This window comes from Leptidea sinapis, chromosome 34 (genome assembly GCF_905404315.1).
Source record: "Leptidea sinapis chromosome 34, ilLepSina1.1, whole genome shotgun sequence".
In the NCBI taxonomy this organism is placed as follows: domain Eukaryota; kingdom Metazoa; phylum Arthropoda; class Insecta; order Lepidoptera; family Pieridae; genus Leptidea; species Leptidea sinapis.
In genome coordinates this window covers 4,688,033-4,809,928 of record NC_066298.1, presented here as the reverse complement: position 1 = coordinate 4,809,928, position 121,896 = coordinate 4,688,033, and the positions used below count along the sequence as shown (strand labels likewise).

The following is a 121,896-nucleotide window of genomic DNA, read 5'->3' as shown; positions in this document are numbered from 1 at the left end:
TAGGCTCGTCTTAAATTTATTAAATTACATATTGTTGTTGGATTTATTATTTATGTAATTTATAATTCGGTCCTATAATTCTTCTCGAATCTTCTTACCACCTAACGCCATCTAGTGTAAAATACTAATAATATTATTATTGATATACATTTTTAAATTACTTGAGATTATGTCAAGAAGTACTTAAACTTAGATTAAGTATTGGTCTCCGCTGCGCTCCGACTAGATACCTCACTACCTAATAACAATAGCTTTTTTATTAAGGCAACTATTAGATGCTTGTGTGCGTGTCATCGTGATATACCTACGCTTCGTATTATTTTACATTGAAATTAGTAAAATACAAAATACTTACTGATGATATGTGATCCCACTGTCTTTCTTATTTCTAGTAGGTAGTATTATTTTTACAAAGTTTAACTACGCAACACGGCATTTTAGTTTCAATTATTAGCAAAGTTTGACAGAACATGACGTGGCACGTCAACGTCACACATTGTTCGAGACTGGCTCGAGTACGCCCACTTGGGCGAAGTATTAGTTGCCGCACTTTGCGACTACGCCTGCGGTAGGTATCTAGTTGGAGCGCAGCGGAGGCCAATCCTTTATCTAAGTACTTTAAGAATTAAATCATAAAAAGTCTAAATATTTTCTGTCACAGAAAATATCTGACCCGCAGCTACAGACAGCAATAGTATAGTCTATTACCTATCTGCTCTATTAGGTAACTACATATATGGCATTTCATATTTTTATTAAGATTCAAAATAATTAAGAAAACATTTTAGGGCAAACAAAATTATTTGTAACGTAACAACTGTGGTTTTTTTTGTAACACAAAAACAGTCAAACAATGTCAATTTAAAAAGATTTAATAAAAACAATTTTGAATCGTCAAGTTACTTTTTATTTTATACCTAACGCTGAGAATTATTAACAAAAACAATAAAATGTACGCTAATTACCCTTTTAAAAACTATTTACAAGTATATTATTATTAAACAAAAAAATGCATAAAAGACACACATCGTAAATTACTGTTTTTGTTTTTAATAGGTCTTAGGTTAACAAAAATTGTATGTTCATAATAGTTGTCTTTTGAACAGTACCGTAACAACCTTCACAATTGTTTGTATTGTTGAAATAAATGCAAATTTACGAAAGTAGGTATTTGTATCCTGTATTTTACTCCGGAATCCGGATCCGTACCATCCGTACCTAGTCCACAGTCCGGACTGGCAGCCGGCGTGCTCTGCTCTTGGATACGCGGTCAGCTTATGTTTTTATTTATCATGTTTAATTAAGCGAATCGTGGCCCGATATCCATTGTCCAACTTACCTCTCCAACGATTTAAATCTCTTCACAACCGGTTACTCCGGCTAACCACCACCTTTTATTTTTTATTAAATTACTTCAATATACCACAAGCCACACAGATCAAGAAGAAATTCTAGAAAACCAATATAATTGTTTATTATTCAGGTCTATATTATAGGTATATGATAAACGTTTCTTTTATATAATTATTTGTTTTCATTCTATTAAATTTAATAAGCATTTCGTGCAGCACACCACAATCGTACCACTTTTCTAAAAAGTTTAAAAGTCATTCCGCTATCGAATCGTGGAACGTGGGAAAATTGAAATTCGCGCCACGCGTTCACCATGCGACGCGTTTCGCGCGTTTGCTGTCGAGAGTCGCCAATTCGCCATGTCAGCTGAATCCGTCACCGAAGTCGGGAGACTACCGCAAACCGGTCGGTAAACATCGGCCATTTCCGCCATTTTCTTTGCGTCTGTATCTGTAAAGTGAGCTGAGTCATAGCGTCGGTGTAGCAATAATTTGGGCCTTCTAAATTAAAGGATATATATCTGGTGAGTAGTCATAATTATTATTAATTAAGCATTAGTCTTATTTATTTACATACTTTATTAACATATTTTTAACTATTAATAACGATATAACCATACTTACCTACTGGAACAGCTGTGTTTTCGACTTTAGTTCAAGATATTTATGGAAATTATAAATATATTAATGGAAATTATGTAACTAACCCCTGACTTTATAATTAAGACTATTTTAACTCTTTGAATTTAACATCAGTAAATATTGTTTAATTTTGTAGTTATTATAACCTTCAAATATCTTAATATGCCATTGTGGACGCGGAGCAGCTGCACAACGTCAACTGTTTTAATATGTCGGCTAGAGATGGCGCTTATTGACAAAGAATAAATGTGCATTTGAAGCAAGTTTATGTATTTTGTTAATTATTGGAAGTACTTGATTACCATTATTATAACGTTGTAATTATATAGTCTTTGCTTGATTAATTTTAAGTTTTAAACTAGATGTTACATCGAATATTACATTATCAAACATAGTTTTGTCACACATTATTAATAATCATTTATGACTGACAACCAGATCATTGACAGTTACTGTTGCTCTTACATCTATCCTATGACAAGAAAAAAAGGTCTGTGGCATAGAAACCTCTTTTATTTACTCATGTGGTTTATGCACGTTTCCACCTAACGTTCGGGTAACAGACATCGGTCCATCCTCTAATTATTATGGTGCAAGGGAATAATTTCTCAAAACGTTTGCTCGGCTTCCTCTTCACAACGAGCATAGTTATCACTAGGGGGGGAATGTAGGGGGCACAATATATCTACAGATTTAAGTGCTGCTTTCCCCAATAATTATAATAATCTTCAAATTATCATGGAAAGAACTCATCGTCTACGAATAATCATAAGAACATCTTGGAGGTAGGGCGCTTGATTATATTTCGTCAGCTTTCATCGAGATCTACCGATTGCGTATAAAGGAATAAATCTTATCTTTCCGATCGACAGAAAGTAAAAAGGTAAATAATTATATCCGTAAAGTGTAAGTTCTTTGTTCGTCACGTTCGCTAAAATATAATTGTTTGTGGCGTCGTGGCTCGTGTCGTTCCCTTCGGTAAAATATAATCAAGGGAGGCGATGGCTGGTCCATGCGTCATGGTTGTGAACGGGACTGGATACGAATGATTAGAGCACAGAATTGTTTACGGGCGAGTGCAAAGCTAAATTTTTTTAGTGATGACCGTCCCATTAGGGTCTGGAGGCGTGAAGGTGAGCGATTTTCGGATGCTTGTATACATGAAAGTGACAGTTTTGGGGGCCCAATGTTATGGTATGGGGAGGAATCTCTATGTCAGGCAGAACCGAGCTGGTAATTCTAAACGAGGGTAAAATAACAGCTGAACATTACATCAAGGAGTTCATAAGACCCAATCTGGTCTCATGTGCACAGAGAATCAGCACAAAATTCCATCTGATGCACGATAATGCTCGCGCTCATACATCTAGGGCCACCAGAGAAGCCCCAGAGGAGGCTGGTATACAGGTGTTGCCCTGGCCTGCAAACAGTCCGGATCTCAATCCCATGGAACACATGTAGGATTTACTGAAACGCAGTGTTCGAAGCACAAACCAAGCCGTGCACAATGAAAGACAGCTAATAAACATTCTGAAATCAACCTAGGAAGAAATTCCTTAAGAAACACTGGTACACCTGGTAGAGAGTGTACCTTCCAGGCTTCAAGAGTGCATTAGAAAACGAGAAGGGAATTCTAGGACTGAGGGCAGTCACAAATCAACCAACATTTAATGTTTTTTGTCCCCACTGATTATTTTTGCAAAAATGATAATTTTTAGAAAAAGTGGAGAAATTTTTTCTTTTTTTCATTATTTCCGTCATTATTTTATGCTGTCTACAATAAAAATATATTAATTTATTCAATCGAATCTTTAATCAACTCCTAAACCTCAAGAATTCATGATAATACTATAAAAACGTGATGGCCCTTATTTTGTTTTGACTACTATATAAGCTGTAGGTATTCTTATACCAACTCTTCCATTTACGTTATATAATAATTATTCTTAGGGCTGGCTTTTACAGCCTTCAATAATGATTGTATGACGCGGTACTCGTAAATTGTAATATTATCTTCTTAAATGCTTTCTTAACATTGAATAGAAATTAGCAAAAACCGTTGAGAGATTTAGTTCTCCGTAACGTGCGTCCGCCACTGTTGTTTTTGTGTGCGCACCGCATTATGCAAGCGACTCATAAATCTGTCAAAATGACGTTCCTAATCTGTGCTCTATGACGAGTGATACATTACTGCCATTGTCTATGTCGCCATAAATTAAGGCCTTTTTCTTTTCTCGAACGTTACTGTTAGAAATATTATAATCACAATGGGCGATAGATTGTTGACTTGGAATTCTCATGTCAAGTTAAAATTTATTGTATTGTGATCGAATCTTTGGAATAGACTTATTGATGTATAGCAGCTTATTAGTTTATATAAAAAACATCTCAGGGAATTAAAATTGTGTGTTCTACCGCATCTATCACGAGGAGTGTTCCGAAGGTGTTTACCCCTTATTCCTGCCGCCGAAATCCTCCTTCGCACGACACGCCACAAGTTCGGATATCATCCCCACCATCTGGATGTGTGGCGGTGCTCCACAGTGCGGTTTTCAAGGATCTTTCTTCCACATACTACAAAGCTGTGGAATGAGCTTCTTTGTGCGGTGTTTCCGGGACGATACGACATCGGTACCTTCAAAAAAAGCGCGTACACCTTCCTTAAAGTCTGTTAGCGCTGCTGTGAGGAATCACAGTTTGCGCCATGCTGCATGCATGCGCTAGTTTCTCCTCCTTTTCCATAAAAAAAAAACGTGGAAAAAATGCTGTTACGTTCTTACTAATCGCCTAAAGTTATCAGCGGCGTGATAGAAAGAAAATAAAAATGATAAAGAATTAGGTGAAATTAAATTAAAACATAATATTGTGTCCCTTTATGGCGGCCCATTAGAATCACTCGTAATTCATTTCAGTTTTCAGTATGTGGCACACTCGCCGAATCACCCGTAAGGCGGTCCCCGAAGCCATAAATTACCATTTTTTTTTTATAAATAATAACGTAAATAAAAGCAACGGAAGCATTTGTACAGTCCGAGTCTCGCCTAATCCGGGTCGTTGATTTATTATTAATTAGCTCGCATTACGATGATACGTCGCTTAAATATTATTTAAGGATAATTTATTATGAGGGTGCTAAGTATAGGTAAATATGACCATGACTTAGAGTCCTTAGATCGGACATTAGGCTGATAAATCAGTTAAATCATATGTATTATGCAAACATAATTGACGCGTTGAAACGGATTGGTCCCCGCTGCACTGCCAACTAGATACCGCACTACTGAAGACAATTTAGGTTTTTTTTTACGGCAACTATTTGATGCTTGTGTGCGTGGCATGTTGACACTCAATGGCATCTTTCAAATTTTGTAACATACGCTTCGTGTTATTTTACATTGAAATTAATAAAATGTAAAATACTTGTTGTTGATATGTGATCCCAGTGTCTTTCTTATTTCTTGTAGTATCATTTTTACAAAGTTTTATTACGCGACCCGGCGATTTTAGTTTCAATTATTAGCAAAGTTTAATGTGGCACGTCAACGTCACACATTGTTCGAGTCTGGCTCGAATACACCCGTTTGAGCGTAGTTAATACTACGCAAAAGTAGTATTAACTACGCTCTTTATTTGAAAAGTGAGGCACCTAATGGTGCCTCACTTTGTGTTATTTGGAATTTGCGTCCGTAAAGGAAAGCAGTCCAATCGCTCAGAGTTAGTAGAATTAGTCTGGTCAATAGTCATAAATCATCATCTTATTTTTTTTAACTTAAAACGCATTTATTATGTTAGAAACTTTAATGTCGTATCGTACTAGAAACACCGCACAAGGAAGCTCATTTCATAGCTTTGGAGTACGTGGAAGAAAACCGCCACACATCTAGATAGTGGGGGTGATATTCTAATAATTTGTGGCGTGTCGTGCGAATGTGGAATTCGGCAGCAGGAATCAGGTAAAACAGCTCTTCGGAACAATTCCCGTGATAAATGCGGTAGATAACACACAATGAATTGACGTCTCTGCGCAACGCCAAGTGATCCAGCCGTTCACAGAGCACTGGGTCCTCGACAAATCGTGCTGCTTTGCGTTGCACGGGGTTAAATGGATCGAGCTGATGCTGGGGTGCCCCAAACCAGAGTTGTTTTACAGGTCGACCCGCCGATTCCAAAAGGTATGCCTGAGACCTGAAAAGAACGGGCACAACAAATTCAGGGGGCATCTTTTTTTTTATAAAAATATGTTTACAATGTAGAATCGTACAATAAAATTTATTATTTAACTAGTGGGCCCGACAGACGTTGTCCTATACACACGTCTTAAATTTGAAAAATCGGTCCAGCCGTTAGGAGGAGTTCACTAACATACACATGAGCAGGAGAATTATATTATATGGACGGAATTAAGAATCTAAACCAATTTCAAATTCACTGGAACACACAAAAAAATCATCCAAAAATCGGTCCAGCCGTTTAGGAGGTAGTTCAATTGTGAATCTAAACCATTCTCGAATCCACTTACTAACTCGACTTAGCTAAGTAGTATAAATTATAAGGTTATGTTTGTTCCTGGAGTTAACATTATGATTATGTTTTATAAAATACTAGCTGACCCGACAGACGTTGTTCTGTATATAATAAATAAAATAATGTTTTTTTATGAATTAACTTATCAACCTACATAAAAATAATCTGATGGATAGTTAACAACTGTCTACCAAATATAGTTACCTAAAATTAAGTTTATTTTTTACCTCCTGAGAAAGTTAGAAAGGTTTAAAAATTCTTATTAGTTATTCATTTTAAACTATTTTAATTTGATTTCTGAACGACAGGGAACACATCAAAGAAAAATCAAAATCGTTGTTTTTATTTAATTCCTAGTGTTTTCATATTTATTCACATTTTAAACCTTCTCTGGACTTCCACAAATAATTCAAGACCAAAATGAGCCAAATCGGTCCAGCCGTTCTCGAGTTTTAGCGAGACTAACGAACAGCAATTCATTTTTAAATATATAGATAGATAGATAATGAGCTACATGTTGCCTACTTACACGTGTCTGCACGCAACACCTACATATGTTATTACATAGACATTTGGAATAATAATATGGCGAAACGGCTTTGGTCCTCCTCAAACATTGCTCTTTAAGTCATAATCAGTTAATTGTCTTACCTTTTCAACCGCGTTTTTTTTATGGATTAGGAGGACAAACGAGCGTACGGGTCACCTGTTGTTAAGTGATCACCGCCGCCCACAATATCTTGCAACACCAGACGAATCACAGGAGCGTTGCCGGCCTTTAAGGAAGGTGTACGCGCTTTTTGTGAAGGTACCCATGTCGTATCGAGCCGGAAACACCGCACAAGGAAGTTCATTCCACAGCTTGTAGTACGTGGAAGAAAGCTCCTTGGAAACCGCACTGTGGAGGACCGCCACACATCCATATGTTAGGGATGATATCCTAACTTGTGGCGTGTCGTGCGAAGGTGGAATATGCTGCAGCACTGGGTCTTTTAGTACATCCTTCAATTCCACAGGTCAAACCCCTTCTTCGTGTAACAATACACTCACAACGACACTGCATAGAGCCGAACAAACGAAATCAGATTGAATGTTCATTTTACAACAAATGGGAAATATATCACTTGAGGCGGATGTGACTGTTGCAATTACTGTATTTTAAGAGGGTGTGTGAGGGATGTGGTCCGTACCACATCTCGCCAACAACGGATATCTGGTTCTATTTTACTTCTTAGATACTTGGTACTTCCAATGTTTGAATTTGTGCCATTTGGTGTCGACTGTCGAGACACTTGGCCCGTGGGGCCCAGAGGCGCGGAGAATGTACAAAGTACTATCTTCTCGCCTCAATAGGGCTACTGGCAACCAAAGCACTGTCAGCTTGTTTGAAGCCTCGCCTGTATCCCACAAAACTTTATGAATACTGTCAAGTTCTGAGTCAAGTCAGGCAACTCTTCATATTGGCGATTGTTATGAAACAGCACCCTTTAACTGAGTTGAGGCCAGAGTCTGCTCGCCGCAATCATCTTGTGGCAGTATCTACGAAGGTAAGGACATCATTTAGCCGCAGATTCTTTCTGTTTCTGGGACCGTACCTTAATAATAAGCTACACAAGGTATTATGTTTGTATGGTCTAAACATGTACAAATGTCGGTCAACTGCACACGAATGGCTCCTTTTGCAAGACTACTGTCACACAGAGAGACTTCTGGAGGTCTTGGATAGTTAGCACACCTATAAACCGAGAACACCCTATCGTACGCATGTTTTCACATACACCCTCTCTCTCTTACACACACACACTCACATTTACCTCTATCCTTTCGAATTTCAAGCTTTTTAGTCACTGTGTAAGTGGAATCCTGGTGACCATTAATACAGGTATTTTATTACCAACCACAGGCACCAGCGATCCACGACCAAAACTTATGTATCCCCTGTATTTTTAAGTTTTTTCGATATATTGTAATTTTGGTTGTTGGTGGGAAATAAAAGTTATTATTATTATAGCTATTATAGCTATTTCGGTCAACGGATCAGCCTACCTATCCAACGTGGAAATGCTGCCAGTATTCTTGGTACGATTCCCCGTAATAATAGTTTCAATTAATGTTATCATAGTATTGTAAATTATTGTCTGTAGAAGGATCATATTATATTGAAAATTATGTTAGTTTCCCCTTTCATCTAATGTTTGGTAAGCTCGTAAAAGGTGCCTCTTCATCCTATTAATAAATACTACGAGCTAAGACTAGAACAGCTGTAGGTCCTGGGACAATTCCCCTCAGTTCCAGGACACACACAATGATTATGTTGCACACACACACACACACACACACACACAGACAAGGTCGATCACAAATCCACAACCGCCCACTCAATTCCTTTTTACATTTTATTTCCAATCCAACATAAATAAGATATGTTATTTAAAGCCAATATATCACTAGACAGGTGGTAGGCAGGTACAATATAATTACTGCGACTCTATATAATAAAGTATAAGGGTCATAATTGTGTGTCAGGTTTGATATGAAGCTTGAGAGATTTATACATATATCAAAGTTCTTTGTAGTGAGAGATTTTAATCAACGTCCGAATGGTACGGGTTCGATGCCAGCTTGTTTACAGGGTGCTCCGTTTAGATATGATTGCTTCATTATTGTCATTTTACAGAATGTTTAGGTACTATATTATATACACAAAAAAATAAAATTTTACACATTAAAAAAACAAGGATGGTTGGACACCAATGGCTCTGTCGTAAATCCTACTACTCCACAGCTTCATATCTAGGTGATCGGATAGCCTGGGACTAGATAATTATTATTTTATATAAATAACAATGACAGTACAATACCTATTGTATATTTTATTAAAAAGAGAGCAAAAAGAATGCTGGAAGAGTTTCTTGTGCCCCTTCTTCTCTCACAGAGCGCAATTTGTTTCCGAAGCGGTGGTGGTGTTAGAAATGACATCAAACATAATTGTAACGGAATCAATTATGAGAAAATAAATGGCTTTTTATGCCTTTTATCATTAATTAAATGTATGAAGGATTGTCATCGAATATATTAAACATCTAAATTAGGTCCCACTTGTATCTTATATAAAATGAAATTCTTTTACTCTTGCTGTGATATTCCAAATATTTTATAGTGAACTTAATATGCATCTATGTATATTGTTCTTACACTAAGATGATTTAAGCGTTTAGATTCTATTCTATTCTTCCTACAATGGCTCCTGTGGAAGGTATACCACAAGTTTGACAATGTCACGTTAAGGTAGACCACCAAGCTTAGAGTATTTGTTTACCAATTTTAATGGTAGTGATCGGTCGTCCAAAAAATTGACAGGTTGACAGTTAACGCCAATTTTGAACAATGCACGCACACTAACACAAAGTGTCATACAAATCGCAAGTGTAAGACGTAGTTAGTCAAGCACACTAAACTAATACTACTGGCCTGTTTTTATTGGTTGTGTAACAGCAAAATACTCTAAAAATTTACACTTGGTTGCATCTGCATAGTTATCTTCACACATTTCGAACGTGGACACAAAATGAAAACATTAGTAGAGAGCATACTGGTATACCCAAAATGGCAGTATAATCTAAATAATTTTTAAAAATGTTGGATAGGACGTTTAAATTCTACCAAAAATAGACAGAGCGTGTAAAACACTTACCTTACCAGACATTTATACAACACCCTGTGTTTGTGACGGCTGTTGATCAGCTTAGCGCGGCATTGTATATACACGTCATCTTGTATGATTTAAGTTTCACATAATAGTTACAAATGCGCACCTCCACATGACGTCACATGACTTTCAGTCAGTTTTTGTTCAGCTGCTGACTGTCTCAATCATGATTCAAGTCGATAGAACCTTGTCGCTATAATTAAACTATACTTTCAATTTCATTAATTTCTAATGACCGCGTATGGGTTGATATACTAGGTACATGGTAAACAATTACAAAATTGAACCTTACACGAAAATGTTTCATTAAACTATAACATGATTTTGTTTCAGTTTTGCAATGAAAACCAGTGGGAGGCTTTGCAAAGGATGCCGGCTAGATTATGGGTAACACAACGGTGCCTATTTCTGCATCCGTGAAGCATTAATGTGTTTCGGTCTGAAGGGCTCCGAAGCTAGTGCAATTACTGGGCAAATGAGACAACATCTCATGTCTCAAGGTGACGAGCACAATTGTGCACAGCTCAGATTTTTTGGGTTTTATTCAAGAATCCTGAGCGGCACTGCATTCTAATAAAGTCCTGCACGTCTCGTTCCTTATTACCATTAAAAAAAATACTTTTTGACACAACTACTAGGTAGTACTGCTGAGCGGGTCAATAACATTCCGTGCTGGTAATTGGATAAATTTTGTTTTCGGTTTGATTGTTATCATAATCCAGAGTTTTAAAGAATATCTTATTCTCATAACATTGACACAGTTGTCATTCTATTCAAATGACTTTGCACGCATCTATTCTTAATTAATAAATTATAATAGTACTTATTGAAAGTTGCATGATAATGGTTAAGTGCGACATGCTACGACATCTAGTGGCGAGGGGCGGTAATTCGATTTTAAAAGGGAAAGTCGTTATGATAATATTTTGTTATACTACCTACAATCACCGTAGTATTGTAGTCAACTATGACTGTGTGGTTAAGCTGAAAAAATTTCTGAACTACTAATCAATTTCAAAGAAATTCTTAGATCAGTAAACTCGGGCTGAACCTGTCATAAGTAAGTTCATATTAATTTACTGGCATCGTTGTCTTAGGTGCCTCGTGAGCCCTCGTCTTCTTTGTCTCCTCTAAAAAAGACAAATCATACTTGATAACGTATTGAGACGCCTTCTGGAATACAAGTCTCAGATCAGAAGAGATGATGTCGCGAATCACGGCTCGACGTGAGGCTCGGGCCGCGGGTAAGTTTGTTGGTCGGTAACGAGTTGCGTCGGCGTCTGACGTAGCAGCGAACGCTAATCGATGCGCGCCACTGCGCTGTCTTCCTTCGGCGGCCATTACGCACCTTTATGACCGGCCGAGCTCCCCCCGCGCGCGTCGCTCCCCCGCTATCGCCCTCGCTCCAAGGCGGCACATGACGAATCAATATGCCGCCAACCGACTCAACACTTATTTATTTGACACGATTTATTAGCCGAATGCCTGTAAACTTTTATGCGCCCCTACCGACGTAGAGGGATGCTTTATGATGAACACGGCCGTGATAAAATTCTATGTTTCTGCTGCCGTCTACTTTTATTGCGAGTCGGAACTCGGAACAGATGTCTGTCGTTCGTTGGCCCTCTGCGCGGTATTGTTCGTAAATTTTAACTGGTCTACGTGTCTATGGTCTGCATAGACTATCGTTTATGGTTTCTCGTTTCAGATTTTGGTGCGGCCATTTTGATAACGGAGATTGTATCTGCCAGTACTATTTGTAAGTTTGATCAGGAAACTTTGATTAATTGTCTGGCATAAACATGGAAAGATTACAAGCTGCTCAGATATTATTTAAAATACTACGACTTGCGCTAATTGAAGTTAGTTGTAGGCGTATTTCTTCACATGTTTTTTTTACTTTGAAAGAGGAGGAAAAACGAGCGTATGGGTCACCTGATGTTACGTGATCACTTTCTCTTGCAACACCAGAGGGAAAACAGGAGCGTTGCCGGTCTTTAAGGAAGGTGTACTTTGAAGGCGCTTTTTTAAGGTACCTACCCATGTCTTATAGTTCCGGAAACACCGCAATAGGAGGCTTATTCCACAGCTTGGTTGAACCTAGAAGAAAGTTCTTTGAAAACCACACTGGAAGATCGCCACATCCAGATGGATCCAGGAGCTTTGCTGGCCTTTTGTGTACGCGTTTTTTATTCTATTAATAACAGTGATCAGAGCCGTTACATAGGACAAAACGATCTACATCGTATGGCACGCAAACCGCGATACTTTCCCGATAAATATCCTGAGAGGCTAAGAACCTTAAATATGGAATGTCTGTTATGCCTATTATTACACTTTTGCGTCAGGAGTAGATTTTGTCGTAATACTATTCGGAACAAAGTTTGAACATACAGTTGTGCTTATATATATCCTCCTTAGATTAATTTATACGTCTAGATAGAATCTCTTGCTGTTAGACAACCGATAAAAACAGGCCAGGAATATTAGTTTGTGTTAGTGTGCGTGAATTGTCAAAATATAGGTAAGTTCTTAAGTCTATTTTTTTCGGCGTTATATCCTCATAGATTACGGAAAATTATGGTATTTTAGTTTCAATTATTAGCAAAGTTTGCCAGAACGTAAGGCACGTCAACGTCACACACTGTTCGAGATTGGTTCGAATACGGCCACTTTGCGACTACTCCTGCGGTATCTAATTGGAGCGCAGCGGAGACCAATCCTTAATTCAAGTTTATTATTATAATATGGGCACCCATTTATCAATATTGATCATTCATATTAATTGATTATATTCCTATAATATAATTGTTCGTGACTTGATCCTGCCAACAAACTGTTCAAACAGTTTTGCGGGGCTATATTAGCTTACGATTCCTTCTGAAAGTGATTAAAAATATAAATAAATAATAAAATCTGTAGAATATAACATAACGTGAGCATAAATAGTGAATTGAGTTGACGCTGGAGCGACCTGCCTGGGCCCTGTATGAAATAATAATGCAATTAATAAACTCTCAAGAAAAAAAAACAAAACTTATAATATTTTTTTTATGAAAATAAGGGACGAGCAGGACGTTCAGCTGATGGTAATTGATACGCACTGCCCATAACAATGCAGTGCCACTCAGGGTTCTTGAAAAACCCCAAAAATTCTGAGCGGCACAACTGCGCTCGTCACCTTGAGACATAAGATGTTAAGTCTCATTTGCCCAGTAATTTCTGCGGCGCCGTAGCTAGCCCTTCAGACCGTATTAGGAATCGATTTAATAACACAGTAATGCTTACACATTACTATTTCACGGCAGAAATAAGCGCTGTTGTGGTGTAGTCTCATAATCTAGCCGGCATCCTGTGCAAAGGAGCCTCCCACTTGTAAAATAAGGCTTAAAGTTGTCAAAAAATTACCGATAACAGAAAGGAAGGAGTAAGTTTTAGATTAGTTTATCTAGGTTTGTATTATTTGACCAATATGATAGCATTTCTATCCGTTGGAAACAGCAGACTCTTAACACAGGTTTTGCGAACTTAAAAGGGAAGTCGTATACTTAACACGTAACTTTCACTGACTAAAATACTTAATAAACTTTGATTTGGATGCGATGCTTTGATGGACAAGGAGACATGAAGGAAGTATATATTGTATATACGTATAGCTATACCAGAAATTAAATACAACTGTAGGTAAGTTAATGAATCGATTGCGATATCATTCTTAATTATGTTATTATACGAAACCTATTATTATCAAACCTATTAATCAGCTTGATCCATTTGACCGCGTGCAACACAGAGCAGCTCGAATTGTCGGGGACACAGTGCTCTGTGAACCGCTGGATCACTTGGCGTTGCGTAGAGACGTCGCTTCATTGTGTGTCTTCTATTTATCTGGGGAGTGTTCCGAAGAGCTGCTTAAACTGATTACTGCCGCCGAATTCCACCTTCGCACGATACGCCACAAGTTAGGATATCATCCCCACCATCTGGATGTGTAGCGGGCCTCCGCAGTGCGGTTTTCAAGGAGCTTTCCACGTACTTACAAAGCTGTGGAATGAGCTTTCTTGTGCGGTGTTTCCGGGACAATACGACATGGGTACTTTCAAAAAAAGCGCGTACACCTTCCTTAAAGGCCGGCAACGCTCTTGTGATTCATCTGGTGTTGCACTAGAATGTGGACGACGGCGGACTCGTTTGTCCTCCTATTCCATAAAAAAAAATCTAATACAATGAAAACGGAATATTACAATAATCTAATATTTATTGAATTGAGTTTTCTTTAGTGTTAATTCCGCCAATATTTGTCTTTAATCAATTCGACACGTGTTTCGCCTCTACACGAGGCATCCTCAGGACGTGTTGTCTCGCCAAAATCTGGCACGACACTCGTGCCACATTTTGTCGTTTCGAATTGCTTAAAGATAAATATTGGCGGAATTAACACTAAAGAAAACTCAAATCATGTATATAATCTAATATAGTTATAATTACTATGCGATATAGATACTGGAAGGAACAATATTTCTTAAATAGTTATTTAAATCGTACAATCTAGTTGTTGTGTCGACTCCGCCGTAGCACAGAACAAAGCCAATGTTAATTTTAAATCGAAACGAATTCTCCGTCGAAATGCACAACAGACAGCAGGCTAATCCCGACGTTATCGTAAATTGTCAGTTTATGACGTGCGGAACGGCCGGGGGGAGACGCGGCCCTGCAGGGGGGGAGCGGGGAGAAGAGTTTTCTAATTTCGCCCCTTCTCCCGTTTGATGCGCTAATTCGTGTAAGCAGTTTCTGAACGCGTTTGTTTCGAGTTTCACCCGCCAACTTATCACAACACACGCGTGACCTGTATCACCGAGTCGTAGGGTCGATTTTGTTGCATTTCGATGGTTTAATATTTGGCAAGATTATCGCCAGCCTCTACATAGAGTTGCGCAATTTACATACATTTGTTTGCACGGTTTTTAAATTGCATATTAAACGTGTTGATTGCTCGGTACGGCACGCTTTAAAACAATTCTTGGTGTTATTGCCTTTTCATGTATTCTTATTATTTTATATTAAATTTGAGAATTAAAATGTCGTTTGTACACGTGTATGTATACCTATAAGTATGTGTGGTTTCTTTTTTCAAATGTTTTATCTTAAAAAGTTAAATCTTAATTGATGATAATTATCTATGCCCCTAAATACAATACGGTGCAACAAAGGCAGATACTAATTATAGGTATAATTAGTCTGGCCATAAATACTGTTACATTTAAAAATAAACAAAATATTACATTTGAATTTAGAATCTGTCATTTTTATGTGATTGTTCATTGAGATTTCTCATTTTGGCGCCAATACATTGTACAACATTTTGCGATATTAAAATGGAGTAGGGTGATAAAGAGAACCGAATCGCTGTGATTGCATTACTCAAAGTAGGTATGGAGCCAAATGCAATTTTTAAAACTCTCCATACGCTTGGTATTAGTAAAATGTACCAGGCTATTAATAGGTACAATGAGACCTCCTCTATTTGTGATAGAAAAAGATCTGGCCGTGCACGTAGTGTTCGTATGATTAAGGTGGTCAAAGCAGTAAGGGTAAGAATTCAAATAAATGCTGTCCGACAGCAAAAGATTTTATCTCGGGAGATGAAGATAGCGCCTAGAACCATGTCGCGTATTTTAAAAGATGACTTAGGACTTGCAGACTATGAGAGGCGTACAGGTCATTTCGTAACTGATAATTTAAAAAAGAATAGGGTGCTAAAATCGAAACTACTACTGCAACTGCAACGTGGGCACTATCCACTATCATCAGTGATGGTTTGGTGGGGTATTAGCTATGAAGGAGTAACTGAGCCATACTTTTGTGAAAACGGTATCAAAACATCGGCACAAGTGTATCATTCTTCAATAATTCAACACCATGTTCAATAACCAAGAATGATCCTTCCAGCAAGACTCGGCGCCGGGTCATAAAGCTCTGTCTACGCAGTCTTGATTGGAAACGAACGTTTGGGTCTTTATCAGAGCTGAAGAGTGGCCGTCGTCTCATCCCGATCTTAATATTCGGTTCAAACCACATTCGGCCCATCACTAATATACACTGATCCTCTCCAACAAAGTAGTTTGTAGACTCTAAAAGCTCATAAATTATAATAAAATTTAAAGTTTAATTAAATAATATTTAAAAAAATTGTTGATTCAAGGAAATTTTTATTTTACAAGATGTCGCCCTGTCTCATTCATGATCACCCCTTAATCACGACGCTTGCAACTGTGTCGTAATATCAGGTAATTCATAAATCCTCGGAAGTCACTATAAGCTCTATACCTGCCTTTGAATTTCCGATTTAATTTTATTAGGAGCAACAAATAATTGTAATTGGCAACAGATTGAAAATATGAGATAGGATTGCGTCAGAGGTCGCGGGCGCACAATTAATACTCTTCATTAAATCGATTCCTTCAATTATTCGTCGGGCGTCCCTCCCGGCTGGCCGCCATATTGTTGTTCATAATTACATGGGAGGCTCTATTGACAAGTATTGATGTCTGTAATCTGATGTTAGGCTACGGCATTAGTATGCGCGCGAGTTGATTTGTGGCGGGCCGCTCATTGCCTGGTCATTATAGGATTCGTGATATTTATCGGGCTCACATCTCTTGATTTATGTTCACCTTCTTCGTTGATTGCGCGGGGGTCCCTCAGGTGCGTGATACGTCATACTAGACGCGTCACGCGTGTGAGTGTCGACTGTCGACTCCCGGCGGATTAGCAGCCGCCGTCTCCGAGTAATGAGATAGCGGGAAAATATTGGAAATAATAAAGGTGTAATGAGGCTCAGCTGCGAGCCGCAGCCGCCAGGGGCGCTCCTGTCGCGCTTCATAAACCTCCTCGTATTCCTGCGTTACCAATCAATTGGCATGTGACAGAGTAATCATTGTCACCTCGCGTTGAGTCCTTCATTGTGATATTTTTCGTTTATGTTGCTTTTATGTTTATTCACCGTCGTACCTACTTCTAATAATAAACACTCTCGATAATTTTTTACTGATAATGAGTTCGTTAAGTCTTAATTCTTAACTTTAATGAAATACACCTTAGAAATCAATAATAATTTTAATCAAGAAAGCCTAAGAATATATGCTGCAAAAGACGATATATGGGATACTGTATTAATGGAGGATAAAATTGTCAGAGTTTCTTGACGGTTCTTCTTAAGAAAGGCCTCTTGGTAGTCTCTTGAACAGAGGGCAAAATAACTAACTTCCACAACTACAGGTTTAAATTGTAACTTAAAATTAGATTTTATTTCACTGTTAAATATGAATTTAAAAATATAGTTTTGGATTCACTATAATACTTACAGAGCCATCTAGTTTTGTTGCTTGGAATTAAGAAAATTATTTGATGTTTTCCGTGCTGTTCATTTCATGGTACTCTTATAGTAATAATTTCGTTAGCTAAATAAAATCGCTACAAAAAATTGAATTCAATACTAAGAACTTAATAAAAAAGTTTCCGTAAGGAAGCATAATTAAAATAGGTACTGTAACACACATCTTAAACTTCACTAAGTTAAGCTTAAAAGTAGTTTTCAGGACGATATGTCATTCCCCTAGAGTTCCGGGGGGGGGGGTTTGGGCGGCGGTGGTCATTACCATTAGGTGATCTTCAGGTCAAACTAAAACTAAACTCTTGAATAAAACAAATGTAAGTGAAGATGACCGATAAAGTCTTGCATAATTATTAATTTTTAAACACAATTGTGATTGTGACGGTAGGAAATAGTGGGAGGCTCCTTTGCATAGGATGCTGGCTAGATTATGGGTACCACAACGGCGCCTACTTCTGCAGTAATGTGTAAGCATAATTGTGCTTCGGTCTGAAGGGCGCCGTAGCTAGTGAAATTACTGGGAAAATGGGACCTAACATATTATGTCTCAAGGTGATGAGCGCAGTTGTACTGCCGCTCAGAGTTTTTGGGTTTTTCCAGAATCTTGAGCGGCACTACAATGTAATGAACGTATCAATTACCATCAGCTGAACGTCCTGGTCTTCTCGTCCCTTATTGTCATAAAAAAAAATTACTTATACAAAATATTTTTATACACGTCGAATGATGGATTAACGTCATACGAGAATTTCCCTTTAAAAAAGCAAACAATGAACGCGGTGAAATTGCATCGCGTTAACATTTCCTCGCGCGACAACCCGCCGCACCCGCGACTAAATTTTCAATTTCCCTCTTAATAAGGACGTCAGCCACGTGACTCGCTCGTAGGTACTTGTCAGTGTACCAATTCCCACTTCCCACAGACAATTAACCCTATAATCTAACAGACATTTTCATTTTTCACTAAAAATTCTTTTCAAATTTTCACTTGTTGTAAGATCTAATAGGTACTTCACTTGTTTTATTTGAAAGGAAAATACCAAACTCCTCCGAAATGGCTGAAACAATTTGTTTGAAAATTTGTGTGTATATCTGGTAGGTCTGAGAATCGACCAACATCTATTTTTATACCCCTAACGGCCGTTCCCAATATTCAGTCTATCTCTTACTTGGGATAAAAATCGTAACTATCGTTGACTTTCCTGTCCCCAATAAACTTATCGACGGTAACTCACCTTGTCCGTACACACTATCTGTCAATGGGACGACGTATAGCTTACCAGCGATAGAAGTTTGTACGGAAATTACAATTCACGCGTCCCAATATGAGGCGATAAGAATGACTTATCGGGTATATTGGGACAACTTCCGATTATTGACAGTAGAAGGTAGTAATTTATCTCTATCTGTAGATAGTATATTGGGAACGGCCGTAAGTGAAAAGTGTCACCCACCCCTAAATATTTTTTTTTTATTTTTTTTTTGTCATTTTTTATTTTAATTTTATTATGATTCAGCATTAAAAAATACAAACAACTTTAAATTTTCACCCGTCTACGATCAACACTTATTTTTGTATCGCGATTTTAATATTATTCTATTCCATCCACAGATACGCAATCGAGTTGCAAGATGGCAATCGAATAAAATGATTATTGTAGTACGATAAATTTTCATGTATAGTTTATAATTACAATTTAATTTATATGTATTTTAATATGCATTCATTTATATGGCAATGCAACGTTTGCTGGGTCAGCTAGTAATCTATATAAATAAGTAACTAATAATCGATTTGGTTGTAAATATGAATATGAAAGTGAAAAATGAAAAATATTTATTTCAGTAACAAAAATTGTACAAACATAATAGTGGATGTGACCTTCTATTAAGGCGACACTAAATGCCAGCGACCTTGAGCGATATGAGTTCACGGCTGCCGGCCCGCCATCTATGTAACAAAGCCAATATTTTCAAAATTCTTGGGTGGAAAACAGTTGATATGCTTACATTCCTCGTTATTCACTACTAATCTGAATAAATGAACCTACACAAAAAAGTACAAGCTATAAGAATAACTTTTCTGAGAGAAGTACCAAAAAAATGCGTCACGCCATGCCAAAAAACTTGTATAACTTGTATAAAAGTGGTAGTTCAAAAAGGCTCGGCAGTGTTAACTATAACCAACAGCAAGCATTAGCAACCTACAAATAAGACTTAAGGATATGTGTAACAGGATTAAGTAGTGTTCATAGCTCCAAATGCTATACTTTCATCACAAAACTTGTCTAAAAACACCATGTTTGCGTGTTTTCTTCTTACTCTTCGTCTTAAGTGAGAAACACCTGTGCCAGAAGGCCACGCTCTTCCATAACAATTAAAATTAACAGTACCAAAAACTGGGGATCACAAATCCCTAAATTTAGAATTTTATAATACCTCATGAGGCTTAAACGTAATTTTCAAAAATAGAAGATTATTTCGTACAACAAGATTGGCTTTCAGTTTTTTGATGCGAAAACAAAAAAGTATTTTTACGTTTACTAATATTTTGTTTGAACTAGCCGACCACAGAGGTCCCAATCTAGTTTATCATGTATCTATGTACTAACTATAGCCTTTATTTTGTAAAAATATTATCAATGCATTTCGCTTTTTAGGAGGTTAAAAATTAGTAGGATTTTGACAGATTTAATAATGTTTTAGTATTTCTTAGTATAAACAACTACATATTATATTTAAGCTACGTTTAAAAAACGGACTTCAAAAACTGAAAAGTATCAAATAACTAAAAATTTAATTTAATACACCTCTTACGCAAACCTTTACCTTTAATATTAATAAAATACTATTATTTAAGTATATTATGTGCTAACTATTGATAGGTTTTAAGTAGTTTTTTTTTTACTTTTAAGTGTCAGCAGTTAATAATAATAATAAAAATATATAATCTACTGGAATGAAAACTCCTAAAAAATGCCGTACACAAAAAACAATTATATCATCCACGTAAACAAAAACTAATAATAAAATGAAAACTATTGGACCAAACTATGTAAATGTAAATTTGTAATTTTTATTTTATTTATAAAAATGTAATTTTTATGGGACCAGGTGGCATCTATTCCGCGTAGAACTAAAGAAGAATTACGTAAATCGGATCTTAAATCTCAGTGTACATACATAAAAATAATACCGATCGACTCGAGAACCTCCTCCTTTTTGAAGTCGGTTAAAAACAATCGTTTCTAGTTCGTCTTTAACTTAGTCACACCTAATATAAGTAGTTTTACTAAGAATATCGGTTTTTACTTTTACTTAGTGTTTCTTGTTAAGGCTATGAATGAAATAGGCCAGTTTATTACAGTACCTACCATTGAACTTCCTTTTTATTTTACAAATGCATTCTTTTAAATAAATTTGTGTGGAAGAATAAAGATTCTAAAAGCATATCCATACGTTTTCTTAATTGGGTCTACTATAGCTTTATTGATGTTTTATCGAATATTCATTTAAAAATGGTATGTTTTTTAAAGAGATTATTTATTCTTAAAATCTTAGTTGTGCTAAGAGACTTATAAAATACCTAAGCTAAGAGCTTCTCTAAGCATAATTTTCTCAACAAATTGATTTTTATTGATGAACTAGTGGATGCCCACGACTTTGGCCACATGTATTTCTATAGTATAATATTGTTTGTAAAATAGTTGAATTAAAAACTCTTTAAGGTACGGCAAACAGTAAGAAATTCTAAAAGCTATTTTTTGGTCTCCGTTCTCAGTAACTCCTTAAAATGTGTATAATTTTTTTTTTTTTAATAATATATTTCTACAAACATGACACACATACGGTAATAAAATATAACAAATCAAACTACTATTTCAACACTTCGCATAAGAGCAGAGTGGCGCAGTGGAAGCGTGCTGGGCCCATAACCCAGAGGTCCGTGGATCGAAACCACGCTCTGCTAGAAACTTTTTTTTCATTAATTATATTTTTTATAGTAAATTGACAAACAATAAATGATTCATTTCGAGTGTTGCTTATTTTTTAAATAAGTTAATAATATTTTATCATAGTTATTCCGCTAGCGGAATAATTAGTTAACGTAATGTCATGTTTCATAACTCTTATATATATATCATACAAGTAGTGTAGAAAAACACCGACTCAACATCTTTTTGAAGTTGGTGCCAATTTAAACAAAATATTTATTCAAATCAAAACATTTCTTATTACTTTATTTACAATATTAACTATCATTACGAGGAAGTGTACCAAGAATACTGGCTCGTCCGTTGACTGAAATAGCTGCCAACCCTTGGGTTTACATTTTTAATTATACTATATCTAATATAATATATAAGATTAAACGGTAGTTAAGGAAGTAATTATCATCAAATCTTAAAATTTAAAATGTTAAATGTTAAGAACATAACACACAAGTTGCATTCTCAGATTCCAAAAATATTTTTATGATAAAATTATTTATTGTGTATTAAACTATTAAATTATAAATGAATAATTAATTTAATAATTTTCTATTTATAATATCCTCCTAGAAGTCGTTTCATGTAGTCGTAGACTTTTAAACTTTGGATGTTACAAAAACAGAGTAATGGCGTAAGTTGGTGAGTAGCAGCGCCACCTTGTAGCGAGTTAAAGCAAAATTATACACGCGACCGGTTTAACGGTGTCGAGGTCAATGTGCTGTAACACCATCTTGTGGTGAGTTACAACAAGGTTTATAGCATAGGAATAGAAATATAACTTAGGCAGTTTGTAATATATTATAGAATTATTCGATTAGTAATTAAGAATACAAAAAACGCTGTAGGTATATTAATTGCTCGTCAGAAATGAATATTTCTGTTAGTATCCTTTAAAGTGTAAAAAATCCAATTTGGTTCATAATCAACCGATTTCTTCCTTTTAAGTGTTTTTAAAAATACAGATAATTATTATTAATTATCACGGACGAGTAAAAAAAGAAAGACTCCGCGCCGTGATATTAGCAAGTGAAGCACCTTTATTCTAGTGTGTGTGCGGCTACGGGGGATACCAGTTACACATTTTTTTCTCCCTTAAATAATCATATATGGCCACAAATACTTTTATAGTATTGTTTTTATACTTTTTCACAATGCACGACGGCATTTATAAAAAATTTTATTGCGACGCAAACTGATCTGTCACAGACGATGGCAAATCTCATAATGGTGGCCGATCGGCTTGTATTAGTGTAAGTGTGTGCGTGGGGCTATGTATTTACACGTTTACCGGCTTGTTTTAGTGCTTCACTGTTATGTACGGTGACACGGAGTCCTTCTTTTTTTACTCGTCCGTGTAAATTATTGGTCATTTATATTTTCTTGTGGTAGACAATATAAGTCGCCAAACATAACATTTGGTAAGTACCCTAATATTTCAACATGCAGTTATGTCTTATATATATTAATTATTCAGCTTAGATTGCCATAGCCTTTGATAAAATATGATTTTCGGTCATTATCTTTATTCCATCCTAATCCTTAACTGTCGAGCTTCGTATATAAATTTATTTTAATTTTTTGGAATTTCAATAGCCGATCTACGGAGAGTTTTTATGAACTCGCCTCGTAATAAAAAAAAAGATAAGTGTTATCTGTACTACTTATATGGATTTTAAAATGAAGATTGACAGATTGCAATTAAGGTTCAAGGTTGAGTGAATGATGACTTTAACTCTGGACTCTTTATAAACTTAAACTAGATTCGCATATAGAGAGTAGATACTACTCTAAGTTGGTCCAGTTTGAAGGGTCTTCATGTTAATCTCAATTTAATTCTTCTACGCCACAGTAGACATATTATGTACCAACATGGAAACTAAGCCTTGTTGGTAAAATTCTTATCTACACGTGCCTACACTCCATTGAAGCAATAGGGTTGTCATGTTATTTTTCTAACCGACTTTTTAAAAGGAGGAGGTTCTCAAGTCGACTGTATTTTTGAAACGAAGTTGCGGGGCGTTGCGTAAAATGTAAAAAGCGTAAGATTTTTATGTATAGTGTATGTATGAAGGCCATACAGTATCTAATGTAATAATATAGTCTACATGATGACTGTTATGTAATATTTTTAATAATAATAGTTTAAAAAATGAAAATCGGAGTTTTGATGGAGCCGAGTTCAAACAGCCGTATACCACGCAATACGCTGGAATATTAAAAAAGATCACAAAAACAAATAACAACGTGACACTCGTCTTCACGCGGCATTCGCTATTGCAAGACCGCGAAAACCGCTTAGAGGCCTTGTCAATTCGTATGTTTGTGTGAGTGTGTCATTTCGAACGTTTGTAGGTACTTTCCGTACTGGTACATTTGTCCACTGTGTCTGCCCTTCCTGAGATAAAGGATATTTCCGACGGACTGGTGGACATCAAATCTATCCTTGAATGATTTGATTTGATTTTGATTTTAGGTATGAAGTAGAAAATAGGGCACCCTATTTTCATCATCATCATAATGAGTGTCACAGATATATAGACGGGTGACGACATCGTGTAGAGAGCGCGGGTGATACTAACTCCATTAGCGAGCCGCCAGCCGCTGGCCGCCACACTAGATTTATGTTTAATTGAAATCTTCCAGCCATTGTGCCATTCTCTTGATTTATATATTTATCGCTATAAATACCATTATTCCGTTGATATTTTACAATCATATAGATGCAGACTAGACAGGATTATGATTCTATTCAACTACAACTGTTTTTTTTTAATTTGTCAATAATATTTCGTAACATCAAGAATTATTTATGCTTCCTGTTGTTATAATGAACTTGTTTCACAGCACAACTGTCAGACCGTGCGTCAATAAATTATCTAATAGAAAATATGACCATACAAAACAAATATTGCAAATAAAAATAACTATGGGTCCAAAATCGAAATAAAAACTATCCTTTGAACATATCTTTCATTATTCAAACAAAACAAATCTTATAACTATATTTACAATACTATGACTACATAAAATTAAAACTATCATTACGTGGAAGCGTACCAAGAATACTGGCAGCATTATCGCGTTGGATAGCAAGGCTGATCCGTTGACCGAAATTTTATGCCTGGGACAAGATTATGTTTATTTTATAGCAATAACAGTGACAGTACAAAATTGTATCTGTAATTTAAAATAACGCAAAAAACAAATGCTGGGAGAGTTTCTTGCACAGCGCCCCTTCTCTCAGAGCGCCATTTGTTTCCGAAGCGGTGGTAGTGTTAGAAATGACATCTAAAACATAATTCCAAAGGTATCAATTTTGAACTTTCAATTACATCTCGTCTGATCTGCTTGACTTAAGAATTACATTTTCAAACTTAAAATAATGTAATTACCAAGAATTTAATATGTTACATTATCCTATGGGTTCATTGAATACGTATAAATTTGTAGCAAGTCGTACAAAGATTTGATAAATATAGTAGTAGTTAAAGAAAACTAAAAAACACGCTTTAGAAAACCGAACTAAAAAATAGAAATTTAAAATTAACATCAATTCCTGCCTTATAAAAAAATTGTTTTTAAAATTTAAAAATGGTATAATTTGATCAAATTAATGTATTGTCATCGGACCTCGATAAATCTACGAAGTTTGAACGGATCACTTAGATATTCAGGTGTGGAGTAGTGGATTTACGACAAAGCTATTTTTTAATAAAAAATTTTAACTTATTTAAAGATAATGCCTGAACAGTGGCTGGGACTTTATTATAAAAGTTACACAACCCTTACCTTATTCATTTACCCTTAAAGCTATTATGTATCTTATGAAGCCTACTAGAATTAGTTACAAGCAATCTCTTATTTCTAGTGTTATAGTAACGAAAATCACTATTAAGAGCAAAAAGGTGAAAGTTTTTGTGAATGTATATTAAATTTTCATAAATGTACTGACAATGAACTGTCATATTACATTTATTTCTTTAATTGATAAAAAATTATGATGGTTAAAAGATTGTGTCTTGCGCGGTTTCTTCTCGCCAAAAGCGCTGTTAGTTTCCGAATGTGTTGTTTTGGATACATTTGAAGAAGTAACTGTTTTACTTTAAAGATAATTGCAATTAAAAGCACTTTACCGCGTATGGGTGCTATTAGATTTTGTATTCAGCTTTCTAATTCTAGTTCCAGAGCAAAATTACAGACAGACAGATAGTCAAAGCAAAACTATCAGGAGAACCCCTCGATTTTTCCTAATTCTAAAAAGCAGTCGGAAATTATAGAAAACAATAGCATGAGGAGCTGGAACGACTGGTTTTCACAACTTTTTGAGTACCCATAGTTTAAGCACAATTTCCGAAAAAACTAATAAATATACCAATCAGCAAGTATCTTATTAGAAAATCCTTTTAAAACGTGTCCCTTTGAAAAGCTTTTATGTATGTTTTAAAAGCATATATTTTCAAACCGGATTATTCCAGTAAATATTAAAATGAAGTGATTAATTAAGCAATCTGTGCTAGCAGAAAGGTGTCGGTCAAGATGGTAACGTATGAGTCCCGCGGGACGACCGGGATTCATTACGCTGCTAACTAGGAGATAGCATTCTTAATGCTCCGGACGCCCGCCTGGCTTACGGTTACACGTGTACACTGCTATCAATATTTAACTAATGCATACAATATTGTGTCGTGTGATAAAATTAAATTTAGTCTTAGTATTATTATGTAAAAAGCATTTTTTTATTCAATAGTTGGTCTAATGGTATGCGGTAACCAGTTTTCGGGCGCGTTTTGTCTTTTTTTTATTAAAATAAGGGACGAGACTAGCAGGAGGTTCAGCTGATTGTAATAGAAACACCCTACCCGTTACAATGCAGTGCCGCTCAGGATTTTTGAAAAACCCCAAAAATTCTGAGCGGCACTACAGTCTATTTTTTCCAGTAATTTCTCTAGCTACCCTTCAGACCTAAACAAGCTTTATAAGCTTTTGGGCAGAAATAGACGCCGTTGTGGTACCCATAATCAAGCCGGCATCCTCTGCAAAGAAGCCTCCCACTCGGAGCCTCGGAGGGTTTGAAAAAGAGTTTAAGTAAAGGTAGACATAAATATCTATATTTACTAAAATAAATAAAAGAATCAAGACATTAAAGACTGATACCTGACATTAAAGAATGAGTGAATAGTTAGCGAGTCAAAACAATCCCACCAGTTGTGAGTCAATTCCGTTCTATAGTTTACTGAGATACCGACGCATTCCAATCGAGACGAGAAGCAATAACACAGAACCGATAATCAATAACACAAATAACGTCATAATTCAATGAGATCCTGAAATTTATGTCTCAGATGCAATTATTTATCTCACCTCGAAAATATCGAATAAATTAGAAATGTAAAATATACGCGTTCAGTTTTGCGCGTTTCCGTTACCAATCACCTCGGTGCCTCGGCCGCGGAGATCTGTATCGGCTCCGGGCTCGGGTACATTACACACAAAGCCTCCACGACTCCGTCCATCAGTCATTGGTTTACGTGCGCAGACGTCGTTAGTTCCCGTCAGGACGCAGGCTTCGTTGCGAACGCAATCATTACCTCGACCAATCAGCGGCCTGCGTACGCGCACCCCGCCGCGTGCTTTATAACGCACATACCCTCGAATATATCACGCGTCAGCATTGAAAGGGCTCTACAGAAACGTATCTCGTATTCGTCATCGTTAGCTGGTGCCCGCGTCGGCTGCAGGGGGCGCGGGGAGATGGCGCAGAGCCTTCAATAAGCAATAGCATGTGGAAACGAGTTATAAATACATCGGAGCCTATGTCTGTTTCACTCACGATGATGTATTGAGCGACCTATGTGCACAGATTTCTAATAGTTATTATCATAATGCTAAAAATTATGTTGTTTCTTACTAAACAGTGGTAAGATAGTTACGTACGTAAGGGAGAGCGCGCGTATGGTGATATTCCCAGTATATTACAGGAAACACAATATTCTGGAATTATTAGTTCTTAGAGCATTTTCTTACCTTACTTCGGACCTTACTTTACGAACGAAATATAGCAAAAAAAAGACGAGAATTCACATTTCAACAAACATGTTTAGAAGTAAACAAAATGCCAAATTTCTAAAGTAGCAATAAAGCCAGATATATTTAAGTAACAGGTAGGTACTAAAATTGCAGTAGTGACAGCACGTATATTATATTCACATTTTTTTTAACTATTAGGGCTATTTATATTTTAGACAAAAATCATTTTACTCAAAGTTAAAAGTGGTATTTTTTTTGTTATAGTTACCGAAAGATGCATAAAAGATATGACTAAAAGTTTAAATAAATTAATACTCATTTATAATAATATCCTCATATCATAAAAACGAATTACGATAAATAATGTGTAAGAATAACATTTGACAATCGCATGAGTTACTCTTTATTGTGATGGCCACCCGCTGTTTTATGAATTAAGTCTTAATTCTGGATATCAATACTGATGCAATACACATTTTAGAATTAAACTTATATTTATATACTTCTATTCATCACAATATATATTATAAGCTTACAGGACTCTTTCGAAAACGACTGCAAATTAAAATAAGTTTTAATAAGGTATGAGAAAAAGCAAGAGATCAAATCAAATCAAATCAAAATCACTTTATTCATGTAGGTTAAGGTATGAATGTCAAAAAAAATTCTTATTGAATCTACCGGTATTTTGTTAAGGGTTGAGCTAATGAGAAGATGGAAGAAGTAGCAAGAAACTCATTGCCACTCTTTTATATCAAGATTTACATTTTCATCGTTTTACAAATCATTTCAGTTACAATATAATATTATGTAAAGTGATGCAACAAAAATACTCAAACGTCAAATAGTCAATGCCTTACACGAGTAAGTCAAAAAAGTTAATACAAAAGTTTTTGACTACAGTAGCTGCATCATCCACACACACCGTAAATAAATAAAGGGATTGAGCATCTTATAAGGGACTAGCTGATACCCCGCGACGTCGTTCGCGTACATATTTTTACATCTTGGGTTACATTTTTTGATTTTTAGTAGGTATCCCTAATTTTTTGAAAATGTAATGTACCCTATATCAACCGGGGATAATGTAGCTTCCCAACAGTGAAAGAATTATTCAAATCGGTTCAGTAGTTGCGGAGCCTATTCAATACAAACAATCAAATCTTTCCTCTTTATAATATTAGTATAGATTATATAAAATATATATTTATGTACTTACATTTGATTGAAATGAAATTTAAGGAAATAGAAGGTATCAGTATAATAACTTATCGTAACGTTTCCACCTGTAGTTCCTGTTAACCTGAATATTTAACGGTTACTCAATTTCAAGTGGTCGTTCATACTGAGTTCTGTCTGCCACGGTAGTAATAAATGAAGACGTAGTGACGTCACAAACAAGAACTACGTATTTTTTTTTTAAACTAATACAATGTCCATTAATTTGACTTCATTGTCTGATTAAAACGGTTATAATTAACAGTTTACTAAGTTTACTTTGTTTGTTTTGGTTACTTCATGGTAGATTTCTTTTTATGAAAATAAAGGACGAGACCAGCAGGACATTCAGCTGATGGTAATGGATACACCCTTCCCATTACAATGCAGTGCCGCTTACGATTTTTTAAATCCCAAAAATTCTAAGTGGCACTTCAATTGCGCTCCTCACCTTGAGACATAAGATGTTAAGTCTCATTTGCCCAGTAATTTCACTAGCTACGGCACCCTTCACACCGAAACACAGTAATGTTTACACATTACTGTTTCACGGCAGAAATAGGCGCCGTTGTGGTACCCATAAAGGAGCCATTCAATGGTCTTTATCTGCATTTAAGTTGTGTCGAAAGACCAAGTGTTTCGTGTACGACTAACGCCGATTTTTCTACAAGGGTGTGCCCTAATTGGTTAAGTTATATATTGAATCTTTGGCATTACGGTTTGTATCGATTTCAATAAATTTATGTGAATTGTTCAACGAGTCACGCGGCTTGGTCTTCGGTCGTCGGTCGGCAGGTAACACGCAATATAGCTATCAGTTATTATAAATTCAATTAGTCCTTCGATGTTGTTTCGTATTATGAACGGATAAACCTTTTTATCTAGGTATCAATTAAATATTTAATTGATTAGAACAATACCTGCATAGATATGTATAACATTTGCGTGACTATACAAACTCTTTTTATACACTTTATTAGCTTCACCTGTATGTATGTTTGTTTGTAACTGACTCATTTGGGCGCGATTTCGATTTGAAAAATAGAATGCTGGGAGAGTTTCTTGGGCCAATTCTTCTCTCTCAGAGCGCCATTTTGTTTCCGAAGCGGTTGTAGTGTTAGAAATGACACCAAAAAGAATTCTAACGGAAACAATTTTGGGACAATAAATGCCTTTTATGCCTTTAGCATTGTGTACGACTTTATAGTGTCCATGTACTAGTGAATGGTGAATGTATACAATCCTATTCATATCTCTGTCGGAACTGCATCTTGGATGCACCTCAAATTACCTCGGCTTCAATTAATTGAGCTGCATCGATTGCAATACTCGGCTACATAGAACTGGTAGAATATAAATATGTGGGGGGAGGAGGAATCAATTATAATTCCCATTAGATGCGGGCGTGTCTCGTGGAGCTACGTGAAATGTGGCTGGCGGTCTGTACGACGCGGTGCACCTTGCGGCGGATGATGGTGGGGCGAGGACCCCGCTGCCATTGTTTATATTAATTGCGGCTTCAATGCAATTATAAAGTGCTCATGATCTTGTTCAACTTGTGCACTCTTATCTCCGTTTATTTATTGCTGTATTTATGACTTACTGCTGCACGTAACTATGTGCGCATAAATCGAGAATTGACTGTGTGGGTATTGCTAAAAAAATATTGAGATATGAGAACAGAATGTCATCTACATAGCTACATCTTATTTTTAAATAGGTAGGTAGTAAATAAGTACATATAAATAATGATATTATGTTAATTAATCACAAGCTCTGTGCTAGGTTCACTGCTAGAAAAGCTACGCAACAGAAGAACCAACATAATTGAGACATCTTTTTTTGTTGCATATTTTATATCATAAAGGTTTTTGTCAGCTTATTATGGTACCTTATTGTAACTTTTCTCTACTCCTCCTTGTGTGTATTCTACTGCCTTAGTCCCGAGGATTGGGCCGTTGAGCAATTCAAACTTCACACATGTTAAAAATTTAATTATCATTCCCACCATCTGGATGTATAGTCTTCCTCCACTGTGCGGAATTTATGGTACCACGTACTACCAAAACTTTGGAATAAGCTTCGTTGCGCGGTGGTTCCAGGATGATATGGCATAGGCTCCTTCCAAAAAGCGCTAACACCTTCATCTTGTATCGGTCGTGAACTAATTAAATAGTTCTTATCATCAGATATAAATTAACCTTGATATAACTTAAAGTGCCGCGTACACTACAAACGTTAAAATAAAAAAAATCTTAATAAACAGGTGTATTTGCCTATAGATCTATTGGATCAAGAATTTGAACCGTCAATAGAACTATTAAAAATTGTAAATCTGACTTTTTATTTGTGACTTTGATGTTATCTAGACTTCTCAAACAATAAACGAACGTTGTGTATACGGCATTAAGTTTGACGATAAAACTTGGGCATTGAGTATAAGTTATGTAGGCGAGTCGTGGGTGCAATGTGTCCGTTTGTTGAGCGACGTGAATGGCAGACGAAGGTGACAGGGCGGGGTGAGGCGCGGGGGTGGGGGGAGAGGGCCCGATCGATGCCGGAGTCGTTATCAGGACGATAGCCCGCGATCACGACGTCCGACACCTTAGCTGTGAGCCAGCGATCAGCGTCACCAGCCACGTGGTACAATGACGACCTGGCGAGCATACGACACTCGAGAAAACGACACAAATACAGACATGTTGGCTTGTATGTAATCAAACAACAAGCTCGACAAGTATCGCTGCATTGCTATGAGATACTACAATACTTAGTCTGGCCATAACCTCTGTTACAATTAAAAATAAACTAAATATTACATTTGAATTCGGAACCTGTCATTTTTATATGATTGTTCATTGAGTTTTCTCATTTTGGCGCCAATACATTGTTGCATTTAATATCGCAAGATTATTTTTGCGATATTAAATTGGAGTAACGGATAAAGAGAACCGAATCGCTGTGATTGCATTACACAAAGTAGGTATGGAGCCAAATCCAATTTTAAAACTCTCCATACGCTTGGTATTAGAAAAATGTTTTTGTACCGGGCTATTAAAAGGAACAATGAGATCTCCTCTCTTTGTGACAGAAAAAGACCTGGCCGTCCACGTGGTGGAGGTCAAAGCAGTAAGGGAAAGAATTCGAAGAAATCCTGCACGTAAGCAAACGATTTTATCTGGGGAGATGAAGATGGCACCTAGAACCTGTCGCGTATTTTAAAAGATGACTAAGGACTTGCAGCATATAAGAGACGTACTGGTCATTTCTTAACTGATAATTTAAAAAAGAGTATGGTCTATAATCGAAACAACTACTGTAGCGGTACGCAAAGGGAGGTCACTGAAAAATTTTGTTTCTGGTGAAAAGAGATTTTTACAATTGAGCAACATTTAACAAACAAAATGACCGTATTTATGCTCAAAGCTCTAAGGAAGAACTTCCAAATCAAAATATAACAGGCAACTTAGGCAGGCTATCAGTTATGTCACCACAATGAATCGTTCACTTTGTCAGACAATGTGTTCCAAAGAACAGGTCGATCTGAGGAGGAGTTCAGGAGCCATAAATCAAGGTAAGTGTAAAGTACTGTTATAGCATTCGTATATGTTATTATAGGCTTTGTGAATAAATATTATCGATTTGAACTTGGTATTATACTATTAAATTATTATAACTTTAAAAGATTTTTAGATGCTGTAAGAAATTTAACTTCCTCGCACAAACAAATAAGTAAATAACTAATATATATAAGTTCATAAATGGAAGATCATAATATGGAATCTAAACACCAAAATATTGCAACTATGGACAGTATTTTAAGACAACATCCTTATTATACCTGTTTATGCTTACCCTCTTATTCATAATAGTCTGCTAACTTAAAGCATTGCTAATTCTCACTCTGTCTTCTTCTATTGTTCTAAGTCAGAATGAGTAAAACACTCCTAAGCGGCTGTTTAAAGTTAGCGGACCCTTATGAATAAGGGGGTTAATGTATACCTGCATAGTTTTTTTTTTAACCTATCTCTTGTCAACGAATTTAACCCAGCAACTTCAGCAGTGCTTAACAACTTGTTTATGTCTTATGCAAACTTTATTTATTACAATCTAGACAGATTTGCTAGTTCAACTTTAACGTTGGTGAAAAAGTGCCGTAAAATAAATTAAAAGAAATATCATTGGATGGAAATAAACCATTGAATTCGGGACACAGTGACTGTTACAACCTCTGTAAATATGTATGTACATATATTATGCATGTACATATTATAATGTGATTGTACGTTCGCAGATACACGTGCACGTATAGATTTTTAGAGATGAAAATGAAAACAAGAGAGAAATGGATCAACTTTAGCAGCTGATAAAAATTTATCATTAAGTAATTGGAATCTTTAAATAAAGAACATAAAAAGAACGACAAAATGATTTATACTTAGATTATATTATGATCGCCTGTTTGCCATGTGTCACTGGTCGCGTGTAATTTGTCATCAGTGTGTCAAAGTGTCAGACCACAGTGATGTCAGCCGCGGTGGCAGATGTCAGGGAGTGATGCGTGATGCTCAGCGTGTCATTAGATATAGATATAACTACGAGTCTCTAATAAATACTTTGATCCTTAGGCCTAGGCCGCACTACGGTTAAACCGCAGCGGTTTTTAACCGTGTGAGTTAATGAAACAAGAAAACTATCCAAGCGGCCACACTTGCGGTTTTTTCCCACGACTGATTTTAAAACCGTGAAATGTACAAAATTGTCGCGAAAATAAACTGTCGCAAAATTTGTAATTCATAGAATTTAGTGGCTAGACACGCACTATACGTTTACAGCGGGCGGTTTATTGCGTAGAATATTAGGCCGACCGTCGCAAAGATGTGTCGTGTTGTCGCGCCAATGAAATTATGTGGTCAACGAGTCGGAGTCTGTTTCAAACGCAGATTACGAAAGCTTATCCCAGAATCCCAATTCTGTATCCATGAAGATGATGTATGGTCGCACATTGTGCAAAATTTTAGCGAAGCTGGCTACTCACATCCGACAGTAATTGAAAAAGTTATCTGGGTGTTCTCTATGTATTTCATATGAAAGAAACCTCCAATTTACAACTGCATAAGACCCAATATTTGCAAAATTTTGACGTTGACGTCTTTTTTTCTGATACTTAGTATCAAAGCAAAAATACATTGCTCTTTTGAAATCCATCTGAACTGAAACTGTGAAAATCGTGGATGGTTTCGCGGTTAATGCGCGGTTAACCGCTCTCGGGAAAAAGCCGTAGTGCGGCCTAAGCCTAATTCGATGTAAATCGAACTTGAGTTTGACTTAACTCACTGTAATATATAACGTAGGTACTTTAGTAAAACAACAGAGTCGGAATATATACTTAAGGGAATGTGTAAATGATCTGTCTGTCACACTTTATAAAATCAATATCAGTACCTGGACGACCGAGCCTAGCTCGGATTTTTAAGAAGGTGCAAAACTTGAACAAAAAAAAAACTAATAGGAAATATGGATTCGAACTGGGGGTCTTCTGCTTTCCGGATCACCCAATGTCCCATCTGAGCTATTATAGTCTTGTATATAGTGTCGAAATTTACCTTTGTATTCTAGTATTGTAGCTGTTTCTGATTAAAACACGGATAAAACTACATTTTTTTTAAATTGAAACCTCGCTAGATCGATTTCTCGCCCCCGAAACTACCTGTATACTAAATTTCATTTAAATCGTTGGAGCTGTTTCCGATATTCAGAATATATATATATAAGAATTGCTCGTTTAAAGATATAAGATTCGTGTACATTCTGGAGTGAAAGGTTTATCCGCCATTCGACTTATTTAGTTCACGGAAACGACTTCATTGTAATAACTGTTCGTGATTTATGGTCGCAGCTACTGCAGTACCGAGTACGACAGTCGAGCCACCCTGTCGACGTACCCTGCCGAGTTGTCAACGTAAACAATAATCAAATTCTTTCATAACTCACTCTGTCTGAAGTTAATAGAGTGATAGATAGCGCTATGGAAATACTGGAACGAAACAAAGTTGTGCAGTAATGAGGAACTTGCATATATTTTCTGAACTCACGGCATGCTATGACGGTTGATTTAGATCCAAGCCATTTTTCAACTTCTTCGCTCATTATTATTTGATTTAAACAGCAGAAAGAGACTTCGTTGGAAACTATTTAAATTACTACATTTGAAATAAAGTGCATTTATTAAACGACTTTAGACAATTAGTTATTAAGTTATATTTGACCTCACTTTCAGTGAGTTTTTTAGTTCTAATATATTTTGTTTAGTGATTCCCCCGTGGGAAGCTTCTTTGCACAGGATAATGGTTAACTGGGTATTAAAGCCGCGCTATTTTCTTTCGCAAAGTGATATTACTGGGCTAATAAGTCATAGAACTTAATTATACACGAGTCATAGAACTTAAATATAGACGAGCGCCATTGCGATGCTGTTCAGATTTTTGGGTTCAATCGCGAATCCTGATCCAATCAATTCAGTTGCCGTCAGGTGAACACACAGACAAACCAGGTCTCTTTTTTTCTGATAAAATAATGTTCAAAACACCAAACACGGAACTCATCAATATTTATCGTTCTAAAGATGTGCCGATTATAACTTTAGCCGACTAGCCGATTAGAGATTAAAGATGCCGACTAGTCGGCATTTATTGATACTTATTTTTATTAAAAAAATTATAGAAATGTTTTTTTTTAATTAGTTGAAGTATAATTTAAATTAGGAAACTAATTACAATAGAAAAGTTGCATTTCGAAATGTATAGACTGATTATAAAATAAAAATATCAACAAACAAGGTTTTTATTCATTGTGCTTCCCAACATTAAATTTTATTGACAAATACATACAAAGTAAGAACCCGGATAGTCGGCGTTTTTTGCCGAATAATCGCCGAATAGTGGCCGACTATGATAGTTGTACTAGTCGGTAAAGGCGACTATCCGGCACATTATTTACAATTCTTACCATATGTACCACTTCTTACCACATGAAGCTCAAAGGAATGTGCAATAAAATTAAAACATTGAAATAATTTAATTTATCTATACATCTAAATGATGTTATTAAAGCTTAACCATACAGCGAAATAGACATTTCCCTAAAGATTCTTCAACTCCATATTTTGTTGTCAGATGCTGTCTCCACACGAAGATGACGACGACACCCATCTCTGCATCAAGTGCAATGCGACTGTCATCGGAATTGACAACTACGTAAAACACAGGAAAGAGCGCTGCGGGAAGCTGAAGAATGATAAGTCCCTGGCTTCTATCGACCCACTGGAACCGACATACAGCCTCGGGGCAGATGTGTTTTTCCAATCATTGGAACTCCAGAGCAGTGTCAAGAAATCATCCTCCCTCTCCAGGTTGACTCCTCCTAATCCCATATACAAAACGACGGTAGACACTAAAACAACTCCAGCTATTGCTTCAACTTCACGAGATATACCAAGAATGAGTCCACTAGAAAATAACCTCAGGGGAGAAGATTGGATCGGGGGTCACAGCTTAAAAATAGAAACAAGTGAGGACAATCAAATGAAATTGATAAAAGCTGTAGCCAGCATTAGTGGTGCTGCGAAAAAAGATCCACCATCATCATCTTATATATCTTATACTGATTACAAAGGAGACGATGATTTAGAAGAATCAGATGATACTGAAGACGAGGAGGAAGAGGAACCGTCGCAAAGTGTTAAATGGAAACCACCACCAAACTATACAGGTGGAAAGTGGCGCCCTGATTCGCCAGACCATGATGATTGGGAGCCAGATCCAGATACACACGATCGAGATGATGACTATGACGCACCTCCTCCTAGTCACACAAAAGGGAAATGGGTCCCTGGTGCCCCTGAGAAGACACAGATAATGCAAACTACTATACAATCCAAGGGCTCTGTTCAATATTGGTGTGGACCTTGTAATCGAAGATTAGGCTCCAGAGCTATTTATGATAAACATCTTATGTCTAATTTACACATGCGAAAAGTACTTCCCGAAAATGAATTAGAATTTTCCGGACACTTAGAGCCTATACGAAATGTTACTGAAAAATCACCAGACAAACGAATTAATCGTCCTTCGTTGTTTGTTAATGATAGTATGTACTCACAGACACAGAGAAAACGGCAAAAATCCACTAAACCAAAATGTAATCCCAAGGTTATTAAGCCAAAGAGAAAGAGGAAACACATTTTCGTAAGTTGTTCTGGTTGCAAATCAAGAGTTAGAAGTCATCTAATGGGAAAGCATCTCATATCACATTATCATTTTAGAAAAGCAATTGATATGAAGAGTTTGACGTACAGACAACTTATCTTAGATAACATGGACGCAATAGTTCACCAGTCTCCCTTTCAATGCAGTCCATGCAAATTCTATACTAATTGGCATTCAAATTTTATGCATCATTGGTCCTCTGAAAATCATGAACGTGTTACATCAGCAATGGATGGTCTATACTGGTGCTCCTTCTGTAAATTTGAATGTTCTGCATCGCAGGAAATGCTCGAACACTTGTCAAGTTTGGATCACAGTGAAGTGGTCGCCGTTATAAATAGATCTATGCCTATACTAATCAGAAAGAAGACAATTATACGTTGCGAAACTTGTCATATTTCGTTTCGGTATAATTTTGAGGCGAAACAGCATTGGAAAAAGACTTCCCATGAGTTAGCGTATACTGCTACCGACACTTATCAGGAACTGCACAAATGTCAACACTGTCATCATAAATTTAAATCATCGGTAACGCTTTGCGCTCATTTGAAATCAGAGCACAAAGAGAAAGCATTTCTGTGTCTAGTCTGTTCCAAGGTGTTCAACTCATCAGCCGACGCAAAGCAACATCGGCAGACATCAGAACATCGAATCAGGACGAAGGAAAAGTTGATAGCCCGTGGTCTATGTTCAAAAGATTTACGCAAACGTTGCCCATACTGTCCCCGACAAACCATGCTCAAAAATGTGATTGAACTCCGAGACCATATAAGAAGATTACATCCTAACATACGAAAAAAGTACGTATGCTATAGTAATATTTTTTCTCCACTTCGATGAAAAGCTCGCTTTTAGTCCCTGGTACGAGGAAGCAAAATGCCCGATTCTCTCCCGGCAAGACGACTTATGTCCCTCGTACCAGGGACTAAAAGCGAGCTTTTTCATCCAGGTAGGAAAAAAAATCGTATCGCACCACGAGAGATATGTTCCTCGCATTCGGCTCGGGTGTCAATTTACGCGGGTGAGAATGACCTACTTTTCTCCCTTGTTGCGTAATATACTATTCTGATTTATGATCACATGATACTAATTATGTATGAAATAGTAAAAAAAACTACTTGAAGAAATCAATGTGCATTGAGTACATTTCATAATAATCAAACTTCACATTTATAACGCGAATAACGTGGACATTATTCTACAATTACAATTTCAGGTGCTACAAATGCGGAAAGGCGTTCATTCTATCACAAGAAGTGACTCGGCATATAAGAAGCAATGCTTGTCAATTTGCAGATCCCAATACTGTCAGCACTTCAGCTCTCTGGAGCTGCAGCCAATGTCTGTTCACAACAGATTCCCAAGCAGAATGTTTTTTCCATGAAATCCTTCATAGCGAGCCAATAACACAAATCATTGGCGAAAATAAAGTTCTGAAGTATGCATGTCCTCTCTGTGATAAGGCGTTCAAGAAGAAGTCATTACGGGATCATTTAAAGCAGCACACGTTTGAGAGGCCTTTCGCTTGTTCCCTCTGCGGGGCCAACTTCACGAGACAGAGCAGTTTAAATAATCACCACAAGAGCAAACACGAAATGCCTGCACGTCCGACGGAGACCGAGGTCGCTGCAAAAGAATTTAGATGTCATCAATGTAGGAAGAAGTTTACTGACCGGTAAGTATTAAGGTGCTTTGTAGTATTAGATTAGAGGAGTGTTTATTGAAGTTATACTTCATTAGGCGCGTTATGAAAAAGTGATGAGAGTTAAATTTTAAGATGCGCGCGCATAACAGGGTGAAGTTGGTTCTTAAAATTATTTTGCGATAGGCAAAGGGTTCAAGCCCGTACAGCCGTATTCGTTATTTAATAATTAACTGTCAAAACCGTCGTTGCAAGAATTTTACAATATTGTTCTTTCTACAAACGTAGAATAGCGCGAGGAATAAATAATTTAAAGGATCTTTGCTTAGTTAGGCCAAAGAAGCAGAACTTCTTGCGCGCATACATAAGTACACACACTTTTTTAATACTTGTCCGATTGTTTGTTGACGATAGCTCTGGAGGATTTCATGTTAGTTATGAGCAGCATTAGCTATAAATTGTTAATGATTAACGGAGCAATGCTATATAGATTTATAATAAACTTCTTGAGAGATGTGTCATGTCATAATATTATGAAGTGCCGACATAAGACATCAATGATGTGCACGACACGTGCAGCGGCCGGATACGGCGGCCAAAGTGTCAGCAGTCGGCAATCACACTGCTCACAACTCGTCTACAAAACATCGGGAAACATTCATAATTTGACACGAGCGCTTTGATAGCTGCGCCGGCGCACTGCGACGCCGCTAACGATGACGTTTTTATCCGCAATCCAATAAACATGTCCCCGGGCGGCTTGTATTCCGGGCAGCGTGCGATACAAACAGCGTGCTAGAAGGTATTTTATTGGGTGCACGTGTGTTTTATTCGTGAATCCGCAGGTTTGATTGAGGATGCCAAATTGTTGGCATGTTTTCTAAGACGCCAGAGATGATTTGTCTTGAAATATGGCCGGCCTAGATTTTCTGCATTATTTAACTATAGATAGTAGTTAAATCTTTGGACGACGTGATTATCCTTTTTTACATCTACTAAGGTATACACCATACATCTTAAAGTACGTAATTTATTTTATTTATTTATTTAAGTAAAGGAAATAAACAATATAATATGAACAATCTAAGCAGAGTAAGTACAATCTGCTATAACACCTTCATCAGTAAAGTTTCCAAATTGAAAAGTAACATTTACAAATGTCGGAAGAAAAATAAAATGAAAGAAAACAAAATTACATATTAAAGAAGTGTGTGTGTACTTATGTATGCACGCAAGAAGTTATACTTCTTTGGCCTAACGAAGCAAAAATCATTAAAATGATTTATTCTTCGTGCAATTCTGCGTTTTTAGAAAGAATAATTTTGTAAAAATCTTGCAAAGATGGCTTTGACAGTTAATTAATAAATAATGAATACGGCTGTATGGGCTTGAACCCTTTGCCTGTCCTCATAATGGACGAAGAAACGAAAAAGAATAACGAATGACGCAAACGTCAGAAAATGTAAGGATTCAACTTCAACCTGCTTCTTTGTGTTACAGTGATGCGCGCGCATTTTTTCTCTCATAATTTTTTCATAAGGCGCCTAAAGAACTATAACTTCAAAAATACGTATTTAAAATTTATGTAGATAGTAACTTCACTTATTTATACTAAATTGTAATATAATGTTATTACAATAATATTACTATGCAAAATTCTATTTAATCAAATTTTTTAAATGTTAATTATCATTGAATATTTTTAGAATTATCAAAATCTTCATTTAAACTAATTAAATTTATATTTTCGATAACCAAGTAAAGAATATCGCTTACAATTTTGCTATTCTTCTCCTTATATTTTTTAAAAAATAAGGGACGAGACGAGCAGGACGTTCAGTTCATGGTAATTGATACGCGGTACGCCCCGCCCATTACAATGCACTGCCGCTCAGAATTCTTGAAAAACCCAAAAATTCTGAGCGGCACTACAATTGCGCTCGTCATTAGATGTTAAGTCTCATTTGCCCAGTAATTCCACAAGCTACGGCGCCCTTCAGACCGAAACACATTACTGCTTCACGGCAGAAATAGGCGCTGTTGTGGATTGTGTACCCATAATCTAGCCGGTATCCTGTGCAAAGGAGCCTCCCACTGGTTGAACACCGTCATCGTGCACCAAGTAAAAAGAATATAATAAAATAATAGTATAACCAAGAGCTTAAACAATACATTTAAACGTGCACGACTGTAACTCAATGTAATTATGTTCTATCAAATTTATACTCCTATAACACATGCCAACTTATTAAAATTACTACTGACCTATATATTCCAGAAATTATTAGAATATTATGACATGTTGGAGCATCGAGGACGCGCGGTCTCGTATTTTAGGATTGTGATGAGGTTTTGATATTTGCAATAGATACATGAACACTGGCATAGGGAAAGGTTACACACGGATGCGGGATTCGAACCCGCGACCTTTCTTGTTCCGTGCGAGCGTTCTTTTCACTAACCTGGTCAACCCCAACATTTGCACATTAGGAAATAGACTTGAGATGTCGCCCTTTCAAATCTAAACAATTTGTTATTTTTTTTTAAAGTGATAACCCTCACTTCTGGGATTAATTACACAAATAAATTTTTGTTTTAAAATTTTCTGGTTTTCCGCCTTTGTAATTTTTATTTTCAAATTTAATTTTGTGTAATTAGTCTCAGAAGTGAGGGTTATCACTTTAAAAAATATAACAAATGGTTTCTCTCTTTTGCATATCAATATGCTGCAAATCAGTGACATTAATTGCTATATAGATACAGATATACAGGATGTCCCAAAGTTATGGGACATGAAGGGAAAGTACCTTAAATATCGGAGATTATTTTACTGAAAGAAGACTTTATGTTATTTTTAAAAGTTAGTACTTCTGCATTCAAAGATTTTCTAAAAAATACTTGCCTCGTTTGGGTATTGAACCGACTGAAATGTAAAAAAAAACACCCCTACTTTCATGATGCCAATCGAAATAATGGCCAAAAACTAATAACTCTTCTTAAGTAACATATTATTTTAAAAGAAAGGAACAACGTAAAATGAATGTTTTCCTACTTGGATTTGTACGAATGGACCGATTAGATGGCCGGCCAGATCCCCGGACCTTACACCATTAGATTTCTTCATTTGGGGATACGTGAAAGATATGCTATACAAAAAGCGATACGAGAACGTGGGGAGTTACAAACAGAATTGTGCCATATCATATCAAGTATTCACCATATAATGATAAGAAAATCAACAGCGGACTCATTAAAAGATTGGCGATTTTACGTAAGACAAGAGATTCCCAAACGAGGCAAGTAATTTTTTGAAAATCTTTGAATGCAGAATTACTAACTTTTAAAAATAACATAAAGTCTTCTTTCAGTAAAATAGACTATCTTCGATATTTAATGTACTTTCCCTTCATGTCCCATAACTTTGGGACACCTGTATATGCGCAGACCGGCTGTGATAACATTACACTGACGAAATTCAGAACAAAGTTATATCAGAAATCGTCCAATCCAGCCCCGAGAAGACTCAGGTTCATGGAAGAAAGTCTTCGTTAACACGCCCCTAACTTACCACAGCATGTATAGCCATACTTGGCGTCGATATCTCGAGCGTGTAGTGTTCGCAGTTCCGTTGAACAAGAAGAATGACCTGCCAACCATGTCGTGAAGTGCCCATCCATGGATACGGGTAAAAGTAGTATGGGAAGATCTCTCATAACGTGGCTGATGACAATTCTGAAAGATTTAAATACATTAGGAACTATGGAAATTAACGCCCGTGATCGGGTAGCTTGGCGCCTCATGATGGGTTAAAGGTGGCCTGGCATTACGGGAGCGAAGAACAAGATGAAGATCAGCTCAGTGAACACCTGTCATATATACGACGTAGTACTTTTCTTTAGGCCACCGCCTGAAACTCTTACCAGCACAATTTCAGTCTATTATTAGCTTCATCCATTTTTGGACCTAGAATCGACGATACGATGTTCTTGCCTGATCGGCTAGACCTTTTGATATTGAGTGAGGACTTGGCGTCTATCTTTATCTTTTACCACCATAATATCACATCTAGTGATTGTGAGGTGTGTTCGGAGAAGGAGATGTGGTTTCTGGTAGCAGACTATTACTACCAATTATCACGTAAGAAAGGGAAATATTGTTTATTTTATTAAAAGATTAAATAAATATAACCGTTGTGCACGCAGGAGCGTGCTACTAATGATCAGAGGACTGACAAGTGCCATTGATACAACGACGGACTGTCGTTTTATAAAGAAACACTCCGGGAGTGAATGCAAAAATGAAAACTTAAACATTAACGTTGTGCATTTTTGAATATTTTGGAATGGTTAGGGAATAATTTCGCACGAATTGATTTATTTATCAGTATAAATTTACTAGCATTTATTTGGTTAAACACAATATTCATTTATCATACACAAAAAAATTATAATTTATATTACATAAAAAAAATTAACAATTATTTTACATTTTAAAGTTAATCTCTCAGAAAAATCAACAATTTTCATCCATAATTTCAGCGACTGTCTTACGAATTTTCGATCAGTCCACGTGTCCTGACGCTAGTTTAACATTTTATACCGATCCCAAGAGAAATGCTCAACGCCGCTAAAGAAGTTTTCAAAAATAGTAATCACTACCAATATACAGTCAGTCCTGTATTTCGAAAGTTGGGTCGTAAGCATTGCGACGTGGTAGAGTCATCTGCATCTGGGGTTAGTAGCGCCGCTGACGATCTAAGTTTAGCCATATCTAACGCGATATTGCGATTGTCTTGCATTTAATGCGCTCGGATGCGTTCTCCGGAGCGCGACTTCACCGCCGACAACCGCCGACCTAATGGAGAGCCTGGGGTTCTCTAATCACTTCAACTTGTGCTAACGGCCCCTCGCTAACGGGAAACTAAAGCTGTTATAACACTTACTATGTATAATATTAGGGGTTAAAATATCGAATTACCGTATTGAACTGAAAAACTCAAAAACTGTATCTTCTCTAAACATAGCTATATGAGTGAGACCTGAGAGTTGTACAAAGCATACAAGATTTTATGACGATACGTCACTCGAACAGTTAGCTCAGTTGGGAGAGCACTCGCACGGAACGCGAGAGGTCGTGGGTTCGAGTCCCGCAACATTCATAAAATTCCAAATTTAATTTGTGTCATATTGAGAGCTTGTGTCTAATCAAATCAAATCAAAATCAATTACTCTATTTTCAATGTGTTTAAAGATGGTTTTGTTGACCTTAGATCATTTTATACGCCTATACAGACTATGACAACTGTGAAATCGTCGAAAAAAATTGAGTTTGACTGTTTTTTCTCTCATGTATAGCAATGCACGCACACTAATACAAAGTGACAAATCGCGAGTGTAAAACGTAGCTGGTTACGCACACTAAAGTAATAAACCTAGCCTGTCTTCGTCGGTTGTCTAGCAGCAAGAGGGCTCAATCTAGACGTAAAAATTATCTAAGATATTAAAATACATTAAAAGACGAAAAATCAATAGAAAAGCAATGAATTCATGTTGTACTTTTTAAATCTAGAATGTTCTAGCTGCCATGTCAAAAAAGTTTTACTCTGAAATCTCGCACCAAATAGTTTTTATTTTATTCGAAAGTAGCCAGTAGGTACGCCAAAAAGGCAATTCCTAAACTAAACCGCTATTATGAACTAGTATATATCTTTTTGCATATAATAAAGTACGTGCAAGTAGCACTTTAGACTCAATATGCCTAGAATATCATTCTTTCAGGAGATACTTTCGATCGACCATAGTTTGACTCCTCAACCACCATACCATAGTTTTTCCTTTGGATAAACTGCGAAAAGTACTGAACCGATCGGAATAATACTTATTCTATGATTTGCAGCGTGTTTCGGAGAAGGTTTAAGTAAAGCTATGAGATTGAGTGAGACCTGAGAGTTGAACAAACTATAAAAGATTTTATCAGCGATACGTCACTCGAACGGTTGGCTCAGTTGGAAAGAGCGCTCGCACGGAACGCAAGAGGTCGCGGTTCGAGTCCCGCATCGTTCATAAAATTTTATTTTCAGTTATATTTGTCCAATCTAAGTGTTGTACCTATATTGTTATTTCAGAAAAGAACTGGAGAGCCACGGCCCGTCGTGTCAGATATTAGAACGGGAATGTCCATTTGAGGATTGCACGTTCAAAGGTTCCTCATTGTCGCAACTAATCCGGTGAGTACCTGCTTCGACACTCACCCCCTTATTCATAATAGTCTGCTAACTTAAAGCATTGCTAATTCTCACTCTGTCTTCTTCTATTGACCTAAGTCAGAATAAGAAAAAACACTCCTTAGCGGCTGTTTAAAGATAGCGGACCATTATGAATAAGGGGGTCAGCCAGTCAGTTGTTTTGCCATATAAAGTATGATTCACGCCATAGTTTTATAAGTAATAAAATATTGCCTATATTATAGCCTGTACATCATTTTGTTCTATTGTCAATAGTTTTTGCAGCGCACGCAAAAATAGGTTTTCGATTTTACACCTTGTGTTACAAAATAGCAATTTTATTACGGATCCCTAATTTTGAAAAAAATAAAAAAACAAAAACCTATAGCCTTCCTCGATAAATGGACTACCCAACACTGAAAGAATCATTCAAATCGGACCAGTAGTACCAGAGATTAGCGCGTTCAAACAAACAAACAAACAAACAAACAAACAAACACTGCAGCTTTATAATATTAATTAGTATAGATTATTATATTTTATATTTAAACGATAGATTTTTGTACTTGTATGCCTATAGCTAATAGATCGGGGGAAAAGACATTTCGCATTTAGAATTTACTTGCAGACCCGACAGACGCTGTTCTGTCAATAGAAAAAATTGAAGTATTCGGGAATAATGCATCACTAAACTACCGTTCTTTGTTTGTATTAGGCTAGACATTACGGGAAGGGTCCTATCGCATCAAGCAATCATATGGTGGAATAGTAGATTGATAACCGAGGGTCGAAAGAATCATTTCCCGAGGTATTTAGACGCCCGAGCGCAGCGAGGTCGGCTATAGTCCGAGTAGGAACTTATATTTTTACCCGAGTTAAACACTCTTCTTTTCATTTCGTATATGAGGAAAATAAAACTAGTTATTTAACTAAGCACAGATTAGTATCCCGCCAATTTATGTCGACTATTTAAATTTCAAATATAGAACTTACCGCGTAATTGTTGCGGTTTATTCCGCTCAAAGAAGTTTGCGCTAAGTTCACACTGTCTGTTTAGAAAGTCACATGGCCGTAGCATTTTTTTTAATTAGTTCTTTTTTACATAAAACTCTTCACAGCAGTTCTATTTTCAAAGTTCATTCCGGCCCTTAGGTGGGAAGTAATTTGTATGAGTTTTTCCCTCTCTGTGGAGGGAAGCAGCATTTTCCACCCAATAATCAGATCAAAACAACATTTCTTTCCGAGTATGAGTAATGAGAAAGATCTAACTTATTTAAAATGATAAGGATTAATATCGTATTTGTGTAAACAGCTTTTACTTGCTTTTTTATGTATTAAGGTGGATATAGTATTTTATCCGAGGTAGACATAGTGGAATTTTCTGTAGACCTATATAAGATACACAATCCCACCATACATTATTTTGTTATATCTAAAAGGGTTTACACAGCGTTTTCGTTGAAAGCTCCCAGAACGCATATTTTTTCCGATACCTCCAACAAATATCGTTTTTGTATACAAAAATATACAAAAACCTTAATAAATTATATACTCAAACCTTTCTCAAGAAGCACTCTATCCATGAGTGAAAACAGCATGAAAATAGGTGCCATAGTTTTTGAGTTTATCGCGAACAGACAGACATACGCGGCGGAGAACCTGGTTTTATATGTACCTAATTATGTATAAACTTGTAATAAAATCTCCTTCGCATAAAACTTGTATTCCCATCATTTTAAATATTATATTGTAATTGAAATGATTTGTAGATCGATGGAAATGTAAATCTTGATGTAAAAGAGTGGTAATGAGTTTCTTGCTACTTCTTCTCATTAGCTCAACCCTTTACGAAGTAGCGGTAGATTCAATAAGAAAAATATTTTTTTGACATTCAAAAGTGTCATTTCCGTGACCTACATGAATAAAGTGATTTTGATTTGATTTTATTTCTTTTTCTCTATTTCAAATGAGTGTAACTAATAAAAAATTCGAAACATTTCAAAATTAAATTACAAACATGGAAAATATATATAAATTTGTGCCGTTTATGAACCTAACGCAGTGTCAACATATCAGTAATTGCAACCGCGACATAGAGAAAGAACTGGGAATTGAGCACTAAACTGACTTACAAAAATAAAGATGATTGGGTGCCACACGAGCTCTCTGAAAAAAAAAGCTAACGAATCGTATATTTCTTTATTGAAACTTAATGAAACCGATTTATTTCTGAAGAGTTTGATGTTGATGAAAAGTGGATCACGTACGATAATAACGTCCGAAAATATCATTGTTTAGTCAGACTGCAAGACTGTGGCTAAGCCCGGGCTTACTCACAATAAGGTGATGTTGTATGTATGGTGATATTGTAAAGATGAGTTGTTATTATGAGGTTTTACTGCCAGCTAGGATATCGATATCGATAGCTATATCAAATTCAAATTCAAATATTTTTATTCAAAACAGGATGTGACATCACTTATTGAAAGTCAAAAAAAACTACCACCCATTCCAAAATGAATGCCTCAGACCTGAGAAGAATTAGCGCAACAAACTCAGCGGGCTTTTTTTTTCATCGAATAAATATGTTTATAAAGTAATATTGTACAATTAAACTTATTATTTAATAGCCTGAGGGCGGTCACTCCAATCTGTAGTCTCATTAAGAAAGTCATTTTTGGTATAGTAAACTTTACCGCACAAACGTTTTTTAACAATTCTTTTGAATAACGTAATACTTTTGTTTTGAACATTTTCTGGGATCTTGTTGTAAAAGCATATACATCGCCCCACAAAAGACTTACTAACTCCACTTAGCCGAGTAGTAGGCATCGTCAGTTTATGTCTGTTCCTGGTGTTAACATTATGGTTATGACAGTTTTATCGATTCCGAAATCTCTATTGCCAACTACTGATGAGGTTAAAGCAAGAAGCTGAGAAAAAACTGTTTCACCACGATAACACTAGACCAGACATATCTTTTGCCACTCACGAAAAAAAAGAGTGTGGCGAAGAGTTGTTACATGCATCCTCCATATAGACCTTGCACCTTCAGATTTCTAACTGTTTTGGCCTCTTCAGAATTCGTTTGGCAGTGTCAGGTTAGCACCAAGAGAGGACGACTATAAAACGACTTGTCGCGTTTTTTTATCAGAAATCTCAAAATTTCTACATCAACAAGATGGTTAAAACAAACAACTTTTTATATATTTTTCGTAAGTATCTTCTCTAACGATTTGTTAGAGAATATACCGAATCAAATTTACTACCTGGGGGATTTTGGAGGCGTTGAACCGATCTCTTGACTCTCCTAAAAGAATATTAACCCACGTAGGCACCGGGTGTACTCACTCGTTCTCCCAGACCATTCATGATGAAGCGCCATCTGTCCCTTATTTATTTAACTATTCATCTTAGGCTTTAGCTATTGTTGTGTAGCGAAGGTTTGAAGTCTTCAGGTGTTCGTTGTTCCCGCAAGATGGCGCTTACCAGGAAAATGCAATTTATTTACTCAATATTTAAATAACTCCAATTCTACGCTTATAGATATTTTTGTTATCTTATATCAAACTATCTATATGTTAATTGATTGATGTCTAGTTTAAACATTATGTAAACATAATAAAAATATAGTTTACCTATGTCATAATATTATAAGTCCTAAGACATCCGATTACTCTTATTGCAACTTAGAATTCGTGGCCACGCCCTCTATTTGACGATTCATTTGCTTTTAAAACTCGTCAATACTTTCATAATTTACTATTTTTTTATAAAAGTTTATCAAAAGACATTAGTGTAGAAATATCGGTCTCAAATAGAGCTATAGAGCAGGTGCAGTGATGATCAGAACAGAACTGTGGAGGCCACAAAAATATCTTATTTCTTCTCTTTAAATATATTGTAACACCTGTACCTGTACCCATTATTAATGGCGGCGACGTGGGGCGGGTCGTTACCTTCCCTAAAATATGGTCGAGGGAGGCGATGGCTGGTCCATGCGTCATGCTCGTGAACGGGTGCTGCTCGTGGTTGCTGGATAATCTTGTTACCGGGAGGTCTGCTTGATGTGTTTTTTATTATTATTATTTCAATTTTCTTAAAGTTAAAGTTATTATATATTTTATTTTATGAAATGCTCACATAATGCCTCTATTTATTTACGGTATGTGTGGATTGATGCATCTACTATACTCAATAACTTTTGTGTGTATAAGTATTAATTTACTTTTTTTGACTTACTCGTGTAAGCCTTTCAGTTTTGTGACATTTGAGTATTTTTGTTGCGTCACTTTGCATATATTGTAATTGAAATGATTTGTAAAACAATTAAAATGTAAATCTTGACTTAAAAGAGTGGCAATGAGTTTCTTGCTACTTCTTCTCATTAGCTTAACCCTTTACGAAGTAGCGGTAAATTCAATAAGAAACAATTTTTTTTGACATTCTTAAGTGTCATTTCCGTGACCTACATGAATAAAGTGTTTTTGAATTTGAATTTAATAATAATCTATATGAGGTTTGTTCACTAGTATGCATATACTCAGGAGTCACGCATGAGACAAGCGAGTGGTGATTATTAACTATAAAATGTCTATTACTGTCTTTCAGACATCGAAAAACTCACGGAATAACGAAATACCATGAATGCTTCCAATGCAACTTTAAAACCGATCAAATTAGCCATTTGAAGCGCCATTTAATATGTCACGAGGATGTCAAGCCGTACGGATGCCCGCACTGTGATTTCACCTGTAAAAGCTTAGTAAGTTTTATTAAATAAATAATTTATTGTACTACTTATTCATTACCTACTTATAAACTTGTCTTTTTTTATTTAAGATTTAGTCGTGAATTTGTATTAGGTATTTATTAACGATCATTAATTCACATAGTTTGAATTTATCGAACAACATTGGTGCTCAATTTTTTTTATGACATTAAGGGACGAGACGAGCAGGACGCTCAGCTGATGGTAATTGATATGCCCTACCCATTACAATGCAGTGCTGTTCAGGATTTTTGTCAAACCCAAAAATTCGTTCGTCACCTTGACATAAGATGTTAAGTCTCATTGGCCCAGTAATTTTAATAGATACAGCACCGTTCAGAGCGAAACACAATAATGTTGACAGCTTACACATAATTACGACAGAAATAGTTGTGGTACCCATAATCTAGCCGGCATCCTGTGCAAAGGAGCCTCTACGCGTAACGCGTGTAGACAGTTCCATTAACGTTAGGCAATATGGTGGATATAGAGTAATTATTGAAATGTCAAATGAATATAAATTTAACAACAGAACCACAATGTTATTATAATTAAATATCGTGTATGTTAACTTTACAGGAAAATCTTCGGAAACATGTACTGAAAGGCAAGAAACACCCCGGCTTGTTTTTGTATCAATGCAATCATTGTGTATACAAAAGTAACCTAGCGACCGAGTTGAGAACCCATTACACGAATGTTCATACAGACAAATATAATGCCAAAACAGCTGCAATTGAAGTCAAGAACCATTTAATTGTGAACAATAAGACGGAATCCAATCATTTCCTACAATAGTCATACATCGTGTGGATTGACTAGAAGCCAAATTAGCCAAATCCATTCACGAAACTGGGAGTCATCAATAGATCAAGACACTACTTCAAGGCGGTCTACCGGTACAAGCTTTAGTACTCTATGAGGCGCAGGTTCGGACGCATTATCCTCATCTCTGGTCTGGTGTAGAACGAGTCCTGAGATATGGTAACCCTAGGTGACCCATGAACCCAGATTTTAGGTGTTTTTAGACCCTTATCAGGGTTGGTATTTGCAAATCTCATAAAATGTCAGGATATTTTGAATTTTTAATAAAATACACTATTTGAAAGATGTCTTTAAAGAGTTAAACACTCTAAAAATAATCATACTTTCGTAATAATTGCACAATTAACACTTATTTAAATATTTCAATAAAATACTTACTTTTATATTGTTTTTATAAATAAACTTCACCATAGGTAATTTCATTATACAGGTTGTAATCATTAAGTTAAAATTTGGATACTTCTAGTTTACTTGTGCCTCACACAGTACTAAAGTTTGGACCGTTAGACCGCCTTGAAGAAGTGTCTTGATCTATTGATGGCCTTCATTTTAAAGTTTTTTGATATCTGTAATAGTTACTGAATAATCGCTTTGTCACACTTAACGATTACAGCCTGTATAAAATCATATTGTGGGCTTGCTTTGTGAGAATTTGTTTCATATTTTTGTTGTAATCATGCGTATGTATATTATAACATGGTTCGCCATGCTCGCTAAAATGACATTTCTTGCGGCGTCGTGTAACGAATCGTCAAATATGTGCAACGGAGGTAATGGCTGGTCCATGCGTCAACTCGTGAGCCAGTGCTGCTTGTGGTCGACCTGTTATAGTTAATAAATCATAGGATTTGTTTGATGCGATTACTAATTATGACGGTTATCACGACCATTATTGTCACGAAGCATCCCAACACAAACAGTGTATTCCAACTCTAAAGGTAAATGCATCTTGCAATCATGCAATTTATATTTATACAATTTATTTTTGAAGTGATAACTTCTTATGGGAGGGCACTGTGGGAAGGTAAACCGCTTCGTTACGTTACGCGATACTTCTGTCAGAAAAAAATAATTGAAACATGTTTTAACCGTTATAACTTAATGGCTTTAAAATGGTTTTAAGAAAAAAGTTTCGAATTACTCAGTAATATTTTTTGAAAATATCCCAAGTATAATAATTTATTTATACTTTTGTAACAATTAAATAAAAGTTTTCAGAAATTTTCTTACATTTTCGTTCGTCGTATAATTATTAGGACAGGCAATGGGTTCAAGCCTATGCAGCCATATTCGATTAATAGATATTTAATAATTAATTGTAAAAGCCGTCTATGCAAGATTTTTAGATGACACACATTGTAAAAATTTTGCTTCGGTGCTTATTATAGATACCATAAGCCAATTATTACATTTATAAGATAAAATAATGATACTAACAATATTCATACATAATGATACACATATTAAATAGGCTAGGCTCACTTGTGTTTATATTCCTCCTAACCAGATACTTCCATTACGGATACAGAAACTCTGCGAGTTATTATCGAAATTATTTAATTCTGTATAGATTGGAAACAGGGGCATCCAATTATTGTATTGGAAAAAGAATATTTTTTTTTCTGACGGAAGTAACGCTCAGTAAAAAAGTCAATAATTGAAACAATTTTTTAAACCGTTATTGAAGTAAAAATTTAATTTTATATTTTTAAAAAAATATGTCAAATTGCTCAGTAATATTTTTTTTAAGTCTCCAAGTGTAGAATTTGTTTATTTTTTACTACTTTTGTAATAAATAATAAATAAGTTTTCAGTCTGACATTTGCGACATTGCTTTTGGTTTCTTGGCCCATTATTAGGACAGGCAAAGGGTTTGAGCTCATACAGCCATACATATTAATATTCAATAACAACGTCATATTGATATGTGCTAGTAATAGTTTAACCTTTATCTTCTTATGATCAATTATTTTATTTAATGAGTGAAAATTAAAAATGTGCGAATGGTATTAATTAATTATAAATAGAATATAAAATGAAAATGATAATGAATCAAATAAAATGGCGGAATCCCAGAAACATTTTACTCTTTCAACAATAAATAAGAATAAAAGAGCAAAATGAAGAACCTGATAATAACTTGACCTGTAAAAAGTGTTCATTTTCTGATCAATAATAATATCAAAATATAACATTATATCATTCTTTGTAAAATATATAAAATCTCACTAGATAAAATAATATTAATTGTATTATATATTAATGCAGGCATTTTTTTATTTTAGATAGAGAAAATGCTATGAAAAACATTTCTCAAAAGATGAAGTTATATCATCAGCGTTTCCGAGAAAAAAAAAACAGCAAAATATCTAACAATGCTCCTTAATGAGTGAGTGCTTAGTTGGTAATACGGCTTTATTTAATGTAATATATATCTGTTAATTATTCCTAAATATAATTATTATTAAGTTTTACTTCAATCGCGCGTGAAGATTACACGCACATACTTTTTTTCTGCAAAAAATTCGTTTCACCTGCATTGCAATATAAATTTTTTCAGAGAAACGGTCTAGTTGTCATGATATAATCGGCAATATTCGAATTACGACTGATGAGGGTAAATTAATTATTAAAAACTCTTAATACATCAAAAGGACCGGATTGTGCAGAAATTCCACCAAGTTTTCTGGTCGCTTGTTCTGCATCACTATCAGCACCTATCATAAATTCCAGAAATAATTATTTATTTTCTGAACGTAGCGGACACATACACAAAGAAATCCATAAATCATTTTGAATTTAATAATTTTATATCAAGATGTATATTAGTATCTACATTAAATATTCAACGAACTATTTTAATACTCAAACATACCTATCTGAGGTTTATAATTTAATATTATCTGATAAACGGGAGTGAGTGATATGAGATTGACAATTATAAAGTTTCCATAAAATTATGAATCAAAATTCTATGAAATGCATATATTCAGAACAATTCCATAGTTATTTTTATTCGTAAAATAAAGTTGTTAAATGTGGACTTTATAGTCAAGTATAAGTAGTAGTAAGAGTAATATGTAGACTAAATGCTTTTTGTTAGTTGGCAACAGCGTCTGCACTGACATTTACCTGTTTTCGTTTGTCAATGTCAAATTCAGGTTGTTGCAGCATCCGACAGGGCGCTAGTAGCACTAGCAGTAGCAAGCAGCATTTGACAGTTGCCCTATGACGGACGACGGTTGACGGAATACGGACTATTACCTAGTAGCTAGTAGTATTTATTTAGTAATGCTGGCGGTCGCGGTGTGACGCGTATTGCGATCATAATTCAAAAACGCTATTTGTGCTGCTATTTTCGAACGTAAAGAATCCCGAGATAATACGATTTACGTGACAAAATAGCTGTTTGTTTTGGCAATTATTGTATTTTCTTAATTGATTTATAAAGGCCTCTACATATTTTTTTAGAGATGAAGTTCAAAAATATTGTGAGGTTTATTTAATATTTTATTTTTAAATTTTAAATCTGAGGACGTACAGTGATAGAATGAAATCTTGATTATAAACATATTTCGTGAACAAAATGTCTCTAAAGGTGAGTTTTAGTTGTAAATTGTTATATTTTTCGGATGTACCTACCTACTTATAATATAAATACTCCTTTTAGCGATAAGTAAATGTGATAATACCTACAAACATGTTTAATTTAAATCATAACATTTATTAGATGTAAATCTCTCTGTCTTCAAGGCTTCAAGTAATCATAACAGTTTCTTACACAATATTACCTCCGAACAATTTTATTGCATCCTTGAAGTTTATTATTAATTAGGAACGCGAATAGTGTTTTGTGCGTAGGTACGTATAATACATGTAAATTACATATTATTATCTATAATATATTTTTTTAATAGTTTTGTCTTGTCAGATCCAAGTGGGATCAATACGAAATTAGTTTTTGTCACAGATACACTTAATAATTGTTTAAATACGGCCAAAATTCACATAAAAGGCAAAAATATCAATTCAAGTTTATTATTACTTAAATTTATCAATCAAAGAATATTCCTGACCAACATTACATACTTTCAGTCTTCGACACACAGTATTCCTGTAAGCGGTAAAAATTATTCAAATTGATTCACATCCAAGTAGAGATATAAACATAATATGCTACATGCACAAAAACCACTATTTGTAAATAGGTCCAAACTTATAATGTGAATTTTAGTGGAAGTTGGAAAAGGTCAATCTAAGTATACAGTTTCCAAGCGAGATCACGGATTGAGGATGTACTGAAAAGAGAGTGAAGAGTATGAGGAAATATAGAGCTGGTAATAGTGGAAGAATGTCAGAAGAACTGAATAGCCAATGGAGATTCATTATATCTTCCTAACTCAGGGCGAGGAGTTTGATTATAATACATAGTCTTGACATAAATACTGTTACTGTTGATTTTTTTTATATATAAGATTTACTGCTGTAGTATCCCTTAGTTTATATACATTAATATATTAGTATTAAAAATAATTCTTTAAATATTGAGGCCTGATCAATTGAAACTTTGCCTGTGTCCCCACATGGGGTTTTAGGGACACCAAAATATTATGGTGTTTATAGCATGCCCTCTAAAACTGACCATAAATGATTGACCAGAGAACTATATTATGATATCCAGTCTTCAGTTCTGATTATGTCAGAAACATTAATTTCCTGTTGTGGATCTTTTCAAGCCTAATATTAAATCATAATATTGGAATAGTGTGTTAAAGAAACATAATTACAGTGAATGCCTTGCACAGAGTAGGTATTGACCCATTGGTTATTCTTAATATACTTCAAAAACTAAGCATCAGTTGTATATAGTACTATCAATATATATACCAACACGTGTGTCAAAGAACATTAAAGATTGAGCGGGCCATGTGCCGATACAACTAAAAAGGCTGTTAATGCTATAAGAGCCTATATTTGCTGATTATCCATAAGGAAAAAATGTCAAAGAAGATATTAAGCTAGCACTTAATCAATATCTTTAGTTTAAGAGAGTGGCTCGATTAAGATAATTGCTGTCCCAAAAAATAGGATTTAAAATCACTTATTGAACATTAAAAACCACACATGCAGTTCAATGTAATATCATACTGTAAAAAAATATAAATAAATAGCCTGAGGGTGTTCACTCCATTTCCAGTCTGTGGTATCATGAAGAAAATCATTTATGTTATAATAACTTTTACCACACATTTTTTTTTAACAATTCTTTTAAATTTTATAACACATTGTTGTAAAGTGTATATCATGTACTCGTATTATAGAGTGTATGCTTGTAGCTCCAAAGAAGCTTCATAATTATTAGTAATTGTCACCCTGTGTCAGTCATATTTTGGTGGAGAGATGTCTTAGCCTGGCCTTTAAAAATGTACCTAGAACTTTTCAACAAGACCCTCCAACTGGTCACAAGGCATGAACTACCGTATCTTGGCTGGTAGTCCATGTTCTGGACTTTATATGAGGTGAAGACTGGCACTCGTATAATCCAGATCTGAAGCCTTCTTTGGACTTAATTATATTCAGCTTTTGGAACAGGGCTCGCTCTGAAGGACACGTCGACACGAAGTCGCTTAATAAATCTCTAAAACAAACAATGACTTAATTTCCCAGAGAACAGTTCTTAAATCGATAAATTCTTCGCCAGACAAATGAAATTTTTGACATTAAAGTCAAAGATCTAAGATGAATTAATTGGTCTCCGCTGCGCTTCTGAAACTAGATAGCACAGGCGTAGTCGCAAAGCGCGGCAACTAATACTACGCCCAAGTATGCGTACTCGAGCCAGCCTCGAACAATGTGTGACGTTTACGTATTCTGTTAAACTTTGCTAATAATTGTAGCTAAAATGCCGGGTTCCGTAAAACAGTAAAACTTTGTAAAAATAATACTATAAGAAATACACTGAGCTTACATAATCATCAATAAGTATTTTATATTTTATTAATTTCAATGTAAAATATATAGTATGTTACAAAATTTGAAAGATGCCATTGAGCGTCAAGACGCCCTGCACACAAGCATCTAATAGTTGTCGTAATAAAAAAGGTATTGTTCTTAGATAGTGCGGTATCTAGTTGGAGCGCAACGGAGACCAATCCTTAATCAAAGTGCATTTCTATTTATAACAGAATTTATATTTATTCCTACACAGTATATAGTATGATTGTCCTGTTGTGATGCTTTTAAAAACAATAAATGTTTTCCTAAAAACATTCTACTTAGTACGAGTTGTTTTTAATATTATAAATACTATTATCTAATATATAAAATTCTCGTGTCATGGTGTTAAACATTGAACTCCTCCGAAACGGCTTGACCGATTCTCATGAAATTTTAAGTGCATATTGGGTAGATCTGAGAATCGGACAACATCTATTTTTCATCCCCCTAAATGTTAAGGGTGGTCCACACGATTATTTTTTTTAATTTTTGACATTCTTTTTTAATTTGTTTGATTATGATTCAGCATTAAAAAATACATACAACTTCAAATTTTCACCCATCTACGATCAACAGTTACTTTTGTATCGCGATTTTAATATGGGATTTTAATACAACGTTTGCTGGGTCAGCTAGTAATTATATATATTAAATGGCTTAGAGCATTTATCAGTAGCCACTAAGAACGTGTATTCGATTCGATACTACTAAAAGAATTAATTGACATGCGCAGGCGCCACCCACCTTGCCGAACTTGTTTTATGACGATTGATACAAGTCTTTCAACTGCACTTAATGCCTGTCTGTAATAATATCACCTAGAATCAACATTTTACCAGCTTAAGTTATTTCTTTAACTACTTTACTGGGAGGTGACTCGAGCCTATTGAAAAATAAAAATATTATACTCTACTAGCTGATGACTTCGTCCGCGATTTGCGTTTGAAAATTAACTCATGTCCTATTCCAGTTCTGGTTCCCGTTTTCGCTCCCGTTCTCAACAAATTATATGAATCTTATTTCGAGGAAGATTGCTACGGCAAACTAAACCCACTATTGGTATCGTTATAGCTCATCGATGTGAAATTCCCTTTTGTCTCAATCCCGTGGGAACCATGGATTTTTCCGCGATAAAATATAGCCTATGTCCTTTCCCAAGCTCTAGTCTATCGCTGTACCAAATTAAAAACAAAAAAACTTACATTCACATTTATAATATTAGTAGGAATAAGTAAAACCATGTAGTTCCATATTAGGCTTTTTATAGTTTTAGGAATACATTTAAATTCGAGCAACTTTATCATAATATCAATTAATTAAATTATTTTTTGGTATTTTAGCTGAAGCAATCGTATTCTTGATCTTTTTTAAGATTTCTAACTTTATACACCTGTTTAATAGATTTGTATAATCATCTCTGAGATTTTGAGTAATAGGAACAGGCATCCTTTTGTTTAAAATCTCACTTTTACATTGACACCAGGTGCCTTTTTGAAAAGCCCATTTGACTCACACTCAAAAAGGTGTAAATCAAATCAAAAATATTTTATTTCGTAGGTAAGTTATAACACTGGAAATATGTCATTTTTTCGTACAGCTCATTCGAAAGGCAGATTGCTTTTTTCAAATCAGAATGGTATTACAAGTTCTTATTTTCAATTAAATTTAAAAATCTTTAACAATATTATATTCAACGTCAAATACTAAATGCCTTACACGAGTAAGTCAAAAAAATGTAAATTACTTAATAAGTAATAACACAAGAGTTATTTATAGCGACGACTTGTATAGCCGAGTGAGTTTATATGATGAACATGGATGTTTGTTTCCGAGTCATGGATGTTTAAAAATGTATTTATGTATGTTTATATGAATTTATGTATGTTTAAGTAAGTATATTGTATTAAATATATCATTGTCTTGTAACCCATAACACAGGCTATATATGCTTAAATTGGGGCAAGAGAATTTGTGTGAAAAGTGTGTACAATATTATTATTATTTCGTACATACATATTATAGTAGTACATATAGTACAATACAGTAGTTGCATCAATTCACACATACCGTAAATAAAATAAAGGCATTCGAGCATTTTATTAGATTTTATATATAAAAAATATATAATAACTTTATATTTAAAAAAACATGAAGAAAATAAAAGAAATATAAAAAAAAACATGAAGCAGACTTCCCGGTGAGAGGATCACCCAGCCACTACAAGTAGCGCCCGTTCACGAGCATGTCATGCTCCAGCCATCGCCTCCCTCGACCATATTTTACGGAAAGGAGCAACCCGCCCCACGTCGCCGCCACAAGCAGTGGCATTAAGCGAGCATGAACTTACTAATTAGTGTGTTAGTAATGTTATTTTATAAAATTATCACAATAATTAGAAATAACTATAATAGCATATAATATTCAGATCATTAGTTAATTTATTTCATGCAAGTTAGTTGGCACTACAGCAGTGCTAACTAACAGTTGGTAGCATCATCACGGTAGATCGTGCCTATGGGCGCAAATCGCCACCTACCGTCAATTGTTTGCAACTATTGATATTTATGTTTTAGTTTATCGTTAAAATGAACGCCAACTGCCTGTCACGAGCCAAATAACAAAAAATAATGTTCATCTACATCATCATAGGAATCATAATTTTATTATTACTAGTATTATTAGTTCATCTACATTATCATTGTAAATAAATCAGTGGCAGCCGTTTGTAGGTCGCCTAACTTAATAGCCCAGTCCTGCACATTTAGTTGCACTGTGTGGCAATGCGTTCAGACGCTGAACTTGTTTTGCCCACGCCCCTGTCTAGACTCCAGGCTAACAACTTAATATTATTTTTAGATGTTTCTTTTAGTGCAACGTTCACAATGTATACGTAATACGTATACATACGAGGGGTGGCTGATATAAAATCTACTTTGTTAAAGAAAGTTTTGAAAATCGAACTGGCCACTGCAAAATCATATTCTATATTTATTCCTTTTTCAAAATTATGACGCTTATTTTTTTCGCTTGCTTTTGTTTTTTTGGCGCGGTTTTGATTTCACCATGTCGAAAGAAAATTGTAAAATGATGAAATTTGAGCATCGAGCAGTGATTAAATTCCTAAGTAAAGAAGGAAATACGCCTACGCAGATCAGAGAGCGCATGTTAAAGGTGTTTGGTGATTCAAGTCCTTCTGAATTCGTCATAAAGTTTTGGTCGAAGCAATTTAAACATGGCCGTGAGAGCCTGGAAGACGACCCACGTAGTGGAAGGCCAATTTCTGCTGTTACCGCAGATAATGTTGAAAAGGTGAAGAACCTGATTCTTGCAGATCGGCGAATCAAGCAGTGGGAGATAGCCAGAGATGTGGGCATTAGCAAGGAACGAGTTCATGAAATTATTCACGAACATTTGGGCATGTCCAAGGTGAGCGCACGTTGGGTCCCTAGAATGTTGACCCCCTTTGACAAACAAAGGCGTGTAGAATGTTGTCAGGCATTTCTAGACCTGGTCAAAGGTAAAGAAGAAGAGACTATCTCTCGAATTGTGACCTGTGATGAAACTTGGATTCGCCAGTGGGATCCGGAAAGCAAACAAGAGTCAATGCAATGGAAATTTAAAGGAGAAAAGCCGCCAAGGAAGTTCAAGGTTCGGCCGTCGGCTGGAAAACTAATGGCCACCGTATTTTGGGATGTCGAAGGGATTTTGATGATAGATTATTTGCCTAAAAATACAACAATGAATGCTGAATATTATGCAAACTTGCTTGACCAGCTTCGTGAACAAATCAAAGAAAAGCGGAGAGGCAAACTCAGCAAAGGTGTTCTGATATTACAAAACAATGCTCCTGTACACACAGCCTTAACGGCGAGGTCAGCCCTGAGCAAAAACGGCTTCACAGAAATTAACCATCCACCTTATAGTCCAGATCTGGCTCCCTGTGACTATTTCTTATTCAAAGATTTAAAGAAAAAATTGAGGGGTCGCAGATTTTCGACGGACGAAGAAATGAAGGAGGCTGTGACTGACCATTTTGACGAGCAAAATAAAAATTACTATTATAACGGCATGATGTCACTTATTTGCAAATGTCATAAGTGTATTTCACTTGCAGGAGACTATATAGAAAAATAAAATAAAAACTAGCCATCAAAGTCTTTTCTTTCATAGTTAGGTAGATTACTTATCAGCCTCCCCTCGTATATTCTAGAAGTAAGAGTAGATTTTCGTATCAGTGAAAATAATGATGTAAATATATTATCCAATATATAAAATTCTCGTGTCATGGTGTTAAACTTTGAACTCCTACGAAACGGCTTGACCGATTCTCATGAAGTTTTGAGTGCATATTGGGTAGGTCTGAGAATCGAACAACATCTATTTTTCATCCCCCTAAATATTAAGGGTGGTCCACACGAAATTTTTTTTGAATTACTGTGATTTTTTTTAAATTTGTTTGATTATGAGTCAGCATTAAAAATACATTCAATACACAACTTCAAATTTTCACCCATCTACGATCAACAGTTACTTTTGTATCGCGATTTTAATATCGGCAATACAACGTTTGCTGGGTCAGCTAGTATAATGTAAAACCGTAGCTAGTGAAATTACTGGGCAAATGAGACTTAACATCTTATGTCTCAAGGTGACGAGCGCAATTATAGTGTCGCTCAGAATTTTTGGGTTTTTCAAGAATCCTTAGCGGCACTGTATTGTAAAGGGCAGGGCTGTATCAATTAATTAAACAGCTGAACGTCCAGATCGTCTCGTCCCTTATTGTCTTTAAAAAATCCTATTGTTCTCTTCTGTGGTGCGTATATCTAAAAATATTAATGTAATTTGTGTATATATATATATATATGTATGTTTATGTGTGTACATGATATATATAAATTAAGATACTATAGGATAGTATGTTAATTTTTTTGGTTGTACTACCAAGTAAGAATTATCTTATGTACATATTGTAGCATTATTTTTAGTGCAATAAAGAATTTTCAGGCATTCATTCATTAAATCATTATTTAATGAATCTAGAAATGGGGTTAATAAAAAAAACTCGTTTCTTCAATTCAATAGGATCTGTGTTGTAGGAAAAATGCATCTATGTTATTTTTAACTAAGAATTGAAGCTTGCAATCGTCTGTTTGTAGCAAATAAAAAGTAGGTGACCGTAAAGGTGTGAAACTTGTCACGGCACGAATGTAATATGTGGGTGCCGAACTTATATGGGTGTAGAAAACCGATTGCTTCCTGTCTGATATGGCATCGAAATCTCTCCTCCATACGTAAGTTTTCACGTTTTTAAGCCAGTACTTACGACATTATGTGAATTTCCTATGATTTTTTTTTAGTTTTTTTCGAGTAGAGTAAAATACATTTACGTATTGAAGACCCCGAAACGGGGCCCATATGTCGGGCTCGGGTGTAAACACCCCGTACCGACTAAAAACCTCTGTGCTGATAGCCCTGAAGGCTTTTACAGCGAAGCCGGGCGGAGGTCTTGGAGGCCGAAAATGTAGCTCACTCTCGGAAGGAGACTCGAACCTCGGACCGCCTGCTCACTAGGCTGGATGGAGAGAAGATCACTAACGATCTAATATATCTGTTAGTCCAGTGGACATTGTTAGTCCAGTGGACTTTTATAGTTAGCTTATAAAAATGTAGTAACCACAGCAGTTTATAGTGTATTATTTGCAAAGTGTAAAAACTAGTATTAAGTATATAAAATGAGAAGTTATTATCATTACAATTTTGTACCCTGTCATTAACGTGTGTACTGTCTACCTACCATACATTGAAGTAAATCATTTCTTTATTTCATCATTTATTTATCAACGCAGGAGCTGCCTTCACAGCTACAATACATATATTCTAGGAATGTTATACCATTACCATATATATACCTGCAATTGTTTATTTACCTAAAACTGACTCTCTAGTCACGTAGTCACGTCTGGAGATATATGATATAACGAGAGCTTATCACGCATTTAGAAATTTGATTCTAATTAATTCCATTACATACCTATGTAATAGTATATGTCATATCTTTTATCATTTGCACCGAACTATTTGAGATAAATCAGTTAAAAATCGATCTATTATGATTAAAATTTTAAATTTATAATTTATAGTGCTTAATAATATTTATATGGGCAAAATAGTAACAGAAAACCGACTAATTCGCACGTCATTTCCCGTGAGATAGTCTCAATGCGGCTGGTGTGCCAGAAGGATTATCTCGGGGCTGAGTCACGGTAGCGCCCTGCGGGTCACATGGCGAACCGGTTGTACAACCTATTGGGACTATGTAGGTGGCTGGTGGCGACTCACGATCCATTGCACTCGCTTGCTAAATTACGGTTGCAGTTGCAGCGCGGGAATTTGCCACAGCAAGGCACAGTTCTCACGATACCACGCGTAAACTCGGGTGAATCCCTTTATAATAAGTAATAAGGGACGAAGCGGACATAACGTTCGATTGTTGAAAGACCCAATAATTTAAGCGGCACTAAAATTGCGCTCGTCACTTGAGACGTAAGATGTTAAGTCTCATTTGACCAGTAATTTCACTAGCTACGGCGCCCTTCAGACCGAAATACAATAATGCATAACATTACTACTGCTTCACGGCAGAAATAGGCGCCGTTGTGGTACCCATAATCTAGCCGGCATCTTGTACAAAAGACACTCCCCTAGTAAGACGTAGTCGATATTTTAGATTTTAAGTTGCTGTGCTTAAAGGCAACCTTGAATTGTCCAATGAATAGTTAAATTGAAATATTCTTTTGTAGCAAGAGCAACAGATCTCACTTTTAATTTAATTGTAAAAGTTGTTGAATGCAGTTTGAGGTCTATCGCTTCGGCAGAATATTAGCTGTATTTGCGATTGGCTTTTTACTTGTGTAAATCTGCTACAAATGCTCTGTTTGGTCCTCAGTCTGGTTATGGTGAACGTTATCAAGTTCAGTAATAAACGTGTGTTACTGCCTTAACGTTGCGTAATGAACAACGAGTAGGGCTGGTTAATTGGCACGATTATGTCAGATTAGTGATAACAGCTTGCGAGACCGCACTCGCGGGACCTACTCAACTAAGACCGCGTTCTGGATTTGAAACTAAATTTATATGTTATCTACTATCCAAAACTAAAGAAAAATTACGTAATTCAGTTCGTAAATCTCAGCGTAATCGGTGTACATACTTAAAACAAAATCCGGGTGTTCCGGCAGAAGTGAAAACTTGAACGATGTGCATTTTAGAATATTTTGGAATGATTAGGGAATAATTTCGCACGAATGGCTTTATTTATCAGTATAAAAGTACTAGCCACATAAGTGGCTAAATGCAAATATTAATTTATATTCTATATATAGTATAGAACTGTTACAATTATTTTACATTAAAAAGTTTATCTCTCAGAAAAATCAACTTTCATCCGTCATTTTAACGACATCACGTGTCTAGTTTAACATTTTATACCCATCCCAAGAAAAGTGCTCAACGCCGCATAAGAATTTTTCACTTCAAAAATACCATCGATCGATCGAATTGAGAACCTCCTCCTTTTATAAGTCGGTTAATGATAGAGGCTTTCATTTGTGCGCGCATCACGGAAGTGCTACTGGATAGATTTCAATTAAGTCTTTAGAAGTTTTATTCCTCAGACATTCTTAAAAAAATAAGTTATTACGATATCTTTCACACCATTTCATCATCATCATCAGCCAGAAATCGTCTACTGCTGGACAAAAGCCTCCTCCAAAAATTTCCACGACGATCGGTCCTGCGCTGCCCTTATCCAACGTATTCCGGCTATCTTAACCATATCGTCGGTCCATCTTGTGGGGGGCCTACCAACAATGCGTCTTCCGGCACGTGGTCTCCATTCGAGGACTTTATTACATTTAATATAAAGTTATTAAAGTTTTAGGAAACAACAATTTTTATAAACAAACGTGGTCAGTCATGTGTGTACGCGGGTATCAGCTAGTTACATAATAATATGGTGAAAATCTTAATTAAACTTTTCGCAAGCATTATTGGTATAAAAAAAAACATTTTGGAACAAAAATAAAATACTCAACTGATGACGGATAGCAGTTCATTAACATCTTTAGTTTACAAGTCAAATATTAGCCGAGGAGTCGAGTACCTATATCAATAAAATAACCGAATTATAAGTACGTGAGATTTGATAATGTTGATGTCACCGGTAACGACTCAAGCTAACCACATGTTCCCATACAACTGTTTGTCGTTTTATTGATATTTCAAATCAAAATAAAGAATCACTTTATTCATGTAGATAAAGAAACGACGCTTGGCTTCACAGTGACAATTTTACGGAAAAATAAATCCCCTTATATATACACAATATGTATTATGAACCTCTTTGTTGATGATTAAGAAATTTATACTTTCGGATTGATTATGCCTAGGTAACACTGAAAATGTTTAGAAAATGAAAAAAAGCTTAATGTAGAAAGTTGCCAATATTGTTTTTCGTATTTTATTTTCATAATATTATTAGTTATTTTCATAATAGATTGTTGACCGAAAACTTTCTCGCGTTAGGTTCATTTTAACGTGTAACAAGAGATTTAGATTTGCCGCCAATTCACAAAAACAAATGACAAATGAATGCAATATACTACATTAGGTTATCAAAGAGTTCTAAAATTAAAATTCAAAAAAAGTTTTCATTAGCAATGTTTTGTGTTGCATAACCGGCCAGTTCTAAACATTTTCAGTGTTACCCACGTATTATTAGGCAAGTGCAAATCTGATGTTCTGAATCTGTGAGTAATTGAGGTAATGTATACAGAAATTGTCATTTGGTTGAGTTGAATTGACGAAGTTCATCATTTAAAACGGAATTTATTTCATTTATATTCATTAAATACAGAAAATTGTAATTTATAGGCAAAAAGTATATATTACTAGCTGACCCAGCAAACGTTGTATTGCCATCATAGTTAACAACTGTAGTTAATCTACCAAGTACAGGTAGCTAAAATTTAGTTTGTTTTTTAACTCCTGAGAAAGTTAGAAAGATACAAAGATTCTAATTAGTTATTCATTTTAAACTATTCTTTCAATTTGGTTTTTGAACTGACACATGAAAGCAAAAACAAAATTGTTGTTATTTTTATTTAATTCCGAAAATTTTCATATTCTTTTCATTATTCACCTTTTAAACCTTCTCTGGACTTCCACAAATAATTCAAGACAAGCCTAAGCATTCATTCAAAATTAGCCAAATCGGTCCAGCCGTTCTGGAGTCTTAGCGAGACTAACGAACAGCAATTAATTTTTGTATATATAGATTCAAATAATTATTAAATACTGGAAAATTTTAAGTCTGTTTTATATAATTGGTAAATTATGCATGTTTTAATTATTATAAAATATTATTGATATCTTTTTCATTTACGTTTAATTCTATTTGTAAATATTCCGATAATTTTTGCATTCAATTGAATTCAATACTTGTGGTTGTTTAAAAAGTGTGTAACACCTATTATTAAGCCAACACTTACAATTTATTATTTATTGTAATAATATTATTATGCTTTTGTTAGTGTTAGTCGTGTTGGTGTTAAATAAAAAAAAAGTTTTCTCCACAGATGACCATCGTAACTTTTATGTATTTCACGCGTATATCGAGAGGAGGGCTGCCAACCGTACTCTAAAATAGAGTATTGTACCTACTCTATATTATGTAGGCGTACTCTATACTATAAACACTAATAGAGTATGTTAAAATACTCTTTTTTATACAATGCTTACTATTTACTAGTGCCAGTCATGTTATATTATAAATCCACACCTAATAACCAAAAATCTATTTACTGTTAATAAAAATCATAAAAAATACCTTTTAAAAGTGTAAAATAAATGAAACTCTTTTTTTTGGTTGTCCATACTCTTTTGTAATCCATACTCTTTTTGGTTGTCCATACTCTTTTTTGTAATCCATACTCTTTTTTGTAGTCCATACTTTTTTTTGGTTGTCCATACTCTTTTGTAATCCATACTCTTTTTGGTTGTCCATACTCTTTTTTGGTAGTCCATACTCTTTTTTGTAATCCATACTCTTTTTTGGTAATCCATACTCTTTTTTGTAATCCATACTCTTTTTGGTAGTCCATACTCTTTTTTGTAATCCATACTCTTTTTTGTAGTCCATACTTTTTTTTGTAGTCCATACTATTTTTTGTGGTTGTCCATACTCTTTTTGGTAGTCCATACTCTTTTTTGTAATCCATACTCTTTTTGGTTGTCCATACTCTTTTTTGTAATCCATACTCTTTTTGGTAGTCCATACTCTTTTTTGTAGTCCATACTTTTTTTGGTTGTCCATACTCTTTTGTAATCCATACTCTTTTTGGTAGTCCATACTCTTTTTTGTAGTCCATACTTTTTTTGGTAGTCCATACTCTTTTTTGTAATCCATACTCTTTTTTGTAGTCCATACTCTTTTTTGGTAGTCCATACTCTTTTTTGTAATCCATACTCTTTTTTGTAGTCCATACTCTTTTTTGTAGTCCATACTTTTTTTTGTAGTCCATACTTTTTTTTGGTTGTCCATACTCTTTTTGGTAGTCCATACTCTTTTTTGTAATCCATACTCTTTTTGGTTGTCCATACTCTTTTTTGTAATCCATACTCTTTTTGGTTGTCCATACTCTTTTTTGTAATCCATACTCTTTTTGGTAGTCCATACTCTTTTTTGTAATCCATACTCTTTTTGGTTGTCCATACTCTTTTTTGTAATCCATACTCTTTTTTGGTAGACCATACTCTTTTTTGGTAGTCCATACTCTTTTTTGGTAGACCATACTCTTTTTTGGTAGTTCATACTCTTTTTTGATAGACCATACTCTTTTTTGGTTGTCCATACTCTTTTTTGGTAGTCCATACTGTTTTTTGGTAGTCCATACTCTTTTTTGGTAGTCATTCTCTTTTTTGGTAGTCCATACTCTTTTTTAACCTTGTTTGAAATCAGATATAGGTCCTCTATTTCTGCTAATAAAGGTTGGCAGCCATAATCGAGAGGGATATAATGTGAAAAATAATAATCTTTTTAAATGAAAACTATTGCATTTTAATATTGAACGGTGTTAGTAACTTTGATACATCAGTTATAGTTTACCGAGCACATACCTAATTATAATATTGAGTTTTCGTTGTCTTGCTCGCAACAGCTGTCCTCGGGCGAATGGCGTCATTTAAAGTGACCTTGTTCACATCATCAGTCATTTCTTGTTAATATTATACTTATACACAATATTATAAACCATTCACATGGAGTCTCATTAATAATGGAGCATGAAATCAAAGGTAGCAAACACGGTGTTCATTTGTAAGAATAATAGATTCTTCAATATTTAGACCGGGCTATGAGCTTCCTTGTGCGGTGTTTCCAGGACGATACGACATGGGTACCTTCAAAAAAAGCGCGTACACCTTCCTTAAAGGCCGGCAACGCTCTTGTGATTCCTCTGGTGTTGCAAGAGAATGTGGGCGGCGGTGATCACTTAATACTAGGTGACCCGTACGCTCGTTTGTCCTCTTATTCCATAAAAAAAAAAATTAGACCAGTGCAAATATTATACCGTTTTGATACAGTATAATTTTCATCTCTCATTATTTTTTTTTCACGGATTATGTAGTGTTGTAGAAGTTACGTTATTCCATTTTAAAAAAGAAACAGAAACTGCTCGAAACTTCTAAAATATCTTTGATCATCTCGTAACTCGATCTTAAAGGAAACTTGATTTCCTCATAAAGTTTTACGATCGTGTCAAATCCAGACAATTTACAGTTAGGTACTGCTTTTATCCGGTGACTTCGGGTTTTAAATTCTTTGCCGTTTGAATTTATCTGACAATTTGATATGCTTGTATTATTGTTTGTATTAAAGTGTATAAATAAACTTAAATTTTAGTAGTTGGGGTGTAGTGAGTTATTTCTTTTTTATCATCGCAATTTAATTTGTTTTTAATGTACATATATTAAAAATACTCAAGACCCCAATCTGTAGTTATAGAGAGTACATACATTATCAACGTTTGCCAACTAGTTAGTTTATGTAATGTGAATTTATTGTCGCGGGGTAAAAGTCAAGGTTCCCCAAATGCCACACTATTTCAACTTGCTTCGTCCAAAGCTAGACCACTATCATGTATCCCTTCTAATAGTATAATTAATGTGAATGTAAGCTTGTTTGTTACGCTTTTACGCCGGAGCCACTGAACCGATTTTGATGAAATTTGGTACAGCGATAGACTAGAGCTTGGAAAAGGACATGCTACACTTTATGCTCGAAGAGTCCATGGTTCCCGCGGGATTTGTGAAAAACTGAAATTCACGTCGATGAGCTATAAATATACCAATAGTAGGTTTAATTTGCCATAGTAATCTTCCTCGAAATAGGAATCATATAATATGTTGGGAACGGGAGCGAAAACGGGAACCGGAACTGGAATATGACATGAGATAATCTTCAATTCCACACTTGCTTATTATTTTTGAAAACCCTTTATCTACGCGAACCAAGTCGCGGACTTCAGCTAGTAAAAATTACGTTCAAGGACCTTATTCCGACCAAACGTTTAAGTGTTTTTCTATTAGTTATAGAGTTAAAATCGAAGTTGTTTAGTCTTCCAATAGAAAAATCATTCTAGATATTATATTTATGTACCATATGAATTTTTAAGCTCTATTAATCGGCACATATCGTGGACATTTTGGTTGGTTTACTTACACAGCTGTTGCGCTGTAATACTGGTTGGTATCTCGTTACATAGGTAGATATATAAATACTTCTAACGTTTAGTGTAATAATACGCTCATTACGGGCAAAATAAATAATCTTTATATTAAATAAATTACCAAATTAAATTAAATTATAGCTTTGTAACGTTTATTTAACGTTTTGCTAAATTTAAATTAAATTAACTTCACGTTGTAAGTGATGTAACCTTGATTTTTTTTATGGAAAAGGAGGACAAACGAGCGTACGGGGTCACCTGGTGTTAAGTGATCACCGCCGCCCACATTCTCTTGAAACACCAGAGGAATTGCAGGAGCGCTGCCGGCCTTTAAGAAAGTTGAATGAGCTTCTTTTTTGAAGGTCGTGAAGAATGTCGTGTCGTCCCGGAAACACCGCACAAGGAAACCCATTCCACGCTTTGTAGTACGTCGAAGAAAAGTGCACTGTGGAGGACCGCCACACATCCAGATGGTAGGAATGATATCCTAATTTGTGGCGTGTCGGGCGAAGGTGGAATTCGGCGGCAGGAATCAGGTGAAACAGCTCTTCGGAACACTTCCCGTGATAAATGCGGTTGATTGACATGATATTTTTGTGTCATTCTCTCTCGTGTTTGAAAACTCAGTAAACATTGCAAGTGCATTAATAAAGTTGACAGATAAGAAAACGACTGTATTAAAACAAACACATCGTGATAACAAAATAAAGTAGTTTGCATAATGTTTCAACCTCAAGGTTGTGTTCGTTCTAGATTCGCGTTTTCCTTACCGGAGTCAATTTTGCTTTATTGTCATGATTAGTGAAATGTATTGACAAAATTCACCGGTCACTCACTCGGAAACTAAGTAATGTGTAAGCATTATTGTGTTTCGGTCTGAAGGGCGCGGTAGCTAGTGAAATTACTGAGCAAACGACACATCTTATGTCTCAAGGCGACAAGCGCGGTTGTAGTGCCGTTAAAGATTATTGGGTTTTACAAGAATCCTGAGCGGCACTGCATTGTAATGGGCAGGGCGTATCAGTGACCATGAGCTAAACATCCTGATCGTCTCTTATTGTGATAAAAAATTGTTTACATAACAAAACAGCGTGCTAGGATAAGCCGAAAAGAAATAAAACACTATTACTATGTACGTATAAGCTAGCTAGCTTTAATAACATTGTTTCATCCATCCATCCTAACGTTGCGGTTAAAGATAATTAGCCATTACAAAATTTTTTTTAGTAACCAAGTGGATGTAAATTAGAGATGAAACGGATATCCGGTAACTATCCGGTATCCGGCCTATCCGGCGGCCTTAATACTATCCGGCCGAATACCGGATAACTACCTACTATTCGGCCGGATAGGCATCAGGCCGAATTTAAAAAAAAACTGTATAAAAATATATTTTTAAGTAATTATTTGCTTTATTCAGTTAGTTTTAGTATCACTAAAGGAACATAATTAGTTTGAGTTGTAAATTTTTAATTTTAAAATGTAATAGAATAAAATTAATTAATTAGTACTCATACTGCACTAAAGGCAAGTTATGGTTCATAAATACTAATTTCTCTGCATTGAGAGGTGGCAAGCGGTTTCGCTTCTCTCAACCGAGTCTACTCGATCGTTCGCGCGCCGCCTACGCAAGTCTGTGTTTGTGTGTGCGATACACCAAACGGCTAAGTTCCGCCATATATCCGGCGGCCGGATATTCGGCCACATTGTTGGCCGAATATCCGGTATCGGCCAAACTGCTATCCGTTTCATCTCTAATGTAAATACTACGTAATAAGAGGCGGGATTATGTATAAAGTATAAAGTGAAATTTAGTTTAGTGTGAAACGTGCAGTGACATTTGACATAAGTTTGAAATAGTTATTAGAATATTATGGCGACGAAGTATAATCCGGATAAGTTGAAAGCCAAGAGTTGCCTAAAACTTAGTGGATTTCTCTCCTTTTTACATGATTATAGCTGTCATCTTTCAATCTATAAATGAATGCACGTTTCATACAATCGAGTGAATCGCTTTTTTCTTAGAGAGTTTCGCTAGGCTGTTGCTCACTTGAATTGAAACGAAACGATATTACAACGGATCACTTGACATATCGGTTGTCAAAATAAACAAGTACTTGTAGGCTTTTTCATATTCGTAGTTGCGTATATGGAAATGGTGTCAGTAGCTGTCAACACTGGCTCATGAATATTACGTAACTTTTGGTTATACACGTTCATTTATGAATGGCGAATTTTCTTCGCAGCTCTCAGTTCCACAGATATACATATGTTACAAATATTAAAACCATAAGTCTTCTTTACTTTAATTCCATAGGCAATGTTGGTTCTCTCTAATCTGCCTTCTGACAACTTAACCTACTCTATGTTCAGTAAGTTGTCAATCGGTTACTAACGTGTATAACACAAACGATCAGCAAGCCAGTCGAGCTACAACAGTTGCCTGGCATACTTGCCTTCTAATACCATATTCGTACATTAAGTGAAGTAATATGAAAATTAATTGTAAATTGTAATAAAGCGCTTATTGTGAAGACGACGTTTTACTGGCTCGACCTTAAAACATAATTCATTCTTGTTAAATACTTATCACAAGTAGTTAAAATTTGTTTGAAGTCATTCGTCTATAATGAGATATAATATAATATAATGTACTGCCACACTCTTACACAAATTATCTTGCCCCAAACTAGGCATAGTCTGTACTATGAGTACAAGACAACGATATATTTAATAGAATATACTTACAGAAACATCCATGCAACGGAAACAAATATGCATATTCATATAGTATTTTCTTTGATTAACGCGAGTGTTACACATTTAAATGTGTGCACCTATCGGGATTCGAACCCGGGACTTCTAGCTCAGTAGGCGGGTCACTAACCACTGGGCTATAGGGGTCGTTAAATATTAAATTGAACCAATCCAATTATTGATTCTGATTTTTTTAATCAGTTTAACTCAATTCTTAGATATTTATAGAACCGACAACATTATCCATCTCTCGATTTGTTGAATACAGATTATTGTACTCTCAATATTGTGTTGTAAGTTAGGCTCCTGTATAGTGTAAGATGGTGCAGACAGTCATACAATGAATTGTAATTTCATTGTGACCGTACCGTTCACGAGAAACCTTGAGAATACATTGCAATTTCTTGCTTCTTATTTCGTATTCAATTGAAAGGATTGGAAGGTATAATTATCATTTGTTCGAGGGGACATTGTGATAGTACCTATGGAGGGTAGAAGTAAAGAGAATCATCGGTGTATATGAGAAAGTGTTCGTCAAAATACATTAAGGCGAAGTAAGCAGAAAACACGCAAACATGGTGTTTTTAAAACAAGTTTTATGGTGAGAGTATAGCATTTCGAGCAATGAACACTTAATCCTGTTACACATATCCTTAAGTCTTATTTGTAGGTTGCTAATGCTTGCTGTTGGTCATAGTTAACACTGCCGAGCCTTTTTGAACTACCACTTTTGTTTGAATTTAAACAAGTTTTTTGGCATGGCGTGACGCATTTATTTGGTACTTCTTTCAGAAAAGTTATTCTTATAGCTTGTACTTTTTTGTGTAGGTTCATTTATTCAGATTAGTAGTGAATAACGAGGATTGTAAGCATATAAACTGTTTTCCATGCAGGAATTTTGAAAATATTGGCTTTGTTACATAGACGGCGGGCCGGCAGCCTGTCATATCGCTCAAGGTCGCTGGCATTTGGTGTCGCCTTAAATTAGAGTGGCGCCACAGTAGCATCAGGGTAAATCAAATATGAAATAATACTAATCACTCGAGGTGCACGTTTTCCTATAGTAATTCTTTAAGATTATATACTACAAAATTTTCAATAATTAAATACTTTAGTCGACATTTATATTAAATTATTTAACTCGGCATACTTCAATTCGTTTACAATTGCTACATTCACCTTACTTCATACCATACCCTGTGCCTACACTAGCGCTATTGTGGAAGTTTTTTGAACTGTTATTTACAGCATAAGTTGGACACTTTTTCAACTTTTCTCCCTTAATAGATGATTCTCTTTGCCTCTACCCTGCATATTTAATAGTTATATTTGCAAAATTGAATTCACAAGAGAAGCAAGGGCTGTCAGTTCAATGTCCTTTTACGGGCGTCCCCGATATTCTTTCTACAGATATAGATAAATTACTACCTTCTACTGTCAGTAATTAGTAGTCAATAATCTGAAGCTGTCCCAATATACCCGATAAGTCATTCTTATCTATACTAATACTAATAATATTATAAAGCTGCAGTGTTTGTTTGTTTGTTTGAACGCGCTAATCTCTGGTACTACTGGTCCGATTTGAATGATTCTTTCAGTGTTGGGTAGTCCATTTATCGAGGAAGGCTATAGGCTATGTTTTTTTTTTCAAAATTAGGGATCCGTAATAAAATTGCTATTTTGTAACACAAGGTGTAAAATCGAAAACCTATTTTTGCGTGCGCTGCAAAAACTATTGACAATAGAACAAAATGATGTACAGGCTATAATATAGGCAATATTTTATTACTTATAAAACTATCGCGTGAATTATACTTTATATGGCAAAACAACGTTTGCCGGGTCAGCTAGTCGCCTGATATTGGGACGCGTGAATTGAAATTTCCATACAAACTTCTATCGCTGGTAAGCTATACGTCCTTCCATTGACAGACAGCGTGTACGGATAAGATGAGTTACCGTCGATAAGTTTATTGGGACAGAAAAGTCAGCGATAGTTACGATTTTTATCTCAAGTAGGCCACAACCGGAGATAGACTGAATATTGGGAACGGCCGTTAATCTACACAAGATAACTGTAATTGATACTTTATAATGATTAAGGTCTAAAACTATCTACCGATACCTTAAAAGTGCAAACTCCTCAAATACCGATAACATTAATGTTCCATTGTCTTCTATAAAAATGCGTATTTTCGCTATCGTAAAAATTTTCTTTGCGTATGCATTTTTGTGCATACGGCTGCAGTGGATGACTGTCTTCAGATTACGAGTTACGACACAATGTGGAAGTATAAGTACCGGCCGCGTCGTATGTAGAGCGTGACTATCGGGCTTAACATTGTGATATGCTCACTAGTGGTTTTGGTTCATTGTATTCATTGTTCCTGGAGAAAGGGTTGTGTGTAATTGATTCTTGATCTTTGGGTTCCGGCAACACTCGAGGGATTTCTCTAGTTATTGCAAGACTGCATGGGCGGAGGTGACTCTTACCATCAGTGACCGGACTCTCGTACATCATAACGCAACATTATATTAGAAGACGGCACGGTATAGAGCATCTGGTAGGGCGAAGTTTAAGCACTTTATTGCAACTTTAATGAGGAATATCGTTCAACAAACGAGTTAACGACACCCAGGATAGGAAAATGCATAAATTGACATAATATAATCTATTTATTTTCCGACCTGGGCATCTTAACGTTATTAATTTTCCGGTGTAGGTATATATTTCTAAAGGGCAACGAAAACTTCACAGATGTTCTCACGTGAGGCGATTGTCCAAGTTATTATTGCAATTTGACATATATATATTAATGTTGGAATGGCTATGGAAAAAACGATGTGGTCAACCATTTTGGTCTTTAGAGCCAACTGAGTGATTTATGTTCATTAGGAACATAACTAAGAAAAATCTTTTATATTATATGTAAGTGAGATTGGATATCATACATCTATTTTGCAATAGTTTAATAGTTACTGATGAGTGAACTATAATATGCTTCTATAGTATCACTACTTACATAAAACTTTAATATCTTTTCGTAACGAAACCTACCACTGTTGGCCACTCCCCGATCAAATCAAAAAATAGTCACGATATTATGTATTTTATTTTATTATTCGGGTTAGTGTTTATCTACAGTGCCAAACAATAGTATTATGTAAATATCAAATAACGGCGACTGGTGGACGCGTGCGCATTGAACGCGTCGGCGGCTGTCAAAATGACGCGCGAATTGGTGTAGGGTGACCAACCGTTGTTGGTTCCAAAAATTTATTTATTTTATTTATTAATTTGCATTAAAGAACCGTTGAACAAGTTAATTCACCAAAACATCAGACGTGTCATGTGTGTTGGCATTTAGTACATATTACATTAAGCACGTGTTGATTATTTATCGCTTACTGCTTTACATATTATATATTTTTTCTTATAATTAGGAATTTGGTATTTTAAATGTCATTTTGGTATTAAAACAAAATGTGATATTTTTTCAAATACCATGCATAATTCTGTAGCTTAGAATGAATGAATGCCTATGCCATTCAGTCCCTGGTTTTGGCTTATGCTCGTCGCTAAAAAAAGATCACTGAAGAGAGTGTAACATTACTCTCTAATGTCTCAATAAACTAAAATATGTTATTATGTTTATTGAGTTGAGTTTTGATTTCTTCCAAGTTAACTGCTCTCATTGAGTTCGGAGATCAAAACAAGAAAATTAACAATGTTTAATCACATAATATTATGACTTTAGGTTTATATGTTATTTCATGGTATGTCATTCCGCACACACGTGTGCAGCTGCAAATCCAAAGGAATATGACCTATCATCTAGTAAAGCAAAATTAAAAATTTATAAAAATGTATATTGTATATAATATATACAGATTCCGTTTCGTTACACACCGTGTGGTTACTCTACTGTCCGTCGCAAAAACTGTAGGACGCGGACGTGACAGACGGATGTAAACAACTCTCTATTTCTACACCGGGCAATCGGTAGGTGTTCGGTAGCACAATAGACCATTACTTATACGATTTATTATTGTGTTTACATTGCATATCTCAAGGACTCGTGAAAGACGTTGATAATTCCAATCTTCGTCTTTTATATCCGTAGAGACATTTCAGTTCTACACATCAGTACTGGTACCTGGTGGATAGATCGAGGACTCCACCTATGACCTTCTGTCTCTTGGTCGTGTTCGCGTCATCGACAATAGCTTCATTGTGGTGTGATGAAATAGATTATTAGGTACATGACAAGCTCATGTCCTAGTTTTTTTTAAGACAGACAATTTAATTAGGTTTGCCATATTGCTTTAGATGAAAAGGAAACGAAAAAGTACCAAAACGACTAGACAGAAAAAAAAAATCTTGGAGTTTTAAAATAATAGTCTCTTACGTTTTTAGACTCCTGACGGAGAATGTTTTGGCCACTTGCCAGGCCCTGATGTGTAAAATGTAGATAGACCTTAACACGGAACTTAAGATTTAAATACATGTATTACCTACATATTATATATCCTACTAATATTATAAATGTGAAAGTTTGTTTGTCTGGATGTATGTTTGAACTTCCTTAACGCAAAAACTACTGAATGGATTTTGATGAAAATTTATAATAATATAGCTTACACACCAGAATAACACATAGGCTATTATTTATAAATTTACCGCGTCAATTATACTTTACATGGCTAAACAACGTTTGCCGGGTCAGCTAGTTTTAATATATATTACTATGTATCTCTGTAGTTTGCAGTCGGTCTTGTAAAAAGTTATTATTTTATTGAGTTAGTTATATGACCTAATCCAATCCTCGCATATAGTAAGTATACACATTATTTACATCAAAATATGCTAATATAAATCAAATTTTAACTACATATTAATTTTATCAATTTGATAACGATTCAATTTCAATTCCATCACCTTTTCTGATTTTTAGTTCGTCCACCATGACTCAACCGATTGTAAAAAGTTCGCCAAGCATTATTTCGCTTACGAGACGTACCGGTTTCAGATACCTATCCTGAAATAATAAAGTTTAGGATTTCTAAAATAAAAAATAAGTTTTAAAACTGCGGCGTTTTTTTCTGTAGAAGGTAATCGTCGACTGCATACTAATGGCAGTTTAGTATGCTTTCACGACTAGTTGTCGGGGTGATGGAATTCAATAATTTCCAGATAGTATATAACCTTTTTTTTATGGAATAGGAGGACAAACGAGCGTACGGGTCACCTGGTGTTAAGTGATCACCGCCGCCCACATTCTCTTGCAACACCAGAGGAATCACAAGAGCGTTGCCGGCCTTTAAGGAAGGTGTACGCGCTTTTTTTGATGGTACCCATGTCGTATCGTCCCGGAAACACCGCACAAGGAAGTTCATTCCACAGCTTCGTAGTACGAGTAAAAAAGCTCCTTGAAAACCGCACTGTGGAGGACCGCCACACATCCAGATGGTGGGGACGATATCCTAACTTGTGGCGTGTCGTGCGAAGGTGGAACCTTGTAATCGGCTTCTATTAGGCGGGAAGCTCTAATATGTATAGTGGTAACATGATATTGTAGCTCTATATTATCTCTTACTAGCCGATGCCCGCGACTTCGTCCGCGTAGATTAAAGATTCTTAAAAAAAACGAGCAAGTTTTAAATTTAATATTAAATTTAAAATTATCTCATGTCCTATTCCAGTTCCGGTTCCTGTTTTCGCTCCTGTTTCCAACATCTTATATGAATCTTATTTCGAGGAATATTGCTATGGCAAAATAAACCTACTATTGGTATAGTTATAGCTCTTCGACGTGAATTTCAGTTTTGTACAAATCCCGCGAAAACCATTGATTTTTTCGGGATAAAATGTAGCCTATGCCCTTTCCCCAGCTCCAGTCTATCGCTGTACCTATTTCAAAATCGGTTCAGTAGCTCCGGTGTGAAAGCGTAACAAACAAACTTACATTCACATGTATAATATTAGTAGGGGTTTACTATAACACAGTTACCGAGTTTGCAGTTGCAACTGTAGATCATCTGTGAAATTGATAATCCGCTGTGATAACGGTATGTGCGATTCTCTCCGCGTATATTTTGATTCGGTATACAGCACAAACAACCGTAATGTTTCCTGGATTTTATTTCTACTATACATAGATGAGCTTGATCGGAGCAAATCGTAGGTACAACTTAGCCTTGGAAACATGTGTACAATAAAGTATTTTATTGTTGTAGCATTTTATCGTATTATAATATTCAAAAGAATTGTTAAAAAACGTTTGTGTGGTAAAGGTTACTATAACATAAACGACTTTCTTAATGATGCCACAGATTGGGAATGGAGCGACCGCCTTCAGGATATTAAATAATAAGAGAATTTTGAACCTGCTAAGTTATATTTATTCGTTTTTAAGTCTTTTAAAATATTTTCACTGTGTTCATTTAATTTATAGCATAAGTTGTGAGTTGTGACGTATTATTAAGTGTTATTAGCATGAGTTGTTAACCTTTGTGGTTTTTTTAGATGCTAATTTGACCTAGTTTTATATCGGTATATGTAATATGATAAATAAATAAAAAAAATTGTATAATATTATTTGTAAAAATATTTTTTGACGAAAAAAAAAGAGAGTCCTCTGAGTTTGTTGCGCCCGTTCTTTTCAGGTCGGAGGCATTATTTTTGGAATGGGTGGTTTTTGACTTTCAATAAGTCACATCCTATTTTGAATAAAAAATTGAATTTGAATTTGGCTGCAAGTTCAACTCAAAGAAATAGGATGCACGAAGTGTTCATAATAATTTATCTTCATGGAGCCACTAACCATTTGCTATATACATTATAAAGTCATATGAGCTACACAATCCGGATAGTTCAGTTTGTGTATAAGGTATATAAAAATCATGCAAACTTACTATTGAATAAATAAAATAAATAAATAGTAGTTAAAAAAAACTAAGAAACCCGCTTTTTGTAGAAAACCGAACTAAAAAATTGAAAATTTATTTTGAAATTTAAAATTAACATCACTTCCTGCCTGTTAGACGAGAGATGAAAATGATATAAATTAACAAAAAATCTTATCTTGCAAATTGAGAAATGAAAAAAAATATCAAATTAATGTAAAGTCATCGGTCCTCGATAAATCTACGAAGTTTGAACGAAATCTGGCCGTTTAAAGTGGGTCAAAATACCGCCCTAATGAGTCGGTTACAAACAAACATACATACAGGTGAAGCTAATAAAAAGCGTGTAAAAAATCTATTCTCCTATTCACATCTTCCATTTTCATTTTTGCTATTGCATATCCGCTTCCATTTATTAGATATGCAATTAATTCCTAAACTGATTTCTTAAAAAAAAGGCTTTATTGTTGTACTAATTATTTCATGCTCTAAATAAAGAAATTTAACATCATATTATAATTGTTATAAAAAAATTCCAACATTATGTTCAAAAATTAAGCATCATAAATAAAAATTGCCTTTAAAATTAATAAAAGGCATATATTTTCTCAAAATTGATTCCTTTAGAATTCTTTTTGATGTCACTTCTAATAACTACTAGATACTACTACCGCTTCGGAAACAAATGGCGCTCTGAGAGAGAAGAAGCGGCGCAACTTTCCCAGCATTCTTTGTTTTGCGCTCTTTTCAATAAAAATATACAATATTGTACAGTCATTTCTATCGCTATAAAGAAATCATTATCTAGTCCCAGGCTGTCCGATCATTTAGATATTCAGCAGTGGAGTAATAGGATTTACGACAGAGCCATTTTTTTTATAAAACATTTAAATTTATTTATAGATAATGCCTGAACAGTGGCTGGGACTTTATTATAGAAGTGTATACATTCACCCTTAAAGCTAATAATGTCTTCTGTGCTAAACAAATAAAAAAGTACTAAACGGTGGTCTCGTTGTCTTTGCCCTTGCCATATGGCAGCAAACAGGAGGTTATTATCGCCAAATGCCTCTTCAAAGATTTCCATTATGTCCTGTTCATTCATGTACGGGCCACCACAATCTTAATATAATATTCACAACTGAATACTTATTTTGTGATACGTTTAGATATTTGTTTCTTTATCGCCTCCAACAACCATATTTACCGCACGAAACTCTAATCCCTCGTATCCGTTTACGACATGTGAAGTGACCTAGAAGGAGCTCAAACGGTGTCAAATGTAAACTTTCTCAAAAGATACGCGTCGCGTGCAGATATGTTTGTAATATCGAGTGTCGGGCGGGAACGGGGAAAGCCGGCGTGGATGAGGCGACATGGATGAGTGGGTAGAGAGTGATAGACCGGAGGAAGAAATGCGTCCGACTATTAAGCATCTATGTCTACATAATTTGTGGTGCTTTCGTAACTGAAGCTGTAAGAGACTATTATGGGAGAGGGACCTGATGAACGGACAAAAATAAAATATGAGCTTTCTTGAAAGATAAACAACTTGTTACGTATTTTTTTTTATGAAAATCAGGGACGAGACGTCCAGGACGTTCAGTTGATGTTAATTGATGCGCCCTGCCCATTACAATGCAGTGCCGCTCAGGATTATTGAGAAACCCAAAAATTCTGAGAGGCATTAGAACTGCTCTCGTCACCTTGAGACATAAGATGTCAAGTCTCATTTGTCCAGTAATTTCACTAGCTACGGCGCCCTTCAAACCGAAACACAGTAATGTTTACACATTATTGCTTCACGGCAGAAATAGGCGCCGTTGTGCTACTCATAATCAAGCCGGCATCCGGTGCAACGGAGCCTCCCGACTGGTAAAATTTCTTTGCCATTAAATTAATAATAATAACTTTATTTCCCAAACATTACAATAATTAATAATTATTAGTAGTTACAAGTTACAAATAGTTCTATATTATATTATTAATTATTTACATACAAAACAAGGAGCAAAGACAGCTAAACTAGTATGAACTGTGTTTCAGCTGTCAGAGACTTCTCGGTACAAGATATCATTACCTATATAGACAATTATCAAATTAATTCCCATTTTTTCTTGTGTTTTACAATTTGCTGATGTTTTAGGGAATCATTTATTTGAACAATTTTAAAACAATACTAGAATGTTTGTAAAAAAATTAAATATTACCATTCACTTAAGATGCATCGGACTGTCGGAATTGATTTTCATTTTTGCGAACGGGCAAGAGGTCTACGTGGCGGGAAGTGTTGAGGCAACCGCCCGTGGACATCTGCAATACTGGCCCCTGGGGGTCAGCCTGTTGCCTGCCTTATAGTTGGAATTATGCGCTAAGCTTCAAGTTTCCTAAGTCGTATCGCTTCGTGTAAACAGCAGCCGGTAATTGATTCCACAAAGTGAAAGAATTCTGCTGCTGGTATTTATTTATTCGATCCACCAGTGATAATTACATTAATTCAATTTCAACAGTAAAATAATTAATCTAAAGTTAATTCTAAATGCATTATCGTTTAAGGTAGATACAGCATGCAATTGTTATGAAGCTTACAAATATTTAAATATCAAATGAAGTACTTATACATAATTTAAAAAACGTATTAACTTATTACCGAAAGAAAAACACAATGAAATAGTTCCAGGTAGTTCGCTAAATTGAAATCAGTTAAATATAAAAAATTATTTTGTTAATATTACAAATTATTTAATTTATCACATAATAAAATTTTACTTCGGAATGTTTTGAGTGAGTCCCCGAAAGGATCCAAATGTTTGCAACTATCGTTTAGTATTTAAAACATCCTGGAAATTGGTGAGTTATTGCCGAGAACAGTTTTTCGAAAAGGTCTTTGAAGAAGTGTTATTGCTTTGCGGGGATATCGAATGGGAACATTAAATTTAATTTTGTAAACTAAATCTGGATTATCATAGATGTTGTTAAGACTCTTATATAGAAACATCAAATCCAACAAATCTCTTCTTTGGCTCAAGCTATGTATATTAAAATATGTTAGCCTTTCTTTATACGAAGAAAGTTATTTAGCTTTTCTTTGAGAGAAAGCTAGATGATAGAGAAAACGCCTTTGTATCTTCTCAAACTAGAATAAAACTGAACAGCTCTTCAGAGCACTCCCCGTGATAGATACGAAACTTAATGAACTATACTGTTGAAACTTGGTTAGTAGATGTATTCTGTAAACCGGATTAAGATTTTAACAAATAAATAGGAAAAAAAATCCAATAACTTGTGAGGGTCCTTACTTAGAACTGAAACTCTAAAATTGTTTTTTCATCAAATCCATACGTATGGGATCTATGGATAGGACTTCAAAAATGATATTGAGGTTTCTGATATCATTTTTTTCTAAACGGAATAGTTTGCGCGAGAGACACTTCCAAAGTGGTAAAATGTGTATCCTCCCCTGTAACTTCTTAAATAAGAGAATGATAAAACTAAAAAAATATGATGTACATTACTACTACTAGTAAGTAGTTTTTTTTTATACGTCGAATTATCAATAGATTAATAAAAAAAATACACTATTATTCAAACATCTATCAAAGTTACAAAGTAACAACAAGAATTTTTCTATGGAACCCTTCATGGGCGTGTCTGACTCGCACTTGGCCGCTTATTGAAAAAATAAATTAAAAAAACACAAGCAGTTTGTAGCTCTCATAACGTTCTATTCAGAACATTGGAACTGGTACGCTAGTAATTACATCGTGGGAATAAGCCATGTGTAACTATAACCTTTACATTTCTGAGAACTAGATGTTACATTATCATGCAAACTTCCACCGAAAACACCGGTTTGAACTAGATCTAGTAAGTAGTTTTTTTTTAATACGTCATAAGTCAATAGGACTCATGACGATAAAACATTGATCAAAGTTACAACGAGCTACAAGAACTTTTCTACAAAACCCTTCATGGGCGTGTCCGACTCACACTTAGCCGTTTTTTTTTTTAATAATAAATTAAAAAGACACGAGCAGTTCGTAGCTCTCATAACGTTTTATTCAATACATTGGAACTGGTGCGCTAGTAATTACATCGTGGGAATAACCGTGTGTAACTATAATCTTTACATTTCTGAGAACCAAATGTAACCAATTGGGCAATGGAAATTAAGATATCAAAGCGTGACCACGTGCCGAGTGACGGTGAAAGTGTTGCCGCGATCCCGGTGTCATCCGTCACGTTGAAACGAGGCCGGGATCGTCAGCGACGGTCGTTTTGTTGTATGTGCCTCGAATGATTGATTACTTTTTCTTATCCGGATTCTTATCTGTTCCAGAATGTGCTAATACACTAATTAATAAATTCAAATATTTTTATTCAAAATAGGATGTGACATCACTTATTGAAAGTCAAAAACTACCACCGATTTCAAAATGAATGCCTCAGATCTGAGAAGAATGGGCCCAACAAACTCAGCGGGTTTCTTTTTCACCGAAAAAGAAGTATGTTTACAAAGTAATATTGTACAATTAAACTTATTATATAATAGCCTGAGGGCGGTCACTCCATACCCAATCTGTAAAGAATCTTAAGAAAGTCATTTATTGTAACATTTACCACACAAACGTTTTTTGACAATTCTTTTGAATAACGTAATACTTTTGTTTTGAACATTTCCTGGGATCTTGTTGTAAAAGCATATACATCGCCCCACAAAAGACTTACTAACTCGACTTAACCGAGTAGTAGGCATCATAAGTTTATGTCTGTTGCTGGTGTTAACATTATGGTTATGAATATTACAAATACAAAAAAAAATAACTAACCATAAACCATCTAAGATAATATTTCGCATTAAATGGTGGTAGTTTCATGCCGATTCGATCAGTGGCTTAGGCGTGCTCAAAGACCATTTTCACTATATATATGTATATATATGAGATTTCCACCTATAGGTATGTTGACTCATGGCGATATCTCTGGAACCATAAAGCGTAGAGACTTCTAATTTGGTAGGAATATTCCTTCCGTACAGGTCAGCTGAGAACGGTTTTTAGGTTTTAAATTCCACCCCCAAGAGTTTTTTTTATTTATGAACAGAACAAAGTTTGTCGGGTCAGCTAGTGTTGTAATAAAATAATTTCATCATTTAGAAGTTGAGAGCCAATACTGGATATAAGCTCAGTTTGCTTTTTTACAGCTAAAATTGTCTTACTAACTAACCCATAAGGTATGTCTAATTGGGGCGAGAAAATCCGCATAAAAGTGTTTCGAGTATTATTAATATACTTTTTTAATAAATATGACACGCTTTTTATAAGCTTTATCTGTATGTATGTTTGTTTGTAACTGTGACTCATTTGGGTGCGATTTTGACCCACTTTAAACGGGCAGATTTCATTCAAACTTCGTAGATTTATTGAGGACCGATTGACAATACGTTAATTTGATAAAATTATTCCATTTTACAATTTTAAAATAAGATTTTTGTTAATTTATATAATTTTCATCTATCGTAGTTTACTTTTATTTTACTTCGTTTTTCTATAAAAAGCGAATTTTTTAACTACTATTATCTTTACAATCAATGGCTGTTAGCCCACTTAAACGGAATAAATATGTATATTAATTTCGTTTCTTTATGCTCGTTTAAAATTATATGTAATGTATATTTATCATATTTCGTTAGGTAGGTACTCTTTGGAGCACATCTATAAAGTGTTATTAGGATAAGTATGTTAACGCATTTGAAATGATATAATTTGAATAAGAAAGTGAATGGAGACATTATGGCGATCCATATTGCATGAGTGTGGTCGGCTGCGGGCAGGATCGAGGGGTCAAGTGGGTGAGTCGAGCGAAAGTAGCCGATGTACAATATTAGCATAGCGAATTGTATTATACGTACTGTTGTCTGTCTGTGGCTTTATTTTTACCTAATATATTTTTAACACATTCACTGCTAACCTCAGAAAGGGAAATTGTCTTGACGGTGATGCGGAAACACACCTAGCGCGTAATTGACTTCTCTTGTGTACCACGGCTCGTCCCGTTCAGGCCAACATTACTAGCCGAGATGATCAACAGACGAGACTTACTTAATAAATATAACTTTCAACCGACAGACTAGTACTCTAGCTGTGTTATTAAAGTTATAATGATATATAACTTTTTTATTGATTGATTTTTGATTTTCTTAATGACACCACGGACTGGGAATAAAGCGAACACCCTCTGGCTCTTTAATTATAAATGTTTATTGTACGATATTACATTGTAATCCATATTTTAAATTAAAAAAAAAAGCCCACTGAGTTTCTTGCGCCTATTCTTCTCAGGTCTGAGGCAGTCTCTTTTGAATGGGTGGTAGATTTTGACGTTCAATAAGTGATTTTAAATCCTATTTTGAATAAAAATATTTGAATTTGAATAGAAGACCTGTCTTATTAATAAACGCAATGTAAAGTTAAGCCAAGTTTAAAATTACTTCTCCCTGTCATTTAATTCTGTAAATTGAACGAAAATTTTTTAATTGTACACCAATACCACAGTCCAATACTATTTTAAACATGACGTAGAGAATTCAAACTATGGCTATCTTGTACGGGAGAGGTAACCTTGCTCCGATCGATTCCTCAAGGCTGTTGGCTCGGTCCCCAGCCTTAATAACTCTGTAGAAGTTTTAATAAATTAAAAATCCATTGTTGGTTGTTCTTGTAAAGCCGGATCTCCACATACCGAACGAAGGCGAGAGAAGGCTAACGAACGAAACAAAACGAGTGTGTACCGTGAAGCAACTGACAGAGAAGGGAGACCATTGGCTCTCGTTCGCCGCCTGAGTGTGGACAAAGCATTAGTAATGTAAATAAAAAAAAAAAGACGTGTGGCACTCGGAGACTGCCGCGGTAAAGCCATTGCATAGCATTTTTTATCAACTTATGCAATTATAATTATTTATTTAATTTAGGCAATATTAAAAAAATACCGCGTCAATGGTGGTCCCATATTTTGTTGTGGATTCTTGTGGATCATTATTCATTTTCAAATTCAATATCTTCGAAAGAAAAGTTGTCAACCGCTCTGATTTTTTATCAGCGAAGTTGATGTTGAAATCGCCAGCCAAAATACGTGGAAATTTATTACCATTTGTACCAAGTATTTTCGACCTTTCTTCAGTGTACTCCAGTAAAGTGCGATGAATAAAATTCTCTACCTCGTCCAATTTTGGAATCGGAGAAATGTAAAAAAACGTGATAAAAAAAATCAAGACGTACCCCAGGCTCGAACCTGGGACCTTCTGCACAAAAAGCATACGCGATAACCGCACACTCAATGCCCGCGATAGAAGTTATGCAATAGCTTAATAAAATAAAATAGCCTTTATAGCCTTATTATATTATTTATTATTAAACTAAATTAAGTAGTATTTGTCTTTCGAAAAAGGCCGCCTATAAGGACTTCCACTTTATTCGGTCTCTAGCTACTCTCTTCCAGTCCGGTACTGCTATCCTTTTAAAATCGTCCTCCCACCTTCTAATCTGTCGTCCTTACTTGGATACCATTCTGTAACGGTTTTTGTTTCATATCTCTTTCTTTTCCCTCAGAATGTGTCCAGTCTATTTCCACCTTTGCTTAAAGTTGCTGTAGTTACGACACGCGTTGATTGATTTTAAATACAAAGTGCCTAGACACTTTGCCGGCCAAGGCCCCCCCACGTCAGTGTTTACTTGACCGGCCATGTTGCACTTAATGCAATATACAAGTTGCTTAAACACTTCCTCCTTGTTAGAGAAATAAACATTACTCTATTTGTGCTCTCTCTCTGTATGTAATACAGCTGTTTACGCAATCACTGTTTCGTGATACATATTATGTTGTCTGTGCGATCTATATCGGGAGCGCGTGTAACACATGCGAATATTATGCCATCTATATTATACTGTAAAGAAAAATGAGCCTTCTGCTCGTTTCGTCAATTATGTACACAATGGTAATGGCTACTTGATACTACATAAGTCTAGAACATATTATTATGTCAAGGGTATTATTTACGAGGGCGCACTCTTTATTAATAGTCTACCTTCATCTCTCAAAAAGATTAAGTCGTTTAAAACATTCAAATGTGAGTTATCATACAGTATTTCAAAGTTTTTATAAAAAACTGAAACATGTAAAGAACGGCGGCCAAATTATCACTTAAATCATATTATGTTTGCATGTAAGTGACAATATTATGTGTTCGAAGTAAATCCATCGAACAGCATTATATTACAAATATTGCTTAGTAGGTAAATTGTAATAATGCATAAATCTTGTGTCGTTAATTATCAGGAACAATTGACATAGCACGTAGTATAGATAGGATAGATAGACAGGTACAACTAGGTATTTTACCTAAAAAGGTTTTACACATTACGAGTTGAAATACCTGTAATATTGTGAACAACACGCTATGGTGTAGGTATCAACCGCTTTGTATTCAGTCTATTATATTAATTATATAAATATGTAGTTACCTACTATTTAGTTTTGTATAACTTTGGTAAAGTTATTAAGTATATTATGTTCTATGATTTAGAAGAAGCCTTTAGAACTATCGATATTTATCATGACAACACTATATTACGCACACATTCATATTTATTTTATTGTAACACCGTTCCTAAGTCTATGCGTGAAACACAAACACATTTATAGCACGTCGTAATTCTGGCTCCAATTTCAAAGGCGCTCGGCGCTAGATTGGCAGTTTTATTTACATGTTACGACACAGATGCACACATTCATCCATCTTACTAAAAAGTGTCGGCTTGCTTTTTGTTGAATATATTATATTGGATGCTGTGCACATCCATTTTTATTTGTTTTTACATCCTACTTATTCCCAATTCATTATAAAATTAATAGTGACGTGAATTAATAGTGCTTGTCCCTCGCGTGTCTTCTGCCCTTGTATGCATGACTGGTGAACAAACTTGATCCAACCACCTAGAGAAAAAAAACTCAACGAGCTTAACCTTTTCTAATCAAACCAACGACATATTATTGGGAGTCTGTACCTATTCTGGTTGGTGAGTTATAAAATTGCCAACGCCTTCATCGCGTTAATCGTATGAAACACTGCTACAATATTATTCTTGTATTAAAAGTCCAACATTCAATGAGATAATTTTAGAATGATTGAATGAGTCTGCTTATCGAGTGATATTCAAGATTAAATGTAGGTAACTAGCTACTAATAAGTTCAATTATAATTCAAGAAAAAGTAGCTTTGATAGTTTGAAATATTTTAGATAGTAATTGGGTTTCAGCATTGCAATAGTGTTAGAATTATTACACAAATAACTCAGGTAGTATAGCTTTGAACTCCACGTTTCGGCTTCATTTGGTTGCAGGTAGGCGGCTGTCATATCGCATCCTATAATCACCTCCATTCTACGTGTTCCACGTGCCCAACATAGCGTGACAATTGCCCATCGCTCGTACGAACAAACGATGCAGTTTAATTCGTATAAGCCTACTCAATAGGACAATTTACATACCTATATATATATTACAGCAGTACAGTTAGCAAAAAAAGTATAACTAGCTTTCGGCTACAGCTCTATGCATTCATATTCCTACTCTCCTTTTTTGATTTACCGATTTTTTTTTAGAAGAATAATTATTTTAAATATAGAATCATTATTTATTTACATAATAAAACATTCATTTAACTTGGCAGAAATATCGTATGATCGCTGTAACTAATTTTGAGACAAAAATATAAGGATTATTACTAAGTCAAAGTTAAATCCGATCAAACTCAACATTAAATCCTATGAAGTTAATATTGGCGAGCCTGTATTACATTAATAAACCTACAAACACAAAATATCAAGAGTGATTTTTGATTTTGCACACAGTACCTACTGCTGCTAGTGTGTGTGTATACTATACATAATAATAGATGTTATGTGTGTGTGTGTGTGAGGACGTATGATAAGCCATGGCTTGGGTTCAGATGATGCATAAGTCTGCTGACATTATTTTTTTACAGTTATCGTGGGAAATGAAGAGACAAGTAGCGGGAGGGACTGCGGTATCGCGTGCTCTTGTAACAAAATAAACAGTTACGTCCGTGTACCGTTCGTGATAACGCACCATTAGCCGCATCTACGGTAGTGCGTCTGTGTGCACGCAGCGTGCATTGCAACACCGATGTTACAAACACACATTCATGCAGTGCCAGCACTTTATCTATACGTAACCTGAGAGTTGAACAAAGCGTACTTACAAGATTTTATAACGATACGTCACTCGAACGGTTAGCTCAGCTTAATTCAGTCGTTCATAAAATTATGTTTTCAAATTTAATTTGTAAACTGATTATTTTCTTAAAAAGAATACTTGCTATGTGTTCAAAGTAGTTTATATACTTTAAATTAAATTAAATCTATTGAATTGAATTTAAGTTGTTTACGAATAAATATTAACGAGATGACAATGTCGCGGACAGCAGTTTATAATATTTTTGACGATATCATATAGCTACGTAGCCATCAATGTTATATAATATCTAATACTTTAATATCTTACCTTTTTTATGAGATAGTGACGAGACGAGCACGTTCACATGATCGTAGTGATACGCCCCATCCATTACAATGCAATGCCTCTCAGGATTCTCTCTCTCAATTGCGCTCGTCACCTTGAAACATAAGATGATAAGTCTAATTTGCCCAGTAATTTCACTAGCTACGGCGTTAATGGAATAAAACTATGAATGGATTAAGTGCATGAAACTGTACAGATTCTTCTGATTTCTGAATCTGTGTTATTTTGAACGTGAACATGCAATGAGTAAAGTCTGCACTTGTAGGGTAAGTCCAAACGGCTGGATAAAGCAGGGCATAGTATTTTTGGATACATGTCGGGACGTATGAGACGGTATCCTGTCCGAATTTTGTTTTTCTTATTGTATTCATATATTTTATAGTTTGTTCAGTGAATTAGTGGTTTGATTGATTTTTTGTATATATCCGCCTTATTAAACACTGTTTCATTTTCATTACAATACATTATTGTAGTTTCATTTTTCATCCAAATTTCCAGGTTACGTGTTTAATTAGTCCGGTCCACTTTTGGGACCTGGTAACACTATATTATAAATAAACGCAATGTAAAGTTACTCCATGTTTAAAATTACTTCTCCGTGTCATGTAATTCTGTAGTGCCAAAGGCAAGATAAAGACAAAAGTTTTAAATTTCGAATAACTTTATTTCGCATTTATAATACTGTAACGGCCTTACAAATAAAATTGGCATAAAGTTATAACTAAGCATAAACCATGAATATGTAAAATGTTTACAAATAGACATTTTGCTAACGAATGGTTTGATCGGATGTATAACGTTTCCCGCGTTTATTTGCAAGGCAGCATGTCATTCGACAAACTTCAGAATTGTCATTGTATTGACAGTGTTGGCAACGACATTGTAAACATTTTGCATTTTCTTTATCATCAGTTATAACTTTATACCAAGTTTATTTGTGAGGCGTATAGGTATATATACGAGTATACGTAATATGTCATTGTAAACTGTTGATCAATTGATGTCTTCAGATAGTCGGCCACGGACCCTCGGATAGGTCACACAGATAAAGCCTTATCGCGTACTAAACTATGATGTGTTATTTCAGAAGGAGTCCCGCACAGATGTGCAGTTCCACCTGGCGGCGCTGCGTGGAGACTGCGAGCGACTGCAGCAGTTGCTTGACACAGGGAAGGTGCACATCGACTCACGAGATCGGGTGAGCGCTCCTTCAAGACATATTGTTATGGTCACTTATTCTCTCTCTCTTTAGTCGATCCCTCATGACTGAGGATCGTGGTGATCAACAAGTGGTCCACACTTGGAGTGAACTATTTGTTTCCATCGGCTTCTGTCTATCGCGGCCCTGACAACGGAGCTATACCTCGGGGACCTAGAGTCTTTTATTTGGTCCGTCCATCTGGTAGGAGATCGGCCTCGGGCTCGCTTGCCATTTGTGTTTCCAACTACGACCAATTTCTCCAGGCTCTCATTATCCATTCGCATTATGTTGCCAAAATACGAAAGAATTCTTTGGTGACATATCGTATCGACACGTGGGTTTTTTTTATCTTGAGCTGTGACACATTTGTTCGCTTGGCCGTCCAAGGTATCCTCAACATACGCCTCCAGCACCACATCTCCAAGGCATCAACCTCTGCCTCTCGTGCCCGTATCCTCCACGACTCCACGCCATACAGAAGAATGGAGAATATCAAGGCACGTACTAACCGGATCACTCAATATTGCACGTGAAACCACGAGACAACCACTCATGTTCGGACACCTAGAGCTTGAACCGTTAGAAAAGAGGTTTCGTATTTCGTAGTTTAAAAAAGGACGAGTCGCTCCGCACTGCTTAAAAAACTAGAACAGAAGTTTCATTAAATAATCGATAAACCTAAAGAAATTTAATATTTAACAAGTAAACCTTGCTTTCAACATTCTTCGTATGGCTTAAATTACATTACGTAGATCAACAAAATTAATGTTAAAATATCGGTCGGTCTTTAGATGTCCCTTTTAAACTCTTAAGTATTAGATTTTTATCTCTACTCTAGGGTTAGAGAAGGTAGGAACCCGGACCACTCGTGCTAGCCATATAGTTCAAAATAGTTTTTCTTGTGTAACTGGTTGCAACAGATATTAAAATTGTGTCTTAACGCTACTGCATTCGTTTGTATGTATTGGTTACGTGGTGATGTCGTCATCGGAGACGACTAGGGACGTGTTGAGATCGCGTTGCATCACGCATGCCTCCTTCTTCAAAGTTAGTAGAGGGTGAAGGGTCGCCTTGTTGAAGAAGCGTCTTGAAAGCTCCTTGATCTGTTGAGCAAGGATGGCTAGCTCTAGATCGCAGTGAAATTTATTCCGGGCTTAACATGCGGGTGGTACACGGTGCTGAAGGCACGCTCGAGCGTAAACAAAGACGACGCTTGCGTACGACGTGATCGGACGTAAAATGTCTTGTACATACTCATTTACTTTGAGCGATAACTTATTGCGTTTACATAAATGGATAGAGGTGAATAAGGACAAACGCGCTTAGTTACATAGGTACACTATTAATACGATACACGAAACTCATATAATTGCGCTTGTGCCACAAAATAATAGTACGAGTATTTACATAATGTTTTTTTTTAAACTTGAATGCTCCTTGACCTAAGTGTTACAGTCAGTCAGCCTGTATAATTAATTAATTATGATTATAAATAAGTATTAAGATTTAACATGTTGGTATGGGAGCTAATTTCGCATGAGGTGTAGTTACGAAAGCAACATCCGGCAATTATGTAAATAAAACACTTATTGAATTCATTATACCTAATATGACTTAGTTGCGAAATATTTGCGAGTTGCGACAGCGATATAGCGGTTTTGTCAATCCTTTGGTATCCGACTTAAACACGTGGGGGTTTTCTTATGATGGTTCATAAGAATGTTTTGTATTCAATAAGTATCACTTACTAAAATTATGGAGTATTTACAGAGCATGTACACGACAAAATGCTTCATAATTCATGCTGTTGATGACATATCAACTATCATAATCATAAAATGAGATAGACCTCTAATAAATCCTTAATAATATTATTACTATAATATTCTAGATGATACTAATGAAGAAATGGGAGAGGAATGAGAGGGAGATGAGAATAATGGGTACATTGGGGAGATACTTTTACTAAGGGAGGCTCCTTTGCACAGGATGCCGACTAGATTATGGATACCACAACGGCGCCTATTTCTACCGTAAGCATTATCGTGTTTCGGTCTGAAACTAGTGATATTAATGGGCAAACGAGAAGTCTCAAGGTGATGAGCGCTATTGTAGTGCCTAATAAATTTATGAAAGATGAGGATAAACGAGTATACATAGGTACTCTTATAACACTAGTGAAATCACAAGAGCGTTGCCGACCTTATAAAGACGATACTTCGACGGAAACGTACACAATAATATTAAAAAGTAAACCGATAACCCATGGGTCTCACAAGGATCGAGCCGGAAGCTCCGTGCTGAGACTTTTCAACGGTTTTTATTATTACTCGTTTGAAATTTCGCTAACTGGATATTGGATGACTCACATGATATGTATGTATGTATAATTTACTATTAACTAAACATCATGGCACTCGGGAGCATAGTCTATCGCTGGTAAGTTACAGCCATAACACTAGGATAATATCCACGGGCGAATAATATGTACCTAGGGTCACTATGGTGATAGAACTACTAAAAAACGTCATCACTATTATTAACTTAACCGCTTACCCGAAGATATTAGAAACAAGCCTAACAAAATTAAATTTAAATATGTAAAAAAATTATCTATTGGAAAGTATTTGTTGCTAAAATGTTTATTTTTTAAATAATATAGTGAGACTGTACCATCACCCAGTCAAATAATTAACAAAAATAATAGTCTTGTCGATTTCATGAACAATATCTTAAATGCCAAAATATTAAAACTCTTGTTTCAAAAGAAGTTCAGTATCAAAAATCAGCGTTTTCCTGCCATAGTGTAGTCCCGCACACTCCCCTTACGTATCGAGAAGAGGTAGCCAGTCCTTAGAACGCCTTGTATTGAAAGACATCAGCCCGCGCGGAAGGTCACCTATGGACCGATCAGATCAAATCTGCTGTGGGTGGCCCCATGCAAGTGCACTCGAATGACCGACTAATGTGCATAACATCTGCTGCTACAAACTACTTGATAACTACGACCGCTCTGTAAGAGCGTATCGAGTTCTTGGAAATAAATAAAAGTCGCATGGCGCCAGGTTAGGACTGTATGGCGGATGACTCATTACCTCGACACCTACCATAGTCAAATATTCAACAGTCTGTTTCGCGGAGTTCGATGAATTGTCGTGGTGAAGGAGGATCCTGCTTCGAAGGCGCTGCTGTCTAATTTTTTCCAAGACAACAGGCCAACAGCGATTGACATACCAGTCTGCAGTTCTGTCCTTCCATCTGCTAGAACAACTGTCGCGTAATGACCTTTCCGACCAAAGAATGAGGCAATCATCTTTTTTCCTTGACTTCTTCCTTTCTTTACGTTAGTTGGGCGATCCTCGAAAGGAAACACCCACTGAGCTGATTGTCTTTTGGTTTCGGGTTCCTAGCAATATATCAGGCTCTCATCACCTGTGACGATGTCAAATACAGCATTTGAGTCACGCCGTTGAACTTATCAAACATTTGGCGACACCAGTCTAAGCGAAGGTGTTTCTGGTCGTCGGTTAAAGTATGGGGAATCCATCTGGTACAAAGCTTCTTGACGCCTAAATGTTCATGTAATATTTTTTGAACTTGACTCATACCAATGCCTAGGCCTGCCCATATTTGCTGATAGGTCACTCTCTTATCTTTCTCTATTATGCGTCGCACAACACTGATCTTATCTTCAGTAGTCGCTGTTAAAGGACGTCCCTCACGCGGATCATCATTGAGATTGCTACGTCCACGCTTAAGCTCGTTAAACCAATTGTAAATAGTGGCACGAGATGGGGCTTAATTAAGAAATAATGATCGCAGCCTATCATAGCTTTGTTGTTAAGTAAGCCCACAACGAAAGTCATAATAAGTCATTGACCGAAAATTTTCTCGCGTTAGGATCTTTTCCACGTGGAACAAGATAGATTTGCCGTCAATTCACAAGAACAAATGACAAATTAATGCAATATACTACATTAGGTTCTAAAATTGAAATTCAAAAAAAGTTTTCATACCAAACTAAATATCAATTTTTACTTAGGCAGTGCCGCCTCTTATTACGTAGTATTTACATCCTCCTTAATCATTTACTTTACATAGTCAGATGTCAAAATGATCAATAACTTGATGGTAAATATTTTCTAAGCGGTCAGTGACAGTAGGTGTTTTAAAAACGCTAAAATAGCTACCAACTATCGGCATGTTATTTATAGATTATCGGTTAACGATCGGACACAGGCGAGTTGTAGAGAGAGAGATTTAATGTTTATTATTGTTGATGATGAGATAATGGTGATGTGTAATGTGCCTCAGAGTACTGCTGTACTACGTTTGAATTAACTGGAGCTTTTTATAGTCTCGCACTTACAATTCAATATTCACGAATGATAACTGAGATGAAATCACAAAAAACAATATAATGGGTAATGATGCGAGAAAGTTCAATTCTCGCCGTAGAGACATCACACAATAAAATAATATTTTTGAAGTTATAATTCTTTAGGCGCGTTATGAAAAAATTATGAGAGTGAAATATTAAGATGCGCGCGCATCACTCTAACAAAAGAAGCAAGTTGAAGTTGGTTCCTAAAATTTTCTGACGTTCGCGTCATTCGTTACTTTTTTTGGTTTCTTCGTCCATTATTAGGATAGGCAAAGGGTTCAAGCCCGTACAGCCATATTCGTTATTTAATAATTAATTGTCAAAGCCATCGTTGCCAGATTTTTACAATATTGTTCTTTCTACAAACGTAGAATAGCACGAGGAATTAATAATTTTAAGGATTTTTGCTTTGTTAGGCCAAAGAAGTATAATTTCTTGCGTGCATACATAAGTACACACACACTTTTTCGCTTCTATGTTTGTGCTATTATGATGAAAACTATTCTTGGATATAAAAAAATACGAAAGCGCAACCGGGCGGAAAACACCGGCCGTGCCCGGGAGACCGTAACAATATACAGCCTTATGTACCCACTCTACCTACTTGTAATATTATGTGTTCGTTACTTCACTACAGAAACGAATATTAATCACCTTATAATACTGTGATTTTGCAAGTATTATTTGCACTAAGGTCAGTGGTCGGCAAATTGCGGCTCCAGAACCGCATTTTGGCTCATCAAGTGAGCCTCTGGCGCGATAGTAGCTTTGAAGTAATACAATTGCTGGATTAAAAAACCAAGGAATTATGGCGCTGTAAAGTCAGACGTTGTTCGAAGTAAATCCATCGAACAGCATTATATTACAAATATTGCTTAGTAGATAATATTAATTACTTATAACCATGTGTTGCCTTTAGTAAGGCAGTACGCGGGTGACCATTGATCGGGCCGGTCCTGGTTACCATTGACCATGACAGGACCGGCCCGAGTAACCATTTTAACCATTATTATTTATTACCAATGCATAGTAGAGATGCAGTACGCGAGTAACCATTGATCGGTCCAGTCCTAGTTACCATTAACCATTTGTCTATAACCATTACAGGACTGGTCCGAGTAACGATTTTAGCCATTATTATTTATTACCAATGCATAGTAGAGATGCAGTACGCGAGTAACCATTGATCGGTCCAGTCCTAGTTACCATTAACCATTTGTCTATAACCATTACAGGACTGGTCCGAGTAACGATTTTAGCCATTATTATTTATTACCAATGCATAGTAGAGATGCAGTACGCGAGTAACCATTGATCGGTCCAGTCCTAGTTACCATTAACCATTTGTCTATAACCATTACAGGACTGGTCCGAGTAACCATTTTAACCAATTAATAGTAGAGATCCGCGTACTCACAAGTAGAACCAATAATTATAGCTATTTAGCAAGTGTCATAGATAAGTTTAGTACCTTAAGTAAATTAATACTTTTACCATAAAACTAATATATATAACTACCCCTAAGTGCACCCCTTTTCAGACGTCTTTGTGTTGAATTGGAAATATTAGAGACGGAAAAATATGACACACATGGTCTGCTTTGAATGACTTTGAGAAGGAAGACATGATAATTTTTAACACTTGGAATAGTATAACTGACTCTTACTTGATAGTGAAAAAGCTCGCGTTTGCTGTTCTTTTCCTTTTTGGGTCTACATATATATGCGAACAATGTTTTTTAAGCATGAACATTATCAAGAGATAACTGAGAAGTCGTCTTATTGTTGAGAACTTAGTATCATGCTTACCTAACATAAAAAAACAAAAACACACAAACCTGACTTACTCATACTTTCCAAGGAGATGCAAGCAAATTTAGTTTTATTTAGTGTACTACTTATTTAGTGAAATAAAAAATTACTAAACAAGCAGATTTGGCTCCCAATTTTTTTTAAATTGTTATAATGTTATGAACATTTGGCTCTTTGGCTATTAAGTTTGCCGACCACTGCTCTAAGCCAAGACATGTGGACGTGCCTTCCAAAAATACAAAAATAATGTCTTAAATTGCAATGGAGATGACGCATACAAAGTGTTATGAACGGCTTAGCTGGTTAATTTCTTTGCGTTCCGGCTCCGCTATGTCTTGAGAGATTCCAAGGTTGTTCTAGTTTTAGCATTACTGGAATTTACGTAAGGAGAAATTTATTTGTGATAGATTGTCTGTTACGCCTACATCAAGCGCTGCTAACACAACCTTGGCAGTTCGTATGTGAATGTTATTAATTTTTACTCGCACTATTGTATTTAAATAATATTCCGTAAATTGGATAAAGGTTTTATATACATACCTTTTAAGATGCTTATTGTCTTATGCGTGCAAACTGTCGTGACTTAAATATTATGTATACCTAGTCAGGCCATAAATACTGAAACAAAGAAAAGAAAAAACTCTATTGCAAATAACATTTATTACTTTTACAGTGTGTTAGTTTAATATATAAATATAAAGCAATTAAAAATATAAAAAGCTTATTCCAAGTGGTCTCCGTTGGCTGCAATACAGTCCTTTAAACGTTGAGGCCAGTTATCAATAGAAGCACGCACTCTTTCCGTGGGAATATGCTTCACTGCCAATCGTACGGATTGTTTGACAAATGACAGATTCCATATTCAAATGTAATATTTTGTTTATTTTTAATTGTAACAGTATTTATGGCCAGACTTAAGTAAGTATATACCTTCTAAGATCCTTATTGACTTGCAAACTGTCGTAACTTATATATTATGTATATTTTATGGATAATTATTACTTATCTGCTATTGCAAGAAAAAAGGATAATAATTTGATGTGAAAACTTCGTTAGGCACACTAAGCACTTTGTGAGTATTGAATGAGTTATGAGACTGCGCCGTCATGTTCGGCTAGTAACGCTCAGTCTCGTAAAGTCGGCCAGGGTCGATCGGGAGAGCTATCAGAGCAAAACTTACCAAAATAAATACAATTATAATTATATAAGTTTGGGGGAAAAGTTCCTTCACATTTTATATGAAAACTCAAGACTTTTCAAAGGTTATTTCCATTTATTTATAGTATATTATGTGCCATTTTGTTCGATGACTATTTGCCATCATGTAAGTGACATAATTATGGGACTTCTGATAAAAAAAGCATAAAGCAGTTTTGGCAGTCTGTGATGTGAACCCGAGAGTGCCTAACTTCTGAAGAGACCGAAACTGGTGGGAATGTGAACGCTAATTGTCATAGTATTTGCCGAGTGGATTAAATTGTGTGAGATTATCGTTATGAACGACCACAACCTTTCTATCATCAATTTCGGTTGGTTTTAACATCCTCCGAGATTTGATCAAATCACTGTTTTTATCATATCCCTGCGACATATACATTATTTCTATGCTTACGAGTATCATACGGAATTCAAAACTAGCACACTACACTCCGCATTAAGTTGAGATGGCAGTGTATAGGACACATTTGCATATTATATAAGGATTTAGGGGCATTGCAAGTGATGAAATGGACATCTTGAAAGAAAAATTGGCAGGCCAAAGAATCGTTGGTACAGATGATATTATAACAGTAGCCAGTAATCGGTGGAGGGAAACAGAGGCAAATGGGATGGAGAAGACTTATAATCGCACTCTCAATCTTCTCTGTTATTTAGGTTTCTAATAAAAAAATGTATAATCTATACTAATATTATAAAGCTGCAGTGTTTGTTTGTTTGTTTGAACGCGCTAATCTCTGGTACTACTGGTCCGATTTGAATGATTCTTTCAGTGTTGGGTAGTCCATTTATCGAGGAAGGATATAGGCTATGTTTTTTTTTCAAAATTAGGGATCCGTAATAAAATTGCTATTTTGTAACACAAGGTGTAAAATTGAATAAAACTATCGCGTGAATTATACTTTATATGGCAAAACAACGTTTGCCGGGTCAGCTAGTAGCTTAATAATAAAAGATTACTGGACAATGGCATAGCCTATCGGACAATCGACTGTTTTCAGATTTTAAATTTGCTGAAATGGGACAGCTTTATTTGAGCACTCCGAGGTTTATACAATATAATCAATTTGACATTGATAGCCCAAGAGGACAGAATCCCCGAACTACATATATTGGTGCAAAATTATAAATAATGTTGTCAAAAATAATCAATGTGAAAATTGTGTGAATTAGGTGAAATATTGGATTGAATATTTTCTACACTGGCTATAGTTTTGAATTCGTTATCGTCAACGTCGATCGAGTATAGCTAATGAAACTGGAGACGACATAAATAGGTTTCTGCCACGTAGTTCAAGGTTAATCTTATGTAACGTAATTACCGGCTGCGGCCCACTGAACCGAGAGCTAAGTAGTTGATAATCTCGATATATTTAATGTGTATATCTGAAGCAACCCTACCGCTACATCATGACATTTTGCAGAAAATATATAGTAGAGATGTCTCTTGAAACACTTCCAATGAACCCGTTTTGTTTAGAATTATTTTCACAATTCAATTAACAGTCACTTTATAGTTAACGATTATATTATGCGGCAACATCATTTAATTTCGAATTATAAATGTACCAATTTATTCGTGTTCTTTTAACACCTTTCTATTACCTATATTCTCGTCAGGCTGCACTGACATTGACATTGACACTGACATGACACATGACAGCATTCCCTGTGGAAATGTTTTATGTCATTCAATATTCTGCTCGTACATATTGCCTAGGATTGCACGTATTATACGCTTTTTATTAGCTTCACCTGTATGTTTGTTTGTTTGTAACCGACTCATTTGGGCGCGATTTTGACAAACTTTGAACGGCCAGATTTCGTTCAAACTTCGTAGATTTATCAAGGCCCGATGACAATATATTAATTTGATAAAATTATTCCATTTTTTAATTTGCTAAATAAGATTTTTGTTATTTTATATCATTTTCATCTTTCGTCTATAAGGCAGGAATTGGTGTTAATTTTTAATTTTATCTCTATTTATAGTTTGATTTTCTATAAAAACTGTGTTTTTAGTTGTTTTTAACTACTATTGATTTTAATACAGGAACCGTTGAATAACGATCGCTTCATTGAGTATGATGTACTGACAATGATTTTACAGAGATAGTTAAACCTAACATATTGCACCAGTGAACGTGAATATTTACAGTGTGTTTTACACGCTGATGCATCCGGTGCTTCTACTCGATTATTATTGAAGTTTTTTAATCATTTAATAACGATTATTTTTAGATTATTTTTATTGCTTGACTTTACATTGTATCTATATTAATTTTGAATTCTGTCAATACCAAGTGATTTAAAAGAGCGGCAATGTGTGTCTTGCCACTTATTGTGCCCTATAGTGCTCCTTCTCACTCGAGGCCTTTCCAATAGATGTCGCTACCGCTAGGTGTTATTTGGACGGTGACGTTTACATTTACCTAGAGATTCAAATCTATGGCTTGCTCTTGGTATAAATTATCAAAATTTCTTGGAGTCTGCGGTCTATCGAGCTCCATTTTAGGCGTTAGAAATCATAATATCAAATTTGAATTTGGTCAGCCGGCGTTTCATGCATCAGCAATGGTTTGTAAAATAGCCGAACATACGAAATGGTAATTTTAATGACATAAACAGTAGTTAAAAAAAAACTAAAAAACACGCTTTCATAGAAAACTGTACTAAAAAATAGAAAATATTTCCTACTATTTAGTTTGTTTTAATTATAAAAGCGTTTTTTTTAAACAATTATTTGTATTGTTAAATTAAAAATTGTGTATTCGAAAATTTACTAATATTAGATAATGGTTAACATCAAATCCTGCCTTATAGACGATAGATGAAAATTATATAAATTAACAAAAATATTATTTTGCAAATTGAAAAAATCGAATAATTTTATCAAATTAATGTATTGTCATCGGTCCTCGATAAGTTTGAACGAAATCGGGTTGTTTAAAGTGGGTCAAAATCGCACCCAAATGAGTCACAGTTACAAACAAACATACATATAGGTGAAGCTAATAAAAAGTGTGGAATAAATTGTTGTACTTTCTAAACATCTTGGGGTCTCTTGAATGAATCTGTACAACATATCGTTCATCTTTGATATCAACCCTCATTGAAGTGAACCTCATTTGCATGCGCGCTGGTAACACGATCTCGTAAATCGTGCACGTTTATTGGAGCGACGCGAACGTTCATTTCACATTGATTTAATTGTTATCGCACCGTTGCTTCTCTCACCATCAATACATTATTTTATTCTAAATATTCTTTCGAAACCTACCAGTTATGTTCTACATTTAATGCATTAAAACTACGTTCCTAAGCATTCCCAATTTCATATACTGTACCGGAACTGTATGGGATACTTTAAGCTCATCGCGTTCAACATGGATACTCTTTTATGTTCGTTCTTTTTGATAAATACTTCAGAACTAAACAAAAACAACTCTTTAAATGTAATGGACAAGTAGTATGAGGTAACTGTTTCAATTTTACATAGAAAACATACATACAACTTCCTTGTGCGGTGTTTCCAGGACGATACGACATGGGTACCTTCAAAAAAAGCGCGTACACCTTCCTTAAAGGCCGGCAACGCTCCTGTGATTCCTCTGGTGTTGCAAGAGATTGTGGGTGGCGATGATCACTTAGCATCAGGTGACCCGTACGCTCGTTTGTCCTCCTATTCCATAAAATAAAAAAAATACATATAATCACGCCTCTTTCCCGTAGGGGTAGGCAGAGACCACTTGCTACGATCCTAGCATACTTTTTTCGCTTCGTCCACTTTCATTATTCCTTTCATAGAAGCTCTTCGATTTAGGGTGCTCTTGACCTGGCCTTTTTTCAAGACGTCCCTGATTTGGTCTCGAAACGTGCGTCTAGGTCTACCCCTTCCAACACTTTCATTCATACTGGCCTTATATACTTTTTTCGTCAATCGTTCTTCATTCATTCTCTCGACGTGGCCAAACCATCCCAGCATAGAAATACATAGAAAAGTTATTAATATATTTCTGGAGTTTATAGGAATATTGTAAAATTTATTGAAACTTTACGATAGTGTTGTCCTGTTTCAGGACGGTACCACACCACTGATCCTGTCTGCCGCCATGGGACACACGCAGTGCGTGGCCGAGTTGCTGGCCCAAGGCGCCGATCCAGCCTGTTGCAGGACGGTATGTACACTACTGATGTTTCATTGTAATTCTATAGATACCTGCATATAGATAGAATAACTTATGAACAGAAGTGTCCTTTTTTGGATACCATTATTATATAATTCGTTTGTACCTACTACCTACTGAATCTTTTATATGTGTAGGTTCTTGATTACATAAATAGTACTTATAGTATAGTTAAGTAATGATATTGATCCCATAATACTAACACATAATGATGCATCAGCTGTACTCAGTAACTCTTGTTTTTACGTGTGTATTAAGTACTCGTGTATCGTTTAAGTATTTTTGTTGCATCGCTTCGCAAACTTTGTAAAATGATGAAGCTGTAATTATTGATATAATAAATATAAATGATCAAAAGTGGTAATGAGTTTATTGCCACATCTTTAATAAGGCTCAACCTTTTCCAGATAGGTGGTAAATGGTAAAATGTATAACATTCGACATTAATAAGTGTAATATTTTTGACCTTATTGAATAAATCTAATTATGATGCGATGTATTCGGATCAAAGTGCAATTTACTTTTTTTCGTTTGTTAAGTTTTTTATTAAATTTGCAATTCAGCTGCCCCGAGTATTAACGCAGCGTGCGTTTTATGAATAGCAGGCACTTCCCGTGGAGCTCTTGACGAGAGAACCCTACTTTAACAAAGAACGAAGTTTTAAAATTTATTGAGATAGGCAAGGATGTCGCGCTGAGGGTGAACACTCTATTTGCTTAAGTAGGCACGTCGTGTGTTGTCTCTTACCTATAACTACTTGTAATGGTAGCAGATGTCTTCACTAATCTCATCACTTTGCTACACTCACCCTCATGAAGGACCCGTATAGTCCAAAACTAGTCAGTAGGTCACGATTTATCGATGCTACCAGCATCGTGGGTAAAGCCGATTTAAATAAATAAAGGTTATTAAGGTCTTACGAAAGTTTTAATAATTTAAAATGAAGCGACATTATAAACCGTAGACTTACAATATACTAACGCATAGACTAAAAAAAACATCTTAATATCTCAAGGTGACGAGCGCAGTTGTAGTGCCGCTCAGAATTTTTGGGTTTTTCAAGAATCCTGAGTGGCACTGCATTGTAATAGGCAGGGCGTATAAATTACCATCAGCTGTACGTCCTGCTCGTCTCGTCCCTTATTTTCATAAAAAAAATATGCCGACAAGTGACATATGCATTGTAAAGTATCTAACACCTTGAATTTTTTTCATAATTAGTCGATGATGTCGTATTAGTATTTTGTTAAGGTGTGTGTTGATGTCAGACAGGAACGAGTGCGTTGTTCTTCGCAGCACAGGGAGGGTTCCTCGACATCGCCCGCCTCTTGTTGGATGCTGGCGCTGCCATTGATGCTCCGTCCATGGTGAGTTACTATATTTATTCAAGAATAGGCCATGGCCACATAACTTTCATTAGAAAATAGAATCACATAATAAGACAGGCTCTACTCCCGTAACAATTGGGAACAGTTCTCTCGAAATTGTTGACGAGTACGTCTACCTTGAAAAAATAATCAAGTTGGGCATGTCTAATTTCGGGAAAGAGATCACTCGTCGAATCCAACTCGAATGGGCAGCGTTCGGAAAGCTCCGTACAACCTTCTCGTCTAAAATACGGCAGCGTCTGAAGAAGAAGGTTTTTAACCAGTGTGTGTTGCCAGTGATGACATACGGAACAAAAACGTGGTCGCTAACTATGGACCTTATGAGTAAGCTCAGAGGGCAATGGAGTGGGCTATGCTCGGAGTTTCCTCGCGAGATCGAATCAGGAATGAGGAGATCCGTAGAAGAACCAAAGCCACCGACATAACATGGTTGCAAAACTGAAGTGGCAGTGGGCAGGGCACATAGCTCGACGTTGGGGCAGTAAAGTCCTCGAATGGCGACCATGCGACGACTATCTGGTCAAGATCGCCAGAACACGTTGGATGAGGGCAGGACCGATCGTCATGGCAATCTTTGGGGGAGGCCCTTGTCCAGCAGTGCACGTCTTCCGGCTGAAGTGAGAAGTCTGTATAAATTAATTGTTGTACAGTATATTCTATTTTGGCTCAACTATGTACTTTAGAGCTCCGGCTTAACGTTGGTATTAAGACGATATTTATCTGTTTCGTCATTTTCTTACAGGACGGCGGCACACCACTATTTGTGGCGAGCCAGTGTGGTCACCTGTCTGTGGTCGAAGAGTTGATAGCGAGAGGAGCTAACGTTAACTCTTGTATGAAGGTATTTCTTTTTCTATTTTTCTTTACTTTTTTTAATGAAAATAAGGGACGAGACGAGCAAGACATTCAGTCGACGGTAACTGATACGCCATGCCCATTACAATGCAGTGCCACTCAGGATTCTTGAAAAACCCAAATATTCTTAGCGGCACTCCAAATGCGCTCGTCACCTTGAGACAAGATGTTAAGTCTCATTTGCCCAGTAATTTCACTAGCTACGGCGTCCTTCAGACCGAAACACAATAATGTTTATTCATAACTGCTTCACGGCAGAAATAGGCGCCGTTGTGGTACCCATAATCTAGCCTGAATCCTGTACACACTTGAGCACATTGCTGCCTTTGTGAATATAAAATGTCTTGTGTGTTTGTACCTTCACAGGAAGTTATGCATTTTTTTATAAGACTTAATGGTAAACTAGATGGTTAAGATGATATTTAAGACTGTGACGTGAGGTGTAATGTTGCAACTCAGCGGCAGGAATCAGGCCAATAACTCTGACGTATATTTTCGTGAAACGCTACGAAGAGATGGCCTTCTTTTGTAAAAACTATCATTAAAAATTAATTTTTACTGTTTAGTGCAGCGCAATCGGGGTTTTAACTTTATAAAACCGTTATAATCATCGAAAAATCTGTTCACATCATTCCGATATAGGTCTGGAAAAAACATAAAGTTTTCGTCGCGAATCGAGTAAGGGATCTAAAGGGGAATATTTTAGAAATCGAGTAAAAAGGTCATTTGTAATTTTTCAAAAACATCGATATGAATTTAGCAGTACCTAACGGACGTCCAAAATCAGGGAAAAAACATTGCTAATGTGACCGGACAACTAATTAAGCATTGCATTAGGAAATGAAGTAAATCTGTTTATAGCACTCAACTATTTCTGTAGGCTTTCCAGTTGGAAATAGTTACTTCATTAGTAAAAAAAAAGTTTTGAAATGACGCACGACTGGACTTAACTCTTCATTCATAAACTATTAAAATGTATAACTGTCCTTAATTCGTTTTCGAGATGTTGTGCAAGTCGAAGAAGTACCGGTAATAGAGGTGATGCAATGTTGTTGCCTCGTTTGTGTCGGCAAAAAAAGGATCTGTGATCATACCAGGATACGACATGCGGCCCGAGTGAGAACACTCGTGCAGGGTTCTCCGCCTCAGGAACATGTTATATTCTGGTGGAAGATGGGCGCCCGTACAGGACAATTAGCTACGAAAATAAGCAGCTTGTTGCCGATTTCGAGCGTGTGGCAAAATTACGTTTGCAGTCTACCAGTGGGAGGCTCCTTTGCACAGGATGCCGGCTAGATTATGGGTATTTCTGCCGTGAAGCAATATTGTGCTAGCATGATTGTGTTTCGGTCTGAAGGGCGCCGTAACTAGTGAAATTACTGGGCGAATGAGACTTAACATCTTGTATCAAGGTGACGAGCGCAATTGTAGAATTGCCGAATTTTTGGGGTTTTTTGTAACAAATACCATCAGCTGAAAGTCCTGCTTGTCTCGTTCCTTATTGTCAAAGAAATTGTCTGCCCGTTCGTTCTATCGTCACAAGCTCGGCTCTGCCACACTGCCACTGCCACATAAAAAAATCTTAAAGACTCCATTGGGCCGGGGGCGACGATCATTTCATTGTAACTTCCTCGGGTTTTGTATGTTGTAAAGTTAACAGTTGGCTGCTTAATAATAATAATAAACTAATTTTATTAATGTACTAAAAACAATTAACATTTGAAAAACCTAAACAACTATAAAATGTCTCTTAGTTCCACGTGCCAATTGGAAAAGGCCCTCTCAAAAGAATTTCACTCTTTTCTGTTTTGGGCAACTCTTCTCCAGTTAGGTCCTGCTGTTAATGTTGTTTCATCTTCCCACCTTGTCTGCTGTCTTCTTCGTTTTCTTTTGGCTGGTTAGTATTAAACAAATTGATGTATTTACAGGACAAAGCGAGTCCGTTGTTCATAGCGGCACAGAACGGGCACGAGGACGTGTGCGTGACGTTACTGCGGGCGGGGGCGCGAGTAGACGCGGCGCGTGCGGACTTGGCCACGCCCCTTTGGATTGCGGCGCAGTGCGGCCACCAACGAGTCGCACGAGCGCTTCTCGCCGCCGGCGCCGATGTGGACGCGCTACGACAGGTGCCGCATTCAATAACCTATCTATCCATAGTTTAACTTACTAGAGGTAGACAAATCCATCCTTTCAGCTTACTTACATTTCAATAACCTATCGACATAACTAATTGCTGTGAATGCCTTTAAGTAATAGATATACTAGACTATATAGAATCTTGATATTGTGTAAGCAAATGTCATGTATACCATTGTTGGTGTTCCAATAAATAAATAACTATAATATGACATAACTATGGATACATAATATCTTGTCATTAAACGGTGATAGCTTGTATCTGCAACTAGAGATACGTTATTGAAAACGGTCGTAAAAGATCGAACTTGAGTCGCTACCGCTAGTTTAATCGCAATCGCAAACCGAAACGAGCAGGGCGATCGTAATTGATACGCCCAGCTCCTTTCCATTGCAGTGCCGCTCAGGATTCTTGAAAAGCCCAAAAACTCTGAGCGGCATTACAATTGCGCTCGTCACCTTGAGACATTGGATGTTAAGTCTCATTTTCCCAATAATTTCACTAGCTACGGCGTCTTTCAGACCCAAACACAGTAATGTTAACACATTACTGCTTCACGGCAGAAATAGGCGCCGTTGTGCTACCCATAATCTAGCCGGCATTCTATGCAAAGGAGCCTCCCACTGGTACCGTTTACGAGTATTTTATGTTATGTGTGAGCAGGACGGCGCGTCTCCGCTGTTCAAGGCTGCGCACAAAGGCCACGCACCCGTCGTGGTGGAACTGCTCAACTATAAACCAAACCTCGGGCTACTGCCGGTAAGTTGTTTATAAGATAGTGGTGATGCGAACAACATGTCACCAGCTGATGGCAATTGATACTTTTTTTTTGGAAATGAAGGACATCCTTTTTTTGAAGGCCATAACCATGTCGTATGTCCCCGAGACAACACAGAAGGAAGCTCATTCCACAGCTTTGTTGTATATGGAAGAGAGTTCCTTGAAAACCGCACTGTGGAGGAACACCACACATTCAGATGGTGGGGATGATATCTTAAATTGTGTCTTGTCGTGCTAAGGTGGAATTCAGCGGCAGGATTCAGTTGAAACAGCTCTTCGGAACACTCCCCGTAATAAATGCGATAGAAGACACACAATGAAGAGACGTCTCTACGCAACGCCATGTGATGGCCTTCGGTCCTCGACACCAATCTATGCGAAACATAGCGGCACTAGACCGCACCTTACCGCCGGTATGCTGTGCGGAAATTAAGCGTTTGTACTTCCAGCCTATTTCAATGCAGGAAAACCAAAAGTTCTGACCGGCATCAGCAATACGCTCGTCAGTTTTGACGTAAGATGTTACGTCTCACTAGCTCCGTAATTTCAGCTACGGTGTTTCAAAACCAAATAACAATACTTACTGGCACATAGCCGCCACTAGTACTATGCTTTTAAAATTTAAATTATTTTTTATATAATATGTGTATCTGTTACCATCTGGATGTGTGGCGGTCCTCCACAATGCGGTTTTCAAGGAACTTTCTTGCACGTACTACAAAGCTGTGGAATGAGCTTCCTTCTGCAGTGCTCGGGACGATACGACATGTGTATCTTTAAAAAGGCGCGTACACCTTCCTTAAAGGCGCCGGCAACGCTCCTGTGATTCCTCTGGTGTTGCAAGATAATTTGGGCGGCGGTCATCACTTAACACCAGGTGACCCGACCGCCCGTTTGTCCTCCATTTCCATAAAAAAATATGTATTGTTTTATAAATAATATATGTAATAAAATGCTCGCATAATACCTTTATTTATATTTTGTATGGATTGTTACATTTCCGGTACTCGATAACTCATGTTTTTTTAATTATTAATTCATATATTTTTTTTGTTAGTAGTGTAAGGCATTGAATATTTGTACTGATGTGTAAATGTTGATTTGAAAGAGTGGCAATGAGTTTCTTGCCACTTCTTTTCATAAAAGCTCAACGTTTTCGGAAATGTTGGTATTTACTTTTTACCAATTGGCAAGAAGGAATAAAAAAATATTATTCATAGGAGATTATCTTAGACTCCTTCGTTCTTTACTAAGTCCAACATTTAAGTCAGTTGAGGGACCTTTAAGAAATCCGTGCTGGCTGGAGTTGAGAGATAGCTTTATTGGGTACACCGGATTTTATCTGATTTTGATTATTTGATCTGACTGTGTGGGTAATTATGTCTGGTACTGAGAAGTCACTGATAGCTGAAACACAGTTCATACTAGTTTAGCTATCTTTGCTGCATGTATTGCATGTAAATAATTAAAAATATAAATTAGAAACATATTTTTACTTGTAATATTATTTATTGTAATAATTGGGAAATAAAGTTATTATTAATTACTTGTTTGTATCAGAACGGTCAGAGCGCACTGCACGGCGCCGCCATGTTTGGTCAGCTGGCGTGCGTGCGACTGCTAGCGCGTCGGCACGTGCGCGCACCACGTGAGTTTATCATTCATCTATCAGTCATATAATATACATAAATAAAACTGAAAACAAAATTTTATGAACGATGCGGGGCACGAACCCGCGACCTTTCGACCGTTTTGTGCGAGTGCTCTTTCGAACTGAGCCAACCGTTCGAGTGACGTATCGTTTATAAAATCTTATATGCTTTGTTCAACTCTCAGGTTGTGGCTTCATTTACAGGATCAACTTTACAGTTGATAACCTCCTCAACCCCAATATTTGCATATTAGGAAATTGACTTGAAATGTTTCTCTTGCAAATCTAAACAATTTGTTATTAAAATTTTGTTTTCAGTTTTATTTGTGTTATTAATCCCAGAAGTGAAGGTTATCACTTTAAAAAACATATCAAATTATCATATAATATATTTTGTATTACCGTACGATACACTTCATTTTTTCCCATAGAGCAACATGGGCTAATAGATAGCACAATAGATCCTAGGATTTGAGTGCATTTTAATCCCCAAATCATAATAGCATGGGCTAGGCGGACCGGAGAGGCCTTCCGCACTATTTCCCCTCCGTCAAAGTGTAAGTCAACGCACAGTTCATTCACTAACTAAAATCTAGTTCGCGGCTAAATCGTCGACCCTAAACAATTAGGTTTGTTCAAAATAATGCTGCAAAAAGACATCTGCTTACTTGAATACGTAAATTATTTATTATCTATTTTTATTAGTAATAAAAAAAAAGAAGGAAGAAGTATCACTGACCTCTACTAACCACTGGACTGGCGGCTGTCAAAACCATTAAATTAAAAAAAAATACAAGTTATGTCAACCTCAGCTAAACAAACATCGATAAGAAAACTATTAACAAAAAAATTGTGTCCTTTATTACGTTGATTCCTGAAGTATAAATAACAAAGAAAACGACCGAAATTAATTTAAAATGCAAAAATACTTCAGAGTATTGTACGGTTCTCTCGCAGCCATTTGTATTTTACGTCAAAACTAGTTCTCTGGACGCTCGCGAGTGGCGCTTCAAATAGGCACAAAAAATTACTGTCAAACATATGGAACAGCCTGTCCAGTGGTATTTATACAGGTCAGTGATAACGTATTCACATATTACTTATAAAAAGCTTGGGCGAGCTCGGGTCCCTTCGCTGTCCCTGCGTCACTCCCGTTATCACAGCATTTATATTTTAAGCAATAATAATTTTTTGGGGATTTTATAAAATGCTGGCTGACCCGACAGACGCTGTCCTGTACATAATAAATAAAATAATGTTTTTTTATGAATTTGTCAATAATATATCATAACATAAAGAATTACTTCGTCAAATATGCACCCTGCCGTCGTAATGAAATTGTTTCACAGAAGAACTGTCAAACCGTGCGTCAATAAATTCTCTCATAGAAATTGTGTGGACACATCAAAGGAAAAACAAATTTGTTGTTAATTCTGAGCATTTTCCTATTTATTCACCTTTTAAACCTTCTCTGGACTTTCACAAATAATTCAAGACCAAAATTTGCCAAATCGGTCCAGCCCTTCTCGAGTTTTAGCGAGACTAACGAACAGCAATTCATTTTTATATATATAGACTACTAGCTGACCCGACAGACGCTGTTCTGTACATAATAAATAAAATACTGTTTTTTTTTTATGAATTTGTCAATAATATTTCATAACACCAAGAATTATTTCCAAAATATGCTCCCTGTTGTTTTATTGAAACTGTGTCACAGCAGAACTGTCAATCCGTGCGTCAATAAATTCTCTCATAATTAAGTATTGGACATATTTACAAAACAAAAAATTTAAATAAAAATAACTATGGTACCCAAAACGAATTAAAAACTATCCTATCTCTCAAGTCAGATTAAACTGCACTCTATGAAGTAATCCCCATTAAATTCCGTTAATTAATTTAGGAGTTCACTGGGAACAAACAGGAAACTGGATTCATATATGTAAAGATAATTTGTAATAATTTCCGTTTTCATTTTTCGTGCAACTATTAAGTTTTCCACATTGCCCGACTTGTTTTTATAGCTAGGTAAAAACTGATGGCGTAGTTTGTATATTCCAGAGGGCGGCGGCAGTATACCGCTGTACGCGCTGCGCAACGCGGCCGGCCTCACCGCATTGCAGGTGGCGGTTGCTGCCGGCAAGCGGGACGTGGCGACGTACCTGGGGCGCCTCGCTACAATACCTGCGCCCGTCGCCGACATGCGCCCCTAATATATCGCTGACTACACATAACTATTAAGTCAATTACTCTTTAAAAAAGACCTCATCTGTGATTTGGTCAAACTGGTTTTTACAAACTTTTGGTACTTAATAGTGACTGTGGTGTTTTAACAGTAAAATTGTTACATACTAACATGTAACATACTATAAAATATTTAAATGCCACTTTTTTATAATTGCCATACAATATGATGTACTGGAAATGGAAGACGCAAGGATGAAAAAATAAGCTGCATAGTTAACACCTGAATTGTGTCAAATGTCCATGTCGCACCTACTCCCATAACAATTGGGAACTGTACTCTCGAAATTGTCGACGAGTACGTCTACCTCGGACAAACAATCCAGTTAGGCAGGTCCAATTTCGCGCAAGAGCTCACTCGTCAACGTTCGGGAAGCTCCTTAAAATCTTCTCGTCTCAAATACCACAGTGTCTGAAGACGAAGATTTAAAGAAGACGCAGTGTTGGTAGGCTCCCCACAAGATGGTCAAGATCGCCGGAATAGGTTGGATGGGGGCAGCGCTGGACCGATCGTTGTGGACATCTTTGGGGGAGGCCTTTGTCCAGCTGTGGACATCTTCCGGCTGATGATGATGAAGATACACTCGAGGATTTTCCTTACACACTATGAATGCAGGTATTCTACAGAACCCATAAGTTTGTATGCTTGCTCATCTAATGTACTGCATAGATTTGAATATCACACATGTTCATTTACGAACCATTAATAATTACAACTTGTATTGTTTTATCGGTCCTTATATCGAGCTTAAATGTTTATGTAAATATGACAAATACTATATAATTATATGTTACTTTTCCCCATAACATTCTAATAACTACTTGATATATATGTAAATGCATTCATTTATGTACTGCATAACATTTCTTCTTACACTTGATCATACAACTGCAGTTATGAAAGCCTACTTGTCTTATTATTCCATACCATAGCTTAGGTGTATTCGGTTAATGAAGAAATTAGTACTTTAACTCAACTATGCTTCATAGTGCACTTAGAAAATTTGTTCGTCTAGATAGACTGTGCTGTGAACTTTTAAGCAAACACACGCAGACTAAAACAAAGTGACTGAGCTATTGTGAGTACAAGACATAGCTAACTAAAGTAATAAACCTGGTTGTTGTTATGTGTTGCACATCAACAAGAGGTTCTATCTAGACATAAAAATTATCTAAGTTAATTTAACATTAATTTTGGAAAAAAAAGTCAACACATATATGTGTGTTGACTTTTTGAGTACCACATTAAACTTAAACAGTGCCCATGTTACAAAATAACATTATATTATACAATTCATATTTGCCTTAATACATGTACCTCAAACAATATCAACACTAGGTTAACAGCTGTTAAAACAAAATATATTTTCATACGCATAGATATAATAATACTAAAATACATATAGATTGTCAGCTTATTACTGTCTTAGGTTAATTTTATTTAATATTACAAGTAATAATTATACTAGTCATATATAATCTGTTGTAAATTAGAATCTCAGATAGCGAACACAGTGAATGAGTTATAATAATCATTCTACTTCAAGACACCAAACATTAATGCTTCACTTATATTTTTGAAAACAACTTGATACAGTCCATAATATAAATTGAATCTGTTATGACGGTGAGTTATGTATATTTAGTAATAAGGTGTAAAGGTTGTTGTTATTTATATTAAATATAAGTTGTTTTAAATAATCATAATATTGTTTATTTCACATCCAGCAAAACTATTCTCAATTTACTTATTTTTCCTTAAATTCCACTACATCCTCTATCACTGCTACATGCAGCTCAATAGAAAGTGTAAATATTAAAAATACCTTCTGTGTGATAAAATCTAGATAAGAATAAGATCACATAGTAATTTTTTTAATGAAAGTAAGGGACAAGACGAGCAGGATGTTCAGCTGATGGTAATTGATACACCCTGCCCATTACAATGCAGTGGCACTCCAGATTCTTGCATAACCCAAAATTTCTGAGTGGCAGACATAAGATGTAGTCTCATTTGCCCAGTAATTTCCCTTCAATAATCGCCCTTCACACCGAAACACGAAATAGTTGCTGTTGTGGTACCCTTAATCTAACCAGCATCCTGTGTAAAGGAGACAACTCTCAACTGGTATGACTGTGTATATGTAACATATGAGTTGATAAGGATCAAAAGCCATCCACTTTAAAAATAATAAGGATTTGGTTTCTATGGAAATGAATTTCTACCCAACTCAACTGAACTCTTAAGAGGAGCAATGACATCCTACACCGGGAGCAGCTCCAAATTCGCTTCTGACCCTGCAGCCCCCTTAACTTTTATCTTGTACAAAAGGAGGTGACAAGGGTCAGCATGCATGGAATAATGACCCAAGGGTGGACGAACTGGCTCTCAAACTTGCTGTGGCTATTTGAGCTAAACTTACTGAGAAGTCCTGTACTAAACATGGTGAGTGACCCCATGTTGTCGAAATTCGACTTCATCAGCAACTACAGTATTGTATGGCCCTCAAGAGAGGACTGGTTAACAACTGAATTGCTTGGAAAATGGGAGCCTTAATATGTAATGTGAGTAAGTATCTTATTTATTTGTATTTTATTTCCTAAACCATAAATAAATTTAGTTTATGATTACAATTGGTTTTACGCATAAAAATGAGTCAGAGTCTGGTAAAATATTAATTTAATAATTGCAGTGACAACGTGACTTATATAAACAATACCTTAACTCTAATAGTAATATACCTAACTTTTCTTGTCTCAGATCCATTCTCACTTATCAGGTGTCTCTATATTATTGAGAATTTCCGCAGCAGCAGTAGCAAGGTGCAAGCCCGAGGGTCGCAAACTGGGGTCTGCTTCTGTGCATGCATGGAATAGAGACAGAGCATCACTATACTCTTCTATTGTTATGTTCGCTGGAATTTCTGGCCGAGTTCCTATAATATATATTGTATTCAATTAACACACAATCTGTGAAACTATTAAATGAGTTTTTATTAATCTGAAATGCTTATTAAAATATTTTTTTTACAACTGACAGACAAATCACATGTATCTTAACAAAAACCGATGCATAGTGTGGTAAGGGAGCTTCTGTTTCTGAAACAAGACCAACTGGGTTCATTTTGCTTCTAAGAATTCAGAACTTTTCTGGGATGTTCATAGACTTCTCAGAGTTACATCCTGACTGTTTTATCATACACCAGATATCCTTTGCACTTAGAGCTCTGTTAAGCCAATTGTGAAAAGTTATTTAAATTTTATGTGACTTGTTAAGGTAAGGGTAAGATATAATGGGTAAGATATAAAGGGTAAGATATAAGCTCAAATTAATTTAAGCTAAATGAGTTTGTGTCACTCTGGGCGATAGCTGCTGGTATCTTTTCTTTTGTATAAAAGCCAAGATTATGTTTCATAGTATCAGCATGTTTGTTAGAGAAAACACACTATATTCAAATTCAATAAATAAACATTGAAACTTGCAAACTTGGATACATAAAATATATTTTAAATTTAAACAAACCATATCTCTCAAAGGCATCATTCATATAAGAATCATCCATGCTGGTGACAGAAGCATCAGAGTCTTCATCAATGACAGTGTGAGGAGGTGCCAGGGACAACATCTCCCACAGAGTGAGACCAAGAGACCAGATATCAGTTTTACTAGTTATTAGTCCATCATTAAGTACCTCCGGTGCACTCCATGCTTCAGTACCTGTCATACATATTCACAAATAAATGTCATATACTTTATGTAGAATAATTGGATGTAGTTCCTGAAAAACTTTCCAAGCCACAAACATCACATTTTTAGGAATATGTATTTAAAGTTTAATAAATATTAGTGTATTCCATGCATGTGGGTTGGGCTACTAAGTCATGATGTCATTTAAAGAGTGACAGTAGGGCTGCCATTTTTTGTTTGTCCGTTAATATGAATGACCAGTTTTGTGTTCTTAGCTCAATTTCAACATGATTGTGTTTTGGAACTTTTTTCTGGAATTCCGTTCAATTATATAATCATATTATATGAAAGTTATACCATAGTAGGCGACATTTTTATTGTTTTCTTTGTCAAATACACCATTTTCATCCAGAGGAACTGTTACACCAAAGTCACACAGTTTGCAAATTATAAAGTTTCCATTAACTAATACATTGTATGATTTAATATCCCCATGAAGTATCTGAATCTTCGTATGAAGATAGTCTAAAGCACTCCCAATATCTGTAGCAACCTGAAAAGTTAAAGTTAATACATTTGAAATACAATTAAATATAATATGTAGTTCATTCATTTTTATCAATACAAAAGAGTACAGAAACAATAGCTTTCAAATAAATTATTGAATTTTATTTTTTATATCAATATTGTATTAAGCAACTGCTCACTTTTAAGCAGATTATACTTTGTCGCCAAATCTCATACTGCAACGACTAGTATTTCAAACTTATGTCAAATCTGTATGTAGTTGAAAAACATGTAAATATTTTTTTTATGAAAATAAGGGATGAGCTCCTAATACAGTACCGTTCAGGATTCTTGAAAAACTTAAAAATTATGAGCGGCACTACAATTATGCTCGTCACCTTGAGGCATAAGATGTTAAGTCTCATTTGCCCAATAATTTCACTAGCTATGGCGCCTTACAGCATGATACACACTATTTCTTACACATTACTGCTTCACGGCAGAAATAGGTGTCATTGTGGTACCCATAATCTAGCAGGCTTCCTGTGCAAAGGAGCCTCCCACTAGTAATATCTGTTATATATCTGATAAAATTAAAAAATCACAGTTATATGAAAACATAGTTGAATTCGGCTATCTCTGTTTTTTACAAGATTAAAGCCATCATCTCTCAGTCACTGCATGTTTCATACATTGAGTGAATCACTTTTATCTCTGAGAGTTTTGCTAGGCTGGACATACACATTACACATACAAGACAAATTTTGTACCTTTATAATATATTTTGCTGCAAAAGGTTCACAATCATCTTCAACTTTCTTTTCAATCATATCACCAAGTGACAAGTCACATGACTCCATGCCCAAATATAAGATTTTTCTGTTGCTGAATGCTCGAAAACCAACAATGTTTGGATGTGACAACCGTTTCAGCAGATCAGCTTCTGCCTGTAAGCGTTCTTTGTACACTTTATTGGGTTTCACACGTTTGTTTAACATTTTTAAAGCCCAGGGTGAACGTATTAGTCCAGCTCTTGGAGAGCGTACCAACTGTAAAACTGAAACTCCTGAAACAGGTGTTAGGTTACACTTTAAGTTTTAAAAAGAACTATGTGAGCGTGACAATAAGAGACATAAGTTATGTTGCTACCTGTTCCATATCCAAGTTTATGTAGAAAAGGCGATGGTGGTATTGTTATATTATCATTGTTCTCTTGTAGTTTACTTTTAGTTGGAGTCTTAAATTCGGACATCCTTAAATTTTATGCAAAAAATCTGATAAAAGTCGGTTCCAAACTCCACAGGATTCCAGTTACCACTAGGCACTAATTCATCAATACAATATTGCTAGAATACTTTGAAAATACTTTTCAAAGTATTCTAACGATTCGATCTAAGTTTTAAGTACTACACTATACAAGGCTGGAAGAAAATAATATAAATGCTACACAAATCAGTTACAAACATTAAATTAAATTAGGTAGGTAATAGGGTTTACTTTTCTTTTGTCTTAAGTTTAACTGACAATAATTTAAAAATTTTAAATTTTGATTTTTTTATTTTAGTGGCTCGGTGTGCAAGTCTATTGGCCTTTTAAAACAGCCAGTGTTGACAACAATTATAAAACTAAAATTATCGTATATGAATCGCACACGTTTATCCATGTAATACTTACATGCATGAAAAAAGTAGGATTTATTTTAAGGTTTACCTATTATTTTGAAGATGTAAAAAGGAAGAGGGAAGTACCTAAAAAATAGCTAAGTATGGTATGACAAATATGTTATTTAATTATTACTAAAAATAAACATTTATAGAAAGAAAAGATTAGCTCAGAATAACACATAAGAATCAAACATTTACCACCACTTCTCAAAAGTTGCATCGTAAAAATTCACTCTCATCATTTTTCTCCATCGCGCCAAAAGAAGTATAACTTCAACAATACAACCTTTATATAAATATGAGTTTGATTTTTGATTAAACACGTAAAAAACCTCAGAATGAACAGATCCTGGTTAGAAAATAATGACAAACTGAGATACGTAATACTTATAGCAAACCTCTTTTTCGTCAGGCTATAAAAAAATACCTTATTGCTGCTCCACTGATGTCACTCTTCAAATCGGGTTCTAAATCCAACATACGCAGCTCAAACTGAAAGCAGAAATGTATAGATATGGCAGTTGAAGCTTATTATGGTGTCATATTTCGGCTTTGTTTTAATGTGACGTGAATTGTCTATATGTACAGAACGTCAACGTAACAAGTGCAGCAGATATCAATATGCAACTGCAAATAAGTAAAAGTACTATGCAAATAACTAAAAATGCCATATTATCAATTTAAAAATAAAATATAGAAATCACCGAAAACATGACCGACCAGCACCAGAAGCAGCACCCGTTCATGATGCCGCCAAGAGCAGTGACAACTAAGAAAACCTAACAGATATTTGTTATGATATATTTGCTGAATATATTTTTTTTTATATGAAAATAAGGGAAGAAACAAGCAGGACGTTCAGCTGATGGTAATTGATACGCCCTGCAAATTACAATGCAGTGCCGCTCAGGATTCTTTAAAAAACCCAAAGATTCTGAGCGGCACTACAACTGCGCTCGTCACCTTGAGACATAAGATGTTTAGTCTCATTTGCCCAATAATTTCACTAGCTACGGCGCCCTTCAGACCAAAACACAGTAATGCTTACACATTACTGCTTCACGGCTGAAATAGGCGCCGTTGTGGTGCCCATAATCTAGCCGGAATCCTATGTAAAGGAGCCTCCCACTGGTGCAAAGGAGCCTCCCCCTGGTATATCTCACTCTCACTCTATTTATATATTTATTTACGGCGAATCGCCGCCGTACTTAGTATATACAAATTTTTGTAGATTATGTTACTTTATAAAAGTATAATTTAATATTTTTTTTCGTTTTCATTTACCTACTGCGATCCCTTTTACGCTCATATTGTTCACTTCACATTAAATTCTCAAAAATATCGTTATGTTTAAAAAAAAACTGTTTATTAAAATAAACAGTTAACAGTTAACAGTCTAAAGACTGTTGGCCCATAGGTGTTAGTATTTCTTAGAAACTATGTTAGTATACATATATATCACATTGCATAATTTCATTTAATTAATATATTAAAAATTAATTTAATTTAATTTCTTTCATTTAAATTGATTTAATTTAAATACTTGCCACGACATACTGAGGTACTAGCTATGTGTACATGTGTGTGTATCCAATGCCTCAGTATGGGCAGTCAGGCTTATCAACAACCACACTCAACATGGTGTTGGTTCTCCTCCTCACCCTATTGCGCATGAGCGATGCGACTCGTCTTCGCATGACTACGTAAAAGTCGTCTGTGTGTGCGTTCGCAAACAGATGCGCTACAATGACGGGAGAGCCCCAACAGCACACTGAATGCGTTATTTTATTGGATTCGGAGAGCATTGTACGTCTTAGTCACTTAAGCCACGTGACTTTAACGTTTAATGTACATCATGTGAACCTGCGAGCAAACCTATAACATCAGATCGCAATGGCTCTCCTTTCCCTCTCTATGTATAGGTCACCCATCAAATCGTTGGTAACAATATGGCCAAGGTATTTGAATTGTGACACTCTTTTTAGTTCTCTGCTTCTCTCTGCACTCCACACTGGACCCTTCCAGTGTCACTGGCGGAACATCAGCTGGTTTTTGTGAGCTCGCCCGAAACACTAGCCCCCTTATTCATAATAGTCTGCTAATTTAAAGCATTGCTAATTCTCACTCTGTCTTATTCTATTGACCTAAGTCAGAATGAGAAAAAACACTCCATAGCGGCTGTTTTAAGTTAGCGGACCATTATGAATAAGGGGGTAGAAGTTCACTCTTCTTCACATTGTATAACAGGCCGTGCCTCTTTGCATAAGACTCACAAACTAATTAAAAAACTATCGTATTTAAAAACAGTTAAATTATTGTGCGATAACCTGTTATTATTATTATTATATCATTTAGGACATAAAACTCTCATACATTTACAGTGAGCGCATTGTGTGCCATATACTTAAATTAATAGTACCTACACCTATTTGTATTTTGTATCACTACATATTATAAAACAAAGTCCTCCGCCGCGTCTGTCTGTCTGTCTGTTCGCGATAAACTCAGAAACTAATGCCAAAGAATATATAATAGTGCAAGTACTACTTTTATGTAGGCATAAGTCATTAATTTTGTCAAAATTGATTTCTTTAGAATTACTACCTAATACTACTACCGCTTCGGAAAAAAATGGCGCTCTGAGAGATAAGAAGCGGCGCAAGAAACTCTCCCAGCATTCTTTTTTTTTGCGCTCTTTTCAATAAAAATATACGATATTGTACAGTCATTTCTATCGCTATTTATTTATAGATAATGACTGAACAGTGGCTGGGTCTTTATTATAAAAGTTTACCCTTATAGCTATTAAATTCAAATTCAAATATTTTTATTCAAAATAGGATTTCAAATCACTTAATGAACGTCAAAAACTACCACCCATTCAAAAGAGACTGCCTCAGATCTGAGAAGAATGGGCGCAAGAAACTCAGCGGGCTTTTTTTTAAATGTAATATATGGATTACAATGTGATATCGTACAATAAACATTTATAATTAAAGAGCCTGGGGGTGTTTGTTTTATTCCCAGTCCGTGTTGTCATTAAGAAAAATCGTTTATGCTATAGTAACCTATCTCACATAAACGTTTGTAACAATTCTTTTAAATTTCTTAACACATTTGTTTTGTATATTTTCTGGGATCATATTGTAGAAGCATATGCATCGCATTATGTATCTTATAAAGCCTACTAGAATTAGTTACAAGCAATGCGTTATTTCTAGTGTTATAAATTATAATAATGAAAATCATTATTATGAGCAAACAGGGGGCGATTTTTCTGAACGTATATTAAGTTTTCATAAATGTACTGACAATGAACAGTCATAATATTTATTTCTTTAAATTTTTCTTTGAGAGACTGTCTATAACCAAGCTGTTAGATAGTACGAAAGTACGAACATGTAAGTATGCTACTGCACCGTTTGTTATGCTGTTTTCACCAATGGATAACGTAGTTCAATTTCAATTCGAGGAAGGTTTTAGTGTATAATTTGAAAAGTTTTTGTCTACATTTTTGAATACGAATTTGCAAAATAAAAAATATAAAGTAAATAAAAAATACCAACGATATTTGTTGGAGATGTCGGAAAATAATAAGCCGTCTGGGATCTGTTGGTATTTATTGCATTTATGGTTCCAAACTTGACTTACAATATCCAAGGTGACTGCGGACGTAGGAGCAGAATAGAATTCATTTTAATAAAAGGCTCCGAAATTCTTAAAATAAAACCAAGAGATTGGAGATGCCTTTTTGACAATATTATTTAAATTTAAGTTAAGACCAATAGCATTTCGATTTTGCTGATATAGGCTGCTTAACAATCGCACACGAATGCTTTAACTCTATGACGTAGCAAACGAAAGGTATCTATGCAAATCTCTGATATCATAAAAGTTTTGATCAAATATTTTCATGAAGAACGAGTTTATGTTTACGTACCCTACGTTTTCTTTTTATCTTTAAAACCTTTCAATATTGTTTTGTATTCGTCTGAATAGGGCGGTATAAAAATGGTATTTTTTAAGATGTTTGAAGAGTCATTTTTTCACAATAACCTAACACAATCAACTAACGACTAACGTTAGTTGATTGTAAAAAAGAAAAGGAAGGGACATACGTATTTTATCACAGTATGTTTGTATAGAAAAACGCTGCTAGCGTCCCCTCTTAAGTGTCAGGCTTGACATGGCTTTTATAAACTTTGTCGTGAGTGTTAACTATACTGAAGAGGTTTTTTAGGTTTTGAAGAGGGACGAGAGGAGCAGGACGTTCAGCTGATGGTACCATTCCCATCAGCTGAACTTTCTGTATCAATGATACACCCTACCCAATACAATGCAGTGCCGCTTAAGATTACTAATCAAAAACCCAAAAATTCTTGCCCAGTAATTTCACTAGCTACGGTGCCTTTCAAACCGAAACACAGTAATGATTACACATTACTGCTTCACGGCAGAAATAGGCGCCGTTGTGGTACCCATAATCTAGCCGACATCCTGAGTAAAGGAGCCTCCCACAGGTAAAAGTTGAGTGACATACATATAATAG

General features: G+C 35.7%; 3 protein-coding genes and 1 non-coding gene across 6 annotated transcripts; 3 read left to right on the top strand and 1 right to left on the bottom strand.

The window, feature by feature from the left end:
- The first annotated feature begins 1,755 nt into the window (after positions 1-1,755).
- Positions 1,756-52,620, top strand: LOC126974916 (zinc finger protein 28). Its single transcript, XM_050822655.1, has 6 exons — positions 1,756-1,876; positions 36,033-37,924; positions 38,341-38,799; positions 44,891-44,992; positions 49,601-49,754; positions 50,340-52,620. Exons 2-6 carry the CDS (start codon positions 36,033-36,035, stop codon positions 50,556-50,558), a joined length of 2,826 nt encoding a protein of 941 aa, XP_050678612.1. The 5' UTR covers positions 1,756-1,876; the 3' UTR covers positions 50,559-52,620.
- On the top strand, positions 21,519-21,590 carry Trnam-cau (transfer RNA methionine (anticodon CAU)). The gene has a single exon. It is a non-coding gene; the product is annotated as a tRNA-Met (tRNA).
- A 1,210-nt stretch (positions 52,621-53,830) lies between the features above and the next one.
- On the top strand, positions 53,831-113,195 carry LOC126974976 (ankyrin repeat domain-containing protein 29). 2 transcript variants are annotated; one of them, XM_050822747.1, is made up of 10 exons: positions 53,831-53,949; positions 54,057-54,183; positions 90,717-90,827; positions 102,323-102,421; positions 103,699-103,797; positions 104,561-104,659; positions 106,602-106,799; positions 107,474-107,569; positions 109,151-109,238; positions 111,292-113,195. In XM_050822747.1, exons 2-10 carry the CDS (start codon positions 54,172-54,174, stop codon positions 111,483-111,485), a joined length of 996 nt encoding a protein of 331 aa, XP_050678704.1. In that variant the 5' UTR covers positions 53,831-53,949; positions 54,057-54,171; the 3' UTR covers positions 111,486-113,195. The 2 variants fall into 2 exon arrangements, with proteins under 2 accessions (XP_050678704.1, XP_050678705.1); XM_050822748.1 differs by having other exon boundaries at positions 53,870-54,183; positions 111,306-113,195.
- LOC126974977 (lymphokine-activated killer T-cell-originated protein kinase-like) lies at positions 108,927-117,191 on the bottom strand. Of its 2 annotated transcripts, XM_050822750.1 has the most exons (6): positions 116,833-117,191; positions 116,454-116,749; positions 115,534-115,729; positions 115,012-115,206; positions 114,231-114,424; positions 108,927-108,997 (listed from the first exon to the last, which is right to left on the bottom strand). In XM_050822750.1, the coding sequence occupies exons 1-5, from the start codon at positions 116,933-116,935 to the stop codon at positions 114,258-114,260; spliced, it is 957 nt and encodes a 318-aa protein (XP_050678707.1). In that variant the 5' UTR covers positions 116,936-117,191; the 3' UTR covers positions 108,927-108,997; positions 114,231-114,257. The 2 variants fall into 2 exon arrangements, with proteins under 2 accessions (XP_050678707.1, XP_050678706.1); XM_050822749.1 differs by lacking the exon at positions 108,927-108,997 and having other exon boundaries at positions 114,152-114,424.
- Between the last annotated feature and the right edge of the window lie 4,705 nt (positions 117,192-121,896).

What these genes read in the sequence shown, in the direction of transcription:
- LOC126974977 (XM_050822750.1), bottom strand. Translation starts at nt 116,935, where the DNA reads ATGTCCGAATTTAAGACTCCAACTAAAAGTAAACTACAAGAGAACAAT. An exon ending in CAGCAAAATATATTATAAAG is followed by an intron (nt 115,730 to 116,453) that starts GTACAAAATTTG and finishes TTAACTTTTCAG; the next exon opens with GTTGCTACAGATATTGGGAG. An exon ending in TGATGCCTTTGAGAGATATG is followed by an intron (nt 114,425 to 115,011) that starts GTTTGTTTAAAT and finishes TATATATTATAG; the next exon opens with GAACTCGGCCAGAAATTCCA.
- LOC126974976 (XM_050822747.1), top strand. An exon ending in ATGTGGACGCGCTACGACAG is followed by an intron (nt 106,800 to 107,473) that starts GTGCCGCATTCA and finishes ATGTGTGAGCAG; the next exon opens with GACGGCGCGTCTCCGCTGTT. An exon ending in TCGGCACGTGCGCGCACCAC is followed by an intron (nt 109,239 to 111,291) that starts GTGAGTTTATCA and finishes CTGATGGCGTAG; the next exon opens with TTTGTATATTCCAGAGGGCG.
- LOC126974916 (XM_050822655.1), top strand. Translation starts at nt 36,033, where the DNA reads ATGCTGTCTCCACACGAAGATGACGACGACACCCATCTCTGCATCAAG. An exon ending in AGGAAGAAGTTTACTGACCG is followed by an intron (nt 38,800 to 44,890) that starts GTAAGTATTAAG and finishes TTGTTATTTCAG; the next exon opens with AAAAGAACTGGAGAGCCACG. An exon ending in TCATTGTCGCAACTAATCCG is followed by an intron (nt 44,993 to 49,600) that starts GTGAGTACCTGC and finishes ACTGTCTTTCAG; the next exon opens with ACATCGAAAAACTCACGGAA.